The 114,724-nt window shown below is 44.6% G+C and overlaps 4 protein-coding genes and 1 long non-coding RNA gene across 17 annotated transcripts; 3 read left to right on the top strand and 2 right to left on the bottom strand.

The window, feature by feature from the left end:
• Window positions 1-4,709: 4,709 nt before the first annotated feature.
• LOC111846895 (MET transcriptional regulator MACC1) lies at window positions 4,710-14,911 on the bottom strand. Of its 5 annotated transcripts, none has more exons than XM_023817605.2 (5): window positions 14,512-14,911; window positions 10,675-10,917; window positions 7,722-9,775; window positions 7,394-7,582; window positions 4,710-5,397 (listed from the first exon to the last, which is right to left on the bottom strand). In XM_023817605.2, the coding sequence occupies exons 2-5, from the start codon at window positions 10,904-10,906 to the stop codon at window positions 5,185-5,187; spliced, it is 2,688 nt and encodes an 895-aa protein (XP_023673373.2). In that variant the 5' UTR covers window positions 10,907-10,917; window positions 14,512-14,911; the 3' UTR covers window positions 4,710-5,184. The 5 variants fall into 5 exon arrangements, with proteins under 5 accessions (XP_023673373.2, XP_072562149.1, XP_023673372.2 ...); XM_072706048.1 differs by having other exon boundaries at window positions 10,813-10,917; XM_023817604.2 differs by lacking the exon at window positions 14,512-14,911 and adding an exon at window positions 12,013-12,065.
• Window positions 14,912-21,626: 6,715 nt separating this feature from the next.
• On the top strand, window positions 21,627-38,025 carry itgb8 (integrin, beta 8). 6 transcript variants are annotated; one of them, XM_072706051.1, is made up of 16 exons: window positions 21,627-21,932; window positions 22,543-22,805; window positions 23,361-23,446; window positions 24,166-24,337; window positions 24,790-25,036; window positions 26,542-26,707; window positions 29,180-29,338; window positions 29,793-29,888; window positions 29,992-30,081; window positions 30,595-30,738; window positions 32,019-32,418; window positions 32,988-33,210; window positions 33,581-33,684; window positions 33,775-33,891; window positions 35,714-35,868; window positions 36,046-38,025. In XM_072706051.1, the coding sequence occupies exons 2-16, from the start codon at window positions 22,712-22,714 to the stop codon at window positions 36,172-36,174; spliced, it is 2,382 nt and encodes a 793-aa protein (XP_072562152.1). In that variant the 5' UTR covers window positions 21,627-21,932; window positions 22,543-22,711; the 3' UTR covers window positions 36,175-38,025. The 6 variants fall into 6 exon arrangements, 5 of the variants coding, with proteins under 5 accessions (XP_072562152.1, XP_072562150.1, XP_072562153.1 ...); XM_072706049.1 differs by lacking the exon at window positions 21,627-21,932 and adding an exon at window positions 22,026-22,227; XM_072706052.1 differs by lacking the exon at window positions 21,627-21,932 and adding an exon at window positions 22,029-22,227 and having other exon boundaries at window positions 32,019-32,376.
• A 1,145-nt stretch (window positions 38,026-39,170) lies between these two features.
• LOC111846977 (uncharacterized) lies at window positions 39,171-93,887 on the top strand. 2 transcript variants are annotated; one of them, XR_011984948.1, is made up of 12 exons: window positions 39,171-39,464; window positions 48,058-48,162; window positions 50,078-50,137; window positions 60,519-60,683; window positions 64,801-65,115; window positions 87,448-87,592; window positions 89,096-89,641; window positions 90,089-90,296; window positions 90,602-90,673; window positions 92,136-92,289; window positions 92,535-92,598; window positions 92,721-93,887. It is a non-coding gene; the product is annotated as an uncharacterized lncRNA (long non-coding RNA). The 2 variants fall into 2 exon arrangements; XR_011984949.1 differs by lacking the exons at window positions 39,171-39,464; window positions 48,058-48,162; window positions 50,078-50,137; window positions 60,519-60,683; window positions 64,801-65,115 and adding an exon at window positions 82,763-82,873.
• Window positions 42,313-45,332, bottom strand: sp8a (sp8 transcription factor a). 2 transcript variants are annotated; one of them, XM_023817753.2, is made up of 2 exons: window positions 45,196-45,332; window positions 42,313-44,697 (listed from the first exon to the last, which is right to left on the bottom strand). In XM_023817753.2, the coding sequence occupies exons 1-2, from the start codon at window positions 45,214-45,216 to the stop codon at window positions 43,333-43,335; spliced, it is 1,386 nt and encodes a 461-aa protein (XP_023673521.1). In that variant the 5' UTR covers window positions 45,217-45,332; the 3' UTR covers window positions 42,313-43,332. The 2 variants fall into 2 exon arrangements, with proteins under 2 accessions (XP_023673521.1, XP_023673522.1); XM_023817754.2 differs by having other exon boundaries at window positions 44,910-45,327.
• A 9,950-nt stretch (window positions 93,888-103,837) lies between the features above and the next one.
• Window positions 103,838-112,600, top strand: sp4 (sp4 transcription factor). Of its 2 annotated transcripts, none has more exons than XM_023817755.2 (6): window positions 103,838-104,429; window positions 104,773-104,858; window positions 105,427-106,879; window positions 108,872-109,076; window positions 109,917-110,113; window positions 110,234-112,600. In XM_023817755.2, exons 1-6 carry the CDS (start codon window positions 104,423-104,425, stop codon window positions 110,479-110,481), a joined length of 2,196 nt encoding a protein of 731 aa, XP_023673523.2. In that variant the 5' UTR covers window positions 103,838-104,422; the 3' UTR covers window positions 110,482-112,600. The 2 variants fall into 2 exon arrangements, with proteins under 2 accessions (XP_023673523.2, XP_023673524.2); XM_023817756.2 differs by lacking the exon at window positions 103,838-104,429 and adding an exon at window positions 104,474-104,652.
• The last annotated feature ends 2,124 nt before the right edge of the window (window positions 112,601-114,724 follow it).

The following is a 114,724-nucleotide window of genomic DNA, read 5'->3' as shown; positions in this document are numbered from 1 at the left end:
CTACATGCCGAACCAATTTTGTGCCACATGCTAAACCTGCTATGTGTTAAGCCTGCTACCTGTCAAGCCCACCACGTGTTAAACCCTCTACATGCTAAGCCGACTACCTGCTATACCTGTTATCTGGTAAGCCCACTACATGCTAAGCTTGTTATGTGCTAAGCCCGCTACATGCTAAACCCAATATGTGCTAAGCCCTCTGCATGCTAAACCTATTATGTACCAAGCCCGCTACATGCTAAGCCCACTACATGCTAAACAAGCTACAGGCTAAGCTCACCATGTGCTAAGCCTACTTCGATGTTCCCTGTCTAAAAGATAGACGTATATCATACACAGTGACATTCATCTGGAATTCACCTGGACAGCCCTCTGTCTGGACTGCTGTTGGATGTCCTCCTTTTTCCCTCCCTCCTACCCGCCTCCCTGTCGACAACTAGTGTTACCCTCCCCCTCCCCTGGGCACACAAAGGACATGGAACACGCACACACATACTACAAAAGCAGAGAATTTGCCATTTGTTTTTTTATGCCATTATGACTAGATTAGGAGCCTTAGTCCTGCTTTTTGCACACAGGTGCCCTCATTTTTAGAGTCATGCCAGCGGTCTCCCTACTAGGACACAATGCTGTTGGTCTGTTTCTCCGACGCCTTTCCTCAGTCGTTCCAGCATGCTCACCAGGCCAGCAGCCACAACGGGGTGCTAATTATCACCACAGAGTGCATTCCAGTCCAGGGAGCGCTCTCACCTTAGGGGAGCAGGGAGTCATACAATAACGATTAGTGGGCTGCTTTTACCAAACTGCTGGACACAGGGATGAGTTTGGCTTAGAGTTCTATTAATGGTTAACCATGGATTTGTCATTCCGCTTACGTCGCATTTCCCGGACCTGCTATTAGGCTGTATCAGTCATGTTCGTTTAACTTGTTCAGAGGCAGGCCTTTGTTATGGAGGCTCTCCGGCAGGCCTTTGTTATGGAGGCTCTCAGGCAGGCCTTTGTTATGGAGGCTCTCAGGCAGGCTGTATCTCAGCACCGGTTTCCACGGCATTGCTCCAGCGAGGTCTGGACACAGAAAATGCTGCTGAATAATTAAACAATGGGACCGGGTTAGCATCCGGTCCCAGGGTGAGGTCCAGGAGCCAGGGCAGGGGGTGGGGAGGGGGGCTCTGAGTCATTATGCAGCCAGACGCCAGCCTGGGGGGCACGTGTGAGGTCACCGCTCTGCCCCGCTTCACCTCCATACCTCACTGTGGTTCTGCTTATGGAAATAATTGGCATGTCATCCACAAGACCCCAACGGCCTGTTAGCAACAGTGGCCGCTAATTTAGAACAGCTGCTCCCCCCCCCTCCCATTTAATGTCGCCATCTCCCCCGCTGGTGTCTCGGAGACTCCAGGCATCTTTATCGAGCGGCGACCATCGATCTCTCGCCAATATTCTCTCCGCCTTCACGATTTAATTGCGGACGCTCACTTTGTGTGGAGTGACCTTTCGTCCCGACCCCTTAGGCTGTTTACATCAGTCAGTAAGTTTCCCTGTTAGGCCTGTCAATAACAGCCTTCCTTTTCATGGCAGAACATTCAGGGGTAACAGAAAAATGTAAACAGTTTCTGAGTCATTAAAATCAAGGCCCAAATATGCAGTGCGACCATTTCATCTCCGAACAACTTCAGTCCTGTGCTGCATGTTGTGAGATATCAGACCCCTCTTTCAGCAGCAAAAAGCCTCTGGTTACGAAGCAGGTGGAAAACAACTTCATACTCTACTTCAGAGATTCCCATAAATGGTTGTTTAGATCTGGTGACTGGGAAACTATATAGGGTACCTGACTCCCTTATGATGTGCAGGAAACTACTCTTTGTGTTTAGTGGCGTATGTGGGGACCGAGGTATCTGGGAACGTCGTGAGGTAATGCTGTTGGTACCATAGGGCGCACCAGATCCAGCACAGCAGCCTAATATTCCCTGACCCTTATATGACCGCATTGAGCATTTGCTGGATCTAATGACACATCCGAGATGATGTGGCGTGTTTCTAAACATAAACCCGTCGGCAGATAGGAAGCACACTGAAAGTTGACTCAGATGGACCATAATAAGTTTTTCCCATTGCTCATCGATCCAGTTTTAACACCAGGTTATGCGTCTGCATTGGCCTTGAAGGCAATGTCCACCAGTGGCAGCCCTCCTATAAATTCCAGCATTGTGAAGCTCAGGTTGAGCAGTTTTTGTTGACGCTGAGTCACAGAGGTGCTGATTCAGCTCTGAGGCTGTAACTTTCGAGGTGTTCGGTAACTATCTCGTTATGTGTCCCTCAGTCCCTTCTGGAGAGCTCTGACTTGCGACCACTGTGCCAGCAAAGGTTCTCCACGTTTGGCTGTTACTCTTGACGTTTCCCCATATCTCACTCAATGGTTCTGCAGTTTTTGTGACCGATGGACTTGCAGCTCCGGGCTCCATCTCTTTGGCCTCTTTGGAAATTACTTACTTGCTTGGACAATTCAATTATTTTGTCAGACGCTCGTGGGTTTTTTACTTACACAAAAATATTCGTAGGGCACAAGGAGGACCAACCAATTAGATATCTTAGTCCCACCTTCTATAGTTGCTTGGACCCACCTCCTCTGCAATCTGATTGGTTATCTATCTGAACCAATCATTGTTCATTCTGCCCTCAGAATATTTTTGTGTAAGTAAAACTCCTAAGAGCCTGTAAGACCTCTTTTAAATATACGACACATTCTGCTCACTGGCATTCAACCTATTATGACATAGTAGCTACTTTCTTACTTGTCCAGTGTCATGCGGCATACCTGTTATTTTGTCCAGCCCTGGTATGTTTTTGTGAGATTCTGCTTGAATTGCACATGCTAATCCTTAAGGGTGGAGTTAAAGTCACCACTGCAATTAATACAACCACCCAGGTAATTGTCTTCATTCGGTCATTAGCCTCCTGGTCACCGCTGCCTTATTATCAAGTATCTTCGATAGCATCTGCTGTGTCAGTCCCTTCCCCTGCCAAGCTAACAAGTGGCTCATTAACAATTAATAAATGCCAGGCAAGAAACCGCCATGTTCACAGTTTCGCAAGAATCCGGCCCCTCCGAGTCTTTTCGCGATGGAGAGGGAGTCACCAAGGCATTTGAGGTGGTCTCTCAAAATTCGCTGATGCCCCTTTGAAAACGTTTGCCGCTCCCGAGTGTGAGCACCGCAGTGTTCATCGCAGTAACTCACGAGTCAGGGCAGAAGAATGTCTTTGCTCAGGCCTTGTGGCAGAGACCGCTGGGAGAGTCATTTTGGAGCCCGTAAGGCTGGGGTGGGGGCTATGATGACACAATAATGTTACATTATTTTCTGAGAGACCCCCCTCTTGCCAGCCAGCCAGCCAAGCATTGGCATACATTTCCCAGTGACCCTCGGCGCTATGTAAAAACCTGGGATAAACCTCACTGCTCTTCTTTTCATCACTCTGACAACTATTAGTGAGAATATATGGCTGTGCCTGGGCAGAGCTTCTCTGCTGTGGGACAATGTGACCACATTCACCGCGGGTGCATTCGCACGGTCAGCCGCATTCAACGATGACGAATCCGAACGGTGCAGTTTTAACCACTAGCTCAGTTTTTTTGGTAACATTGTCTTCCTCTTAATTGCACAGATATATTTTCCAGAAAAGCTGCATACCGCATTTATAGAACAGCTTAAGGCACAGAAATGTCAGATTTAAACAACAAGAACTTCCATGTTCTTTAATTCCACTTGTACAGAAAACCATGGCTGTTATTCCTATAGGAACACTTACTGTCTTGGCCTGGAATAACAGCCTCAGGCACAGTGGATATCTGAAGTCCAAAACACTACGTTATGCTATCAACACGCTCAACTCCGCCGAGCAATGAAAATATCACATACCCTCCAGAACACTTTTGATTGTGCCGAAGAAACAATTTTTCATACGTATAAATCTGCAGTCACTCACTCTCTAGGCTCAGCGGATCGCAAAACCTCTGATGACTTATAATGACAGTCTGTGGGAGCATAAACACACTCTGATGCTTTGGGAAACATGCATATCATCGCATTCCAGTGAGAGCTGCGTTTGTCCAATTTTGCCGATTGTGACTTTTTATCATAGACGGAACGCGCCCATTCTCATCTGTCTACTGACTGTGTTTGACATCTAATTGGTCAATGAGAAAATGTTTTATGAAGTCATCTATGTACATTTGTACAGGTTGTTCCCTGCCTAGGGGATAGCCCCCCCCCCCCCCCCCAGAATAGGACACATGGGGACAAAAGATGGATGGAAAGATGGATAGTTAACATTTCTATCAATGATAGTCTTGTGGTCGGGTTACTTTATATCACTAGTTTCAATATTTTAATGTTATTAGATAGCTAGCTAACATCATTATTAATTGTGAATATAAAGCCAGATTAGTCTGTATCTTGTTGACACTGATACATTTTCCTTGCTGACAACAATTCATGCAAGAAGCCCATTTAAAACATCGCACATATGGTTGTGTAAAGATAGGTTTCTATTTGTGGTATGTTTCAGCTTATTTTGTAAAGTAGTTAGAGCAGTGTTTCATGCGCCTGAAATAACGGGCTTTTGAAGATTCATATTTTTCATTGCCTACTGACAATAGTGTGAATTTGCAATATATATTATTATGTAACACGTATTGTACAAGCAACTACATAACCAATTATAGTTTCAATTTATTTAAATTTATGCAACACTTCCATCCAAAGCAACATACAGTACAATAGAGGGAAGGGTTAGACTTTATGTAGGGTCTCTTTCAATTATGATGATGTATATCACTATACATCTGTGTATGACTGTATATACAGGCTAACACAGTGTTTGCATTCGTCGGGATAGTCCATGGGGTGGGTGAGGTCATCCTGAGGGAACGTTCTTACACTCTGCAATCATCAGTGGGCAGAACATCCAACCAACCATGTCGCTCAAAACACTCGGCAAAAAGACAAGCATGGCGCTACGCTACGCAATATTTTTATTCTTTTAAAATACGCATTTACTTCCATAGAATGTCATTAAGATAAGGTGCTTAGCAGGAAGGAGCGGATATGGCTCATAGGGCGCGTGAAGGTCCTCCATTTGGCGCGGAGTGGGCAGACCCCCAGGAGGAGCCCCAAGTCCGCGCTCGCTCTACAGGACGAACGTCTCGGAGAAGGCTGAGGAGTGAAGCAGGCCTGCGCAGCTGATGCAGATGAGGGCGCCGGTGACCTCCCTCCACTCGCGCGTGATGGGGCTCCTCATCCTGTCCAAGGCCAGCTGCAGCTCCTGGATCTTCTCCCTCTGGCGGTCACCTTGGCACCAGCCCCACGGGTACAGGAAGTCGTAGGCGGGCTTCCACGTCGCCTGGGTTACGAGGAAGAGGAGGAGCATAGACAAGCAGGTGGGAGATGGCCAACGGCTGACGTGTCATCGACCTCAGAAGCGTGAAGGTTGACAAAATAAGAACGTCAAGAACCTGGTGAGAGTGATTCCCGTTGCTCCCAGTCAATGACATCATCTATACTTCCTCCATAATAGAGTGCCTCTGCAATTACCATGCAGTTTCGGTAGGTTTCAATAAACCCTTTGTTTGATTCAATGAAACTGAATCACCCCAATTGCTCATATAACTATTTGTCGACCACCCAGCCTGAGCCGACTCGGTTTCAAAAGCTTTCTGAGTAGATCTGGCGTCAGCCGAAAGACAAATGAGCCAACAGAACCGCGACAAGAGAAGAGTTTAAAAAAACCAGCGGGAACACGTGGGACTTTGTAAAAGCACATGTCGACTACTTGATGCGGCCAGACAAAAGCCTTACAGCCAGGCCTTGCGTCCCACTGCCATGCAATTGGAACATCGCATTTAAATTCTGCTCGCATTACACTGGCTTCCATCCCTCGGGCTGCCGGAGCCGCGGGCAAGAGAGAGAGAGTCGCTGAAAGGTCCCTTTCTGCCGCGTGCTGACCTGGGATCAGCCAGAGGAGCTGATGTGCTCCTTAGTGCTATTTCGCTTAACGATTCTTGCTGCCGGTCACACCGCAAATTAAAAAGGACGGCGCTTCCTGTGGGGGCCTCTCCACAAGGCTGTTGGTTTTGGCACCGTAACCTTCAACAGCAGCTAAACTACACGCGATGCGCAGTCACTGTGTCGCCGAGGGAAACTACCGATGTGTAGGAGGAGGCCTGGATCCAGGATGTTTGGTGGTATTGTGGATAAAGCCTTGACTTTTTAACCAGCGGGTCGAGAGTTCAATTCCTAGAGCATATCCCACCATTAAAGGTATCATATAGCTTCTGTAAATATCTGCCTGCCTGGTGTGGGGAGAAATCTATGTGAAAATTGAATACAAACATCTACTACACTAAGAAATCTTTTAAGTACTAGTCTTGCTACTCAAATGTTTGGGGTGGATTCTTTGAATCTTATTTTAAATGTATATATTAAAAAGTCTCTATGTATCACATATCTATTCTGAGACTCTTCTATGTCTTTATATTGTTAGTAATTTTATCCCAGTTTTACAAATAAAAAAAAAAACTAATTAAAAGACTGAGTACAGGATGTTCCTGCTCTCTGCTGTCTGGGATAAGTACCTGTATAAGGGCATGAAAAATAAAATTTAAAAATAAATGTCTAAAAATGGACTGTTAAATATGATTAAAATGTGCTCCTGACAAATTGGAACCTTCTGGAGTATCTTATTCAATTACACAGTGTATTTTTAGTACGACCTGCTACATTTTAACACTAAAATTGTGGATACTGTTCAACTCCCACAGCGTTTTTTCTACCAAGTGAAAAATCAAATTTTATGGCGGCCTGGCAGAGGGACCGTTACCCGCCGCCACGGCGCTCTGACACAGCAGAGTCTCAGCGATGCGCTTGCACAGCAGCCTGGTGCGATCTCGCTTCCATGCCCGTCTTTATTGCCAACACAAGCTGTATCTGTTACTGTCCCCTGCCTCCCCGGCCCATGCTGAAGCAGAGCAGGCAGTAATTAAAAATCTACCACCACTCCGCTTTCTGTCCCTGTACACTGTGTGAGAGAAGTATCCTTCTGAAAGAAGAACGGCACTAATCTCTACACCATGTCTCAAAATGTAGTCTTTAAGATTTAACATAAGTGAAAGGAAGGAAAACATGGCATGTCAAGAGAAATGTGTTAAAATTGTATGGGTTAGCACTGTAGCATAAGTCTATAGTGTCACTTTTCATTTCCCATGCCCAACCCTGCTGTACTGTACCCTCCAGTAAAGACAAGTAGACGGGCTTTGTGTAGTAGAAGCTTATTGCTTCTCTGTTTAAGCTCGACACGTCAGCTGTGTTGAGGTGCACGAGCGTGCCGTGAGGAAGCACACCTGGCGGCCGCCTTCTCTCCTCTTGCTCCAGTGGGGGGCCTCGTAAACAGAGAGCTGAGTGCCGGGCAGCTTGGCCAAACGTGCGGCGAGCTCCCTCCATCGCCCTCCCAGCTGCACCGCTGTCGACAGTATCACCGCGTCATGGGCGAGTCGGGACACCACGCCAAGGCGGCCTACTTTCAGAAGGCCCTGGGGGAAGCAAACAGATGTTTCAGAGCTGCAGATATACACACAAGAGTGCTTCTGCTTCTTGTTCCCTTTTGTTTGTCGCCATTCGTCTTGGGACACGTAAGAGAGGGTCTGAACATGAGACCAGTTCTGCCCTTACAACAGCCAGCTCATGAAGGAACTTCTTCCCAGTCGTCTCTTCGTGACAGTCCTCCTTCAGCCTCTCCAGGACACAGGTCATCCTTTCCATCTCAGATTTGGCCCCACGCCCCTGCACCATATCTTCCAGGGTTCGGCTTGAGTATCCCAGGGCTACGCCTAAGGCCCTCCAGCTGGATGCACACTCCATAACCAGTGACTGCACAGCTGAGTACATGTAAGTCAGCTTCTGGAAGGGTGCAGCCACATTGTCCAGGAGCACTTGGGTGGTGACCTCTGCCCCGGAGAAGTCGATCACCTGTTCCCTGGTGATGACTTTGACATTCTTGCAGTGTACCAGGCCAATCCGCCCACGGAGGAGGCCTATGTACCACTCCTTCACCTTCAGCTGGCCCACCGACCTCACAGTCTCGCCACAGAGGATAGCCATGGTGTCGCCCTTGAAGTAGTCTAGCAGGTACTCCACCCGTGGCTGCCGGATGACCGACTTGAGGGCCACACCATAGTGTGGCGGCGTCACCGGCTCATTCCGGAATGCACAGAGCTGTGGCGTGCCTTCCTCCAGGACATTGGGAGGCTTCATGCTCTCCTGGTGCTTCCCCCACTTTCGGGTGGCAGCCTTTGGCGATGTCACATGGAATTCAGCCAATGGCAGGCCAGCCGGATCTTTCACATAGATGCTCACCTTGAAGGGCACCATCTGCCCAGAGCCAGACTTGGACACTGAGAACGGAAAGCGAACCACTTGGCCCAAACTCAAATGAGTCTGGTTCACCCTCTTGACCCTCTCTGTTGATACCACCTCGAACCTCGAGTTCATGACTGCCGGTATGATCAGCAGATCCTTTAGACCCTTTGGGTTGAACTGATGCTTCCCCCAGAGCTGTAACACTAGAGGTGGCATGCTTTCATGGCTCTGCTTGATGTTGTAAAATGGAAGCTTCTGGGGAGTTTGACACTGGCAGAAAACCACACAGACGATCTTGAAGGATGGGTGTATGTGCTTGGGTCCATAAATGCCAATGGTGAGGGTCCTCTCAAGAAAGTCCCACACAGATGTAGCTGGAGGCTGAACCGCAGCAGCCTGTATAGCTGCAATCAGATACATTTGCGGCTTCAATTCAATAAGTTTGACCTGTAAGGTGTTCCTGTACAAGTAGAAGCTTCTTATCTTCTGAAAAGGACCTTCTCTGCGGGTGCTGACCAAGCACACAAACTCAGCCATGACCTGACTGATGGGGTCACACTTGACCTCACCAGCTACCTTCATCTCCAGTGAGATGCCTCCCTTCGCACCAACGTTACTGAGGCTCACCTCCAGGAGAGGAGTTACAGTGGTCGAGAGGTCACCGTTAAGTCCTGGTGGTGGATCAAAAATGGCTTTCAGAGCAATCTCCTGAAGCTCGCCAGGACTGACATGACCTTCCGGGATGTGGGCGCTGATGTCAGATTCAGGCAGATACACGGATCCACCTGCGTGGCTGAACCTGCAGATGATCTGAGTATCAGCAGCTTGAGTCTGGGCCCAGCCGGGACTTCGCCTCATCGTGCCGAGATCCAAGCATGACCTTGTCAACTGTCTGTGGCTCAGCCATGCCATTTTGTAGGCCTCCATGTTGTTCTTCAACCATTCAAAATCCGGATTGAGGAACCGACTATAGGAGTTGTTCCAAGTTGCCTTCTCCTTGTGGTACTCCTTCCTTGGAAGGGTACCCGGTATTTCAAAAGACTTGATCCACAAACCAGGTGAGCATCCCTTCGCAATCCCCAACATGGAACCCCAACGAAAGCCGAGATTGGTGTCATCCGAAGATGTGCTGAAGATATCGTCGTCATCATCACGGGATGCAGCCAAGCAGTCTTCTTTCAGAGTGGGCAAGATGACTGGTGGACTGCTTCCCTGTACCCCGGCATGCCTCATATCATTCGAAAATGGATTCAAACAAGACACCTCCCTCCAGAATGGGTTTGTTGACTGGGAGCTTGTCCGCCGGATGTCATTGCGTAGGGTTGGCCAGTCAGATTGATTTGCCACCTGAGTCAGACTATAAATCCCTGTGAAATGAAAATGGATATTTTACCCATTGCAGTGAATGCAGGAAGCTCTACGATAAAATCTTCCATAAGAGACCCTAACAGGCCATATGATCTCCTGGACTTTTCTAAACCTCAGATCTTAATTGCTTTATTGAATAAATTAATTGGACTGTAAATTACATAGGCTGGTGATACAGGTGTAAATCAGTGTCCCATTAAAACGCATTCTGCTGACCCATTCGGAACAGTAAGATTTCTGCATTCTGTAAAGGGAAAGTGCCAACGTGTCTGTGGTTGATTCAGACATACACCTTTTTACAATGCGTGGGTGAGCAGAGGAAATATCATTTTTAATCATCAAAGAGATGGAAAGAAAAGTTAGCGGACAGTTTATCTAAATTGAAGACCACAGACACACTGGCACGACACCCTACATATAGGCTAGTAAATTCATTTACTTAGCTAAATCTAGATATTTTTTCTACCAAAAAATAATCAGTTGCATATACATCAAATGGGATTTCACACTAAATATAATAAACAGGTCTGGCTTCAGATCCTAACCCATGTGAAGTTTGCAGATTCTCTCCTTGTTTCCGTGGGCTTCTTAAGGGTATTCTGTTCAATTAACAAACACATAGTTTGGTGGATCGATGTCTCTAAGTTACCCACCGTGTTTGATTTGGTGGGTGTGCCCTGTGATGGATTGGCATCCTGTCTGGGGAATTCACTGCCTTGTACACCATGGACGAAGACTGGCTGTGATGTGATAGGGCTTGTTGGTCTATGTTGCTGGTATAATTCTTGTTTTGTGTGAGAGGTCCTGGGATCAAATCCCAGTTGAGTCCTATTTACGGGCAGTTGTGTAACTGTTCTGTTTGGCACTCTTGTGTCAGTGTCAGGCAGAGTGGTGTCACCTTTGGGCCCTTGAGCAAGAATCTGAACCTCAGCTGCTCCATGGACTATCTGATCCTCACTTGTATGTTCCTTTGGACAAAAGCATCTGCTAAATAATGTATAAATGGACGGATCGAAAGATCCAAATGAATAACCACCAATGCTGACGCTGCTCCTTCTCCGAGACCTGCCCTCCTCGACGTCAATCAGAGATCCCTCAGATCTACTCCGGGCAAGACTTCCGGTTGCCATCCCCGTCAGACCTAGAAACAAGCGTCAAGCATCAGGCACAGCTCTGAGGTGCCAATCAGACGTAGCTGAAGTAAAGAGCAGCCATGATCTGACAGGCAAACTGGGTTGAAACTAGCAATGTCTGCATTGACTGAAATCCTTGTCCAGCTTTTTTCTCCAACCTTGTGATTCATCTACTAAAACCACTTAGACAGTCCAAGCTGATGCTGAGTCTATCGCCTCAGGACACAAGACAGGGATGGCATGACCCACAGAATATGGTGCATTAATATTTACAAAACGTGCTATTATACAGGAAGAATTTGATACGTTTCTTCACATAAAGAGCTAAGACGTCTTGCTGAATAGGCCACTGTGTTCTGTGGAGCTCTGTAACCTACTTTCATCTTTAGTCAATAATGTTCCACAACAGAAAATGTGGGAGGGGGGAATATAACCAAGCAGCGTTTGCCAACAGTTACCCAACTGCGCCAGATACGACGACCTGGTCCTGAGAACAGAAATGGCAAACCGCTGCATGCATAGATTACACAAATGATAACGTCAGGCATTCAAGCTTTGGTTACATCAGCGTCAGTGTCAGTGCCCCACTACTAAGAATTGAGGCAGAAATATGTAGTAAATAAGCCTGGCTTGTGGAAATCACACCCACGTAAAAACCTACAGGTGAGTCAAATGAAAAAAATGTAAAGGGCACTTTAAGTCATATCTGAGAGCAGGGCACAGTACTGCAAGAGGGACCCCCATGCAGATTGAATCATCACGGAACAATGGTCGTCTGCAAAGAGAAACCACATCGGATCGGTGTACTGCTGTCCTCCCACAGAACTGAGGAAGTGCCATATTTAAGGGCTCTTTCCACTCAGAACAGCCCAATAACAAGGTCTGCCCTCCTCCAAACAAACAAGCCATTTGTCACGGTGCTTTTGTCCCTGTGGACTGGGCTGCCATTACTGCTGAGTACGTCTGCGTGTAAAATAAGTACCAGGCATGCAAATAAAAGCAGACGAGGCACATTTCAAACGATGCGTTTCATGTTTAGCAGCGACATTTAATCGCGATACTTTAACATTAAGACATTTCAAGGTGAGTAAATGTGTACATACAATACCGTGTTCCCGTACATGCTGTGTTTTTAGCTAACACTCCTGACTTTCGGTTAAATCGTTTACTTTAATAGATTTTGTTTGCTGTCCTTATTAAAGTCATTTTATTTTTGGAATTGTTTATTTGTTCCCTGGATGTTTTTAGACATTAATTTTTATTCTCAGCTTTTAAGTTTTTAAATGTGTCACTTGTTTTTTAAATACATAATTGTGTCATGTCTTTGTTGCGGTGTTGTTCTGTTTGGACTTGCACTCATGTCAGTAGGTTTGGTTTGTAGAAATGTAGAAGAGTTAGTCTGACCTTTACATTGATAATCCATTCATCCATCAGTCTATTGATCAGCTGCTTATATTGGTCAGGGGTATTGAAAACTTTCGTTATTGATATTTTTAGATTTTTTTTACCCACTTTGCCAATTTATCAAATGTTTTTATGGATTTTCAACTTTCCTCCCACGATACAAAATAGGTGAAATGGTGACTCTACATTGATTTTGTGTGTGTGTGTGAGGTTTGTCATGGTATAACTCCAATGATTAATAATATTTTAAAATAGGAACAAGAACGTCCCATGAGATTATATTGATTCATTGTGGCACGACCAGGGTATTTTCACTACACACCAATTTATACATTTTCCTCTGGCCACATTCAGGAACAGAAAGGTTCTCTAAGAAAAAAGTTAAGTAATGTCTTTTGTAAGATGTTACAGGTAGACTAATATAAAATATATCTGCTGAATATGAAGTATTACCCCAAAGACCAGGCCTGATAAATGACCTGACTAGAACCAAACTCTCCACTCTCTCTTTTTTTTTCCATATATACATTTTATTTACAAAATAAGGAGGTTGTGAACCATACTGATGTAACACCTTCACTGATCACTTACTGGTGCAAAAGACATTTTCATTGGTTTACCATCAATGTTCATCCGCTGTACTGATTGTAAGAATCTAGCTTTCTGAGTGCAATAGCTGCTCAAGGGGCCTATAACCTACATGTTTAATCATCAGGAAAGATCAGCATGTATTGCAAATGCTAAGACTAAACACCAAAGAGTGACCCTCTTTCTTTAGCCTGAGCTTGTTGTTTACAGAAAAATCTGAAATTTAGAAAACAAAGCATATAAGACGACTTGTGTTATGGTTCTCAGACTGGTTTTGTTCCGACTAATCTCCTAAATAATGAGATTAAATTTAGACTGTTGAGAAATTATAATCCAGATGCCGGCGACCAGCTGCAAGAAAGCAATTACAGAGTAGTTCTTAGGAGAGTATTACAGGGATGAGTGTGTGCATTACAAATGACGTGACACCTCAACTTTGATTTATTTGTGGATAACACACAAAAAAACTTCATCTGATTTTAAAATTTTAGTTACCTCCTATAACTGCTCACTATGAACTAATAAGTAACCAATAAATTGTTGACAATGGTGTAGATGTTAATTTAGCACTGTAGTATTGTACACGTGGTCAAATGATTTCAGAAATGTCAAGGTAAGCAGAGTGAGGCTCATAATTCATAAAGCAGTGGCCTGATCAATTAAGAACCAGCATAGACAGTTACAGTATATGTAGTGACATGATCCAGGATTGATAAAAAAAAATATTACGGTTTCCATCCCTTTATTTCCATTGTACCTACAAGCAGGGCAGAGATCAACATAAGCGGCCCCGTAGAAACATTATCGAGGTCCCTTGCGTTAAGTTGACAGTAAGGCTCTGATTAAATTCAAACCGTTTGTAACATACATGACAGATGGAATAACAATCGCGCTATACTGTAAATAATCTAACAACTAGCCCGTATTGGTTATATATACGTAAGCAGTGCTAAAAAAATATTGATTTCTATAAGGACAGCTGTGGTAATTAAAACTCCGGGGTCCCAAAGAAAGAGGGGAATAACGCTGGTGATGAAAACGCTTATAATATATCACATTATTAGTAATATGTATTAGTTACAGGTAAACATTCCACTTTGTTTTCTTCACATTACACAATGACGCTACATATTCATTACGCGAAAAACAGTTTGTAAAACAGCTCTCATGTTTAACCCAAATTAATTCTCCACATGGCTTCGTAGGAATGAGTGGGCGACTCGAGAACACAAGACAGCGTTCGCATTAATGTGGAAAAAATATTAGTGAAATAAAATTTCAGAATACATATATTCTATTTTTGACATTTTGCAAGTGTGAAAAAAAATGCAATGAACTCGGATAAGGAACATGGTTTTACGCCTTGTCATTGTCGTAAACTCCATCATATTTCATAAACCATTTTATAATTTATGAAGTTAGTGTACTGTTCATAAATTTCATAATACATTTATACTATTTAGTTATACAGAGAATTTCATTTTTACACATAAATACAGCATTACCCAGCTCAGGCAATATAACATTTTGGCAAATTATGATGAAAAACACACATCTTAAGTAAACAAACAAATTCTTACATAAAAATTTCAAAGAGGAATTAAACTCACCATCCAAGACTGGATTTCAAAAAATTGTAATCAATAAATTATATATAGATTCTACATAAAGTCTATGAGCTAGGCGAATAATAAGCGCATTCAATTAAGCACTTATGGCTGACGTATAATAGACCTGCTAATTTAGTTTTAATTACTTAGAGGTTTCTTATACACATATAGAGAAGAATGCTCTAACTCCAGCTTTGCTTACGTTGTACAACTAGCTCTCTGGGAACAATAGTTCTATCGTTGGAAAATCTGCGTTATGAATGATAATACAACACAGCGCACAGGACTACATTACCCATGATGCCGTGCTATATTTACGCGTTCACCTGAATGATTTAAATTTGTACGTACTTAATATTGTAAAACTATGATTTTTAACGTATGACGTTTGTTGAAATTAGTGGGAGAACATTTTAAAACAAATTTGAGGAAGCACTTCTTTACACAGCGTGTAGTTAGAGCATGGAATAGTCTTCCTGCTAGTGTAGCGGAAGCTAAAACCCTGGGTTCCTTTAAATCAGAGCTAGATAAGATTTTAACAACTCTGAGCTATTAGTTAAGTTCTCCCCAAACGAGCTTGATGGGCCGTTTGTAAATTTCTTATGTTCTTATGCTTAAAATTATCGTTTAAAACGATTTCAGTCGTACCCGAAAAGATACTTGTTTATACGAATTTTATGCCCTCTGGTTAATTAAGCATGGTTATTAATTATGCCCAATTTTAGGCTTGAATGACATTCGATCATCACTCGTTAATCATTTACGTTGAGCTTTAATCGTGAAAGTGAAACTTAAGGTCCAAGAAAAACACGCACGGTTTAAAGCAGCAGCGTCAATGTACGGATTTTCTCTCATTCACCTGTTTGTATGTTACATTTCAAATGAATGACACTTGGCACCACCGTCAGCGTTGCAGGTAACGATAATGCTTCCACACAACCGTGTTTCCGTCACCATCCATTTGCGTCGGATGTCGCGTCAACACTTTCTTTCACCTTCGCAAACACTGGACTTTGGCATGAAACATGTCACGGAAACCAGGACACCAATAAAGGGCTCCCATTGTTTGGGATATTATGTAACAGTGCGCTGGGACAACAGTTACCAGCATCAATGGGCTAAACTTTTTTTTGCGTTTCGGCTGTGGGCTTTCAAGTCTCATGGCGTCCTTGGTAGCTTTTGGTTTTATGTAGCCCTGCTCCCTGTTCGAGGAAATTCCCTAAAACTCCACAGCTGGACTGCATGACGCTGTTCTTTGAATGTGATTTATACAACATCGAGTTATCAGAGCCTTGCATCAAGGCTCGCTGCTCACACAGGAGAATAACGGATCGTTCTGCAAAAAAAAAAAAAAAATAGAAGTCGTTTCCGTTGATACAACCTTTTCTGGAATTTGTCTTGCGGAAAAAAATTAGGGAACCCGAAGAGAACGTCCTAGATCCACACGCCCACAGACAGCTGTGGCTTGGAAGGGCAGTGAGCCAACACACTCAATCTTTGTCCTACAGATACCGCCCCCCACACGTGAATCAGATAAGCTTTTGCGGTCCGGGGATGCACCTGTATGAATAACCTCTCTCTGTGTCCTTGTGGATTCATTTGTAATAGAAACTGAAACTTTCCTGCTTCTTAGGTACATTAAATCAGTTAGGCGCGTCCCTGGTCTCTGTTGCAGTAAAGGAAACATTGCCAAATGTATCTTTTGAACAGTTCTTAAATTGTGAACTGCATTCTGATCTTGGATTTTTTTTAATAAGCAGTTTATTTAATTTGAGAGTTTTTGGTTAAAAGTTTACCACACCAGGCGTTCAGAGGGCTTAAACATTTACCCAGTTCTTTAGGAATATTACAGAATTAATGAGGAAGTTCTTTGGGAATATGACAAGTATTCATCTGGAAGTATTTGGAGATTTTACTTCTAAATAATTTATTACACAACAGCCAAACTTTCTATTCCTTCCAAACAGCCTTGCTATGACTTACATATAAATGGGGTATTTTATTACAAGTAATAGAGTTTAACAACAATGTAATGAAAAGCAATATTGTACAAGAAACTAAGTAGGAGTCATATTACTCAGTGACCATCTTCAAACTGAAAAGCTGTATCATATCATTGTTGATGTTCTGGGTGTTTTCGCGAGTGGGGCTGTAAATGCCTCGCAAAGGGGGGGACGGTTCACCCAAAGGAGGCAAACATGTGAAGCGGTCAGCGCTGCAGATTTGTCTTTGAAGGGATGTAGGGGTGAAGAACAAGGGCTGGTTTGTGGGCGCAGAGTTGGTGACGTATCAAGCACCAATACGCTGGGGTATCATTTCGGCTAACCGCCCTCCTGTACGAATGACGCCGCCACAGGGATTTACCATGTGAACGCTCCCCCGTGGTAAATTTGCACTGTCATTTAACTTCTTCATTTATTTGTTTTAACTTAAATCCCCACAGATTTCTGGAAGTCCATTCATGCGTTTCCTGACCCTGTGGCCATCTTTGCTTATGACGTGTCACCCCTCTGTTACGCTTCACGATTTTCTTGCGGATTGAGTTGATTAAAGTGGAAGTCGCATCTGGAAATGTTCCTGAAATGAAGGCCCTGGCTCGAGAAGGCAAATCTCTTTGTCAGTCCGCTCTGCAGATGCAGTGTGGTAGAGTTTTGCGCAAGGAATTCAGGAAGTTGTTGTCCTGTATATTCGTTACCAGGATGGTTTTGGTATAAAGGGAAATTACATCATGCAAATTAATACAAACGACTGCAGCCTTTTTTGTGTTCATTTGCAGGTGCTCATTTGAAATTGAGTCTGTAATGCTGCCTATTGTAAAATGTATGCATTTTTTAAAAACAAATAAAAAATTTCCTCTACATCATACGCACTATGATACATGTAATCCTTAATTGGGGGGTATCCTCTTGCAATCCACTAATATTCTTTTCTGAAGCGAGTCTACAGTAACCAAATTAAACAGAACTACAGGGCAATTTCACAGGAACCTTTTTATCCAACCTACAGCTAAGTCACATCAAACAAGACTGTGCTGAAGACTTAAAACGGACCCCTCAGTTTTTTTCCACTGCACCCCCACACTGAAAACCCATGTTACAAACACACACCTACATATATATGTGTGTATGTATATATAATCAGGTTACATTTTAATGTGTAAATTACACTTCATTGATGGTTTTCATATTACTCTAGTTGTCACTAGCTAAACCAGGTTAATCTGGTTTTTAGATTATTGAGTGATGCTAGGCTAGATTAGCCACGCATGCTTGTACATGCAGAACTGGTATTGACCAGTTAATTGAGTTAGTCATGCTTCCTTGTGTCAGTGGACATCTGTTAATAACAGGTTTTGTAGATTAGGCATGCTAACTTTTTATCACAATGTTTGCGTAAGACTTGGGAGCCAAGAGTGGGCGAAGACAGCAGCATTTCACATCAGCAGCGGCCGATACACATCCAGGAGGCTCACGATAATGTTGACGGGGGGTTTATAACATTTATAAAGGTGATCTGGGGGGTATTTTCAAAAACCGCTTTATTGTTATTGGATAACTTAGCTCAGTTCAATTAATTATCTTCATAAGATTAAAAATTCAAAATGTCTGAAAGAAGAACACTAGCGTGAAAGTTTCCTTTGTGTGCAAAGCTTGGTATTTACCACTGGATCAGACTGAAGATGAATTCATAAGCATCATTATGGAGACTCGCTTGTCTGACTCGTACACAAAAATCCATGGCTTTGGTACTTTTAGATACCCAGAAAAGTCCCTGGTACATTCTTACAGATGCAATAGTCATAATTTTGCAAAAAGAAAAAAAAAAAAACATTTGATATCTTCTATGCGGTGGTGTGTAAACAGGGACCGTCGATCTATCCGTACACGTTCATGTCAATGGCAAAATGATTTGATTGAGATAAAAAATATGTAGGTCATGTTTTTAAAGGCCAAAACTGCATTATGATCAAAATGTCTGTCAGAGTGTCAAAATTTGCAGTGGTGTTGATCGCTGTGTGTAAGACCTATGAATGATTTGATAGGGCAAAATTTTTGGTTGAGATTGTCTGCATTACCTTGCAGCTCTTGTCTCTATGGAAACGGGTAATGAAAATTTTGATTACTAATTTTCTAGGTTAACAAGACTGGCATTAATTTCGTTTCTTAAGTCTCGCGCGCTTATGTCTGAGGAACTGGAATTGATCGATTTGATAACTGATTTTGTAGCTTAGTCACACTGACTCGTGTCAGCAGAACTGGGAATAATCGCTTGCAGCTGGGATGTCCCTTTAAAGAGGAACTTTAAAGAAAAAAATGTTTGCAAGGAATCTATGAGCTGTAGGGCCTGTATCACAAAGCCAGATTTCTTACTTAACCGGATAACTTGTCAGATTTAAGGTGGTCTGGGCTAAATATAAATCAACAAAGATAAAGTCCATTTAAACTGGGACACCTTAAATACACCAGTGTATCTGGCTAAGTGTGAAATCCTGCTTCGTGATACAAGCCCCAGGTGTTTACACACACAGTGGGGCAAATACATCACCGTGTCAAAGAGGCGGTGTGGGAGGGCTTCTGTGAGAAGCTGAGATTTCATGTGTCAACACCAGTTAAACTGTCGAACCCATATGCTGCTTCCTCACTGTTCGTCACAAGCTCAGTTCCCTTGTGTCTCGCAGTGAATTTCAACTGCAATGTATGATTCTCCACATGAGCAAAAGGAAAAATACTATGGATGTCCGGCCATTATTGAACACAGAAAGCACTGAGCTGTATGCTATGATGAAGGAAATGAGACTTCAATAGCTAGAACTAGATACAAATGAACATGTGATGAGCAATGAGGTGTTTTGATTGTATTTTTTGTTGATTTTCACATCGAGGGGAGTTTACAATATCACAAGTTTAATAAATGACTTTTATAAAGGGGAACTTGCCAATTTTAGCCTGTGTCTAACATATTAATAATGGTACAAACCTGGGGAAGAATTATAGGAAAGATTTAATGACTAAAAGTGCGTGTGATCTACATAGCATGAAGATCAGCCGGTCTCTTTGAATTTTCTCTTTTTGACTCAGTATTTTCTTTTTCCGGAAGAGCAGGACTCTGACCTTTCAAGCCAACCCTGAGTTAAAAAAAAAATTAATGAAAAAGTTGCAAAAAGTAATTTCCCCTCATGCATGACATTCATTTACATCTAATGGAAAATCTGGTTCTGTGATATCATATTTCATAAGAAGGCTGAAGAACGGCATTTTAATTTGGAGTGGAACTTGCGGGTATCTTCCTAATATTATTATTTTGTCTATTTGTTGAGTGACGTTTTATAGTGCAGTGAATCGTTCAATAATATAAAATCTTATACCTATGCCTTGTATCCCTCTTTTCTTGGGCTCACTGTAGGGGCACAGACCCTATTACAGAGCAGCGGATGCTTGAATGCATTCTGAGTGAACATCAGTCTTAGGGGGCAAAGGTCATCACACACGAGAAAGTGCACAGTACAGGAATGTCTGTAAAATACACAAAGCAGCTGAAACCCTGCCAGCTGCCTCAGACTATGACCATATACTAAGTGTTTTAACATATAAATCACAAAAATTAAGCCCAATACGTTTTTGCACTGAGTGCAGTATTTTCCTATGCTAAGGTACTAAGCACTTCACATTAACTCATGTCTTCATGGCTGAAAAACAAAATTGCTAAAAAAAAAAAGATGCAAAAAAAGTACTACGACTTGTGAGTAATCCTACCCTAACGGGATATGATGCCACTTTAAGTGTTTTGTAGATTTTGAAGTGATAAAGGAGATTTAGTGGAATTTCTCTCAAAAACTAAAAGGCATTTTCACTTTTCACAAGTGTCCCTGCTCAGGATGGGAGTGTGATATAGAGCAGCAGACCGATTATCCGTATTCATGTGCAATGAAAACTCAGCAGAGCAGCAAGGCAAACAGGAGAGTTAATTCAGCTTCTCCGGAGGTATGATCACTGTCTCTGGAAAGCAGATAAATGAATGTTTTGACTAACAGAAGTTAGACTTTACAACATTCTACATGCTGTGGTAAATATCTCTAAATCTGGAATCCAGGAATCAATAAATTGGCTTTAAGATCATACGGAATTGAAATTAACTGCTAATTACTCATCCCGAATTGCAAGTGTCAACATGCGTATACATTTCATATGTTGCACAACAGAAACTTGTAACCACGTTTCTAAATAAGCAGAGGGTTTAAAAACAATATGAAATTCCAGTTCTGTCTCCAGAATTTCTGCATCTAGCTTACATGACCATAAACACACTGCCAAGTTTTGCAGCTGTTCAGCTAATGAACAGCTGTGTATTTATTTCAATGAGTTTAAAACAAATGTTGCTTTTAGTTCACTGATCTTTGTGTGCGTTAAACTACGCTGTTAAAAACAATGGGATTCCAAAACTGTTATCCTCTACTTTTGAAACATTCTGATTCTATTGTACTATGCTTATATAATTCAGGGCTTGAAAATGCTGCCTTTGTGTTCCACATCAGCCCATTCTCCGCTAGGGTTAAGCTTTGTAGGGAATTCCCACATCGCCTGGCTTTGATTGACTGTATTCTTGGGAGCCGTCAAAGGGCCCCATGACCTGGGTCGCAGTGCCTTACGTTCCTTTAGCTCATTGTACGTCCCACAGGTCTGCTGGTAGGCATCCGAAGGGACTATATGAGGCACATTCTGAGCCCCCCCCCCCCACACACACACACACACACACACCAGTGCAGACCCCCATTCAGATTTCTTTGTGTCAGGGCTTGGGAGAAGCAGAGCAACCCCCCCCCCCCCAGCCCAAATCCCAATACTCTGCTCACCTCCGAAACTGGTGACCAAAACCCGTCTGAGAAAGTAAACGATACAAGCCCAGGATGCTTCATTCTTCTTACTACCTCAGCCACGGTGCATGTGCATTTCAAAGTAGGTGGGGTTTAAAGCGGCCAATCAGAAAGAGGAGTCATATTCTTAGAGGGGAGGGCATTTGCTTAAGGCACACTGATTCCTCTTTCTAGGAATACCGGCATGCAAATCGCATCCGCTATTCCAAGTTAAATGTGTTAATACTAACTTGAAAAAGAGTAAAGTCATAGATTAGGAAGTGGTCAGAACTCCCTAGACTTTACATCATTTAGTAAATGTAATAGGAAGTAACATAATACCACCAGGTTTCAGAAGTAAATTACGTTCTGTTGGAAAGATTACAAACACACGCATCAAGGAATGAAATTTTTCTTTTACTAGTTTAGCTACACAGTCATTGAACGGCCATGTTTTAACCCCCTTTTCTCCCCAAAGCATCTCAGAAGTGGAGATATGAATGTTGTCTTTGCAAACTGACTGTGAACCACACAGAATACCCATAATGTACTGGAATTCCCAATGAATGAGGTAAGTCCTGACACTTTGCTGTGACATTAAGTGTAAATTACCTCCCCCAGGTTCGCTGTAGACATACGGGGGGGTTGGTGGTGTCACCAAATTACATAGTCAAGAATAAAAAGAGCTCTGATTACCAGATAGTAGCAAACTAATATAATCTGAATTTTTTTCCCGCCTACTCAGTCAAGTCCTGTGGGCAGCATCGTTGCCATGGCGCTGACTCATTCAGTAGTGCGGGATAAAAGCGGGCGTGAATCCGCTTTCAAATTCAAAAGCCGGTCTCAGAAATAATCACTAACACCAGGTACATAATGTGTACATGCACATTTGTTCAATGCGGGTTTGGGGCTCCGATGTCTGTCTGTAGATGTATCCGTGCTGCGATCGGCGCACAATGACGGACTACACCTGCAGGCTTGGCGTGAATGCGGGGAGCGGAGGGAGAGAGACGGTGGCGCTTCTAGTTCCACTTTTCTACGCGAACTGTTATTATGTTCGGACAAAAGAAAAAAAGAAAACACGCGAACCTCGTCGGATTCCCGTGATAATCTGATTTGGGGTAATGTGAAAGCGGGACGGGATTAGGTTTTTTCCTTCTTTCTTTCTTTTTTCCTTTTAGGTAAATGCAGAAACGGGTCACGATGCGGTGCCGTGCGGTGGCGCCTGCCTTTTGTGGGAGAGTGGACGGCCAGGTCGCCCTCTTCGCCGCGCAGATCCCGCAGTGACATCCGAAACTCCCTGGCATGAGTTTCTCGGGCTGAGCAGCGTCTCCTGTCCCTGATGCTGCTATGACTTCCTGGCTGCGCAGATACTGTAACCTCATTCTGCATCGGCTGCTGCTCGCTGTGCTAGCCTGTGTCGTGATAGAAACCTCTCATTCGGGTGAGTTACATCGTGTCATTTCAGCCTGCGATATTTTTTACCCTCTCAGTCGTTTTCTTTAACATGTCTAACAGCGCAACGTTTTATTTTCGGCTGCGCGATCCAGAGCAGCTGTGAACATTTACTCGCCGTTTGATTATATCTTACACACTGATGTGACCCTTATTGTAATCCATCCTGCGTGCCATTTTTGGGTTAAAAATGACACACGGGTGATGTGCGATTTGCATCTTCAAATAGGGTCAAAAGATTTTTTTAAAATGTATTACGAAAGCGTATCTTTATAAATAAATTTCGTCTCCGTCCTTATTACAGTGCATCGCCGGTGCTTTGGGTTTTGTTATCCTGCAGTTTTGTGTAACGATGTTAAGTATTAGGCTACAGATCCCCGGCGATATTTACCGGCGAATACTGTCCGTGTATAAACCGTGCGCCGGTACATTATTCCAGTGTTATTTCCAAGGATTCCCCTTTTTGTTGACTTTTCATCATCCTTCGCTTGCGGAAAGACTCCCTGCTGCCCTGATTAATAACATGTCCTGCTCTGTTTCCCAGATGAAAACATTTGTTCTTTGCCTGGGGTATTATCCTGTAATGAGTGCCTGAGCCGTGGACCTCAGTGTGCTTGGTGCTTCCAGGAGGTACGATTCTGCGGTGCTATTATCACGTGGATCATTATTATGATTACTGGGCTCGCGGTAATGAAAGTCCATTTCCACTAAGGGGAAATTTATGTCCTTTAGTTTTGCCTGTATCTTTTATGTAGGGCCTAATTTAGTTTTATGTCCTATTTTCCTTCTGTTGCTTTAATCGGACTTGCACGCGGACACATTCTGAAAGGCTTGCAAAAAAAAAAAGTGAATTACGCTGAAGTGCAGGACTTCGCGTCTAATTAGGGGGCTTTCTGGAAAGGGTATTAAATTAGCTGCTGTGGGGAAGACAGCGAGGCGAAAACACCGTTTGGTCAAGCGGTTTCAGAGGGCTCTTTCCTAATGACAGGTTACCGCTCGACTACTTTGTATGTCAAGAATAGCATGCAGAGAAATCATCTCAACGAAAACACAGAATAGCATAACGAGGTACTTTCCCAGATTGTGACATATACAGGTCCGCTCTGGACTACGGCAATTAATTCCAAATGCACACACATGTGATTGTAATATTTGAAACGCCCTATTTATAAAGATGTGGTTGTTAAGTGGTTGTCTGTTCCCCTCTCAAAAAATCCCTTCAGCCAAATCTCTGGGCCAGTGTTTAGGTTTTTTTTTTTTTTTAGTTGTTTTCAGTTTGGGACTGAACTAATTTCACATTCTTTAAAAAGCAGCATCTGGCTCAAGACTCAAATGGGTCTGTGTCTCAGGGTTTTTTAGACGGCGCGTCCAGGGCACAGCGATGCAACACGCTTCCAAACCTGCAGAAGAAAGGCTGCGCTGTGGAGTTTGTGGAGCAGGCCACCGTCACGCTCAAGGTGAACCCCACACCTCCCGGCCGCCAGGTGGCACCACAAGATGTCACTGTCCAGCTGCCGCCAGGTACGCCTCCCCGTCTTCTTCTGGGGGCCCGGGGGGGGGCTGGTGGTGTCCCTTGCTCGCTTACCACCTCCGTGCTCTTGAGGAACATACAGGAATCTTTTAGGGCTGAAAACGGAGCCACATCTATTGGACAGCGGAAGACAAGCACAGACTTTGAAAGGGGCGATTCTAGGATTTGACCCTAAAGGGGTTCAACTGGGCCGTGCAATCCAATAAGTAACATAGGCGGCTGCCTAGGGCACCAGCTTCTGAAGGGGCACGAATTGCCAGCCAATTTCACGTTGCTTCAGACAGGGGGCACCGGCTGTGATGCTCATCTAGGATGGCACATTGGGTAGGACCAGTACTGGGGTCCACCATGATTAAATTTAGTGGGGTCCACCATGATTAAATTTGCCTGGTTTCTTGATGTTTAAATTAGCTGAATGCGGGGGTGTTGCGTGTCCCTGCAGGTACCGAGGTCAGCGTCACGGTGGAGGTGAAGCAGCTGGAGCTGTATCCTGTGGACATGTACTACCTGGTGGACGTCTCAGCGTCCATGCAGGACAACCTGAACAGGCTGAAGACGGTGGGCACTGGGCTGTCCCACAGGATGAGGGACTATTCCAGCGACTTCAGGGTGGGCTTCGGCTCCTTCGTGGACAAACCCGTCTCGCCCTACATCAACGTCCACCCCTCTAAAGTCAGCAACCCCTGCTTGTAGGTCCTCCACATCCATCCGTGCATCTGATATCATTCATCTCAACATCACAAGTAACTTTCTGAAAGTGAGACCCACCTGTTAATAGGTTCACTAATAAATAACAAACATCCGTCCATCCATCCATCTTCTGAAACCACTCGGGGTCACAGGGGGTGCAGAGCCTTTGGGAACAGGACAAGGGACAATCCAGGATGGGGCACCAACCCATTTAAGGACACACTCACACACGCACAATTATGGGCAATTTGGCAACTCCAATTAACCTCCACGTGTTTTTGGACCTGGGGGGGGGGGGGGGATGGGAGACCCAAGGAAACCCCATGATGACACAAGCAGAGCTGCCCCCCATGGAGGAAGTGTGAGGTGACAGAGTGCTAGCCGGTGCACCACCATGCTGCCCATAATAAACCTTTATTCACTATTAGTTTTGAACGCTTTCTACTCACTATTTGGAGTATAAAAGACCAGGTGGCTCAGAGGGTTAAAATGTGGTCTAACGGCTCCGAAGTGGGGTGCTTTCATCCCCAGATCTTGCACTCTGATCTAAGCTTGCATTTCCCCTTGCAGCCAGAAGGTATGTTCCCAGCTATCTGGTTGATGCGAATTACCCGCTGTGTGTGTAATTTACCCAGGCTGTCCCTGCTGTGCTGCCTAAGACAGGCTTTGGGCTCACGGTGACCCTATACTAGATAAGCAAATATGGAGAATGGAGAGAATTGAATAGTGATATTTACCGTCCCTTCTGGAGAGTTCCTCTAATCGTCTATCCCATCTTGATCTCCAGGAGACACACAGACACATTACAGCTCTGGAAAAAATTGAGACCACTCTACATTTTTTTAAAGATCTGCATTTTTAAATCCAACTTTACTCCTGGTTCTGCTGGCAGAAAGTGACACTTGGTGGCAGCTGCTTCCAGGCTCCAAGATTCAAAGACAGCAGTGCAGAAGATCAAGGTGAAGCAGGTCACTGGCGATAACCAAAAGGCTGCCAGGTAGACGGCAGGAGCAACATTCTAATGCCAGAGATGACTGTCTACTTACCCGGCAGTGACCTTCAAAAGGAACGTGAAACATTAAGTGGTGTGAAGTGCACTGCTAGGACAGTTCATAACAGGCTCCTAGAAGCAGGACTGAAGTCCCATAAAGCAGAGAAGAGCCAGGCTGCAGTTTGCAAAAAAATATATAAATTTATACACAGGCACATATCCATAAATTGAAAATTTCGCTGTGGTCTCAATTTTTTCCAGAGCTGTTTGCAGGTGGGAGTCACATTACTGGGCCAGAATGTAGGTCACCTGGAATTAGGGGTTAGGGGCCTTGATCAGAGGCCCAATGGCAGCCTCAGTCTGCATGCCCTGGGATTTGAACTGGCGAGCTTCTGATCAGGAGTCTTAAGCATATAGCGTTTGCGGAGACGGGTAATATTTTTGCCACATAGCTGACGTATGTAAGCTTTTATTACGGAGATTGACCCCACTAATCCGCCCTTCCCTACGCAGCGACTTCAAGATGCAGTGCCGACCCACGCACGGGTTCATGCACATGCTCTCCATGACGGACAACACCACGGAGTTCACACGCATCATGCTCCAGCAGGGCATCTCAGGAAACATGGACACGCCCGAGGGTGGCTTCGATGCCATGCTGCAGGCCGCCGTGTGCCAGGTGGGTACCACACGTGTCTCTGCCACCCGCTTCTGGAAAACCAGCTGAAAAGGGACAAATGACCTAATAGGTTTCATTAACCCAATGAAAGCTGATCTAGGGAGGCATCTGAAAATAAACAGCAGGTTAATTTCATTGACGTCAATAATAAAGAGAATGTTTGCTTTGAGAATGTGGCTGGCGTTCAAGTATATTTTTTCAGTAGACAAGCATTTATTTATATCTGTGTACGTGTGCCATATGCTGTTTTCTAAATAAAGCCATGAAATCGTTACCTCTTTATAGGATAGTTTGTTTCAGAAGCATGGATTAAAACAGGTTTTAACATTATTAGTGTCGCTGACATCTCAGTAGTAAAGTTGAAGATTATCGCTCATGTCATGTCAATGTCAATTCTTGCCGTCCATGTAGGCAGAATTTTTCTAGAATGTTCTGTCTTCTGTCCAGGCCTGCAGGTTTCCTAATGGCATGTTAATTGTTGTAACATTTGACTTCATCCTTCTTCTTGCCGGTCATCCGCTTCATCTTATAGTGTTAAGGGTTAGGTCTTCTCAGTAAACAAAAATAAGATTAATTATAATTACATTGACGATACTCCCTTTGGGGCCACTGGACATTACTCAAAACTTTTGGTACAATCCATCCTTTGAAGCTAGCTAATTAAACTTTACGTAACGTTTAATTGTCCCATGATACACGATAATTTAGCAAGTCGTTTCCTGGGGCAGATTTAGGAAACTGTGTTACATCCCAAGTCATAATTTTAAATGATTTTCTGGAATCCACCCCCACCCCCCCTACAACACCCCAATGCATTAATTTAAGGGCTATGACTCAGAGTGGCGTTGGAGTATGACAATAATCACACTGGGGGCTCTAGTATCCTGATTCAGCTGCGTCTCACTTTAACAGTATAAATCAGGGCAGGAGTCCAAAGTAGAAGCCTGGGGAACTGGGGGGGGGGGGGGGGCACAGGCCCAGGTGTGAAGGGATTCTGGGGGAGGTGCTAAAACTGTGAGCCAAAAGCAGAAAAACAGATCTTGTTAGGTAACGGATTTCTATGAATGAGGTTGAATTCCTCCCACTTGAAATAGGTGATTCTTGTATCCAATGCCATACTGATGTCTGTTTTCTTATCTGTAAAAAGCAGTGGGCTGTCCTGTGTCCTTGAGGAAACTGGGTAGAGGTGAGAATGTGGGAGTCGACGGGAGATTAGGATAAAATGTCCCGTTTTTATCCCGTAAATGTAAGCAAAGTGCCATTTCGCTGTACTGCACCTCAACCTTCTGGCTACATAATTAAAAATTGATGCATATTTTCACAGATTTTAAATTTTGAGAGTTTAACGTCTCCCATGGGGCCAGCTTGAGAAATGAAACGGTTTTGGGACTGATTGAGGAACCGCATTTCTGGTCGTAAATCACGCGTGAAAAGTCAGGCTGAAAGATCCTGTGAGTTTAATGGCGCTGTGTTTGATTCCGGTCCGTTCTCTGGGACACGTTTACTTTATTCATCAATGTTTAAGCTCGGAGGTGATCAAAGAGACTAGGAAAGGAGAATCCTGAGAGGTGTCACTGAACAGCCAGGAGAAAAGGGGTAATAACACAAAATAAGGAGGAATGAAATCCAGGGACACCATGTTTAGTAAATTCTGCTGAGAATGGGCATAATATACGTCGACTAGTCTGTGTGTGTATAGGTCACTTCTCATCCTTTAGAGTGTTATAAACTTTGTTTGCCCAGAACAGGATTACCAGTGAGTCTGGGGAAAATAAGGTTATGACATTCTGAGATACAGAAGAGTGTTTAAGTGGAAAGGCTTACACAGAGTGCTGGGATGACGGGGAAACTCGGAGTTAGGGATCAGCAGAGGTTCCGTAACTGATACCAGTGACATGTGGGAGCTGGAGAAGGTCCGGTGTGTGACAAACGTGTGGCGCTAGTGGGGAGAATCGGGCCAGAAGCAGGTGAGGTGGGCGTGGAAAAATGTAGATGCAGGTCCTGAAAATGAACGTTAGGTTTCTGTTTTCTGGTTAATATCTTCCACTTTTCACTAGGCGGTTCACCTTTAGTCCCCATTTTTCCGGAATGCTCCCCACCGGCCTCTGTTTTTCCGGAAGGTTCCCCTCCGGCGTTCGTTTTTTTCCCAGAGCTGCACACACCTCCCTTACGCGAAGCCATTCGTCATCTGCTACTTGACTTTGATATGGTCATGTGACACCATGCGCCCCCCCCCCACACCAGGGGACTGGCGATGGAAATCCCAGGTGGGAAGTTTCTGTTTTTCGTGAGTGAGTTCAGGGTCTGCCAGCGCGCTCCGGAATAATTTTCACCTCTTCGGGGGCAGCGGATGTGCAGTGCCCCCACCGCTCCTGCCCCCACCGCTCCTGACGCGGGGCCAGCTGTACGTGTTTGTTTTTCTGCATGACTGCTGTGAAGGAGATGAGTGTAAATCAACGTTCCCCTTGGCAGAGGGACATCGGCTGGCGGCCTGAGGCCAAGCGCCTCCTGCTGGTGATGACGGACCAGCCCTCTCACCTCGCGCTGGACAGCAAACTGGCGGGAATCGTGGTGCCCCACGACGGCAACTGCCACCTGGACTCCGGCGGATACACCCGCAGCACAAGCATGGTGAGCAGCGCCCCCTGGGGGCATCGCTTACTCAAGCACGGTCAGCCCCCCCCCCCCCCCCCCCGATGCTGTCGTTCATGTCCAGAAACCAGAACATGATCGCAGGACATAGCGGTCCAAGGGGAATGTTTGGGACAGGATGGCAGAGATTGGGTGAAACAAACCATCCAGAGGCACTAAACGACTGCTTCTTCAGTCTTGCTTCTCATTTTTATAGTACCAGATGCTTCAGCTACTCAGGGTCAGCGGTGTGACTCGTCCACGTTCGGAGCCCAACAGTCCGACTGCAGACGTAGTTGAGCGTCACACCTCTCCATAGCGGCTCCTTTGTTCCTTGGTTCCAGAAGCTCTGACATGCCAGCTGCCTACTGGCACAAGGGGGTTTCCTACTGGTCTTTGAAGGGGCTTTAGTGCCGGAGGTGCAGAAACTGACACTGCTCCTCTTTCTCCCCAGGAGTACCCCACCATTGGTCAGCTGGCAGAGAAGCTTCTGGAAAACAGCATCCACTCCATATTTGCAGTGGAGCATGGGCAGTATAAGTGGTATGAGGTAAAATTTATTTCCCACACACCACAGACACCCGTTCTGATGAAGAGACCTTCGATGGGTGGCCCTATGAAAAGGCCCAGAATGTTCTTTTCTCCTCTCACAGGATCTGGCCCCCTTTCTGCCGGGTGCTTACGTGGGCAAGCTGCAGGCCAAGGCCTCGAACCTGAAGGACCTGGTGGTGGAGGCCTATAAGGTAGGCCTCAGATTGGGGGGGGGGGGGTTCACGCAGGTCACCAAGGGGCCTCATGAATATGCGAACACGGGTTAATATCTTCCAGAGTAAAAGTTTTAATCGATTGAAAAGGTCTTACTTACATTAGTGCACTGTGCGGGAAAAGAGGACGGAAAGTACCCCTTTGTCCCGAAATAGCAGTGCAGGCGGGGGGAGGGGGGGATTGTGGGCATGTGCTGGGGGCATAATCTCGTCGGAAGCACAGCAATGCATTGTGGTCTCCTGTGAATCTGCAAAAGCTACAGTGCCGAACAGAGACATGCATTATTAAGGAGCCGAACCCGCTGCAGTGGCCGGCCACAGACCGCCGCTCCGTTCCACACAAAGCCGCTATTTTTAGTTGCCTGTTTTCCCCGGAAAGACCTCAGTTTAGCATAAGTGATTATGCTGGGGTACAATACATCCATTTTGACACCATGTGACAACCACCTGGCTCTCTCTCTCTCTCTCTCTCTCTCTCTCTCACTCTTCTAGAAGCTTCTCTCGGACGTAGAGGTGGAGGTTGGGGTTCAGGACCAGCACGCTCACAGGTTCTGGGTCAACGTCACCGCCGTTTGTCCGACAGGCTCTGCACCTTCTGGGCTCAATAAGTGCTCCGGTGTGCAGCCAAATCAGACGGTACGGCCCCCACAAACCCCCCCCCCCCCATTTTGCTTGTTTGTTTTCTTTCCCCTTTCCCACTTTTCACCATAGGAGCTTCTCAGGCTGTGTAAATCTCCTTAAGACCCGCTAATTAGCGACACCTATGCTGGCTAGCCTCCCCCGGCCACAAAACAGCCGCTTTGTGTGGCGTTGCGCTAATTTCCTGCCCCAGTGTGAAGCTTGATCGTGCTCCTTCCGTTGGCGTGAGATTCGATTCCTGCAAGCACACGGAAATAAGGTCAAACGAAACCAGCTTCAGCAAGTCCTTACTGTCCAGATCCCCCCCCATTTCCGTAAACATACTTTCTGCTTAGTAAAGATCTGGGATCTCTCTGTTTGTTCAATCCAGCCATTCGATATTTACTTTTTCGCATTTCTTTTGGTTTCGTTGTTTATGATGCTTTTACTCAAAGCAGGACAACGTTTGTGAAACAGGCTGCTCCCCCCTCGCCTTTACACTGCAATGATTACTCATCTGTAAGCAGATCACAGAGGGAGTGTCTTTTTGCATTTTTTGTGTGTGTGAAATACCAAGGGGGGGGGGGGGGCGGTGTTTGGGTACCAGCCCCCGGGTGTAGGGGGGTTGGCGGGAAGCTACTGCTGAAGGCAGAAACAGCCGTTCGCTCGGAGAGGGAGCGCCAAGGTGTGGATCTGACTTGGGTCGATCTTTCTGAGCTCCTGACTGTTCCTGATTGCAAAGTGGGAGCAGCCTGTAGGACAGGCTTTTCCGAGACAACCTTGAGCGTGTGATGTGACTGAGATACGAGGGGGCTGTGAGCTCACGTCATTTACAGGAAACTGAGGGGGTACAAAAATGTTTTGTTCTTGTAACGCTCACTCATAGCGAAAGGCTCATGACTGTAGGAGAGTGCAGCTCTAGCTCTTTGTCCTTCACTGTCTTGCACTGATTTACTTTGGCACCCATTGGTAACAATTATTTTTATTCAGGTGATTCTTTTATCCCTGGGGTGGACTATTTTTTTGACAAAGTACTTGGGAGTTAAGGTCCTTTGTCACCGTCCAACGTTGGACTTGTTCTGCTAACACTGGGATTTGAACCTATGACATTCTGAGCACAGACTTAGCATTCATACCACCCGGCATCCTCAATTTACTTGTTTTCCCATCCTGTCCTGAGATGGACACCAAGCTCACTGTGATCCAACACCGAGTAAATGATTATGGAAGATGGATGGATGGATGGATGGATGGATACAATCTGAGAGAGTTGAGATCTGTTTCATTTCTTTGCCCAGGTGTTTTTTAACATCACCATAGGCATGAAAGACTGCCCCTCTGCACCAGAGGACGTCCTCATCTTCATCAGACCTGTGGGCTTCAACGAGTCCAGCGTGGTGAGGGTACGGCCCACCTGCCACTGCAGCTGTGGGGGGCAGCCTGGCTGCCAGGATGAGCTGGAGGGGCCAGAGTGCAACGAGGCCAGCGGGGATGTGGGCTGCAGGCTGGACGGGACGGGGGCCGTGTGCAGCGGCAGGGGAGAGTGTGTGTGCGGACACTGCATCTGCGAGGCGTCCAGCCTGGGCACCGTCCATGGAACACACTGCGAGCTGGACGACTTCTCCTGCCCGTACCGGCAGGGGCGGGTCTGCGGGGGTGTGTGCGGCACGGCGGACACATACGCACAGGCACGCACAGGCACGCACAGGCATGCACAGGCACGCACACAAACATACACTCATTCACAGGCACGCACACACTGACTCATGCACACACAGCTGATCAGTATTATCAGACATAACGCAGTTTCCTGCTGGTTTCGTACTTTTTCAAAGGAAGCCCTTCTTTTGCTTTGTCATACTTTAACTGTTTGAACCTTCAGTACATTTCTATACATCATATTACTTGCATGACCAGGGGGCACCTTGGTGCAGTGATTAACCCCCTGGCTTCTCCAGCTAACTCCCCCAGTCCAAAAGCAAACTGTGGTGAACTGGACTTATCAAACTGTCTATAGCTTGCCTTGTGACGGGTTGACGCCCCAGTTAGTACGGATGGGTATTATTTACATACAGTGGTCAGCACCATGGTAAACTTTGACAGACATCCTTATCAAAATACAATATTTACCATGGACATAGTGTTTAAAAACATATCCTACATAGTTTTTTTTTTTTTAATTTTACCACGAGTCTTGTCACAGACGTGTTTGTCGTCAGGTCGACGATCCCTGCTTATATATCGCCGCGTCCGTGTGTCCCTCACAGGCCGTGGTGACTGTGTCTCGGCCGCGTGCCGCTGTCACAGCGGCTGGACGGGGGACAGCTGTCAGTGCCCCTCCTCCACAGAGCCCTGCCTCTCGCCCGACGGGCGGCTGTGCAGCGGGAGGGGACGCTGCGTCTGCGGAAGGTGCGAGTGCGACGACCCCTGGAGCTCCGGAAGGTTCTGCGAGAAATGCCCGACATGCGACAGGTCCTGCCAGTCACACTGGTAATATACGCAGAGTTACTCAGTTACATTTAAGGTATTTAAGGAGGCTTGGACCATTTGAGATGCGTGCAGCATATTTTATCGGTGGCAGTGTGTAGCTCAGTGGGCTGGGACACTGCCTGTGATCGAAAGGTTGCTGGTTTAAGTCCCAGGGTCAGCAGAGCGATTTCACAGCTGGGCTCTTGAGTAAGACCTTTAACCCCCAACTGCCCCAGGGACAGTCTGACCCTGCAAATGCTGCTTTAGATTAAAGCAGCCGCTATATAAATATCACGTTTTTGAATGAATCTCCTGACGCAACCTGAAATAACAGGACTTGATGGCGACATGGCGTTCCGCTGACATGCCAGCCTTTCGTTTCCCGTACCAGGAAGTGTGTGGACTGCCACCTATCGAAGGGCCTGCTGGAAGGGAACGCCGAGGACTGCAACCGGACCTGCTCGCCCATGGTGGCCTACGTTCACGCGCTCCCAGGTAGGCCTGCAGTTAGCCCTGACCTGTACGGACGGTCATGCTGTAAGCGCGTGACGTGAGCGTGTTGCGTCTGCCTACCCCTCTCCGCAGGCCTGATGAGCAAAGCCGCGAAGGACTGTCTGTTCCCCAGCAGCGAGTCCTGCCACTACAGGTTCCAGATGGACTCTGTGCCGGGCATCCCTCAGATTCACATCAGCAGATATCCAGGTATGGCCAGGATTGCTCAGGGATTCCACCAATTTGCAGATCTTACTACAGCATGTTCCAGCTCTTGACCGAGGGCGTAGCAAGGAATGCTGGGCCCCCTCAGTGCATTCTGCTGAATGGGGGGGGGGGGGGATCCAGGGAACATTCCCCCTCCCATCCCGTGGCGGACCTGCTCCCAACAGTGTAAGCTCATCCACTACACATCTGCTTGTTCGTAAGGTTTCCTGGTGCAGATGCAGGTAGACAGGTTACCCAGGACTTGCTGGTCTGTGTGATATCCTTGCCCCCCCCCCCCCCCCCCCCCGTGATGGTGCACACACACATGCAGCATCTGTTACTCACAGCCTGAGCTAACGCTCTGAAAAATCACCCAGAGAAATCTCCCTGCAGCTTAAACCCCCCCCATGATATGCCCCCCCCCCCAGTTCTGACAGCGCTTTTAAATTGCAGTCCTGTCCCAGCACCGCCGGGACTCAGCCCCCGCTCTTACGCGACGGCCGTCACGGCGACTCGCACCTTCCCCGTCGCGCTTTGACCGAAACGCTAAACGTTCTGTCGCATCACGTTTCGCAACATCGGTCCCACCTGACGCGCCACCGGAAGCCGGACATGGAGCGCTGAGCGACAGCCTGCGCTGCTCCCCCAGTTTCTCACTCCTTCTCAAATCGAGTGTCGCCAAAAGATGAAAAACATTTTTAAAAAGACAGATGTTGTGACAGTGGCTCATCATCCACTTTTTTTGCAACCTTAACACTAACGGCTCCAGATCTCTTCATCTGATTTTCAGTCACTTAAGGGGTCACTAATTACATTAAAAGTTGCACCAGTATGGCTTGTGTGTGTATTTGACTGTATGTTTACTTGTCCGCCAAAAAGGCTTTGGCTGAATACACTTGTAACACCCACGTCTTCAAAAATGCCATAAGCCATTATATGAAATGCCCCCCCAGCCCACCCCTGACTTCCCAGCACTGTGTCTCTTGAAAACAACCCCAACTGGTCTGTCCTCTCAAAAACGCCTCATCCCATTCCTTGCTGCCAGGTTTCCATAGCAACCGCAAAGAATGTCAATACAGTACTTTGGTTCCTTTGTTTTGTTTTTGTTTTTTTTTGTGAGGCCGTGCCGGGCCAGGCCCCCCAGCTCCGGTTCCTGCTAGCAGTTGGATGCGCAGGGTTTGCGTGGGGGGGGGCCGGACGGCCTCATCGGGATTTTCATAGAATCCCAGGCTGACGAAATGCCAGGAGGCGGCGGACTGACTGTAGGACAGAGGACAGGATTATCGGTGCCACGTCGTGTCACTGAGGCTCGTCCCACCAAAGCTAGTCTGCCATCACTGTTTCTGTGATTCATCCTTTATGTCTTGCCAAGTCACTTACTGAATCCTTCTTAGGACCCGGAATTTTTCATTTTGTCCAGTTTTGCCAAATTGGCAAATAGAGGTCTCGTTTTTCTGTCTTCTCCATTCCTCCGGAACCCACCGGAGAGCGCGTGGCGACAGCCAGGCCCTGAAAAGGTTCTGCGTTCCAATGAAAGTCACCTGAGCGCAAATCTGATTGCAGAGACACTTGCAGGTATCTGCACTAAGCGAAGACACTGATGGAGCTGGATCTGCTGAAGTTTGCGCGCGCGTGTGGTGTGTGTGTGTGTGGGGGCAGGTTTCACAAGTTACGACAGCTGTCTTCTTGCGATCTGCGGTCGTTTCATCAGAAGTGCCACCCATTTAACACTTCCTCATCCCACTCACCCTGCCAGCCTCATTTCTACACCGTCATTTCTGAACTCGGGAGTTAAGAAACGCCCCGCTACTGTCTGTCATTCTAGAATGTCTGGCAAGTCAGAGGTACTACCCCACCTTCATCTGCGTCTTCCTCCTCACGGTTCTTCTTGGGCTGGTCATTCTCCTCATGGCGAAGTTCCTACTAATGCGAAGGGTTCTGAGTGTTGGCGATGCACCGGTGTACAGCAACACGGCAAAGGTGACGACCGACCTTCCATTACACATTGTTGTTGTTAAGCAGTGCAGTCTTCCAGGCTAGAGAGTAATAACACACTTGTGAAGGGCACCTTGTTTGAGAGACATGCTTATCTATGCTGTTTCTCGGTCCCGGGAGCTCAGCTTCATGACCGTGACGGACACGATTCTCCCCGTGCAGGAATCGAATTTCATGCCCTCCTCCACCGAGAAGACGATAATCTACAGGCGAGACGAGCCGGCAGAGATGCCCGTAGAGGTTCAGAAGATACCTTTGCATGAAGTCTGGCACTCTGGCAGTAAGGCTTGAGGTTGCTTTGACCTAACTGCAGGACAGTAAATGAAGATGTGGGCCACATCCACCACCCCACCCCCCCCCCCCCCCCCCCCCATCCTCCCCCCAAAGAGCACATTCATTCACTAACCTTTCTAGCAGTCACTCAGGGCGAGACCATAAGAGAAGACTGCTGATTTCTGAATGGACTGCAGGGAAAATTCCACTGAGCTTTAAATCGGTCTTAATGCGACTGGTTTATAAACTGGCAAAGGGTATGCATCTATTCCTCTACAGGACTTTTATGTGAATTTTCGAACTGTGGATTAGTGAATAATGGGCTCATCTGATCAGCCATGTGGTTTTCTGTGGATTTGAGTCCCCGAATGCATATTCTTTATCAAGCGGCCTCAACACTACATCAGCTGAAGCGACCGATGTGTTCAACCTCAGCCTTGCTGCTTTTTGGGGATGTAAAAGAAAATTGTTTCGGTGGCGAAACTTTACAGACTATCTTTGAGCTTTCCTGCCATCTAGTGGCCACCAAGGGCATGATTTCTATGAACAAAAAGATTATGAAGCAGCAATAATCTACTGTGACTAGTCCCGAAATGTTCCCTGCAAATCACTAGTGAAATGTAACTGGATACAATTCTAACCTCACTTTCTATATATATATATAATGGTCGGAGAAACAGAACTTGTGAAAGATTACAGAACATGCGTCGAGTAATTTAGAATGAGCTGAAGTTCGGTAGCCAAACGTGTTTTGTATTGAGAGGATGCCGATTTCATGGCGGCAGAATTAATGGGTACGGCTGTTCACATTTATTGAAACGGAAACTTGCACTTGCATCGCTACGATGTGTGATACTACTGTATGAAACGAGCGCAGCTGAACTGAGTAGAAGTTAAAGCTTAGCCGTCAAACTCGGTATCTGTGTGGTAGGCGTTAATTCAACCAAATTCCAAGGCATTACTTGTCAAAAAATATGTGTGTGTGTGTGTACCTACTTAGAAGAAAGTTAGGGCATTAATTTTTAAACTTAGCTTACCACAGTTAAGAGTTTCATCCTCTGATTTAAGGGTTCGTTTCGTCGAGGTGTAATTCCCTGACTTACCAGAAGGAGGCATTAAATGTTGGCGCTGGATACTTTTGTCAGCTCTGTTAAATGGTTATCAGCTACGGAACCACGTGACCTTAATGGATTGAGCTCCTTAATACTTTCAGGCCACTCCACCCTGTTAACTCCGTGCCTCCTGTGTTTATTTTAGCAATTGTTTACACTACTTGCTGCTCTGTACGTTTTAACACTAATATTTTAATTTATTTTGAGTTCACTCATTGTATATGTAAAATAATTTAAAATTTAGGTACTAAAACAATGTTCTTACTGATTCATTATTTTTTTTTGGTGTGGTATAATGTTATTAGGTGTAAATTAATTATACTAATTTGTGCTTTCCATGGTACTGTTATATAGATTCACACAAAATGCATACTTAATCTTTTTGAAAGCATAATGCAATAGAAAGGCACTATGAATAGTATTTCTGTGAGTAAACTTCAGGGCATTTTTATCATACGAATTATGTGAAAGTAAATCACGATCACTGTGTGCTTCTAATTAGTTTAAGATGTATTATCACGAACATTAAAAAGTAATACGTTCCTTTTACGACTTCGTGATTATGTGACAACTTTTTGTGAACCTGCGCTTTATTTATTTACATTTGTGCTACTTGTTTTATTCTTTATATTTTACATGCTTATAAGATTATAGTGGAATGTATTAATTTGCCACGCGAGTAATCCGGTTTTGATCCTTAGGATAATTTAAACAACAAAGCCTACCCATTCAAGAATAAAATTGAAACAAAAATTCACCTGTTTTTGTGTTTGTGTATTGCTTCTGCTGCAATATGTTTTGTCTCATTTAATTGTTGATGGATGCCTCTGTATACCCATGAACCTCACTGCGGTTCTTCACGTGGAATTTGAAAGACGTCTTGACAGCGAGTCCTCGTGTCTTCCTGTCGTGTTAACGCCTGTTTGCACTGACATATTCATAAGCTTTGTCTGCTCAGCTCCACGGCCCATCAGTCCGCCCAGCAAACGTTATTTTCCATCGACCACGTGCAAAGTGAGTTATCGGTAACCAGTGCCTGTTCTCCCGATTTGTATTATCGCGTCTCCATACTGAGTAAACACGTACATCCAGAGGCATCCAGAGCAATCCTGTTATTTTCCAAAAACAATTTTGGAATTGTCTTTACTCCCCCACCCCCCTTACGGCGCCCCTGTGTACAACTCCCTGAAAGAAATGTAGATTATATCAGAAAGTACGATGCAACAAACAATCACAGTTAAACAGTCACCCGTCACTGGACGGGGGCTTCTCTATTCAGCATGACGCACCTGGCGTTCAGTATTGTGGGAATGTCGATCCGTGTCCCGACCGTGCCCAAAAAATGAAATATCTAAAAATAAATTACGTTACTTCAAAACGCTACACATCTGGCGCGAAAAAGAAAGAGGAAAATGGAAGAAATTCGTATGTTTAAAGGTTTTATAATTATTCTCTAGCACTTATATATCTAGCTACGCACCACCTCTAGCAACAAATCGACATACACTAACGTCTGTACCATTGCTAGCCTAGATAAACAAATAATAAACTGAATGAACACTTTTGACACTTTTGTAATAAAAGTGCACAGGTGCTATATATGTTTATGTTGTCATTTTTAGAAGGAGTTCACTGGGCAGGTGAAAAGATGTAACGCGAGGCGGCCTGTGCCTATGCTGTCTAGCAACAACAAGTGTCTGTACGGACAGGAGCAGGATTTTTCAGTTAGTTGGGTTAATTTAAGATAGACGTCATGATTGTCCAATAGGAGTTTAGGTAAGGAGCATTTCTATTGGATAATCATGACGTCTATCTTAAGTTTACCCAGCTAACCGAGAAATCCGCTCCGTGGAACACCCCCCCCCCCCCCCCCCCCCCAGTGCTACTCACTATAGGATCAAGGGAACAGGGCCCTGTATTACGAAGGCAGGTGTCTTGCTTAGCTGGATAATTTGTTGGATTTGAGGTATAAGGTAAGAGGTATAGGATAAGGGGCGCGCGCTGATACAACACGTTGCCGCACCCACCACACCAAGAACCGCCTCAGGGATGAGAATCCGAAAGCACCACACTATAGTTTGAGTGGAGTGGAACAGTGTGAAGTTTCTGCTGGTGGCTGGAGTGCCAATCCTGCCACCAACCCGCAAATTCTCTCTGGAAGCTGGAGGACTTGCTTGCAGGACTTCTCTGTTTAAGGTACCCCAGTTCACATGTACTTCATCTTCGTTCACTTATACTTAGCTCAGGCTAACTTAAATCCGACAAGGTATCCGGCTAAGCAAGAAATCCGGCTTTGTGATACAGGCCGCAGGAAACGGCTAAGTGATGTGTTTGAAAACTTTAGAACTGAATGGTGGATAAATTACTTTAAACCTGTCGATCCATTTTAGCGTTTCCATCATGGGACAAAAACTCGTAATATGCTGACAGAGATAAAACGTTTTTGGTTTCATCACACACCTGAGATAGCTTCAGTCACATGGGCTGTTGCTAATCCTGAAATATGCTTTGGGGAGCCAAATAACCAAGTTTAAATTTAGTCGAGTCAAATAAGAATGAGCCGAAACCTTACTTGCCACGTGCCCAGCCCTGAATCTTTCTGAATTATGGAAACTGGCCATATATACTGCCAGTATATTCATATATACTGAATTATATACTGCCAGTGGCCTTATCGATTATCGCTTAATGAAAATTGCAATCAAGTGTGTATTAAGCTATTAAACATATTGCTGAAGCGTACATTCATTCATTTGAGCTGTGTTTTAAATATGTTTATTAATTGCTGCTTTAATGACATTGTTTTTGTATGTATTAAATATTCTTTATGGGACCGTTCTCTGCTAGGGGACTAGAGGGCGCAATTTACCAACCTAACGCGTTCCACAGGCCAGTGACCCAACATTCCGTGTTACAGAAATGGAAGTGCCGTCAAAGCCTTGCCGCAAGGTTCTCTAACGTTTTGCAGTTTCTGCTCTTACCGTCATGAATGTATTCTCGAGATACTGACAGTTGTTTTACCCACGAACAAAAATGAGATTTGAAAATGACCGCAGCAGTTAGAGTGGCTTTCGAGAAATGTGTCAGCACCCTTAACGTTAATGAAAGGTACCGGTGAGAGTGAGTTGAACTATCACTTTGAGAAAATGAAAATGTCGAGAGTTGTTCCTACTTACGTCGAACTGGTGAAATTTTACGTGAAGTGATTAAGAAATAAAAAGACCCCTTACCGGGTTGCTTGCATGATACTAGTTAAAAGAAGTTGTGCAATTTTGAGCAAGAATGAAAGCTGATTTTCAGACGAGACAGGTATACTTATGTCGCAGTTGCCTTGTTAGTCATAACGTTTTAATGCCTAAATTAATAATGTTCTGGTGACTTTTTTTTAACGTAGCCGTTATTTTCAATAGGCCTACCATGTAACATTTTATTTATTGAGACTTGTGTATTTTGTTTTATGTCTGTGTTTCCTGACAATCTTCGAATATAACCGCCTACTTAATACTTAAGACAGGCTTACTGTAAGCCAGACTTAATTAAATACTATTTTTGGTCGCCGACTATTTTTTTTCTATTTTATGTATATGATTACGTATATCATGCCGTTTATTAATTTCTTCCAGAAAACATTTTTTTTAAATATGATTTAATGTCGGCTTTTTAGGGTAAAAATTACAACTTATCGGCTTGGGTATTACATTTCCTTAGAAGAGTTATTGAATTATTGATCCAATAAAATAAACTCAACGCTGCAGCCATAGAACAGGCTGTTTATAACCACAAAACAGAAAATGTGTCAGTTATTAAAGTGACATACTTATTTCTCGACCGTTTTCTTGGGTGACTGCATATAATTACAATATAAGCAATATTTAATTACTATATATAATAAATTTTCTCAGTTGGCAATGTTAATTTATCAGTATGTATAAATTTGATTATAACTTAGTTACCACGTATTTTGATGAAGACGCATAGTGTAACCACACCCTGCATAAATACGCTATATAATAAATGTTCTTTATTAATACTTTATAATAGGTTTATGTAGGACGTAAATAATCGCTGGTTGCGTTTGCTTTTAGCCTTATTCACAATTAAATCGTTCTGTATAATGGGACCGATATACAGTCTTTTTAAAGATTCGTTTTCATTTTGTTTTGGATTTTTGTCTCACAATATCTAATTAGATTAATTTGCACTGTAGTCTGAAAATGTGGCGTTTAGCTGGAAATTATTCGAAATAAAATAAAAGTATTTTAGAACTGTTTCCCCGCTGGTAACATTTTGTTTATCTATAAAACTTGTTTTTCTTATTTTTTTTAGCATATTTGATGGGTTCACTGAACTTTAATTAACTGCATATCACCGAATTGCCTTCATAAGCACATATATTTTTATATACTTTAAAAGCCTAAGAGTATCGCCCTACTTTTTAAAAACTCTTCAACATTTCAGCTGTCTGTGAAAATAAACTTTATTATTTAATATTTAATTAAGTAATGTTTGATATTATCAGCTACAGTACAATCACAGGTTTGCATCACATACAATTTGAATGCTTGAATATCTGATTATAATCTACAGAAATAATAAATATTATGATAACGACGATACATACTCTACATTACTATACGTCTGATATTTTGTTTCAATTAAAATATTACTCACAATAATAATAAATAAACCGTTTATTTCGTTCACGATTTCACTGGTTTCTCAATTGACAAAATTGTTACTTAAGAATCATCGCGTGTCAGCTTCAAAGACAAAACAGTTCGAGTCAATTCATTCTGACTTTATTGCCAGGTTTCCATCTGAAAGTCAGTTTGTTCGCTAAACGGTATATCCGAAACATGTACATGCGTAATTAAATTAATCCGTGATTTAACACTTAAAAGAATCCCAATCTAAAATCTTTAAATATAAATTCAAAGTGCGACTCTGATAGACTTTAAGATACAAGTCCAACTCGTGGATAAATAGAACTCCAACAGCAATATACAATTTCATTTTGTTCTCAACAGAAGAAGAAAGTAAAACGTAGACTACTCCCATATATTTTCAGATATTTAAATCAATTCACACTGAAATACTGTACAAAATTAGTCTCCCAGGCAAACCTATAGGCTATTAAACATATTGATGTTTAATAATAATAATAGTAATAATATCTTCCAGTTATTAAATCTCCAGCAACATCGTGCATTACGCCAGAATGATCTGATAATAAATACGACATGTCTTAGGGTGGTTCTGTTGAAAGAAAACGCCCTCCAGTTGATATGATATCTGCCTCGATAAAAAGCAAAACACGTAGCACATATATTCTACAAATTAGGCCTAAGCGGCAATATCAAGACTTTACAGAAACCGAAACAATTACCTCATTTAAAATTCAGTTTAATTCGCCACAGGCAAACTCCGATAATGTTACCCTAAAGCGGAGCTGGAGAATAAAGTGCCAGAGTTTGGTTTTCAAAGGTAGACACCAAATGGAAAATGTGAAAATAATCGAACTGCCGAGAAACACGCTAATTAATCATAAATACAGTGTTTTACTATCTGTTTTGACGTACTGGACATGACCGTTTAAAACGTTCATCTCACACACGCCTACAATTCCCGGAACTGGACTTTTAAAAGTAAACTAAATTGCAAAGAACCAGCAGATTAAGAACACTAGTGATTATTGTTACAACCAGAAGTTTCCAGAAGTCTCCTTTAACGCCAGTATCATATTCATTATTGACATTTTTTGGGACGTAAGTGTTGACAGGTTTGCATAGGCCTATATATAGGAAGTTGGCCCAAGTTGACGATATTCTTGGTTTTCGAACCATATGAAAACCAGAGGTTTAATTCTGAAAACACATCATCGTAATTTCACATTTTGCAGTGAATTAAAGCATTCAAAAGAATGGACGTTTTCCAGCCGTTTTGATCAGTTCAAAAACTGCCCCACAAAATTGTGTAATTTCGCCAAGTATGTTGCACGTAAATATAATTACTTTACGAAACACACGTACACGTTTGCTTTTACAAGTTTATAGTCTTTCACTTCTCATTCTATAGAATTACTTGGGCAGCTCAGTCCGCTGTTTTGAACAGACTCTGCAGGATGCATCATGTCAGGCGAATGACACGAAGGGCTCGCGGGGACACTGTGTTCGCTGTCGGTGTCGCTGCCCTTTTTCCCTCCGCTGCCACCAGAACCCGATTCCGCAGAGCCTCCAGCGGTGTGAGTTTTAACGTGTTTACTGAGGTGGTCGCTGCGCATAAAGCGCTTATTACACACCGGACAAGCAAACCTTTTTTCGCCGGTGTGAGTGCGCAGGTGTCGCTGCAGCTCGTCGGACCTGGTGAATCTTTTCCCACAGAACAACCAGTTGCACACGAATGGTCTCTCTCCAGTGTGCCACCGCAAATGCGCCTTTAAGTGTGATGTTTTTCCGTAAACTTTCCCACACCCTGGAATGTGACAGCTGTGCAGCCCTTTCCTCCGCAGGCTCGCTCCCGCCGGTCCGAGTCTCTCCGCTTCCTGGCAGTTGGGACAGTCGCAGGTAGCTCTACCCGAGTATCGCCGCGCGGAGGACCGGGGAGATCCTGCAAGGGGAGCGCTGGGACCCGCGGTCAGCATGGCACCTCCAGCTCCCGTTAAAGGAGATGGACTGGGGTCCGGGTAAGAAGCGGGCAACACCGGCTTGAATCCATCCATCAGGTGCTGACTTGTGGTCAACAAATGGGGCGAAGCGCTAGTACTAAAGGCAGAATGACTCAACCCGGAATAGTCAGAGCTGTAGCCTCCCAACGGGGAATGCAACGACGTCTGAAGTCCTCCAGAGTGCAAAGACGTCTGTAGCGCAGCTCCGTTGGGATTCTGAACGTCAATCCACCCGGCACCCATGTCCCACCACGCCGAGGCGCCGCTGGTGCCGACATCCCCGGCAGGAATGCCTGGATGTGGCGACTTAAACCACGATTCGTACGGATGCGCGACGCTCATCCTTGGATAGATACCCTGCAGACTGTCGACAGATGTGTGCACCTTCGAGATAAACACCGGCTGGTGACTCGGTTCTTGAGAGGTGTTTGACACAGACGCTGGAAAAACGGAATATTCGTTCCCAAAGGGAGAATTTGAAGAGTTACTGGAGGTCAGCGAAAATGCACTGGATCCAGTCGAGCTGTTCCCACTGAACGAGTCTCCCAGCCCGGCTCCGTTCCTGGAAGTCCCAGACACGCCAAAAGTTGAGAGGCTGGATCCAAGATTACAGCTGCTGGACGCTGCTCTTTTCCACGGATGGAAACCTTTCCCAAAAGACGCGGAACTGTCCGAAATCGAAGTAGGCGAAGGGCTTGGGCTCCCAATCTTGTTACAGGTAGCAGCTAACATGGCTAAAGGGGTCGATCCCAACCTTGGCTCTTCCTAGACGGAAGTAAAACGAAACAGAAGAACTGAATAGACAGATAAGTAGGCTTTATTTATAAGCGTTTTAATGGTTACGGTTAAACAACAATGTCATACAGATGCCAGTGTCTAAGTGTAACTAAGCGCAGATTTATGTGAGTCGTCGTGCTTCGTCGTTGTTTCGTAAGTAAATGCAGTCTCGCTTTGCAACAGTCATATAGGTAACATACCTGTAGATCGAGATGAGCAGGAAATCACGAACATAAAAACAAGACGAATACTTAAAATCCTAAAAAAAGATTAAGCATATCGACGGACTAGGGTAGACTGGAAGGGGAAAAAATCACTCCAGTTCCTTCACCTTAAAAGTTGCAAACTTAGACTCGTTCTATTTGACCAACTTGCTTAAACATTATCAACAAACTGACTTCCCTGCTCTGGGTGAAGGCATTTTAATCCCCTCCGTGCGAACAATAAAAGAACTAATTAAACTAGCAAGAAAAGCCTTAGACTCACCCCTAGAAGTGAAGTTGCCATCACAAAAGTGCCCTCTTTTGAAGATCTTTTTATATTTATAAATGGGAGCACTCTTTTTTTAGAGGTCTGCTATACAATGATCTGTTCCGCCCATTCCGCCACAATTGTAGGTCCTCTTCAGCTTTGAAGTACCGCTGGGACACGGGCGACCAATCAGAATGTCAGCATCTCTACTATATGACACATTCTAGCGTGAGGTCATCAATAGACCGCTTCAGACAAGCTTCCCTCCCCCTCCGCTGCTCCCTTCCTCAGAGAAATGGGAGAAGGTGAATTTAGAACATTTTAAGCGAAAAACAACAACAAAGTTTATAATGATGATACGCCTTGCTCTTTATTTAGATGATTATCAGGACTGGCGCTAGAATCAGTCTTTTAAAAAACTATACACCCAATCCCCATAGCCATGCAAAATTTAAGTTGATGTAATAAAAAACTATAAAGTCTTATTTAACTTAGCAAAATGTCATTGTTTTATTTCAGTTTTATTGACACATAAATATGTCATTAATTTTATCGGCAGACCAGACCGTTTCACTTATTTAATTAATCAAAATGCATGTCATCGGTTAACTGGGAAGCGTGGCCTGGTTTGTTATTGATGGGTCATAGTGCACTAGTTTCGATGCTTCCCCTAAGGTACTGTCGACTCAAATATTGCGAAAATTTTTCCTCTACAATATGCTTTTTCTCCCATCTTAAACATTAAATGGCTACGTTTTTCTTTAAAGAGTTCATAAAACAACAATTAGACGGCACACAATGGAGTGTATTGTTCTAAGAACTAAGCTCATATTAGCCTGCGTTAAGCGCATTTTACAGTAATTTAATTCAATTACGTTCCTTGTGGCTTTCATTAAAACGACAGAGCATATTCCAGTCTTCCTTATTTCTTACAATATAAATGGTTTCAGAAGAAGAAATCAAGTTAATTATTGTCACAGATTTATTTAGTTTAAAAAGCTGTGCACGTGAAAGTCTGCCAAACTATATGCAACACACACATTTTCAGTATGAAGATACTTCTCTTTATTAAAGATACTCTTCGTCGCTTGCGCTGAGCGTTAGGACAGTGACTGACTCGCTCGCTGTCAGTATGATTTGAGTTTTCCCCCTGGCTTGCGTTTCGGTAAATGAATGTAGTGTTTATTCGCGCGCGCCGTTGGGAATGTTGAGAAGGCGTGACCGTCCGCCCTGTAGGAGGAGGGGGTGGGGACGAGGAGGAAGAGGTTCTTAACAGATAAAAAGAAATTAACTTCTTTGCTTGTGTCCCTCTAGTTTATTTTCATTCACAGCAAACGTAAATGTTTGTTTAATGTGGCGTATAAGCTGCTGAAAAATTGGACCCCTATGTTCATGACGGCATTTTCTTGCGAGGGCTTGATTTTAAGATGTCCGTTAAGTCACTTATGATTGCGTCTAATATTGTCTGTTTATTGAAGTAAAATATCTATTGAGTGACACACCGCCCACGTGTCACTCAGTCCTTACGGATTTTCAGTGATAATTCTGACAGTTTAATTTCTTGCATGCCTTCTGAAATAAGCTTGTCTCAATAACACAATGCGAAGTTTAAAAGCATTCGATAAGTCCAAAAGTTTAGAGCAATCTTTATTATGCTTTGCCAAAGAGCATACCGATATTGTAAAATCTGATTATTCGATCTGTTTTCAGTGATGCCAACATGCTTGTAATCTGCGGTTTGTGTGTGTGTAAAAGTTCTGTATGTATCTGTAAGATGGAGCATCTGTTCCTTCAACAGACTGCATTAGCATGCAGTGTGTGCTGACAACATGCATTTCATTTGAATTTCAAATTTAATAAAACGTGGAGGTTTTAATCAGGCGCCGTTTTATTTGTTTGATATTAACATGCTTATTGACCGGGCCTGTTGACCAGCTCGATCATTACAGGACAGCGGAGGGGACAAAAGTTAATTAAAACGCCTCCGAATTCCGCACCACGTCACCTGCTACATACGTGTCTCCTGCTTTATTATGCGCAATGATGGATGAGCAACCAGATTAATTTCACTGTTTTTGCGTCTTGGACAACTGTTTTTCTTCTTTCCTTTAATTGTAATTTACACCGAAGTATTAAGTACGGAAACCATATGAGCTCGCACATAGAGGACCAAGTAAGACCAACGTCATCCTATATTAGAGACGGAGATACACAATTTAAAGCCAAGTGTTGTACAGTAAAATACGCTTTTCTTACATATTATAAATCGTAACCTATCTTCCGGAAAGGTTCGGAACTGTGTTGCCTATTTTAATTGTTTACTTTTCCTGATCTACAAACTAATTTATAATTGTGATGTTTGTGTGTAGGCCAGTGTAACTGAAAGTGTGTAAACAGCTACACAATAATAACAACCGGTATTAGTTTTTCTCCTAATGTGGAAATCGTAATATCATTTATTGTTAAAGCAAAAATATGGTTTAAAAATTTTTCACAAGACAGTAAATTGTACAATTTTTAGTTAAATCTGCAGCACGCTGTCATCTTTTACAATGACCGCCTTTCTAGCGTTAGGCGAATTAAATTAAATTTAATACATAAACAAAATGCGAATTATAAGCACAAAGATACATATTAGGCCTACGTTTAAGTAATAACGTACCACTGAAAATGCAGCCAAAGATAAAGGTAAGTAATTAAAAAAGGCAGATATACACATGCAGAAGTTATATATCTTGAACGTGTTGAACGTGTTTTTATTATATAAATGTAGCAATTCTTTACAATTTTTAACAGATTAATTTTAAACTATTTTGCAGTAATAGTATGCAACTATTCTGCAGTAATGTCAATGATGATACATACCGTCTTTCCCAGGATTTCGGATGGGGCTCCGCCGTGTCAAGCCATAACGCAAGGCGATGCATCGATTGAACAGCATCTCCTCCACAAGGTTACGTCTGCAATAGCGGCTCCTGGAAGGTGAGCGTTAGTTAGTCGCGGAGTTCAGTTTAATTACCAATAAGCTCGGAGCGGCTCTGCCACTGCTCGTGTAACATAAACGTGTTACTGTATTTCTACAAGAGAGCGTTTGGGCAGCATTAAGTGGGCACGGGGTCGGTGGATTTGTTTTGGAGTTAATAAGGATTTAATTGTATGATCGCTCTCCTATGAAATTAAGGCAATAAAGTAACATGTAGAAGGATTAATTCACGTTTTAAAAATCGGCGAATAATTGAATAAACACATAAATGGCTATGTTACACTTGTTTGTAATGTCGCTGGTGTATTAATTCGTTTTATTATTCAGAACAACTTTTATAAAATCAACATATGGATCACAAAACGGCGTTTTTCCATCGTTTCTTTTTTTTCCTAACACGGATTCGACCTCAACAATCATTCAATCAAAATTCGAAGCTCGAATTTTTTGCCAGTTCAAAGGGCGGCGCAAAGGTTTCTTTTATCCATCTGACCTAACTGTAAGCCCAGCACAAGCCAAAACAGAACAGATGTCCCTATTTAAAGCATTCTTTTCCCACATGTACGGTGTATATTGCCGTCATGAAATCCATCTTAAAACCTGTTCCATTCGCCGCTATAATGACCGCGTTAGCATGGACCAGTGGACACGAACAAAACGTGTTTAATATCGCGTGCTTTCCAACGATTCTGGACAGAGAAAAGAAAAGCAACTGGGCTCTAACACCGGAAAATGGCGAGATTTTTTCAGTATGGTAATTCACAAAGCAACTCAATAATCTGAGGGACACGTATACTGCCCTCTGCAACGTAAACTGCTGCAATTACCTGCCACCGCAATTAGCGATCATGGAGAAATTAGATCGTGCAGTGTAGCATAAGGTAATGCGAATAATTTTGTAAGGAGAATGAAAAGCAAGACCTCTCTTTTTCTCCCCACGGATAAACAACACTTCTTTTGAGCATGGGGGAAAGTTTAGGTTAATTATCGGAACTGAAGCCCAAGGTGTCCGTAATCGCTGAAAGGAAAAACAAGCGACAGGGATTTGATTTTGAGCTGTTTTGCTTTCTAGTGATTATCTTGAATAACTACACATTTGTGATAAAACTTTATTTAGGCGCCTGAAGTCCTTACCACAGTGCACAGTCAAATACAGACTATAAAATAATCTCCCTGATTTTATCCGCGCACACACACACACACACACACAGACATATACGTCACGCTAACGCTGTTATATTGTTTAATGTCTTAGTATCACAACAGCAAGCTAGCTACCTATTATAGACACGAATGCACGCCGTTATAGATATACAGAAGGAATGCCATATTGGAAACCACTAGTTTTCCTACATTCGTAATGCAATATTAAATGTCATCCATCCACCAATGAATTGGTTGGATGTGCATTGCAACTCATCTTGAATAATTACCGTGTAACAGAGCGATTTCCGCTCCTGTTTAAGCCGTTTATACTGCAGCCTGTATCTTTATCGCTATTACTGCAATTTATGAGTCAGAATCCCGTTATTAACATAATTATCGGAGCCAGCTTCATTATGACAAAATGTTTTAAATGAAGTATCACAGTCGTTATGTAGCCTATTTTGTTTTAAGTTTTATAAGCTATTGTTTTTTTATACATTATTAAACTTGTTTGTCTATTCATGCCCATTAATTGTCTTCCATATGTTCATCTGTATTGATTTTCGCGAATGGAAGTGTAATAATTCACGCAGAACAGAAAATAATGCTTTAAAATCAAAATGGTATGTGTCTGTTAACGGGAACAGACGTTTTACGTGCTGAAGCACGACTTTATATTTGAAAGACCGTTTATGATTTTACCGAGTTGGATATAAATCACAGGTTAAGGTTGTGAACGTTGCCATTCATTTTTTTTCTGCTTTACAGCCTTTCATCGCCTCTGTTCACAGGCCAATGGAGGTCATGTCGTCACCCTTATAAATTACGGTGAGTATTGACTAAACGCTAATTTTGTATCAAAAAACTGCTTGGCCAATCGGTGTAATTCAATTAAACTATAGCCTTAGGCTTTAGTTTTGTTTCTTCTACAAAACGAATATTGTCCAAATAAATTTATCGAAGTTACCGTAAAACGTTTATGCAGGCAATTACTATTGCTAATAATTCTTGAATGATACTAATTTTGTTGCGGAATAGTTCAAAACATGTCCGTTCTGTCAGACTGAATAACTCTAGAAGTGAAGCAAGGGAAGAAGATCCTTTTCTCTTTACATGTCGGCTTACTTTGCGTTTATTTCTTAACCCGCATTTACAAGACGCTTTAAACGGCCGTCATTTCCTTGAGACCATTACTAGGTAACAGATGTCACGTACCGCCCAGGGGCAGCGGCTTTCTGGTCACCCTGCACATAGTAATTGTCCTGTAGTATTTTCTCGCTGTTAATTCCCCGCAAGGATGCCGAGTGACACTCGGGAGGGAATGAAATTAAACACCCAGGAAGGGCGCTGAAGTAGCGCGCAGAGACAGCGCTCAGCGTATCACATGACCCTGGGTGGCTGGGTGCCGTTTCTCTGTATACACCTGTCTCCGGGTAACTCAAGGTTTTAAAGTATATGGGCTCCACGCGAACTGTTGCCATTGTTTTATATGTTAGGTTTTTTTTTTTTTTTTTTTTTTAAATTGCAGGTGGTCCAATGTTATTTACATTGGCATATGTCTTGTTTATTGAAACGTTATAGCAAATGCGAGGAATTTATACGTCTCAGGTGTGAAAGTTACAAATCACCGTGTCTCAATCCAGCCACCAAGGTACCTGTCCAGCATAACGCTGTACAGACTGAGGCTGCACTGTTCTGTAAAAACAAAATGTATCACATTGCTCTTTATGTCTAGGAAGGACTATGTAATTATCGGTGTTTCCTGACACTTGGGACATGTGCGTGTTGTGTGTTACAGTGTCACTGTTTTATATGAATTGTTTATGTATTACTCTGCCCCACACCTTGTTCTAATAACTGTGGTACTTGTGTATGCAGCAGCATTGTTCTATTACAAATATGAATAAATTCTGATTGACTGGAGAATGATCCTTAATTGTCGTCTATCTGTTAAGCAGTAGCTGTAGTGATGCCCTTCTGTACCGAAGGTGTTTAGCTTATATCGTTTCTGAAATTTACGAGGCCCACATTCTTTTCACGTTGGCTCCTGAAGGCCAGGATGCAGTTTCCGCTTGCGTACGTGTTCAGAAAGGCCTGACTTCCCTGGGTTTGGCTGGTGACGCTTTTAATTTCGGAAACCTTCTGGACGGCTGAAGGTTGCAGGGTGAGTATCGTTCGCGCGCCGTGGTAGCGAGTGCGAGTAAATTCTTGACAGTGTGTATGTTTCACAACCAGATGGAGCTGGCGGCAGCAACAGGCGAAAACAAACACAGTACTGGCATCACTGGGAAGCCGAGCTTAACCCTTTCATTACAAAATTCCAAACACTTATGTGGGCGTCCTTCCAGCCTAGTTAAATGGTGTGTGTGTGTGTGTGTGTGTGGTCGGGGGTCAGAGGAAGACAGCTGATGTGTCTGGTGTAATGACCAAGCTGCCTGTCATAGCAGATTTCTGCCAGGAGACATGGGGGGGAGGGAGAGAATAATGAGGTCAGGGCTGAATTCCCCCCGTCCCTCTTTCTGATGACGCTGTAGACGCGGCGGCCGTATGTAGCCCCTGAATCCGACCGTGCCGTTGTTTAGGTGCCAGTCAGCTGTGAAGTCAGTTGAGTCGGTCAGTGATCCCCACCTTCCTTTCTGACATCTCCACGTGCTGGGCCAGTTTCCTCATATGAAAAGCACTTGTAAATATTGATTTTAAAGTTTATGGCACTCCTGATATGTGCAGTAACACGACTGCTCTTGGTATCGGCGGGGCAGGACAGCTTCGGGGCCGCAGGAGAGGATTCTGCCGCAATCACAGGTGTCACACACACTCGAGTGCCTCGTGTTTCAGCGTCTGCTGTACGGTGCTGCCGAAACTCCTGTTTGTTTAGCGGTAGCTTTAGCTGGCCTAACGGGGCGTGTTTCATAGGTGTTAAAAAACCACAGACGCCGCTTACCGCCTTGACTGTCCTGTCAGTGCCGAGTATGTGTGACGCAAAGAGCAATGGGGGTGCGTGGCGGGGGTGGGGGGGGGGCAAACGCTGTCGGAGCGCTCGGCTGTTTACATTTCCGTTGCCGCCCGCTTAGATAAGCCAGGCACAGGTGCTGTGCGCGACCCGCATTGAGCAGGAGCGCCGGGCCGTAAAGAACGACGTAAATGTGGCGGCTGAAACTGCCAACTAAGTCTCCTTTCACCGGCCAAACACCGGGCTACCGCCGTGGCGTGACTAGCCAGCTGCCACCAGAATGATCTGGCACCAACGGAGTCCTTCAGGACCATTGGCAGGAAAATCATTGGAAGCTGCAAATGACTCTCCCTTTCTAATACTCGTGGAGACCTTGATCTGCATTTTGACCATTACTGTACTCAAACTTGAATAGCTGGGCCCTGTCACTGTGTTTCTACCCAACTGAAAGTCAAAACTTAGTCACCATATGACCTGATCACAATTCCCTTGCTAAATCAGAACGTGTCAATCTCCTGTCTCCAGCTACTTATGGCAATTAGAAATAGTTATGAATTACTCTTTAATACTTGAGAAAACAATTACAGAGCTCTTGGTAGTTTAGTGAAACAGCTTTTAAACTGCTTCACCCCCCTGCAAGGCAATGAAAAAAATGCCCGGTACCATACGAAACCGCAGTCGACACGGTGATTCATTCCACAGAAACGGGCCTGTAAGTCACTCTTTGCTGCTGTTGATTTTTCCCGGGACGCATCGGGCTCCTGGACACGAGCGGAGCCACGTTCCGTCTGCTCAGTGATCAGAGAAGCCCCCCCCCTGGCCTGGCAAGAGAACGGAGAAAGTTAATTCTCAAAGCAAACATCTCCCTTTGCCTCTCTTTCACACCCCCTCCCCCGCCCAGGCATTGCATCCGTTTTTTATTGATGCTCCCTCAGAACAAAGATATGCCCTCTGTCAGCAAAGCTGGCAGCCTCAGAGACAAACAAGTCAAGCCAACGCACAATGTGAAGTACTCGGCACTAGCCCTGCCGCCCCAACTTCCTATAATTATCCTTTCAGGGCCTGGGGGATAAAGGCGGAAGTTTGTGTCTGTCTCTCAGAACTCAAGTGTGGGCGGGGAGAGCGTGACGGAGGCGCGTGAGCGATGGCGCCTGCTCTGGCTCATCAGGCGGCCTGCACGTGGGCACAGGGGAGTCTCTCCCTCCTGCCTCTGCTCTCTGAGCCTGTCTCTCCCTCCTGCCTTCGCTCCCGGAGCCTGTCTCTCCCTCCTGCCTTCGCTCCCGGAGCCTGTCTCTCCCTCCTGCCTCCGCTCCCGGAGCCTGTCGCTCCCTCCTGCCTCTGCTCCCTGAGCCTGTCGCTCCCTCCTGCCTCCGCTCCCGGAGACTGTCGCTCCCTCCTGCCTCTGCTCCCGGAGCCTGTCTCTCCCTCCTGCCTTCGCTCCCTGAGCCTGTCGCTCCCTCCTGCCTCTGCTCCCGGAGCCTGTCTCTCCCTCCTGCCTTCGCTCCCTGAGCCTGTCGCTCCCTCCTGCCTCTGCTCCCGGAGCCTGTCTCTCCCTCCTGCCTTCGCTCCCTGAGCCTGTCGCTCCCTCCTGCCTCTGCTCCCGGAGCCTGTCGCTCCCTCCTGCCTCTGCTCCCGGAGCCTGTCGCTCCCTCCTGCCTCTGCTCCCGGAGCCTGTCGCTCCCTCCTGCCTTCGCTCCCGGAGCCTGTCGCTCCCTCCTGCCTCTGCTCCCGGAGCCTGTCGCTCCCTCCTGCCTTCGCTCCCGGAGCCTGTCGCTCCCTCCTGCCTCTGCTCCCGGAGCCTGTCGCTCCCTCCTGCCTTCGCTCCCGGAGCCTGTCGCTCCCTCCTGCCTCTGCTCCCGGAGCCTGTCGCTCCCTCCTGCCTTCGCTCCCGGAGCCTGTCGCTCCCTCCTGCCTAGAGCAGGGGTGTCAAACTCCAGTCCTGGAGGTCCGGAGCCCCGTGTAACTTAGTTCTTTCCCTGTTCCACCACAAATGATTCGGCTCAAGAGCTGTGTGGTAATTAGCCCAAGGAGTTGCAAGGAGTCGAATCAGGTGTGTTAAATGAGGGGAAACCAAAAAATGTGCAGGGTTCCGGCCCTCCAAGACTGGAGTTTGACACCCCTGATCTAGAGTCTAGAAATTAGTTCTAGAGGGATGGGTTTCTGGTTCTGCCAAATTGAAGGCGTGATGCATGCATACTGTCTACTGTAAAGGATGATCTTCGAGTTCCTGTTTATTTGTGACAACTGCACCACATGATAAAAAAATCTGCGAATGAAAAAATATTTTGTATATATCTCATGCATGTATGCAGGGCATCTCAAAAAGATTTATATTTATACTTTTAAGGGAAATGTCTTTAAAAACCTCTGAATAAAACAACTGGTGTTTATCCTGTTATTTCACCCGCTAATAACCACCACCGATCACTCTGGCATGTCAGAATTTGAGGCATCCTCCTTCATGCGGTGTTAATATGTCATCGCCGGTTTGACAGCGAAGGATCCGGTTCTGTCACTTTTGCGGAGAAGGTCCAGGGGGATTTTCACGCTGCTGAAGGAACAGGAGCATCTCTTCGCAACTCAGACCAAGACACCGGACCACCTCTCCGTCTCGTCTCTCGTCATTGGGTCCCACATCTAAAACACAACAGCTTAATTTGAGCTCAAGCCTCCCTTTCCCAAAAGGATTAGTTTTGTTATAGATTAAGCAGATTAATCTCATCCGATGATTTAGTTCTGATACGCTTCTTCTCTGCTGTGATGATTCCTCCTTAACTGACAGGGAGAGTCGGTGGGCATTCCGGGATACCATGGCAGTATGGTATAGGTCGCTGGGGGTCGTCAGGCCTCGAATTCCGTGACCACGCGACGCGTCCTTCCTCCAGTGCACGCCAGGAAGGGCCTGGGGTAACTGCCCGGCCGAATGCGCTGTGAAAGCGGAGCCGCATCTCTGAAGAGTCTGCATTCCTCAGAGTGTCAGTCTGGGTTCAAAGACAGAGAAAAACATGATTTAAGGGGAGAAGAAGGTGCTGATTCACGGGAGCCGCGTTCATCAAGAGCACACGAGGGTGTAGCTGGCGCCGACGTGGGGGCGGTGGGGGTCACTCCTTCTGTTTGGAATGCAAAGTCGGTAGTCTCATTAATACTTCAAAAATGGGTTAGGGGGTCTTTGGGGTATGACTCCAGGGTCGGGGTGGGGGGGGGGCTCGGGTTGGGCGCGGGAAGACGAGGATTTCTTTCCAGCCTCAGTGCAATTTAATCACCGCACATCCCAGGAAGTATTGACAGTTGTCCTGTGGAGGCTATTAAAGTGGCCGTCCAAGGTTAAATGAAATTGCAGTTTATCAGGGAAGCAGTGAGAGAAGCGGAGGGATCTGCCCTCGGTCGCTGATGCATGCAGGCCGCCATCAACACCAGAGGTTCATTAAGCCATACATCACGGGGGTAATTTAGCATGTCACCGCGCCTGCCGCCTCGCAGCTCGGCACTCTGGGCGTGCGTCACCTGCATCTCTGTCTGCGTGTTTGCGTGTGTGTGCTGTACAGTCCTTCTCCACCGCAGGCGCAAATTTAAATCCGAAATATGCAGTGTGAACAGAGAAATGCGCCCCTTAAACACGTCCCGCGGCGGCTGAGAAGTTCAGGCCGGCGTCTTGGGGGTCAGGACCGCTTTCTCACACCTCCACCCTCTCTCTTTCATGACCATATGCTCATTTTTCTGCATTTATTTTCTGCTATTTACCTTTGCAATAATAAGGCAAATTATTCTATATGTTAATTTCATGCCCTGTAATGTTTCAAGTACAAGGCGGGAGGTGTGACATTCGCACGCACATGCACACGCATGCGTGTGCTCACACGCTCACGTCCAGCCTACCTGATGGAGCTGGGCACTCTTTTCTCCCACCTGTTAACTTAACTGGGATCCAGTGGAGCAGAGGAGATTAGGGGTGCCTTATGCGTCTGCCTGTCTGAAAATGGCTTCCTATGCTTTAACCTTGCTCTGGGCATCCCTAATTGATTTTTGCCCCACCCCCACCCACCCTTTCTGCTTTCCCCACCCAGTGCCTTTAATCACACAGGTTCGTTGATGCCGGACAGTTTCTTTTTCCCCGCGGCAGACCTGCATAATATAAGGCATGCTAATAGGACCCGGCAATCCAGTGCCATTTATTATCAAGGATTTGTTTACTGTCGGATAATTAATGGAGCCTGAGGGACAGAGTGTGAGCTGGACATGAATCACAGCTCGCCGGTCACGCGCTGAGGGGCTCCTGGAGTCTCCCATAATTAAACGGGGCACTGGAGACCAATTGTTTGCAGAATGATTTTGCCCAGGCTAATTGACACTAATTGTTTAATCTGATGACCCCCCCCCCCGACACACACACACACACACACACACACACACACACACACACACACACATGCTCTGACACATTCACACACATACGACACATCACAATGTACTTGTGAATGACAACAAAAGCAAGATGGGGTTGGGGGGGGGGGGCTTGCAATTTTGGAACAGACCCTTTGGACTTTGCCCACTCGTGCTCCATTAGTATACATCGTGGTAGACAGTACTGCCCCTCAGCCATCTGTGACCAGACAGTGACAGAGTGGAGCAAAGGACACTGGGAAACTGACAGGCAAGCTGTTAGTCACCGTAGAAACAAGGCCACAGGTCACATGACGTATTTGTGCTTAAGTGAGGAAGTGAAATCAGACATTCATGCAGAAAATGCTGGATATATATTTATATATCTGTACTGGACAGACTAACCACAAAATCACAATATTATAGCTCAAAATATTATATTACAAACATTACTGAAATCATCCATTTTCTAACCATTTATCCAGGTCAGGTTTCGTGGAATAATTAAACTCATAAAAACAATAATAATCATCTGTTTTCTCTTGCAAAGCTAGGCAACAGTAATGACTTTGGTAATCTGCTGCTCTCCCAGATGCTTCTGACAAGAAATATGAAAATAACTCCTATTGCAAAACCTCAATGAATCTCCTTTCAGCGTCATCCACGCCCCTCTGTCTGCTTCACCTGCGCTTGTTCGTCTCGTCCGGGCTGTCGGCAGGGTCAGCTTCTTTAAGGCTGCTGATTTATAGGTCCCTGGGTGCACCCCATAAATTAACACGGTAATGCCCCCCCCCACCCCACCCCCCTGAGAGAAGAATTTTAACTGATGGGGTGCAACGGTTGGCTTGATTTACCCCAGGATTTGTGTCAAAGTGCACAAATGATGATCAATACACACACGTGCACACACCCGAATATGTATATTCAGATCTCTTTCAGAAATAAACACAGGACAGCAGTTAAAGGTGCAGTGCTTGCTGGGTAGGTTACAGTAGGTTACAAATCAGGCAGAAGTATTTCTACACCTTAACTTGACACAGAACTCGACACGACACGTTACAACACCAAAGGGAAAAAAATGAAATCCTTTATCCATCCATCCATTATCTGAAACTGCTTGTTCTATTCAGAGTCACAGGGCATCTCAGAGGCTAAAGGCACAAGGCAGGGAAAAACCAAGGATTGGGCATCAACCTATCGCAAGGCACTCTCACACACCATTCACTCACACTCACACACCATTCACTCACACACCATTCACTCACACACCATTCACTCACACACCATACTCTCACACACCATTCACTCACACACCATACACTCACACACCATTCACTCACACACCATACACTCACACTCACACACCATTCACTCACACTCACACACCATACTCTCACACACCATTCACTCACACACCATACTCTCACACACCATTCACTCACACACCATACACTCACACACCATACACTCACACTCACACACCATTCACTCACACACCATACACTCACACACCATACACCATTCACACACCATTCACTCACACTCACACACCATTCACTCACACACCATTCACTCACACTCACACACCTCATTTATCAATACCCTTAATGACAATTAAACACATCATTGTTTGAATTAACACCAGCAACACCAGTAATTAATGACTACTGCAGGAGATTAAGTAAATGCTAGTGGCACCTTACTCTGGTGTATCTTCTCTTCCCGTTGTACCCACTTCATCCTCACAATTTTCCTGCTATCTTATGCAACAAAGGCCGGGTCACACAACATGTTGGAAAACCCTGAGTTAAAAATCCTGTTAATTCCCCAGGTTGTTTTGCTGTAATGCATTGCTGTAATGTCATAACCTCATTTGAAATAAATGGGATAATGAAGCAAAATGGACTCCATCACTGATGCCTCGTGACTGATCATTTAAAACGGATTTCTGTTTTGACTTTTAACCTCACACGACAAATCCAGACCGTGTTGCTGGCCATCCTCATACCCAAAGCCTATTTTATTTGCATTGAAAACTACCGTTCCGTCCTCCAGACCCATATGCTATTTTTCAGTTCAATTCAGTTTTATTTGTATAGCACATTTTCATAACATTTCATCAAAGCGCTCACCCCACCCAAAGCCCCCAGTGACAGTGGCAAGGAAAAACTCACTAGAAGGAAGAAACCTTGGGAGGAACCAGACTCAAAGGAGTGGGGGGGGGGGGTCCATCCTCCAGGGGCTAGCAGAGGAAGTCAAGTGGCCATCTTGGAGTAACTTTTTTTTTAAAAATGGATTTTGCCAGAACTGGAATCCAATGGACCTTTCAATTGAAGCCTAAAGACACCTCAAGCATGGGGCCCACAGAGGTCTTGGTTTGCGACAGGAAGGTCGTGGGTTTAAAACCTACATCCACCCACCTGAGAGTAAACCTCTGGCAACATCTGGATGAGCCACCAAATCGAGACAACACATTTCTCCCTGCAAAAGTATCTATATTTTATACCAATGCGAAATGCTGAGTGGCTCCTTAAAAGAAACAGTGTTGCTTCAGAATGCTCTTGATAGACCTATTTATCAAGCCCATAGCTGGACACATCTGTGGGAGAAGCCTTGGAATAATGGATGCATTAGGAATCCATTTAAAAGTCAATATGGATCTGAAAAAAATTGCATTATGAATAACTGCAACTTACTGAAAAATTTCAGTGTGGAAAAAATATCAGCTTTGAATGGCATGATTCTTGCCCCATATTTCACACCATTCTGTTTGATTGATGGAGGGATAATTAAAGATAATATCTTGTGTTAGTATTCCATGTGTATTTCATGCTTGGTGTTGAATTTTCAAGCAAGATAATCAACAGACCGAGTTCCATTGCTTGTTTTGTCGGCAGTTAAAAATAACTATAGCAATGTTTTTTTTTTATGGAAGATTTTGCAATTATTAAGACATAATCCATCAATATATGATTTTGCTGGAAAGAGTTGGTGCAGTTTGAGAGAACATTTAGTGCAGCTGATTCTTGGATAATTCTGTCAATCTTCACGTTGCTGACTGTAGTGCCATTTTTCTGTGCTTTACTCATTGCTGAATCATTACCTTCTTAATAAGGAGAAAAAAAATTTAATGATACTAAAAATTCTCTGAAGAATATCCGTTTGGTGAAGGTAATTCCTCTCATTGTAGGATTGGAAATGCTTCAATAGGACAAACTGAAGACACCAAACCAGGGAAAGCCTCAGGTGCAACCTTATTCAACATTTAGTATTCAGCATATCAGCAAATGTGGTGGACTCATCATTTTAATTGTCACCATAAGCTTCCTCCCACCGTTTCATTCAAAAACCAAACGCAAATGAAAATACACAGCGATGTTAAAGCAGTTAATAAATGATGTCTTTCTTGTTTCATGGGACAAATGCCAAAACAGAAGTGATCACTCCCAGCGCTGACAGTACAGTCAGACGCTACTAGAGTAACATCTCAAACCTGGTGTTTTCTTCAGCGACCGACCAGTGCTGCTTCAAGCGGTATTTGTGTTTCGATAAACTTTTATCTAGGCTTCGCCCGCTTTTGGACGGACTGTGCTGATTTATCACGCAAAGGCTCCTTTACTCTCTGCTGGTAATTGGATGCCACAGAAAGGATGAGTTTCATTGATCTTCGCGGGGGACTGCGGAGCATTAGCAAAGTGGGCCTCCAGACGTTCATGCCGCTCGTGTTGGGCCGCGATCGATGCCTGTGAATCTTCATTCTTTTTTTATTTATTTAGTCCAGTCCCCATTGATTGGAAGCAGCAATAGTTCAGGCCCATTTTTGTCACTTTGATGCAAACTTTCATTACCTTGTGCTGTGAGCTTTCCCATCATTTGCAGGCACTACTGGGTGGAGGCTGACCTTCCCATCTACATATTGAAGGAAATGACTTTGACCCGCTCGATAGGGTCAGCTGAGGCGGACGGCGCGATCGCCGGCTTCGGAGAGCTGAGAGTGAGATGCCAAGCAGGAGTGCTGCCAAACCTTAAAGTGGTGTGTTAATTGTAAGTAATCTCATGAAACGGAGGCACGGCGGCGACACGTTGCTTTGTGCGAGCTGTCGACACACAAGCGCCACAGATGTGACCCCAAGGATGGAGCATTCAGTGCTATTGTGAATTTTTGCCAGTATCTTCCTGTGTCCATGGAAGGCGCTGACATGTGACCTCTTGTTTGTGAGTCAGAAATGGACCTTATCAAGTTGAAGGCTGTGTGTGTTCTCAGCCATAGAAGTCAGAGTAATGAATCGAGGCAGATACGCATAGACAAACTCCAAAATTGCTTCTACATCCAGATTGGTCCCAAGCCACTTTCTACTGACATGAACAGGGCATGGCGCCCCCTGTGGCCAGGTACGGTCAGCGCATGCCTGAAGGGTTTTCGTCCTGCCCTGGGGGGTGGGAGGGGTTTCCTACTGAACGCAGTCAGCTCTCGTTTACTGTTCCAGATGGGAGACTTTTCAATCACCTGATGTGACGCTGATTTCCCTGGTGACCCCTGGTGACCCCTTGTGTGTACTAGGGCAGTGTTTCCCAGTCCAGTCCTCGGGAACCTGCAGACAGTAGGACTGCCTTGCTGGGAGCTGGGAGGGAGCAAAAACGTGGACCGTCTGTGAGTCCTCATGGGATGGGTTGGAAAACACTGTATTAGGGTAAAATCTGTTTGGAGACTGACTGGGAAGGAGTTAACTGGCATTTTCTAGTAGTAGTGATTTTAGAAAGCCTCCGATTAAAAAAATACATATTTAAAAAGTAGGAATTAATAAATGTGGAGGTGTTATGTATATATGTATAGTTGCAACCAAATTGTTCTCATAGCGGACTGTAAATTTTTACGTTAACTTCCACATTCTGCAGTTGTTGCAGGTTTTCCACTTTTTTCTTTCATCATTAAAAACCAGAAAAATGTTTTCATTAAAAAAAAAAAAAAAAACTTAAGAACAAAGATGTGTGAATGGCATAAACATAGGGGTGCAGAAAACACCAATCCGGTGGGAGGAAGCGAAATCTGGCAACCGCCACTGCTCATGTGACCACTCCTCACTCTAAGGCACGAACATGTGCCACTCGATACCCGGCAATTAGTTCCCATTGTTGCTAATCCCTTCCCTGTGTTCTGACAGGGATCAGTGTGTGCTGGCCTCAGAGCAGGATTGTGGCAGGTCTCTCACAGGGGAGGCTTTTGTCAATGACAACAATGTCAACAGGCCGCAAACGGCAGCTACGGCTTAGCAGTTCCTTTTTCTTCTTTTTCGTTCTTACCTGCTTGCGTCCATCCATCCATCCATTCATCGCCGGAGGATAAAAATGGCTTTTATTGAAGGAAGTAGCAGCAGTTTTAACTCCACAAATGGAATTCACTTGGATTATAACCAAGACTTGCTTTTAACTAGCTGCCTAGATGACTTGTAGAATATAACCCCTTACAAATGGACCTGCTTCCGCAGGTGAGCACTTTGGAGAGTGTCTGGTTCTGGATCCCCTCGATCCATGCTAAAGCTGCCCCATCTCTGCCTCAGTCCGGCCTTTGCCCCGTATCCCTCCGCATGTATATACGCTGGTGCAGGCCAGGCTGCTGTAATGCATTGCTGACCCCAGGAATCCCCTTCATTATCCCCCTTTGTCCGCCCGCCCCTCCAGCTTCTTTGTGGGGCCGGTCACCCCCACCGTGCCCTGTCGCAGGGCCCCTACATAATATCCTGCATAGGCAGGAACTTCATGCCTTCCTGCCTCCTTTGTCATGCGCGGGCCGGCTGCCGAGAGCCGAGCCGAGGCATGGAGGAATCCGGGCCGGGCCATTGTGTCGCTCTGCGCCTTTCACACGCTCCGCAGGACGCTTCCTTTGGGCCGGCCCAGGAACACGTGTAGGGCAGTCCTGCACAGGGACCCCGGCGAGAGGCTGGCCTAACTCAGCTTGTTAACGGACTGCTGCTCTGGGAGAGGGGCGTAAAATCGCCAGGCTCTCCCGACAGGGGGATACGTCCAGAAAGGAAATTGCGGTGTTTATTAGCCAGAGAGAGGCAGACACTGGCTAACCTCGTGGGGCTCCGGGGCTATGGAAACCGTCACGGCCAGTTTTTCAAAGTTCCCATCCACGTGAGTCAGGTGGGATTCAAACATTAAATGTAGCGGTGCAGAGGCTCCTATTGAGACCTGTGTCTGTGCTAAGTCGGACCCCCACTAGGCACTTGGCTTGTGTTAAGCAGGATTCTCAGTGGGACCTGTGGCTGGTGTTTAAGAGGCTCCCAGCGGGGCCTGTAGCAGAGGTTAAAAGGGTTAAGTTACAGGTCACATCCCATTACATGCCCTTCCAGCAGCCTGTGGGTGTCTGATAGCAGAGCACACATGTAGCCATGTACCAAGTCTGACTATCTGACAGGTTACTTTAAGAAATAAGATGCTTTTCTTATTTTGTTTTGGTGGTGACAAACATCGCAATGTGGAACAAAACAATTACCAGTAATTACATTTCCTTATCATCTTACAGTAATTGAATTCATTACGTTTGACAGTATGGCAGGTGAAATCTGGTTCCCTTCCTTTGCCAAGGAAACTAAGTGCCGAATTATGTTGTCACAGCCATTTTGTCAAATTTATCACAAGTGGTACATTTCATCATACGGCTTTTTTAACTGAATAAGTTAATCTGATTATTGCATGCAGACAGCTGCAAATATATTTACTAAAGGATCTGTAATTATTGATCAGTGGGTCTCCCAGGGGCTTCGGGTTTGGATCATGCCTCTACTGTATATGTGGAGTTTCTCCCTGTATTGCGTGGGATTGATTCCCTTGGATGCTCCAGCTTCCTCCCACCATCCAAAGATGTGCAGTCGGGCTAATTAACATCTCTAAATTGCCCAAATGTTATAATTGTGAGTGTGTGTGCCCTGCAGTGTGTGTGCCCTGCAATGTATTTGCCCTGCAGTACGTGTGCCTTGCAGTGTGTGCCCTGCAGTGTGTGTGCCCTGCAGTGTGTGTGCTTGCAGTGTGTGTGCCCTGCAGTGTGTGTGCCCTGCAGTGTGTGTGCTTGCAGTGTGTGTGCTTGCAGTGTGTGTGCCTTGCAGTGTGTGTGCCCTACAGTGTGTGTGCCTTGCAGTGTGTGTGCCCTGCAGTGTGTGTGCCCTGCAGTGTGTGTGCCCTGCAATGGACTAGCATTTCAACCAGGGCCTGCCTGACCAGGGCAATCGGTTTGAAGATGGATCGAATTTTTAAGCTTTGTACCCGACATGCATACCAATTTATTTTAACAAGACGAACAGATGATTTCTTTGCCCGCGAGACTGTATTTTTTGTGCTCTGTGTTTCCTGGTGTGGAAACAGCCATGTTCTAGTGAACAGAACAGCAGCTACAAAAAACACAGTGAATAAGGATATCAGATGACAACAGCAGTACCTGACCAATTAAAATGCCAGACTATTGTCAATAACAACTGGCTTGGAATGAAAGCTGGTAATGGCGTCGTAACTTGTTCCATCTGGGCATAATTGTCTTGATTGCATTAAAATGGAAAACAAACAGTGATTGACTATTTTAATCATAGTATGATGGAATCTAAAGTACTTGAATGAGGGAAAGACAAGCTACTGTGAAAACCAGTCTATATTTGTTCATCTACAGTAACTTTTTATGATTCCGTGTGTAGCCCACACATTTTTATATGTCGACCTGGATTCTCTTTTCCCAAATTTAAAACGCTCAGAGAAGCATTAACCAGAGGAAGAAATCTGTGCTGCTGTAAAACTCTTCAGTAGCGTCCACTCACGTTACACAATTCATTTGAACGTGTGACAGGCCTCAATCTGCAAACCTATACCACAGGACAGCTAGTAATTATCTTCACCTAAGCTTCAAATAGCTTTTTGCTTCAGTAAACACTGGGAATACTGAGGAATACTGACGCTGTGATCCGGTCTCCGGCTGCAGAGCCGAATCTAACCTCACACCTAATCGCTGATGATGACCCGGCTAAGCGACCCGGCTAAGAGTTTGCTCCTTGGCAGGAACATCCTTGGCTTGACCCAGGCCGAGGTCATGAACACCCCGTGTTTGCGGGTTGTAATTAACAAAGGGTGCTGATTTAAGGGGGTTCCAGTGACCTCAGCTTCTCCTCTGTGGCAGGTGTGTGGCTCCAGGGCACTGTGAGGGTACTTCCAGCCAGGAAGGCGGAGGTGGGTGGATGAGAGGTTTGAGACGGAGAGGGGTGAAGGCGTGGAGACACCTGAAATAATCCCGGAAGCAGCTGCCAATCGCTGGTATGCCGGCCTGATTACCCTGGCACACATTTCCCGGTGAGGAGTGTTCCGTTTTCCTGTCTTAACCAGTCCTGTTTGCCCTGTAAACACACGCGCGCGCACGCACACACACACATGGCTGGGGGAGGGAAGGCCTGGCCAGCGACCTTAAAGAAAAGTGGGAGAGCAGCCATCCTGCCAGGTAAGGAAAGGCACTTCAAACGTCAGCAGTGTGCCCAACCGTTTGATAGAGCCCTCAGCGGCCAGGCGATGCAGCGGCCCGTTATAAATAAAGGGAGGAGAAACGAGCCTTTTGTCAATGTTTATCCGCGCGCCTTTTCTCCCTCGCCCTTGATTTCCTCTTCAGAAAATTGATGCACCCTTAAATTGAAGCGTGGGGACCTGACAGGTAATGGTTAGCATGATAACTGCTCAGATTTCATCAGCTGCTCTCTCTCTCTCTCGCTCCCTCTCTTGCTTGCTATCTCCCCCTGCGAGTGTGCAAATTCTGAAGCTTTCAGCTAGATTACTTGTCAAAGGGCGGATCGGATGAAATCGCCTTGGTTGTTGGGGGCACTGCCAGGGCTGCGGGCCCGAGGGGGGAGTCAGAACAGAGCACAAGTGAAACAGAAGTACAGCTACTTGTGCTGATGATAAATGAGACCAGGAGATTGCTGCTCGTTTGAGGATCCTTCCTTCACAATTATGCTGGTTTTTATTAATAATTGTCTTCTACATTCCAAGACCAGCTCTTTTGATCAACAATATAAACCAAAGCAATTCTTAATAAGTTTCTACAAATTTCCATTAGATATGAAAGTAAATGTTTTCCTCAGTTAATCAACACCAGGATTAGAAGATTCAAAATGCCGTCCTCACCTTTTAGTGACCCTCCTATTAGCTGAAACGTTTTTTTCCATGCCTAGGTGTGCCAGTGGACTGCATGGTCACATGGTGCCGCCAGGCCAATGGGCTTCACTCCCACCTGAGTTCTGAGTGTTTGCATGTTTTCTCTGTGTTCATGGGGGCCGCTTCCAGGTTCTCTGCTTTCCTGAAAGAGTCCAAAGACATGCGGTTTATCTGGATCGGTGTCCCTAAAATTTCTCCATGGGGAATAATAAAGTATCATTCTTCTCTTCTCTTCTGAAATGGATTTGCTCCCTATAATTCACTTAACACCCTATCCGGGGGGGGGGGGGGCGTTACTCGCTTAGTGCCCTTTGCATTCTGGGATGGACAACAGGGTCCCCACAATCTTACACGGAGTAAGATGTGGAAATTGGATGAATAATTGTGTCAATTATAAGATGGAATGATTATATTTATTTCTAAATTTCCCTTGTGACTTAAGTAGAAATACTATTGTTTTTTGTAAATGGAAAATGTATGTTTAACAGTCATTTGGAAATGATTGCTGTTCTGAGCGCCCCCCCCCCCCCCCCATATGCTTGTTAACTGTGGTATTTTGAAAAGTTGAGAACTAATATAGTTTTAACTTATTGAATGTCAGAACTTATGTTTAAAAAAGAACAAATTTAGTCTTAACATGTGACTCATATTGAAATGATTTGTGTGTAAGTGTAATTAAATATTCAGTCGTCATATATAAATTTTTTTAATGAATAAGAATCCACTAGGTTTTTGTCCACATCCGTGTCACTTTAAAAATTGACAGTTGAATGTTGTCTGGTTGTCATAGCAGCAGAGATTGTTGAGAAGGTGATGGAATGACGTGGGCTGTTGTCATGGTGCCATAGAGAGCTCAAAACTTTTCAAATGCGATGCAAAAAAAAAAAAATGGAAACGGTAGATGAACTGTCATTATCTGCTATTTACTGGCGCTGGGGGGGGGGGGGACTGGAAGGCTTGGCATGAAGGTAGGGATAGAGGAGACTGTGTTGACCAGACTCTCCTGGAAACAGCTCTATGTAAACACACACCATTTTGTGTGAAGGATCATTTAACACCCATAATACTTAAATAAATATTATATAACCATTTTTCGGAAATGCTTTCATCTTTGTTATGTTATTTATGAGTACAATTAATTGTTTTATATCCCTATGTCTGTTTTGTATTGTTTAGCATTTTCACTTTTTGAAAGTAAAGCAAGGAGCTTTCATGGCTGCAACTCTGTCGTTGCCCAGGTACTTTCTCAACAAACTTGTCTGAATTACATTATTGTCTATGCCTTCCAGCGCAATTTTGTGTGAAATTCTGTCAGGCGGTACTTGAGCTGTAACTTGGGACATGGGAAGTGATCCGAGCTGGAAATAATCGAATATGTGGTCAATCTTCTGTGCCATCAGCATAAACATAACTGCAGTTTTGGCAGCTACGTGACAGCATTTTTTTTACATCAATTAATGTATTATAGCCACCCTACTAGAGTAACATAAAGCGTGTCATTTTAAAGAGAGAACAAAATAACATTTTTGACAGCGAGTCTTCTGAAGAGAGAAACAGCTGTGTGGGCCTTACAATGCATTAAGTGTTTTATTCCTTTTAGATAGTTAAATTGCGCATGAAATGTTGCTGGCGTGAGGCTTCTCAAAGCTGGCCTGATTAGGCAACATCTGTTCCATCGGGACAAATCTGTATCTTTTCTAATTAGCTGTCAGGCTGATGTACGCACTGGTAGTTCGACGGCACGCGGTAGGTTCCCCTCTCTGTCCCCTCACCTGTTTCCCCACACCCCCAAATTATCAGCTGTAATCAAGGAACGGGAGGAATCTCGGGGCCACTGGCTTGCATCAGCCTGTCATCCTTACGTGCGAATGCTCGTCAACGTCACTGTCGTTCGGGGTAAAGACGGCTACAACCTTTACCCGGTTCACCGCCCACCCCAGCTGCACCTTGGTCTCCAAAACCAAATCATTTGGGCTCTCTCACCTCCTCTCCCACCCTGTCAGCCGCCCCCTGGGACAGGACACAGCCTCCGGGAACCCTGGGCGATTCGTCTGCCTTTAATAAGGCTCTATCCCCAGTAAATGTTAAGTAAGCCTATCAGCTGAGGAGACCTATCAGGTCGTGGTGTTATCTTTTATTGACTGTTAGTGAGGGTGGGTGAAATATGGGGCCCCTCAGGGGGCCCATCATGAAGAGATGCTGGGGGAAGCTTTTAATTAATTAATGTATCCGTTGCTTTGTTTGTTTGCTGTTTATTACTCAGGTTATAGATTTATAATTTGCTAGATTGACTGTGTGCTCAGTTGTCACACCGCCAAAAGACAAAGGATTTCAATCTTCTTTTTTTGTTATTCTTTTTTTTCTCAAATGGCTGCCCTAAGGGTGCAAATAAGATACGATTCTTTAGGCTCCATTTTAAAGAGTAGTGGAGAGATGACAAAGGCTGTAACTACTAAGACGTGTGCTTAACTAGATATTTCTAAAGTTTTTTTTTGACAATCCTAATCCAAAACGTCTTTGCGGATTTGTCTTTAATGTTAACATTCTGCCTCACTTGCCAGTGATTTTATCTCATATCTCCAGTGTAATATTATTATCTGGAGGCTATATTTAGGGATACTTTGGTGGGTGGGGGGTGGGGGGGGTACCTGTTGCATGTTCTTCAAGTATGATTCCCCCCCAACCCCCCAAAATGCAGGACTAGGTAGGCCGTCACACTCAAAGAAACACATCTCTGACAATACAACTGTAGAGTCAGGCATGGCATCGGGGTAGGGGGAAGGTGATGGGTCCACGGAAGACTTCCAGTTGTCGTGGTGATAGTGCAGAATCTGATGGTGGAGTGACAGGTTTCTGTGGAACTTAGGGAATGTCACTGCGGTTGCAGAGCCCTCGGTGGCCACGGACGGCGGCCGATCGCCGGCCCCCTCCAGCGCCGCCGCCTCGCCCGACCGCGAGCACCTCACATGCCTCCCTCATTCCCCCGTGGCCAGACCGCCACTGCTGACATTTAAAGTGTTGATTTTTTTTTTTTTCGGCACTTATGCTAATTGTTGTAATTTTCTCAGATGAAGCGCCATCCTGGTACCTCAAAGCAGCCAAAATACTTTTACATTTTCTGCTCTCTCCTCTTTGCCATTTGGTCTGTGTAATGTCAGCTCGGAGTGCTACTGAAAGCCGGCGAAATTGCGAGCAAATTGCATCAGATTGCCAACATTGTGAAAAGGTAAATTGCTTGCAAATTTGTTTAAACCATTGGCCTATTTTCATCAGCTTCAACACTTGGTATTCATGACTGCTTAATTGGCGACCTTTCTATTGTGTAGTACACCATAATGCGGGGGGAAGCGATCTTTACCAGACCAATTACCCTTTTTCTCTTCGCCACTACATTATTGCTGCGATTTCCGCTGTTAGTTCTTTGTAAATGAACTTTATGCTCCCAATTGCCTTTTTTTCAGAATTATTAGATAAAAAAGTGTCATTTTGTGGTGCGATGTTGTTTTTTTTTAGGGCAACTGAGGTCACTACCTGCCTGTGACTGTCATCATCATCAGCGTAATGTGTCTTTGCTAATGTTAGGGACTTATTACACATCGGATGGGAAACATTTTGTCAGAGCGTCAAGTGCAAGTGGCATGAAGTGTGTGTGTTAATAATTGCACTGAATTAGACTGTCAGTATTTTCATATTCACCACGCTTTAGTTAGGCTCAGTCTTCTTGAATCCCGAGAAACATTATAGTGTTTTGTTCCCAACATCTGAAACTAAGAAATAACAGGCCAGTTATTTAAATAGGATATGGCTGAACCCATAAAAATACTGTCCATTCCTAGGCACCCTACTGACACACCATACACTTGGAGCAGGTTACTGTTACAGATTCAAATGAATCATGTGACCAAGAGAAGAGGAACAAGGGAACCCATTCAGGCGTGGACTGGCCATCGAGAAGCCGGGAATCTTCCCAGTGGGCCAGTCTTGTGAAGGCCGGTCTGCCTTCCCTAACGCTGGCATAATATACCTATATGATCGCGACGGGCCAAAATACATGGAGGGGGATGCTGCCAGATATCAAGCTGGGGCTGCTTGATGACAAATTCCTGGACAGCTTTTTGTTGCCAGTCCAGCCCTGAACCAAATAAAAACATAAAAGAAACACAAGGAATTCTGCATCGTTTTTGAACGTTTATGAAATTATAAACAGACGTTACACCCTAATATAGGTGTGGTGATATTATCATATCACGGTACCGAATATACATTTTATACTAAAATACATTGCATTAAAAACTAAACTTGGATTTATAAATGATATAGGTGCTTATTCAAGTCGTGTGAGTCTCTAAACGTGACACGATTCAAAAGTCTTTCCTGTTTTAACTGTTTCCTGTTTTGAAGACTTGTACGGTTTCCGGGTCGAACACGGCGCAGCCTCTTGCAGCGGTTCAAGGCATCGCTGCCTCCAGCTCCTTCCGACTGGCTATGGATGAAAGCTCCTGAAAAACCTGCCTCTTTTCCATCCTGTGGTATTCCGGACGCTCGCGTGATGCATGTTTGTTAGCTCCTACCTGTTACCGGAGTTTCTGTCTCACACAGACTGTCACAGTGAGGATCATTAGGCTTAATCTGCCAATCAGAAAACGGAGACCCTTTAGTCCTCAGTTGAAAGGGTAGGTCCTGTCCCCTGTCATGTGGCTTGATGTCACGTTAGCCATTGCCCAACCTTTTTTGTGGCATTCCCTGCTTAAATTCTAGTATAATATAATTAGAGAGCTGTCTGTTCTGGAAGGTTCCTCACTTGTTTTGGGGCCTCCTTTGAAACTGACCATTTGACATGCTTTGAGGCACTTTAGCACTTGTAATTAATCTTAATGTCACTCGGTCTATTAATCACCCCTTTGTCCTCCTGTAAAGGTACATATTATTATTGGCAGGGAGAGGCCTATCCAATGGGCACCCACTGTGCGCTGCTCTATCACAGTCAAATTTTTTCAATCCATTCTTCCTTTTGTAAGATCATCCCTCTATCCTGCCCCCCTTTTTGGGACATGTAACCGGACCAAAATACAAGGGGTGGATCACAATGGAGTTCCCTCCGGCAGAGGCAGACCCCTGAGACGCACACACAGACGTGACCCTACGGAAGCACCGACGTGCACCGTGACCTCGCCACAGCATGTGCGAACAGCAAGGTGGCAGAAACACGGCAGTAGCGTGAAGCACGCCGCCTCACATGTGTGCGTGCGGCAAGTCCGAGAATCTGCTACACGTCCCGTCATGCAAAGAGCGGGCGTACAAATGTCAGGTTCAAAAGGTGACGCCAGCAAAGTGGTAACTTACACTCAAGAAAAGCCAATAATCATGAAAATGACACATGGCCGCACATACCTCCCTTTCTCTACGGGAGTTTCACTCAGTCCATCACAGCTAAAACAGCCAGTTTGGGTTTCTTTAATATTCACATCATAAAACGGCAGCTTAATGGGTATCACTTTGGCCTCACAGCACCAACGATACAGGCTCAATTCTTCCCCCTGGCTTTAAGTTCGTAGGATTTGCACATCCTCTCATAGTCACACGAGTTTATTCCCGTTTCTTCCCACAGTCCAAAGGCCGGCAACGAGGCAAACTAGCATCGAGTTTTTGTCCATTGTATGCATCGTGTGAGCATGTGCCCGGCACTGAACTTGCATCCCATCCAGGGATATATGAATTTCATGAAGATTAGAACATAATCTATGAACAGGAATAGAAACAGGAGGACTTGTCCTCACCCTACCCCCCTTCTTAGGCTTCAGCTGGTGCTACGAAACAAAGACACGAAACAAAGCCCCCATTCTATACAGAATGGCATAAACTGGACTACAATCAGTGGCAAAATAGGTCTTGAATCACAATTGGAGCCACAGAATGAGCGTGTAATCAGAATCGAAGGCAGGGCCAGGGGGCAGCGGCTCGCTCTACCAGCGTGTCTGGTGCTCTTTGGGCCCTGATGGACCACGCGAAGCCCGGGGCGGAGCAGAGGAACACTCAGGCTGAACCAAGTCCCAGCCAGCGCAGGCGCTTTCTCAGGATCCTCTTTTCTAAACCTCTCCGTTTACAGAAGCAGCAGTATGGAAGGGGGCCATTTACAGCTATTAATCAGCACTGCCTTTTTTCCAGATAAATGAGAACAGACGCATGCCATCGAACTACAATGTCTGAATTAATTGCCTTTTAAATGTTGGCTTTTTTGACAGATAAACTCATTATTGATCTTCTTAGTGCTTTATCTGGATGGGGGCCATGTGTTTTCAAGCAGAATTTATGGTTTGTTGCAATTTACGGGGGGCAGCTTTCATAATGATCTGTTACATGCTACCTGGATTTTTATTGGATGGCCAGAGGGGCTGCACACTGACTGATACAGTCCTGTGACAGTGCAAATGGCTGTTTCATATTTACGTGGGGCGGGCGGGGTAGGGTCACTTCCCTGTTATTTTAGATTCCCTCGGTAACCTTAAAATTGCAGACTGACCGAAATGGGCGGTGCTTACTGAAGGCTCATGGGATACACTGTTAATCCAGTGGAGGGCTGACGGTTCACCCCGTCCCTCCGCCACCGATGCCACACCTCAGGGTCCCTGTCACCAAAAGGCACCCCCCCTGCCCCACTTGGGAAGGGTGTCAAAGTGACAGCTCGCATTGCATATGCTTGCAGTTGGGGGAGGGGACCGAGATATGAAATTGAAGGCCCCTGATGCTCCTTTACCAAGTCAGGGGATGGTCATTTTATTGGGGGGGGGGGGTCAAACAGAGACCCTGATAGATCTCTGAGTGTGCTCCTAATTCATGCATGGCTTCGTCTGTGTAACGGATGAGCTGGTGACAGGGAATGGATGAAGATTGGTACATGGTGGAGGGGTGTCCATCCCCACGAGACCTTCATTAGGCAGGGTATACATCATCTGCACCTATGACAGGTGTGAGCGGGCCCTTCCCCCCACTGTATGCCGATGGCTGATTAATCCCTTTTATTATTTTCAGCGGTACACGTCGGCAGCTTGATTAACTGGGAAACTGAAAGTCGTTGCCTTCCGTACACGTTCTTCATCAGACCTAATACACCAACTCTGCTCATTTGTCTTGAGTTGTTACAAGAGATAAAGAGCGGCGAGCCTTCTTCCTTTCAGCGGTGCATTGTGGGAAGATTAATTTACACTTTTTCATCTCGTGCCTCCTCTGTTTTCGGCCTGCCGTGTCTCTTTTGATATCGTTCACGCACCGACGTGCTGTTTTCACTTATCCGCTCTTGTTTAACCTTCATCTTCTCATCTATTATATGTGCGTTCTCCTGGGTGCTGGTGGACTCAGTCCCCTCAGCCAAGTCGGATTGATCGCCAGCAAGACTGTGGCATAATCTTGACAAAGTGAACGCGATTTTTCATGATCTGTCCTTCTGGGTTTGACTCGATTTGTGTTACAGTAGGGCCACGATTTGCAGGCATGTATGCATGCAAATATGGTATATGCGCACACGCACACACACAATCACAAGCGTGCACACACACACACACACACAGGTATGCATGACTCTGTGTCCCTTTCTATTCAGGTATCTATCGTTTGTGTATGACTTTGTAGGCCTGCCTTCATTTCTCCCACCTTTCACGCCACATGTTCATTCAAGCTGTCAGCTATAGAATCATGCTGAGGTAATGACGACCTATAGCCACACACAAGGAGGCAGGAATGGCCAAAGAGAGCCTCCCAAACAAAGCAGCCATTTATCATGGACAGCCATTTGATTGGGGGAAAACAACTTTTCATATCTTTAGATAAATTGCTATTGAAAAGCTTTGGACTGCAACGAAAATGACCATTAGGTCATTATAGTCGTTATAGTAATTCTGAAATTATTAATCACCTTGTTTTCATTTCCACAACCTGGCAACCATCAAAGAGGATTAACCCAAAATCAACTTTAAATAAACATGTCTTTGCAGTGGGTCTCCTTATTCCAGAGCCAATCGCATAAGCACAGGCATAAATGTAGTATGTGGATAGTTTTGTACGATATAAGTATTTATCAGGGTACTTTTTACCTTTTCATGTCCTGTGGGTTCATGGGAAACTGAGAATCAAAGGATAACCAGATGAGAACCATCCCTTTTTCCTAAATATGGGTTACTGTTTTTAAAGTTGTTGTTTTTTGATCTGTGAGCGAATCCCCATCTTTCTGCTGCTGAATCCCCTGAAGGTGACTGATTGAGCATCTCACCAGGAAAGGAGATGAAGAGTTATTTAACTCACAACAAAGCTGGCAGTGGACATAAAAACAGCACAAGCTGGGGTTTTTTTTTTTAATCTTCACAGGGCTGTCTGCTCTTGCCTGAGAATGATTTCGACAAACGGGGGGGCAGCGTGCAGCAATTGGTCTTCAGCACCCATGTTTATTTTAACCACAGTAGTACTGCATGTCTGGTCAGATAAACTTATGGTGCGTTTGCTGTTCCATCAGTTCGCAGTTTTATTTTGATTCTTTAAAGAATAAACAGTCTTAATAACTGTAAAATAGTTTACGCATTACAGGGTTACATAATACAATTCATACCATAAAAAAGATGATAACCAAGAAAAATAAAATAATTAAATTTATATCGCTAATCGTGGAACAATTATATCATTGAGCAATTCGGGTTACACAAACATCTCAAAGGTACAATAGCAAGGTGTTGCCTGGGATTTCATTAGGCACCACCAGGCCACTTAATTCCAATACCCAGAATGCCAGGTGACTCACTTCCTAGCTTCACAATATTTCCCATGATGCTGTTCCACAGCGGCGTGCAGTTCTTGCCTTCCAACAAATCTGCAATCTATTTATGTTCAATTTCTCTTCATTTGAATCAATGTAAAAATTTAATTATAAAATGCTGATCGATTACACTGAGGTGGTATGACCTCCTCCAAAGGTGCTGATCACATGATTTCTCACACATTACACTATAGAAAAATTTATTAGACTATCATGTTTTTTGTCTACCACAGCTTACGTATGTGTTTTTTGTTTGTTTTCTGCCTTTTGAATCTAAAAATACGAAATACAGTATGTTTAACCAAGGCCAAGGATATAAGAGCTTGGAATTAATAATAATAATCATATTAATAATACATTTTATTTATAACGCACTTTTCATTAACAAAATCTCAAAGTGCCACATTAAAAACAACAAAGTTAAAAACATCCATAAAATCTAAAAATATCACAACTACTAAAGCAGTTACTCAGCAGTTGTATGCTTTCCTAAATAAAAAAGTCTTCAAATTTGCTTTGAAAGAGTCCAGGTTCTGTGTAACTCGCAGCTGGACAGGAAGATGGTTCCACAGCTGTGGGGCAACAGAGCAAAAAGCTCGACCTCCCATAGTACACAGCTTAGTAGAGGGAACTTGAAGTAGCATACTACCTGATGATCTGAGGATGCGGTTGGAGGTTTGCAAACTCATCAAATCCTGGAGATATGAAGGTGCCAGACCATAAATACATTTATGGGTTAACAGAAGAATTTTGTACTCGATCCGGGAAGAAACAGGGAGCCAATGAAGTGATTTGAGGATGGGAGTAATATGTTCAAATTTCCTTACTCTCAGTAGGATTCTTGCAGCGCTGTTTCGGATGTATTGTAACTTTTGTCATCCCATGCATACCCATTTATAAAACTGAAAATGATTGATTTATATGGCTGTTAATATGAAACACGTGTGACCCTAATAGGATTAATGAATTTGCATGTCAAACTCTGAATTAGGGACAGTCAGCTGTTCAGAAGTGAGTCTTTTGAAGGGACCTGGGTATGGGGGGGGGGGGCGTTTGTCAAATTTGTAAACAAAACATTCATTTAATTGCCATTGAAAGCCAAAGTGACTGAAGTCCCTTTGAGAGGATCGGTTATAGAATTCCCATTGAGGGCCGGGTTATTGAATTATTCCTGGGTCCTTACAGGCCCACTGCCCTGCCTTTCAGGCTAGGTGTCATGTGTAAGATGATCTAACAGGAGGTCCGGGGAAGGGTCCATCTGTCTAGGCACGACCTGTGGGGTCAGCGCCCCATGGTGAGGTGGCAATAGAGTCCGCCGCAGGAGTGACTGGGAGCTTGTGCAACGTCACCCATAACCCACCCCCACACCCAATCCCACCAACTCCTACCAGCGAATATTCATGAAATCGCCTGGGGGGACTGAGGGAATGAGTCAAGGAGGCAGAGGGGTGATTTCTGCAGGTGGTTGTCACATCCGTAATTGCCCAATACATCCCTGCGTAGCATAAAATTGTTTCCATTATGTGTGGTGCGCATGCGGCTAAGCGGAAGCCCCTGAAGGCCCCCAGGGGCCTGAGACGCAGCAGTTTCTATGCCTGAAGCGAAGCGACATGACAGAAGGGCTCGCTGTCAGCCACAGGAAGCTCATCGCCGACTGTATTCTAACAATGCCAAACAAGTGTAAGCACGTGCAGAGACGGGGGGGGGGGGGACAAAATCTGCTCAGAGTTTTTCATCTTAAACGTCTCAGTTACACAAGGACTCCGAGGGGGGGCGGGTGGCGTGGGGTGATTTCGAGGCTTTTGTCCTCCTAGAGGGCGAGAGAGAGGAAAAGAGCAGGCGAGGGAGAGGGTGAAGCAGACCCCGGAGGAGGCACTTGGGTAGAGGAACGTTCCACCTGACTGGAGTTCCCATGGTTTGCAGCGCTGGGGGAAGAAACAGCCGCGGTTGTAAAACCCCACAGCATGGCAGCACAAAGGCACCCGGCCAGGTCCTCCCCCCGTTCCGATGCCGCCTTACGGTCGCCCCCTCAGAGCGCTAATCGAAGCTCCACTTTGTTTAATTGCACGAAAAGTGGAGAAAATGTGTTTAAGAAGTCATCCCCCGAACCCTGCCATCTCTCCCCCTTTTCCTCTTTTAATGAAAGCTGGAACACTGTACAGACAACAAACAGGGCCGCATAACAAATAAGGTTCCTCTTCTTCTGAGAAAAGAGAGGGAGGAGAGAGAAAGTAGAAAGACGTGGGTTTACCGATGTGTGGAAAGGTGCTTCCGTTGCCTCGCGGCACTGAGCGGGTTGGGAGAGGAAGCAACAAGTAGGATTAGGGAGAAGTTTTGGATTCTCCATGAGCCGTTGATGCATGAGTGGGGTTGGGGTAGATGGGGGGGGTGTCAATTGAGGAATAAAAACTTACAGCCGTCAGAGGCTGGTAACCCACTGGGCTTTCGGCTCACCATAATAACCCTGGTAAAAGTGCGTTGAAAGACCCCATAAAGGACACAAATTCTGTCGTCCTGTTTTTCATGCAGAGATTTAGAAAGTTGAGGAGCACCGCTTTGTGAGCTATGACTTGGGGGTCACGGACCCTGGGTGGGGGGGCAGGGGGGGGGGGGTTATGGAGAGGTGGTTGAGGGGGGAGCTTGGGGCGGGGAAGGGTTTATCAATCAGACCCTCCCATTTCTAAAGCAGAATTAAAAGCAACCCACCAAGATACAAACCAGGCTCCTTTTGACTAAGGGCTTTTCCTATTTATTAGATCTGGGCCCCCAGCTTTCTCCTCAGCTCCCTTTTCTAAGGAGGGGGGGGCTTGAAATGATGGGGGGTGTGGATGGGTAGCAGCACATTCAAAGAGGGAGCTTGCATCACATGAAATATGTTTTCCACTTAACGGTGTAAAATTCACAAAATAAAACTGCAAGGATCAATTTAAGGCAAGAAAACTGCTGCCTCTCATTTTAATTTTCTTTGTGTACATTGTGCTGTTTTCCATGATTTCGCCTAAATGGATTTGTGGTTATCGGCATACAAGCAGTGGTTTCATCTCTGGCGTGCTAAGCGAATGTCACGGTTAGCAGAACTGCTATGATGAAGTTACGATTAAGAGCTGAATGAACAAGAACATCTTTAGCCTGGATGTGTATCCAGGAGGAAGGCATTTTGTAGAGCTTTGTGGCCCCGTTGCTGAAAATCAGTTCTATAAATGAGACTCTTCATCTGTTTAAGCCTCTGAAGAAATCACTCCTTTTATCGTGTCATTTTAAAATGCATATGATATTTCTTTTTTAAGAGTGGGAGAAAAAGTGTATACAAAAATATCCTAAGCACCAGCATTAACCAACTTATAAACAAACACTGCCACCAGCCCACATCCCAGACCACAGTTCTCCTCAGACAATCAATATTCACAAGACATCCTAACCAATGAAGAAAGCATTTAAAATAAATAGCATTTCAAAGATAGGCGATCAATAGCTTGAAATTATTATTCATGCTTTTCTTCCTTGAAAAGATGGTTAGAATTCACATTGTATGCAGCCCGGATCCGTCCGTTGACTTGGCTGAATGCAGCAAGAAACTGTAGCAAGCCACCAAGGCCCAACGGCACTCTTTTGAATGTGGCATTATGGCGCTGTCAGGCTGGCGGGCTCTGAAAAGCTGGGTAAATGGTTAGGTATATCACTGCCAAAAGAGGCCAAAGGCTTCTGTCTGCGTTCAGAGGGGGGATTTTTTTTTCCCAATGCGCTATTCTGGACAGGCACTGACGACTCGCCCCAGTTTTTCATATGGATATGTGTGTTAATGGCAGGCCTTGGGGTGGGGCCGGAGCAGCCGGGGCCTTGGTCGCCCGCACCGGCGTCGGGCATTGGGCATGGCGGGGGCGGGAGGGGGGGGGGGTGCATTGTAAAAGAGGCTGCTGCTGTGGACCTTCCACTTTTGTGCTCCTGAATTAGTTCTGCAAGAAGTGAAAATGAGCTTTTTTTTCACTGTGCATCGGGTGGAGCGACGGCTGGGGTAGGGTGGGGTTAGCCAATGCTTGGAGCTTATTAGGACAAGGGTCTACTCTGGGAGATAAATGACTGGCATGGATATCCCACACACACACACGCCCCCCCCCCCCCCCCCCCCCCCCGCCGTCATCACCGTCCCTCACGTCGTATGCTTACCGGTTGCCGGCCAGAGTCCTTTGAGGTGGTGGTCTGCTTCTAGTAGCGTCTCCTCGTGCCTCCGAAAACAGCAATGTGCGCTTTCACCCTACCTGAGGATTCTTCAGCCCATCTTCCTCTTCTGTGCTTATTAACACAGTTACTACTATCCAGCCCTCATTCAATGGAGTAAAAAGCGAGCGAGAGTGAGAGGTGCTAATACGGAGTCTAGCTAATTTAATTAACGGACGGATATCGGATTTTTTTAGTCACTGCAAGGTGCTCTTTTATCGACTCCCGGGCCTCGATTTGTACTCATAGAGGACCTCGGTTACGCGTATTGTGACAGACTTTAGAAATATGCGCTTGTATTCGTGCTTCTGAAAGTGTCTCCTGCCGGTTGACAAGTTCGCCCTGCAGTGTTTCGTCTCGCACGCTACCGGTTACGCAACGGCGCGACAGCACGTGCGAGCGCGAGTTTAGCCGGATCTCGTGAGCCCGCTCGCGCAAAGTCCCGTTGCGTCTAAACTTATTGTGTTATGCGTACCGGACAAACATGTTATAACTAAATCTGTAAATAAAAGAAACACCCAAAAAGTCAAACCCAGGAGCTTTTGAAAGTTGTTTATGGGTGTAGGCACGTCTGACCGCCACTCAACAGGAAATAAAATACCACTTAATCCTCAGTATTATTCATAGCCTACATAATGTCGCACCATACAGCAAAGCTTAAATAGAATTTACTCATTTTATGTGCTGGATATAAATGAAAACTGTCTGAAACTAAAATTGTGTGTTTTCTTTCAAGGAACCCAGTCTTTTTATGGACAGTAGCCTATATATAAGCAGTATCCATGCAGGATTGCATTCATGCTAATGGATGACTCGCTGTCTCTGTTAAATTGACTGGAAAATGCTGTTTTAATTTCTATGTTAATCTAAATGGACAAATTGTTAATATATTCCAGAAAGCAAAGTTCCAAAATAAAATAGAAAGTCGTTTTTAATGAGTTGAATTTTTCCTCACTTTTCATTTTTTTAAAATGAATTTTAAGACCTGATTTGTGTAGTTCAACGAAAAAGAACATAACATCCCATGTATTGAAGTTCCTCTTTTTAAGAATCAGTAAAGGAGTTTAATTGTGCTTAATTTGATTAACTTTTACCTGTTGAAAACTTCTGGGTTTGTGATATTCAGAGGATCTCAGCTTTCCAAAAGTACTGCAAATGGCCCAGATGCGCCTGGTGCTGTAGAGCCCTCTGTAAATGTATCATCTAATTATCTGCTAAATTTAGCACAGTGAACTCTGCAATAGCTGTTATGCTACAAGAATTAAATGAAATCTAGCACAGGAGTGACTGATTCAAAGTTCAGAAAGCATGGGGTGGTGGGGGGGGCAGTTGAGGGGGAGACCCAGCCTTAGCCCGACAATTGACGCGCATTTTCCAGGCAAAAGAATTTTGTCAAGCCACTAAACGGAGAATTTGCCACGGTCCCTCGCTTCTGCGGGCTGACTATAGAAATTAGCCTGGCGTTTCTCTGCTCTCACACATGGATACACACGCTTGCATGGGTAGAAGGAAAATCTCCTTTATTCTGTCAGCATTCCAGGCCCACAAAGGCTAGATTAGTGGATGTGAGGGCTCCCTTGGGGGTGAGCATTGAAGCAGTGAAAGCCCCCCGTTGGAACAGCTGGTTGGGGTTAATGGCTACTGAACCTCCCTGCCGGACCCCCTTTCTCCTGAGAAGAAGGCAGGTCACTGTCACCCTCTGGGGTGTGAGGGATCCGTAAAATAGAGCTGGGGTCACCCACATGGGGAGTGAGGATTGGTCTCGGAGTAGTGTGTGTGGTGGGGGGGGACCCACCCAGCACTCTGCCCCTAGACTGGCAGAAAGAAACAAAGCAGCGCAAAACAAAAGAATTAGCATTAGGTGTCGTTTACCACCCATATATAAAGGTGGAGGTGGATAATTCAGGTCCAGGGAGTAAAAGAAATCCAGACCAAGATTTTGTTTCAACCAACCAGTTGAATCTTCTGTGACTGTGAGTCTTCATACAAAACTGGGTGGTTGGAACAAAATCTAGGTCTGGATTTTTGACTTGCTTTATCCACCTATGTATAATGGGCAGGCAATAGGATCGTTTGCTAACAACCTAAAAGGAAAGAGTTACTGGGAACTGTTGGCCTGTGGGGACATGGGAAAAGGGGGATGCCATTCTGAGGCGCACAACTGTGACTGGGGCTCTAACTCAGCTGACGCAGGGAAAAAAATGTGAGATTCTGCTCACATGCCGAACTGCAGCACCTGGGTGTTGGGGAGCTGTGACATGCCGTCATTAATAGGTGTGTTTAGCGGGTGTGTCTCCTAATGTATGATTGAAAAGTTATAATGATGTGATGACAAGAAACCAAAGTGAAATAATAGACAAGTGATGTCCTTGTAGGTAATGCAGTGTTATTATAAGTCTTCTATAATTCTGTGCTTTGCATAGATTAGTAACATAAATATTAAAATCCCTCCCTTTCAGTGCTATTTTTTTTCCCAAGTCTATCCAGCTAAGGCTGGTGTCATGTGATATGGGTGTGGTTGAGTCCCAGCATTATTGTGGGGGGGGTTAATTATGAGAGACCTAGACTGAAGACCAATAGCAATGAGAGTAAATAGCACAAGCAGCATAGAAATGATGCTGCCTGTCTCTCTGACTGACTTTCTGCGAAGCTGGTGACACCTGTGAGTCACTGGTCTACAAGCAACTCTTTTGCAAAAATGTCATGCCAGGGGGAGGAGCCTGGGACCCCCCCCACCCAAACACTGGAACAGGGGCACAAATCCCAGGGGCTGCAGCCATTAGACCGCTGATTATGATAGCGCCGGGCTGTAATCTTTAATAGACTCTGACACCTGATTTTCCCCGTTACAAATCCCCGCTCGCAGATGGGTCCACCGCCGCGGTCTGATAAGGGGGCGATTGGATTGGAATGAAAGATTAGCCGTGAGACGAAGCTCCAGGGACACATGCCCCCTGCCCCCGGCGCGGCCCCCCCACGGTGATTACACAGATGAAGACAGCCGTTTTCACGCTGCTGCTTAGCGCTCGCTGTCCGGCCAAAGAAGATTAAATTAGTGGATGAGGCGTCCCGTGGAACATCTATCCACTGGTTAGCGGCGTGCGCTGTGCTGAAGACGAAGGCCAATTTTGGCCGGAAGGAATGAGGGAATGAATAACGTACACTGCACCCCACAAGCGCTTTCTGGCTTGGGCATCCGTACCTAAAGGAATTCTTGGGTCGTGTTTAAAACCAGGGACAAAATGACACCAATGTACTGCATGTACACACATAGGGAATGAAGAATAGGTGGGACGAATCAATGAACACAATGATGGCCTGCTGACTCACCATACTGGGATGGAGGGAGGACCTGCCCAACCCCCTCCCAATTGTCACAGTCATGACTTTAGCTACTTGCTGTCTTGTAATAGATTTAATATATTTTTTAGTATTAATAACAAAAATGAAAGTGCTTTGCATTCTGATTACAGGTAACGTTATGTTTATTGGATTGAACTCTGTAACCCACAATTCCTGTTTCAGTCGCAGGACTGGACGTGCTGCTTTAGCCAACTTATTATTTTAACAATAAATAAAATATCCTTACATCCATTTTCTATACCTGCTTGTCCTATGCAGGGTTGTGTGGGTCCTTAAATTATCCTGGAAGTTATGGGCGCAAGGCAGGGAATAACCCAGGATGGGGCAGTGAATAAAATATCCGACTCTAAAACGGGTAGCAATTGTAATAGAAAACTTTGAATAGAAAACGCTGGCTAAACAATTAGTGTGAGATGGCACAGAAAACATGGATATGTGGCATTGTGGGCAGCATGAAACGTTAAGGGTGTGGGAATATAGGGTTAAAAGGCTGCCAGACCTGAGGAAGATGGCCCAAAATATCCCATCCCGTCCCCACCCTGGGGATTTCCCACCTCTCTACCAGAGGCATTGTACAGCAATGAATATGTTTGTTTAATCTCATATTTACTTTGCAAAAGAAAGAAATCATCGGAATCAGCTAGCAGTGAGAATGGATCTACAGTGGTTGCCGGTGAGCAGTGAGCCATTTCTGCCTCATAATATTTCTTTTCTCTTGAAATCTGTCCTGTAGTTACATTCCCTGATATTTGGTTGCCTTTCTTATGTGGCATATGGTAGGTTTAATATTTTCTTTGTTGGAGTCATGTTTTGTATTTTGTGGGCATCGACTTGTATGGGATTCAGTTTTCGCAAAGTCCTTTGAAATCCCTTTTTTAACAGATGAAAGCGGTTTCATCTGTCGCTGCCTCGTTTGTGTTGAACATAAACAGTTTTTTTTTAGTTCTGCCGCGTCTCCCGATTTTGGTGACAAATGCTTCTCTGTGCTGTCAGTGTTTTGCCGCTCAGGCTTTCGTGTGTGATTTACCAGGCCCCCCACTTTCTGCGGGGTGCGGGTGGGGGGGGGATCTCTGTCACCACTGGCATTTCACAGTGCTGAAGAGCGCGCCAGGTTTCTGGTGCTTTCAGAAAAGTCATGTGCAAGGCTCTCCGCCTCTGTGGAAATATACCTGTTTTTACAAGTCCAACCCTTTATGAAGGAGAAAAAAACACCTGTGCAGGTTTTTTGTTCTGTGGAACTCGTAAAGTTTTTTTTTTTGGGAAGCCGGAGAAGAGGCTTCCTGAATCACTCAGCACCGTGGCGCCAGCACACTGCTGAAAGCCGTCTGCCTCTTATACCACAGACACGTCGGTCATGTGACGCGTCAGACTGGAGGATCCAGATGTTAATCATCGCCGCTGCTATAATTTAATCCACGTTCTAATAGCAGGGGGCTGCAGCACCCATCGGGTCCATGTGCACAATATCAAACAAACAAAAAACTGTGTTTGAGTCTCATCATCGTTCTGCTTTTGTTATTCTATGCTCAGACACCAAGACAGAAAGCATGACTTTAATAATAAAATTTAGAAAGCAGACTTTAATAATAAAATGTAATTGTACCTGGATTTAATAATAGTACGGTATTGGGACCAAACTTCCCTAGAGAACTAGATTTAAAACTTAACAATGTGATAATTATAAAGACTTAGGCATACACTGTTTGGGGCGATATTATTTCTTCTCAACTCTGATATTGTGATGCTTCCATTTTAAACTATACTAATGTTTATTTTAAACAGTTGTCCCCAGTATGGTTTAATCTATGTGAATTATTTTGCACGCAATCAGAAATGCGCAGTGGGGGGGGGTTATGGAAGGAGGTATTACTTCCCCGCGAAATCGAGCCGGGCACTCAGCTGGACGACCCCCGTCCGAGTGGAAAACCGCGCCGGGGAAGTCCCACAGAGAAATATTTCCCTGCCAATTCGTGTTGAGCTTGGTGGATGCCAAGGTATAAATGCCAAGTGACTTATTTTCGTGCCGGGTTAGAGTCGAGTGATTTTAGGCATGCATCTGACCCGATGAAAAGCCACTCTGTCTTCCCCCCGTTAAATAAAAACGTTAGCGCTTAGCCCCAAACCGCCGGCAACATTGTAAAATTGTAAAGCGAATGGATTTGTTGTCGTGATCCCCGCGTCTTATTGATGGCGCAAGAATATAAAAGTAGCCCGCGACCTGGATATAAAGATCAGGATTTATTACACAGGATCCCCTGAACAATTTCATCAAAAGCCCATTCCACTGTGACATTTTTCCTGCCATAAATCAGGGGAGCGCCGAGTCATCGGTGGCCAGTGGCTGGAGATGGATGAGTGAGAGGGCCGCCGGGTCAACGCAGATTTTTCACTGGCGCGACCTGTCATCACCGTTTCCCCATTCCTCCACCTTTATGAATGGCTCTTTTACCGACTGGAGGTGTTTTTAATTTGTGTTACATGCCAGAGTTGGGTAAAAAAAAAAAAAAAGAAATCACCTCCACGTTTAGATTACACTCACAAACGCAAACTGTCGCATCACAGTTGGCGGACTCTCTTACTTAACTATTTGCTTGAAGTGTAAGATGTCCCTATCAATTTTACGTTTGTTTGCGTTATAATAGGCCGATGTGTATAAAGTCTCCTTCCTGGGAAAGATGCACAGTGGTGTCACAGGTTCAGAACTTTTCCCTTAATTGTTGTAAAAGTATGCCGCATTGATTTGCGCCTTCAGAGCATGCAGCGGAATCGGGCGCATAAGCTGCTCCGAGTCTGGCTGTTACCGGCAATTAGTGGAGACTCACTCAGTCGATTCTTGTGTCTAATTTCATATAAAAACGACGTGGAGATCTTTACGTTTTCAATTGATTCAATCAAAGACTTTAGCAAGGTACATTCACGCGACACTGTGCTAATCGGGATCCACGCGGCACCGTGGTGTTAATGACGACTGCGTTAATTGATCCCTGTGAATCTCACAGGCACAGCCGTTTAGCGAAAGCAATATGTCAGATGTGTTTGACAGGATCTTTCCTGTCAAAACAAATGTCTTGGAGGAATATTAACTTTATCGTATTTTTTTCTTCTGCTTTAATGCCACCTAATTGATTCAGAGAACATCTCCCATTGGTATAGTTTGAGAAGCTCCAACCTGCCAGCTGGCATCGTGTCCAAAACAGAACTTGTACCTGACGGGACTCATATAGGGACACCTGGACCTGGGTTATCCCCAAATATTGGATTTTCGTCCCGTATGTCCTTTGGCCTCCTGAGACCCAAGGAAAAAAAAGTGTCCTTCAATTTTAGGTTATTTGTGATTTTCTATGTCTTTGGAGGAAATAAGACATCTTACAATTTAGATTTTTTCAAATTGATTTTTATTTTTTAATTTCACAGCATGTCCTCTTTAGTGTCCAACAAGAATAAATATGTTTCCTTACATCAGTGAAAAGATAGATGCAAAAACAAAATGTCCACTACAATGGACATAGATTAATGGGTGAGGTCTCAGGAGGTTAGAAGTACAAACAATTTAATGAACAGATCTTCAAGAGTGGGCTTCAAAGTCCACTTGACAATGTAAGAGAAAGTTCCTTTCTCGATAATCTTTTTAACATATTTACTTTTTATACGTGAAAGTCGCAATTCAATTGGAAGTTCCACAGTATGGCTGTAGCCCGTATTGTCAGACATAAATGGGTGAATCCAGCACGCTGACAGTGTCCTTCTAACCCCACGCAGATGTCCCCGTGTTTAATCTCCTGCTGATAATGTTGCCCCTTGGTCACCTTAAATGCGCAGGTCAAGTGCTTTGACAGGCCAAGTACGCTGGGCTGTACCTGGGTAAACCTCCACTGCGCACTTTGTGGGGTTCGTCCATTAATTCCCATGGGGAAAAACCCTAATCCCAACAACGACAGCCTTGCCCCATACCCAGCCCTAAGCTTAACCATAAGAAACCAAACGAAACACTTTTGGCATTTTTAGTTTTTTGATTGCAGTCACAGATCTTTTTTTTTTTATATAAAATTGAGGTTATCCTTGTGTGGATGGAAAAAATGTCCCCACAAGGTAAAAAGTTACAGGTCTTTATCACATTGTGAGGAAATCCGGTCCCCACAATGTAGTAATTACAAAATCGCACATGCGCAGATGTGCGCACGCCCACACATACACACAAACACAAACACACGCGCACACACACACACACATACACAAAGTGGGTGAACCTGCACAGACCAAGGAGCGGGTGGGAAAGGAGAGGTCAGACCTCTGCCATAAAAGCCACCTGATTTACTGTGCGACCGCATTTGAAGTGTGGAATGAGGCATTTGGGGTGGGGAGTGGGGCTAATTCACTCAGCCGCCTTTTCCTATGATCATCTGTCTGCAGACAGGCTCCTGAGCAGCTGCAGGGAGCGTCTGCCTGGTGTTGGCCTTCAGAGACCCCCCTGACTGAGGGGGTCTCCCCAAAACCCCAGACTGACACCAACCTCCTGCTTTTTCCCTCCATAAAAAAGCCAGTGGTTTATTTTACAATTTTCTTAAGTTATAAATGGTTTAGCTCATTATACATTAATCTTATGTGCAAATCAAGCTTGAAAATGCAAAATGGTTCTGTTTGAAGGGGAGTACCAACTCCGGTTCGGATTTAATAATAGCAGAATGCTGGATCGTCTGTTCTCTGTCCTGCTCTCAGTCCAGAGCCAAATGCGGTCTACTTGTCCTACCGGTTATCTGCTCTGCATGAATGTGCTTCCACGGGCCCTTCTCTCAGCCAGTCAGGGTGACTATTTGACGCCACTGGATTTCGAAATTTGCCTCCAAAAGGTCACGCTGAGTCATTTGTTGTATTCAATGTAAATCACCCTGCTCATCATACGCACTGACATTCAGAGAGCAACCTTATGTCCAATAAGGTCATTTTAAAAGTATGCATGTTTTCTTAATTTGTATGGTTAAAATCCTCAAATTTATTCATGACGTTTAATTGTTCATTTTAATCTTACTGAATTCACTACTTCCATTCTCAGTGATGAAAGGATCTTTCTCCTCCTGTAATTAACTTTACTACATTAATAATTTTGTACATAAATTAGCTGTGAATAATAAGCCAGAACGTTTGCTGTAATAGAGCTTCAATAATTATCTTTTTTTCCCCCCGTGGGAGCAATTAATTAACACACCTCTGTGTTATAATATCACTGGATGTTTTTTTTTTTTTTATCAGAGTTGAAATGAACTCTTCAAATTGGAACTCCCTGGGGATTGATAGCACAGCAGCTTGCTACGTGCTATCGTGCAAAGCCCTGCAACGGCCGGCCACGTCATCGACGATGAGTCAAGCCTTCAATGGGACCCCGGAACCCTAACAGGTGTTCATCCCTCACCGATCCGGACGATGGGCCGCACAAAGCGAAAAGCGCAGACAGCGGGTTTGTCTGTCAAGCCCCGGAAAACGGCACGTTGCATGACCGTGCCACACGAGATGAGAAAGCAGCTCGTCACCAATAATTTTGTATGCCGTACCATCAGATGCGAAAGCCTCAGTGCACCAATAAGCTCCACTAGCCCTTGGCTAGAGACTAAAGTATGAGTTTGCATGCAGACAGACAGAGGAGGAACTGGCGTCAGAAATGTTCCTTTCTAAGCCCTGCTGGGCAAGTCAAATCTTGCGGGCCACTTAGCAACAGGTTCCTCTTCATCTTTTCATCTTTTTTTTTTTATCTCTGGTGATGTTTATGATGTAAGCTACCTACCACTTAGGGCCTTGTAAATCGACCTTCCTGTGTTTCTGGGAACTACGTGACCCCCCCCATCAGCGTTGTCTTCAAAGCCCCAGTTAGACAAACCGGCACATTAAGGCCCCTGTTTATTTCCTGGTTTCATGTCCCTCTGGTGCCTTTTCATTATGGGGGGGGCAAGTCTCAGACATAATGGTCGGGAAAGTGTGTCTCGTCGACTAGCTTTTCAAATTGCATGTGTAGCTATAAACACGAGCACATTTTAGAATAATGAAAGTGGTTTGTAACAATACTTGAGATTTTTTGTGACTGCAATATTAAAGAGGCTTTTTTGTTTTGCAGAATTAACCAACCAGCTGACGCTAACCTGTATTTAAGATGCTGATCATTCAAGATCATTCAAGGTTTACAGGCTCATTGAAATAAAATGGATTCAATGATTTATAAAAATCTATTTGGACGTTGCATTAACTGAATTTTATGAAACTTGTTACCTCGGTCTCAGTGAATCAAACGCCCTAAATGGCTCTGAAGTAGGTATTCCCGTAAGCTCCTCCACGGTCAGCTCTCATTTTGGCAGAACTCTTTGTCAATATTTAGTATGGCACGTTGTCCAATCAATCAGACCAATCAGCAGTGGTTTAGAGGAGACCTGAAACTGGGGCTGCTCTGTTGATTGAAGCCAATCAGAGGCTGTCCCACATAATCTTCCTCCAATGATTGGCACATATGTCCTCAGCACAGTTAGAGGGAACCTCAGATAACAGAAAATAGTGTATAATGGAAGGAAGTGATTGTGGAGAGAAGACAGGAGCCTGACACTGTTTTTTAAGGCTAACAAGTGATTTGAGTGTCTCCCATAACTGAAAACAATCCACGTGCGATTTTGGGCCATTCAGGCATGGTTTCATTTGCACACAACTGAAGGAAGCAGGTGGTGCAGCGGTCATGCCGGCATAGCTTTGACCTTCAGGTTGTAGGTTCAAGTCCCAGAGGGGGTGGGGCCTGTTCAGCTACATTAAGCAAAGTTCATCAATCCAGTAAAATAACCAGCTGCTATGTTAAGTGCAAGCAAGCAGCCTCTTGGTATGATGAGAAGCCATTCCTGAGCTCAGTTCTTTTAAACTTTCACAGAGACCCTCAAAGTCCAGCTGTGATGACCTTTTCCCCTGGGGGAATGGAAGTGTACCTGTCACACCGTCCCTACTGCAATGTCGGGTACCTGTCACACCGTCCCTACTGCAATGTCGGGTACCTGTCACACCGTCCCTACTGCAATGTCGGGTACCTGCCACACCGTCCCTACTGCAATGCCGGGTACCTGCCACACCGTCCCTACTGCAATGTCGGGTACCTGTCACACCGTCCCTACTGCAATGTCGGGTACCTGCCACACCGTCCCTACTGCAATGCCGGGTACCTGCCACACCGTCCCTACTGCAATGCCGGGTACCTGCCACACCGTCCCTACTGCAATGTCGGGTACCTGTCACACCGTCCCTACTGCAATGCCGGGTACCTGTCACACCGTCCCTACTGCAATGCCGGGTACCTGCCACACCGTCCCTACTGCAATGTCGGGTACCTGCCACACCGTCCCTACTGCAATGTCGGGTACCTGCCACACCGTCCCTACTGCAATGCCGGGTACCTGCCACACCGTCCCTACTGCAATGCCGGGTACCTGCCACACCGTCCCTACTGCAATGTCGGTTACCTGCCACACTGTCCTTACTGCAAGTTATTTACTGGTTAGTGCTTGACCCTCCATGTTTGATGCGCATCTGGCACAGCAGCACTGGGTTTTGTAATTAATTTCATTTATCAATCTGCATTTTTAACACATTATTTGCAGAAGTGCCAGATCCAGAGTTTGGTCAACAAATTGGGAAACATCTCGAAACAAATTCTCATGGGGAACACCCAATCAACACTGAACATTGAACATTCTGCAATCACAGAAAATGTGTTCAATAATATACAGACCAATTATATGTCCAGTCATAAGGCAGTTCACTATATAATTGAATGTATCACCTTGATTACTGATCACTTGGAGTATGATGCAAGGAATGAAAGATATGAAACAGAAGCCTCCTGATTTTGCGTTTTAATGTTCATTCACAGGTATGAACATGCAGTGTCCAGGACACACAGAGGTAGTGCGAGACACTTTCAGCAAGCAGGACGGCAGATTCCCCCCAGTCTTGAACTGTGCCTGACCTCCCCTTCAAACGCTCTTATCTGATCTGAAGGAAACTCCAAAGGTGGACATCTGTTTGGAAGCCTTTGAGAGACAAATTACATGTGATAATTATCAATATGGCACACTCAGGTAAAGGCACCTCTGGCCGCAAGGCTACATCACTGCTGTTTTTGGTCTTTATCTTCTGCCTGTCAAACAAGTGGGGTGGGGTATGGGGCTGGGGGGGGGGTGGCTGTAAAAAGAACCTATGGGCAACATTGGGTGCATCTGATGCTAATGCTGCTAACGCTAACCTTACGCTGTCCATTGCTGAAGGGCGGGTGTAAAGTGTATTGCAAGGCCAGGATATCACATGTTCCAGATATTTCAGCTTGTTAACTGTCCACAAAAATACAAATTTAGTATAATGATGATTATTCCTTCTCTGCTGCTAGATCTTCTTCCCCGCCAGATGTCCTGTTCCCATCCCAAGATGAGGATCACACATGTACAGATGAGGAACCAAGGTCAAACATTCAGATTAAAAAAAAAACGCTGCCTGATTGATTAAGGAAGCCGACATTGGCTAGTAAAGATGGCGGACCGGGCGGTGACATGACTTATAGTCAGCGGGATTCTCCGAGATTGTACCCTTGTCATTCATTTTGAAGTGTTCTCAGTTCAGAACATTCAGACCAAACTATTTCTCCTTTGTACTCACATTCCAGAAAATCCCATTCCTAACCGCACTGTCACCATGTAAAGTGACCGCTTAAAAAATGTACATGAACGACAGACCAAACTAGACCAAAGCATCCAAAGACATGGATTTATCTGTACATACTCCACTGTTGACAATCTTGATTTCAAACTGATATCAGTTATGCAACATCAAATCTCATTTTTGAGGTTTGTCTAGTATGGTTCTCTTTGTATTTGGCAATAATACATTCAGTTACATATAAATCAGGTTTACAGTGTTAACATATTACGTACAATTACTCTGTCTTGAGGCATTGAGGGACCTCTGGCCTGAGTCTGTACCTAGAATTACAATTAATTATAATTAATAATTGTTAAGTTGCACAGTGTTGCCAGTGGGTTACAAATAACCTTGACTGAGGTTAAAACTGAGTTGTGATATTTTGTTTGAGAGCATCCAAAGTTTTCCTGACCTGCAAAATTTTATAAGGGTGCCCACTTGCCTGGTGAACCATGATACCTGACCTGAACGCTGTCTCTGGTAATTGTGGGTGGAGTTTAGGGAGGAGAGAAATTGAGGGGGCGTGGCCTGGTAGGTGGAGCTTTCTAGAAAAATGATTCAAAATTTGCACATGCCTTTTGTCTCAGATTTGTCACGAAGGGATTTTTGTTCCTGTTTAGTTTTGTTGACATTTTTAACAATCAAACTATATCAGTTTTTCGACTGATGAAATTCATGTGGGATTCCTTTAGGAGTACTGGGTCAGTACAGCTATTTTGAAATATTAAAGCCTAATGGACTTTCTTCCCTGACAGGTTTGCTGCGGAATGCCTACTATTTCTGCACTTTTCTGAACTTACAAAGTTATGATGCTATTACAATTTTAAAAAGTCTCTATATGATTCTTTTGATCATAGTAGCACTGTGATCCTTTTGAAAGAAGGATCTCAGGATGGCTGACCATGCTGTTTGGCTGGGCCTCTGTGACAAAACCCCTTTAAGCATGTCTAACGTGGATGTGGCTATATTAAGATACACTAACTCAGAAACCTGCGGTTTGTCACACCGTTGCTGTTAATGAAATGTGTGGGGTGTCACTTTCAAACAGGGATGTAAGAATCGGGGGGGGGGGTAACCCCCAAAATTTAATTTTGTTTTATTAATCTCTCACAAAATAAAAAGAATTTACTTATGTAAGTGTCCCTACGTTATCAAGTAATCTCTTGTACCATTGCTTCCAGAGGTTTTGTTGTGGTTGAAATAAAACATCTGTTTCTATTACACAGCAGGACACAGGACCTGTTTGCACATTGTTATGGAAGACTAAGGGCCAAAGCATAGCCCCCACCCTCACGAGTGTGACGTCGCCATGGCGGCGCGGCTGACAGACCAAGCCCCGAAATGCATCTGTATCCTGTTTGCCGACGGATGGAAGCGGAGGTGACCACCTCTAACCCCAGTAGCGGATGCTGAATGGATGAGGTTTTCATCTATCCTACTGCTTCACGATTGATTGTGTGGCGGACCCAGTTGACCACTGTGAAGCAAATAACAGCACAGGCTGGCTTTTACGTTAGCTATTTATTTATTTATTTTGCATTTCGGTGATTCAGATGAAAGACCTTTAAGTGTCGTGTGAATGCTATATAATTATGCCTTTTTTATTTTTTTTTACATCTGAATAGGCACTTAACTTTGAAAGGTCTCATTGTTTTCTGCTGCTGCTCGGATCCCAAACTCCTCACATCAGTTAAGTCTCTCATTGAAGAGGAAATCAGGTGCTAATTGGAGCAGGTTTGGGGGGGGGGGGGGGGGGGGGCTCTGCTTTGCTGTGCATCGCTTCTCTCATTGTTATTTTGATGGGTTTCCAGCAGGCTCTGAGACTGTGGCGGAGGTTGAAAGCCGCGTCTCTACAGGACGCCCTGCTCACCTGCCTGATTCATCACTGTTTTGCTTCTACTCTGCTTGGTAAAGGAATCGGATGGGAATGAAATGAACTCTGGTAAAAAAAAAAAAAAAAAAAGCTTTAATCTGCCGCAAAGGTTTTTGGCAACCTGGTATCTGGATGTTTGTGTAGCTGGGAGATCACATTCAGAGGCATAACATCGGTGTTTATATTGGGATTTTAGCTTAAAGCGTGTTTATGCAGCCATACACTTAGTAACTATTAATATGTAATATTTTCAGCAAAGCTGAATATCTTCATTGACAGCTTAGCATGGAATACAGTATTTATATGTATGTATTTCTAAACTATCATGCTTTCTATCTTGCCTTTCAGTATGATTATTTAGATGTCCTAAGCTTTCAAATTTGCTGCCCTGTGACCAAGATAGGACCCATACTTTATTTTTAAAGTTATTTGTATATCAGTCCACTGATTGATGTTGGTACTTTGCTGATTTAATGTTTCCTTTGTTATTAGTGGTGGATACTGAGGATTGCATAGTATTTTGATGTTCTTTGTGAATTGCATTATCTACACACTATTATTCAGGCAGTAATATTTAATTGTTTGATCATTCTGGCTAACTGCAGCTAATTCTTAATGTTTTAACTCAGTGATTAAAGGTATGAAAAGGCACCTGTGTTCACCGCTGCGAAGATGTGTCTTCTGATTGGTCGGAGGGGCCGTCATCCTGGGAGAACAGAGCTCCTACTGACCTTACCAATACTTTGAAGATGTCCCCCGAAAACACATGTCAGGTGGAGTGGAGTGGAGTGGGGGAGATTGTGGTATTTGCCAGGAATCTTTGAAAACGGCACTTGTTTATCTAAACCTTCAAAGGATGGACACGGTAGAACCATGTGACACTGGGGCCCTTCAAAGACCAGGGGGTTAGTGGGGGTCGGCTGTGTGGGATGGTCTCGTATTAAACGGCACTGGCAGGCAGTGGCATTAAATGCTGAGCGCCCTGGGGGGGTTGGCATTGAAAAACTCGATAAGCAAATGAAGCCTTAACGTTAGATATTCAAGATGTTTTCATTTATTTGTGTTAGGATGAACATCTTTATTAAAAAAAAAAAAAATTTAATTAAAAAAACATGGTGTACTTGGTGGGTGCCATTTGGGGGGGGGGGGAGCACAATGTCTTGCTTTGAGGGGTATAGACCATGAATGCCTCCCATGATGCTGACACTGGCTAAAATTCATTCTTCACCTTGCAGACACCCCCTCTCCACTTCATGTAACGTCGCAGGAGAGGAATGAATTATCCAGGGGGCTGCTAGATTTTCTGGGCCCCATGAAGGTATATAATACTGAGCCCCCAACCCAGATCAATCCAATTATGTCCAAATTTTTTTAGACCTGTTACTCAGTCTCACTTGTCCCACTCCTGCTTTTATGCTAATGTATTTATTCTCAAACAAGGCTTTGTGGATATTCTAACATCTGCCTTAAACTCATTTGATTGGGAGAATGGTTTATTTTCCAGTTGTAACTGAGAAGCTCCAAATTCGCAGACTGGGGTAAATTTGCCAAAAACTAACTTGCTAACAACGTTAGCAACTCACATAGTTGGAACCAGGCAACTGAATGGTTTTAACTATGAAAATTACTAACTGGAGCTTTTTAGGGAAACGTAGCATCAGTCAAGAACCTGCTGTTGCACCCATGTATGAATGAGTAGAGCCCAGAGCCAGGCAAGTCACTCTGCGGAGAACCACCTGCCAAACCGTTTTTAATCTCCCTTGCCGAGTCCAGTCTCAGCCTGGCGTCCGTCCTCCTATTCCCATGTATTTTCTTTGTGTGTGTTTTTCAAAACCACTTCTCCTGTAGCCCGGCGCTACATTTAAACTCACAGCGTCTTAAGTCCTCGAGCAAGTCTGATCCTGACCGTGGGTGAGTTTTGTTCCCAGCCACAATTAGCTAACCTTACCTTAGCCTGCAGCTAAAAGGTGTCTAATGGACAAACCCCCACCTGAGCTGCCCTGTTGAGCTTTTATTTTGGGGGGAGAAGTGGGAACTGAAGGGGGGGACAGGGTATGCTTTTGAAGCCTTTCCTCTACACAGGGATTCATTGTGGCCTGAGGCCGTTTGATCTTAAACTAATTGACTTAATGATCTCACCGCGGGAGTAATTGGGGCAGCGCGATAAGACTGCGACGTCCATCTTGGTTTCTTTACTCGGTGCTTTGTGACTGTGGGCTGAGGTTTCCGTTAAGCCTCTGTGAAATGACCTCCCCCCGCCTTTTTTCCACCACATCCTCTTATTACTTGGTTTAAACGTTTGAAATATTCATCTAAAGATAATCCGTGTCCACCTCGACCAGCGGTTGTACGCAGAAAACTGCCAACAAACTACTGGATGCGGGATATTTTTCGTGAAAAAATGTTGATTATGTGAGATTTAACGTATGACGTATGCGTATAACGCGCACTATGCCGTCACATAACATTTCAAGACCTGAGTCTATTTCTTCATTTTCCATAACTGTCGCCAAAGATACATGTCTGCCTAGGTCTGTGACCTAGCAGACTCAGATTTCTTTTAATAGACTTCATTTCTTTATTTTAGTTCTCAGAGAGATCATAAACACGTGGAAACTTCTCTATCAGTATGTTCATCCGCAGCGCGCGCTTCTGAGCTCGTCCCTTTAATGAACGGGAGCGGCGCGCACCTTGACTGGGTCTGCTATTAACTGAGCCAAATTTATGATCAGGCATTCCCCCTGGTGGCACCCCGGCTTATGGAAATGAATGGATAGCAATTAAGTTTAATGGGGAAGTTTAGTACTCATTTAATTTTCACTAGGCAAATTGAATTAAGGGCGCAACGTAATTGCAATTACAGTGATGTTGTCCCGATTCGACTCCCCTGTTTAAGACAGCACTCGTGACATAATGGGAAAATGAAAGCGCTGTAATTTAACCTTCAACCATGTCCGACAGTGACTCTTATTCAGGAATGGAAATATGCCGGCGAGCAACAAAGCTGCAGACATTTCTAGCGCTTTGCGTCAGCCAGACACGACGCTGACTGTCGCCCGAGCAAAAATAAAAAAATAAAAAATCGTCCCCGCTCTGGGTCTGATCTTATCTCCTGTCGGTGCATCGTAACAGCGACACACCTGTAATGCCTTAAATACTTCTACGGGTTCCTGGTTATTAAACGTATTGGAACTTCAAAAACAGCCCGTGGTCATATAGCCTAATTATTATTTTAGTTATTTAAGAGCCTATTTCTTCAGACCCTTTAAAAATGTGTTACATAGCCTATAACGTGTATCATGGTTTACCGGGTGATTTATGTCACTGTCTCTACCTATGGTGATGAGCCGTGGGTAAATACCTGTATTTTAGTAAGAATAAACTTAGGTTATTTATACAGTAGCGAGCACTGACTCCGGAGCACTTTAAGTTCCCATAAATCTTACGTATGACAAGCTGAACTCACCACACCTCTTGGCGTGCTCACCTCTCCCATAAACACAACGCCAGGTATCCTACAATTTTTCGCGTTTTCATTTAGAAATTAGACGATTTCTATTAAAACCAAATGGATCGAGATGGCTTGTCCTGCGCATCTCCAAAAATTGACAGGGCGCTTAATTTACAAGCTCTTGTAAAAAATGCGCACATTCAGATCCTGTCACTCAAAATTTCCCGAATTATTCGACAGTAAATAACTGCGTGACGCAGTGCTGTTGTTCTCAATAAAGCACGGCTATAGCAGACCTTAATCGATGCACCTCTCCACAACCGCGACATTTCCACAGATGTAAAACGACTAAGCAAATAATTAATCAAAAAAATGGTAGCGCTTTACATTAATTGCATCTACATAATGTAGGCCTATTCATTGTGCATTCATAGAACATTCAGTGCACCTTCATAATGCATGCATAGAACATTCTTAAGCAGCATGTAAGTATACCATAACATCCTAACATAGCCTACTATACAGCTGTAATATATGTCTACATTAATAACAAATGTTATATGACAATAACAAACATTATAATCGTATAATGTTTGTTATTAATGCATATTAAGACTGTTAATGTATGTTAGGATATTTAGGTGTACAGCCAGGCTGTGTATGAGTTTTGTACGAATGCATTATAAAGGCTTTACTAAATACAGTTAATGTAAAACGTTACCAAATAAATAAATAAATAAATAGAAGCGTACACGGAAAAAGTCATAATAGTTCTAGCTCTAGATGGTGGTGCTCGGCGAGACACTGGAAGCGAGGCTGACGCCTGTTACATAACTGCAGTCACTGCCGCCAGAAGGTCACACCCAGGCAGCGCTCCTGTTTTAGCATTTAAAAAGATAAACCAGACTTTGACAAAAGGCAGGGAGCTGGGATGAACCCTCCCGGCATCATAATCGTGGCCACTATCCAAGTCACAGCACTCATTTTAATACCCAACGGTACGTCTGAGGTCAGCGCAACCGCAACACCACTTACCTCAGAAACCCGAAACTTCAACACACAGACACAAATCTTAAGTGCATAATTTCGATCAAAGTTTAATCCGTCGTACGTGAATAACTTATACCCCCTCCTAGATTAATGAAGCACAATGCCCGTGTCTTCCTGTCGACATACACTTCTCAGTAACGGTGCGCTCTGCCAATTTACTCATTCGCAATTACGGACGTTCTTTTTTAATCATTCAACCCAGAAGAGGCAGAGGCTGTGCTTTTTATTTTACAATGAAGAAACGTAGTAAATAGCTTATTTTTAAGGTTTTAAGAAGCTATAATGTAAACAGTAATTCAGACACTGTTATGCCATAGTCACATTTCTTAGCACAGATGGGCATTCGCCATATGTAGAACGTCATGTTTCCAAGTAAAATAAACGCTGATTCATCACTTTTAGGAGTCAGTTTTGCGGTCCCCGCTGACTGCAGTCACTCCCAGCATGATTTGGTTTTCTTTAGCGTTTTAGCGCACTTTGTTTCTGTGTTTTAATTCAACCTGCAAAGACGCAAGCGACGTAAATAACCGTAAAGAAATTAGCTTTATTTTGTTTTTACAATAAGTAAAAGTGGTATTTTTTTCGAGCACATATTGTGGGCTAAGCGGTGCTAGCCTTACACCACCAGCATTTATACGTGGGATTCTGCCACAGCACGAAGACCTGTTGGCCAGTTAACTTAACTGGTGACTCTGAAATGAGTGTGTTCTGAGATGAGATGAGATGAGATGAGATGAAATGGCGCATCGGATGGCTGTGCCGTGTCTCTTACGTGTGTACAGCTTTATATTAGCACTTAGCTTCGGCTAGTGTATCAAAAGTTTATTCTTTTTTAAGAACTGTACTGATATTCTGCACAAACGTAAAATTAAGCTGTCTTGTGTTCCTAAGCTGGTGCCGAAATGGAAAATTTCCTTTAGTGTATACAGTGGTCATGCATACTCGTTCTCTACAATTAAAAAAAAAAAAACAACGTGGCATAATCTGTTTCAGTCCCGAAGCGGTTTTGGTTTAGAATTCAGAAACCTGACACTGGTTAGTTGATAATTTAGGTGACGGACAATATTAGTATACAGGGTATACATGTCACCACAAAAGTATCAAAGAAACTTTTATCGTGCTTACATAATGTGGTATATGCTTTAAAACGGTGACTGGCCAACAGAGAACTGTCAACCGAGGTCGAATGACAACTCATACAGGTCAACCTTAAAGTTAACGCTAAAATGATGAGAAAGAGTAGACAGACAGATGCAAACGCGGCGCTATGTTTGGTCTGTTTCACACGCGGCGCTGTGTTTGGTCTGTTTCACACGCAGTGTTGGAGTACGGAATAAAATTAAAAGAAAAATCAAAGGGGTGCGATAGTTTTTTGTTGCGTTGGTGGGATTCCATCCGCGAAATTTAAAGAAACTATTTTGAAATTGTCCAGGTAACGGAATTATAAAATGCTTAAGAACCTATTTCTTAAACTGTCATTTTACAACTTGTTACTTAAATTAGTCTTGATTTTAATAAACAAAAAGGCATATAAAGCCAAATAAACGTGACAGCGGTAATACTCCGTGGTTTCCCCGCGCTTCGTTTACCGGCGACTCCGTCGTTCCCCCACGACGGCCCACGGTGTTATGGCCATAAGGGCACTAGGCTACCAGCCGCAGCTGAGGGTTAATAAGTGGGATTAACCTGCTCTTCAGACACAAGTGGCCAGTCAACCCAGAGGGCTTCCTCTGGAGTCCCGAGGGCTCCTCCCCCCCACCAAAAGTGCACTGAATGTTTCTGAATTGTTCGGTTCCCCACACCTCCCCAAAACTGGAAAATATTTCCGGTACCGTAGGTTTGATCGGTTACAGAGATGCAGAATATCAACATGAGCACGCGGACGGTGCAGTCTGCCATATCGTGTGCATGACTGTCGCATCACCCTTCGCACTCTAAACAGGCGTTCGCTATTTTAACACAAATGCCCTTTAAATTCATCGAGACATAGGCCTATTTCGATTTCCAGGTGTCTTTTTCATTCAAACATTTTGATTAGCGTCCGTTACGCGATATACGCTATATACTCTTCAGCTGCATATTTGTTCCAGTCGCAACACGCCTGGGAATTTAATCCAACGGCCACCTACTGACAATCTTTTTAACAATAAAATGCATGACGTGACAAATTAGCCTTTAAAAAATGTTTTCGTTGTACCGATTTATCTAGGCCCATGTCGTTCCTCTGAGTCAGCGTTTATATTTTAACCTATTATCTCAAGAAAAACTCAGGTATTGTACAAGATCTTAAACTGCGCGCTTACAGAAAGGGACTGCACTAGTTAAGTCTCTTCAACTGAATGTTTACTGCGCCATAGTCAGAAACCCACGTCGATATCAACTGCTAAATGACAGAAGAGCAGTTTTTTATCTGTTCTACAAGAATCCATTAACACCTTGGGTAAAAAGTAGGCCAATAGCTAGAATCTTTCAAATACATTAATTATGAATGTATCGATTTGTTTCCTTCCTTTACTGTTACGCGGTCACCCTTCACCTTACCTACAGGAATAGTTTCTTGTAGTTGTAGAAATTTCATTTATTTGGAAACGATCAGACCCCTTATGAAAATTACCTCGTACATCAAGCAAAACTCGGGTCAGAGGTGCGAGCAAAAACCACGCAGTTAGCGGCTTTATTTGTATTTATAATACTTTACACAAGCATTTTATTATTTTGTGTACTTTTACTTCATAATGATCCCCATAAGCTTTAAACATCTGCCTAGACACAACAGGTGCAGATTTCAATATGTATGTTATGCGGATGACTAACGGAAAATCACTTACCCGCGGTTTTAGATATTTTTAAACAGGATCCCCGCGTGCCGTTAACTTCCAATACGAACTATCATAATCATAGTTTTTGCATTTAAACTAGTTTAAATTGGTCTCTTTGCATTTTCACGATTTTGAACTTCACACAGTTTTGATGGCTATTAATATGCATATTTACACTTAAAAATGTCTGCCAAATATTCAGAACATTTAGACACTTTTTATTACTAGATCGGGAAAACTTGACCATTACGACATATCAAAGAGCGGCTCCACGTGTCCTTAGATTGTACTTAAATTGCAGTTAAATGGCCTGTCTTGAGCGAGTGAGTTATTTTCACTCAATTAAAGAGACAGCGGAGCGCCCTCCTCAGGTGGTCAAAGGTAATATGCTTACTAATTTTAGAAACACTGCAATACATTTTAAAGCCTTGATTTCAAATCATATTAAATAATTAATCAATATATTATATTATCTACAAATCCAAAAAAATGTAATAATGAAATTGTATTTGTCGGTTGTAACTTTTATGCCTATTTTCTGACAGTGTTTCACTTCAGTCATACGCTGTATGGTTGACTATGAATCCAACAGAAGGCAGTGTCAAAGAATGATTGGAAGACTCGTTCCGTGAACATCATAAGATCTGCGTATTCCTGTTACTAATCCTAACACGTTAAATAATTCAAACAGAAATCGTTTCCTTAAAGCTTTCTCAATATTGTGACCTCTGTATAATACATTTTAATAATTTGCCGCGCTTAAACACATTAACTGCAGCTATCCAATGCCAAACATTGCTAATTGTAACGGCGATTAAATTCGGTCTTGCAGCAGATGTAGGCCTACTCATCTAACTAGTGTCTGTATCGTACCAATCACCAAGTACATGCTGGTCTTTTTGTGGCCGCATGGGGGCATTGTTGTGGAGCGTATAAAGATTTCTTGTGAAAATAATTTCCTCATAAATTTCACTCATAAACGCCCTTTATGAGCGATAGTGCCCCCACCCCCCATTTTCAGTATCTGTTTTCCGTTCCTTTGGTTAATTTATAAATCAGTTACTAATAAACTATAAGTCCGTATTTTGTTTTTTTTTGTCTATCCATACCTGGCTGTTTTTATTAAGGACGCGATAAAAAATGCTATTTTTTTGTAGGTTTATTTCCTTATTCCATCATTCTTAATTTTATTATCATTATTTGCGTGTGGGAATCTCGTATTAATGTTTTTAAATTCTGATATAAAACAAATCGGTAAACAAAAAAATGTATTAAAGCTCAGATTGCATCGGTGTGTCCATATACAGGGAAGGGCGGTGTAAGCTGCTGTTAACTAATCAATCTTTCTCAATTTTTCATTTGCTTAAACTTTTCATTCCATTAGATCGAGACTCTAACTGCGAGTGTAACCGCAGTTCTTCTTTGTTGCTTAGCAACAACCTCTCATCAGAGACCGTGGGGGGCGGGGGGGTTAGCAGTTTCTAATTATATGGGTGCGCACACTGCTCCCCAGTCCAGTCCTACGAGTTCGTATGCGAGCGGGGCTTTGGTAGGGTTTTATTTTTTGGGCGATAGTGCGAGAGCCATAACATTTTATCATGTGATTGTCTTTCGAAGACAGTTCGCATCTATACAAAATTAGTTACAGCACAAGACGCTTCCATTCATATATTCTTTAATTTAATAAGTCAATGGATCCTGCTGGGAGATTTTATTACTAATTTAATTTGCGTTTACCCCCTTTCTTTCTTTCGTGAGCTAATTTTTCCAGCTTCTCTTTTTACTTGCACGCACTTCCCACTAGTTTGTCTTCTGAAACCGCATAATTAAAACTTCCACTCGCGTGACACTTGAGTCGTTTAACCGTCGCGTCTCAGACGGCAACAAAATCGCGGGTGTTAGACAGAACGTTGCAATCCAACTGATTTTTTATTGGTACTAAAAAGTTGCCCACTGGATTAGGTATCACCCCAAGGTTTGGCGACATTAATTAAGGCATATTTAAGCACAATTGATGATTACATTTCAACATTTAATAGATATTACATACTCAGCAGATACAATAACAAACATATCATGGTTTGCTGCTGGTTAGGGATCCAAGCCTATGTCCGGATGGAGTTAGGCTCTAATCCTTTGCCTGGCAGAGTAATCATGAGAGCCCTTGAGTATGGCTCTGAACCCCTACTACTTCAGAGGCAGTGGATGCTGGCCTACTGTGCACTCTGACCCCAAGTTTACCTTTGGATAAAAGCATTTGTTAAATAAACAAGTGTAAACTCCATTGAGGTTGTATCTTTACCAATCAATACATGAGATAATTCGGATCTGGATTTCACAAGGTATACTGGGAAAAAAACAGACTAAACAGGGTGTCCTTCACTAAATATTGAAGGAGAGTTGCGTTAAATGTAAGGATGGTAGCAAATTGGGGGAAAAAAAGTTTCAAAAGACAACAGACACACATTCTGAAAATTCATCACCAAATTGATGGTGCTGGCAGTTTTGTTTGTTTGTTACAATAACAAACAATTAGGATATGAACCTAGTTAGTGCCAAGACTACTTTTCACCAATTTCACGTCATTTTGAGTCCTCTGTAATCTAAGAAGCCACCACTGTGGTGTATTTCCATATCAATAGACATTTTAAAGGTGCAATAAAAAAAACTCCCTCAGCACCTGGTTCGTTAATATTAATTGGGACTTCTTTTATAAACCAGGAACGTTTCATTTGTCCCGCCCTCTTCATCAAAGGGCTTCACACGAACTGCTCCCAAAATTAGGACTTGTTACTCACAGAGACAAACGCCCTACGTTCTAAATGAAATGTCGATGGTGCCACAGCACAGGGGGAAGCTTTAAATCAGAATTTCTTAGCAAATGGTTACCTCATAGGTGGAGTCCCATTTTGGCAACAAATTGCATTCACCGGGTAGGGCTATGTTGCCATGGCGCCTGATTAACCACCTTCCCTGTGTATATGTCAACATTAATGACATGATTTACAAGGTTTGTAAGATGCTGCACCTTCATAACAGCAGAAGATAACCCCGGTATATCCTTGTACACCTAGCCACGTTCAGACCTCATTTATAGATTACTTATATGACACCGGCTGTCAATAATCCCATTCATCTTCGATCGCCTGATTCTCATATCCATGACTTCCTGTGTTACTAAAACACTTGATGTAACTATAATTTTCAACAATTTTTATGTTGCGCGTGTTATAAGAATGCTCACAATCATTTAAAATATTTTGGCATTTAAATGCATACATCAAATTTACCTAAAATATATCATGCATTCATTTTAGTGTCAACCAACCAATTCACTTCAAGAATAGTCTAGACTAAGCTAACAAAACAGAGCCTCAAACCTCGTAATTCTGCACATTATCAGCGGACGTGTCTATCAGAAGATGAATTGCCCTGTCTTTCATTCTGCGGAAAATTCACCAAAACCGCGACTTTACGCTGGGGGGGGGGGGGGGGTGCTCATCACACTGCCCACTCCTGTTTCCACTCGCCCTGCCCCCACATAAAGCGAGTTACCGCCCTTTGGTTTTCTCCGCAACCAAGCATGACTACCAGGCCGAGCGTATCTGCCGCCCTGTAGTCTGGGAACTGTAGTCCTTGGCGATTTAATCGGTTTTTGAAAACGACCGCTTACCAAATACAATTCCCATATCAACCCTCGATATAGAGGGCTCTTCTACCCCGTGCAAAAGCAAAGGGAGGTAAACCCGCCTACAAAATAAAAATATTTTTAATGCATCGGGTTTAAATGATTTTACAGTCAGCTTTATATATAAGAAAAATATCAACGCGGTACTAGAGAGAGAATTGCAACAAATAGCAGTGCAAGGTGCCGTGTGGCTGCAAGGTTTCCAAAGGGGGCGTGAATAGGCGTTGATTTTCGTCAGATGTTTAAATATGAATGGGTTGGTCTACAGACGGGGACAGTTTTTTTGTAACTTCGATTGGATACAAATTAGCAATGTTCGCATACAGGAACAAAATACGATGAACGGAACTATAGCAGCAACGCAGCCGGAGGCTGAAGAGGCCGGATATGTCTGCTTTGCACCGTTATTCTAGGGGGTTGATCGCGCTCGGATTTGGCACCGCCCTTCCTGACGGGAGGATCCCCTAGTCAGGGAGAGAAACCTTAGCGGTCGGAGGAGCTACGCCACAGCCTAGCAGTAGCCATTCGTGGAAAAAAATAGGCCGTCCTTCTTCGGGCTTCAGCCAGCCTCTGATTCCATACCGTCCGGCCTTTTTTCTTAAACAACTCCTCTCCGATCTTATTAATGCAGGATGAGTGGTACGTTACCCCCTCCCATCCGTCTCCACCCCTCCTTCTTTCTGCCACTTAGCTAAACCCTTGAAAGATTTTTTTTTAATACTATTTCCATTTCTTTACTATTTTTCATTTGACCTGGTATTTGGGCAATATGTGAAAGAGACAGCCTCTTTTGGGGTGTTAACCTTTACTTCGTATCCATTGGATCGGCTTTGCAACCACGCGTTTTCATATGTTTTGTTATGTAGGTTACAATGTCAAGCGACAAAATGACTGATATTCACTTTCCAGTCTATAGTTCTTCCCGAAGGCTGCATAATATTCATTAATGTCGTTTTGAAACTTTTATTTTTTTTTATTTCAGATAAAAAGAAGGAAGCGATGGCGACAGATGAGGGGAAGGCGTCTGGCGGTGATTATGGCAATAAAGGCAAAACTTCAGGTTCACAGGTAAACCCAGACTGTCATCGCCGCTAACTTGACGTCGATCGCCCCCCACCCCCTTTCGCCATCGAGACACCCCGTCTTTAAATGCACGAAATAACGCGACGTGTCAGCGTTCGAACTCAATTCGCAGGTAATTTTAACTATCGCCCGATTTGCGGGCTGGATTCGTGCGCTGATCAGCAGTGAAGTTTACGGCAGTAGACGAGCAGCAGCCAGCTTATTGTTGTAACAATAGAAATTCGGCAAACGGAGAGTTGAGATGAAGGAGGGAGGCGTTTGTGGACGTGTTGCAACAACAAATAACGATTACCTAAACAATCTTATTCCTGTTCAATATAACCCAGTTGTTCATCAGAGAATCTGTGCTGGGTGAAATCTCTTGCGAGATAAAAATGCATTTTAACGGCTTTAATTCCTTGTTAAATATCTGCCAGCTACATTATTTTAAGTAAAGCTTCTTTATTCTTTGCCGAACATGTAATTCACACACCCACTCTCTTCCTGTGAGCCCGCCCACATTTTGCTATGTGTATGTTTCTTTTTTTCTTTTTTAATTTTTCCGTGTCGATAGGATGCACAGCCGTCTCCCCTTGCGCTGCTCGCTGCCACATGCAGCAAGATCGGCGGCGAGGGGCAGCTTGCGGGACAGCAGCAGTTCATCATCGACCCGAACCAGGGGCTCGTCCAGCTCCAGAACCACCCGCAGCAGCTCGAACTCGTCTCTGCGCAGCTTGCGGGCGGCGGTTGGCAGATATTGGCCACGCCGCCCTCCGGGTCTAAGGATAACGCTGCACTGAGCAGCGGCAGTAGCACCGCCGGCAGCAACGACGGGACCCCGGGCAGGAGAGTTAAAGCGGCCGGCCTGAGCAATGCGCCGGCAGGACAACAGCAGTACCAAATCTTCCAAGTTCAGAACATGTCCAATCCCACAGGCAGCATTCAGTATCAAGTAATACCGCACATTCAGACCGCAGATGGCCAGCAGATCCAGATAAACACAGCGAACGCGGCCGCTGTGAACATGCAGCCCGATCAGATTCAGCTCATCCCCGCGGGAAATAACCAAGTGATCCTCGCTGCTCCGAACCGGGGCGCCACGGCCACTAACATCGTCGCTCAAAACGCGGCGAGCGCTGCAGTTCCCCTTCAGATTCGACCGGGGGTGTCTTTCCCTCTGCAGCTGCAGGCGATTCAGGGCGCCCAGACTCAGATGGTGACCACGCTGCCTATCAACATAGGCGGAGTCACGCTGGCACTGCCCGTGATCAACGCTGTGGCGGCAGGGGGAGGGTCCGTCCAGTTGGCTCAGCCTACAGACGGCGGGGTTTCCAACGGTACTCAGCTGGTGTCCACGCCCATCTCGGGCGTTGGTAGCACGGCGGCGGAATCTACTACGACCACCTGTGCCGGGACTCCCAGCAGCGATACGTCGGATTTCAATACGGTCCTTTCTGGTTCGGGTGCTGTCGTGCAGAAAGGCCAGCCCGCCGACGCGGATGGTGCGGGTCAAATTCAGACGAACGGGATCCAGGCGGCGCAAGACCTGCCGGCTCAAATCCAGCAGGTCCAGATCGTGGGGCAGCCCGTGCTGCAGCAGATCCAGGTCCACCAGCCCCAGCAACAGCTCGTCCAGGGTCTCCAACCACAGGCGATCCAGTTGCAGCCGGGCCAGACCATACAGACGCTCCCACAGCTGCAGGCACTGCAGAGCCCGGCGCAGGTGCTCATTCGGGCCCCGACCTTAACCCCCTCCGGGCAGCTAAGTTGGCAGACGGTTCAGGTCCAGAGCATCCCGCAGGTGCAGGCCGCCGGGGTCCCGCAGCAGCTGGCGCTGGCCCCGGTCACCTCCAACGCCGGCGGAGCCGCCTTTGCGCAGATCGCCCCCATCACCTTGAGCGGGACGCCGATCACACTGAACGCGGCGCAGCTCAGCCCCGGACCCAACATCCAGACCCTGAACATCGCCAGTCTTGGAGCAGGGTTGCAAATGCAGGGGGTGCCCGTTGCCATCACAGGGGTGCAAGGTAAGGCGCTCTTCTCAATAAATAACCTCATTGGGTAGCGTATCATTCAAGTGATGAATAGATAGATACATGCTTAGTTTAATTTGCACTTCATTTTGAGGTATTTTGTGCGATTTTACTTTAAGGAAAATGTTTATAAGTAACATTTTCGGCATTTAGTATTCGTTATATGCCTTATATTCGCGACAGCATCAGACCTATTTTATTTATGGCCTTTTAACAGTATATAAAACAACTAGGCTGTAAGATATAGGATTTTATTTTTATTGGGGTCCATTCCTTGACTGGCACTTAACCTGGTGAATCCCAGTGAAATTTAGGATGTCTTTTGGAAAAGAGTCCTGACCTAGACAGCCAATAATAAAGGTAAAGTCCACAGTTTTGGATGTTACATTTTCGGGGGGTGGGGGCGTCTGTGGCCTGAGGTCCTTTTTCTGAAATTCTCTTTGGGTCTTTTGTGTATCCATGAGGACACGTGGTTGGTGAGCATGACCAGGGTCTGGCTGGGGGGGGAGGAGCCTTCCAGTCAGCTGGGTGATTAGACGGCTCCCCCAGTGTCCCGCCAGTTCTGCAGGGGCTCTAGCAGTTAATCCCTTTATGGTCAGATTGAGAAGTTTTATACATCCCTTGGCTTCTGAAAGATAATTTGGTGAAGTTCCTCTATAATACAATGTTTTGTCAGTTTTGTGGTTTATCAGGCCTCTGTTGAAATGAGTGCAGAAACTTTATTGTAGTTTAGTGCCTCTAGTAAAGTGTAAGCAAAATGCAGGTTTATTTGACCTTTCGTATTTGTCATTGTTTTCTGCGGTTATTAAGGTTACGCCTTACGTCACGGTGATGTCACGCACAACACCATCACTCTGCCAGCAAATTTCCATGGTTGACGGTAAATTCACCCATATGCTTGCATGACAGGCTGGCAAATTGTGGTATCTTCAGGGATGTGGTACTTCTCATTGCGGGGACTCCACGGACTCCTCTAGCTAAGCTACCGCAGTCTTCTGCTCGCGAATCGGCCGTCTGGTCTGGTAGCATCGGGACAGTCTGGGCGGCCTTTTGCCGGAATCTGGATTAGTGATACACCGCGTCTGCATCCATGGAAATGAATGTGTCCCGCAGAAGGTTACAGAATGTGGCGGGTTAGGTTAGGGTTAGGGTTAGGTTAGGGTTAGGGTTAGGTCCCCATGGATGTTACATTGCTTGTAATAGTTCAATTTGTCTAATTTATGTGTGTAGAGTTGTCTAGACCACACATTAAGATAGTGAGTGTAATCATGCAGTCTTCCTTTTGTTTCCCCTCTCTCTCTCTATCTCTCTCTCTATCTCTCTCTCTCTCTCTCCTCTATCTCTCTCACCCCCACAGAGTAAGAGAAGCAAAATTACCAGTAACATGTTTCGCACAAAACTGGAAATCTTGTGAATGTGTATTTATGACCTCATCTGACTTTTCAGGCATTTTACTTTTGCTGTTGATGTGTTCAATTCTTTATTTTTTTTTTACTTAATCATACTGACAGGTTTGATTGCATACAGAAAATCTCCTCTTTTCCTCTATTAATGATGTCAAAGTCAGGTGACATCAAAATGTTAGTTGACATTATTGAACTGAAACTCTGTTACACTCAGACACTTTAGCTGCAAGTCTTCTCCCTGGGACAGAAGCTCTGTGGTCTGTCTGTGCAAAGCCGGGGAACCACAGCAGCCCGACCTTAACCCCGCAGCGTTCTGAGTGATTCTGCCCTTCCACGTAGATTCTCTTTGAGCTTCATTTTTAACAGCATGGTACAGACTTAAAAATGCATAATTTCTTAGGGACTTTCTTACCAACTTCTTTAACCAAGATGCGCAAATTGAGGAGCCATCGTCACTAAAATCTGACAGTAAACTTGAGATCTTAGGATGATATTCAGGGATTCCAGTTAAACGCATAACGAAAATGACGAGTCTGTGAGCGACTGTTCCGGCTGGTGAATCTGTCCCTCCCCCCTGCAGGACAGCAGCAGGGTCAGGGTGGGGTGAAGGTGCAGCCAACTCCAGTGACGGTCACTCTCGGTAGCATCACCAGTGCGGCAGCCCTGAGCGCCGTCAGCCCCGACCAGACCTCGCGCGTCCAGAGCCCCGCCGAAGACGGGCAGCCCACCAAGAGGCTGCGGCGGGTGGCGTGTTCCTGTCCCAACTGCCGTGACGGCGAGAGCAGGCAAGTGTGGCTCGCTGGGGGGGTGGGGGAGAATGCTAAGCTAATGCTATCATATGGGGAACTCGTGAAATTAGGTTAAGCGAAGGTTAAAGACGCTGTTGTAGTACAGTTGGACTAGGGCTGCAAAAAAGTGATATTTTGATAGATTAATCATGTGACAAGACAACCAACTGATCCATTATTGAGCCACAAATGCAAATACTTGAATTAAAGAACATCAAGAGGTATTTTTAAAGTCAGAGTTGTAATAAGAAAACTTTACACAGTGTACAAAATCTAAGGGTGCAGCAGAACATATTCTCATTTATCGGTTCACAGTTTGGTGCAATTTTGGTATAGCAGGGAAGCAGAAATTGTTTTGAATTTGATTTTTTTTTAAAAGTGCGAACACAATTAGGTACAGTTTTAACCCAAACAGCTAGTGTGTATAAGTAGCCAAATAACAGCATAAATTGCTAACTTGTGTGTTATTAAAGGATTATATAGCATTCACTCCAGTGTAATTAATATTTATATATCAGTTTGGATGTCGATATGGACTAAAATGTTAATCATCGTGGTAAATGCAGAACTCCGTTAGATGTGTTTCAGGGCACGAGAGTTTGGTGTCTTTTTGGACTGAGACCAACGGCACCTGCATAAGAATTTGACTGGGTGGCCATCAGCGGCCAGTTAGGGTTAGGGGTGAAAGCTTCCAGCTGGGGGTGGCGTTTGGGGTGGGGGACGGTGCCGGTGGATTTATTGACGTGGGGTGGCGACAGAGGTCACCGTGGCTACCGCTTAGCCCCGCCCTTCAGCCTTGGACACGCCCCACTCACTCAGCCGGTGACCGTCTCCCAGGAACAGCGATCCGGGGAAGAAGAAGCAGCACGTGTGCCACATGGAGGGCTGCGGGAAGGTGTACGGCAAGACGTCACACCTGCGGGCACACCTGCGCTGGCACACGGGCGAGCGGCCCTTCGTCTGCAACTGGATCTTCTGCGGGAAGAGGTTCACCAGGAGCGACGAGCTGCAGCGGCACCGGCGGACGCACACGGGTGAGTAGGCGTGTGCGACCACACGGATGCCGACGCACAAATATGCGCATGCACCTAAAGCTGCACGGAGCTGCACGGGTGCTGACACGCATAAATACTCCTGCATCTGTCCCCCGGCAGGAGAGAAGCGGTTCGAGTGTCCCGAGTGCTGCAAGAGGTTCATGCGGAGCGACCACCTATCTAAGCACATCAAGACGCACCAGAACAAGAAAGGTGGAACGGCGCTGGCCATCGTCACCACGGAGGACATGGAGGACACCGTCGACGACGTGCTGGCATCGCCCAGGATCGTCACCGTGGCGTCCCTGTCACAGGACTCCAACCCGGCCACGCCCACTGCGTCCAGCAGCATGGAAGAGGAGTTTTAGCCCCGCCTCCGAACTTAATGAGGTCCCTTGTTTTGTTTCAGGTCTGCGTAAAACGATGTTGGTGGCTGTTGGGATTTTCTAAACGAGTGTTCGGTGAAGTAGTCATTTTAGAAAGAGCTACTGCAAAAAGAGTATTTCTATATGACTGAATTAAGCACAAATATGGGTAGACAGGGCCCCAGGTCACTGTAAAATCTCTTGCATAAAAATACAATATTCGTCTCTATGCACAAAAGAGCTGTTTCTGCTTGGGGTTCACAGTCATTATAGTGCGAACCGTGGTATCTGAGTAGGTGGATTTTTATACACGTGGAGTGGTGCGTTTTCACGTAGTTTCGAGCTGGTCTAAGTATGTGAGCTCGGAAACGGCGATGGGAGTGCGGTGGATGTTGGTCGGCAGGCCAGAGGGTCTCTCTTTACTTTAAGCCGTCGGCGTCCGTTTGATTGGCATTCAAGGCACCGCGTGCTGTTCCGGTTTCTTTGGTTCTGAAGCTTTTTGTAAAAAGTTCTGATCCAGCATACGTCTCGGTGACGAGGCACGCAGACTCCATCTAAATGGTTCTCTTTTATTGAAGAGTTGGCTGCAAGCTTAATTTCCTTTTGTTTAAGGAAAAAAAAAAAAAGAACGAATACCTTTTTATGTACAGAAGCACACGTGAATAAGTGATGGCTACCTTTCGAACCGCTGTGAGAATGCACCCTCCGTCTCTACAAGAAAACAATCAAGCTTTCTTCTTCTTGATACATTTGGTGAGCGATACGATTGAGACAATCCTTTTGAGACCATGTTTACATTAATGTAAATTACAAATCATATTGTTATATATATATATATATATAATGAAAAAGCAGAAAATTTTCTTGATGTTTATTAACCTGAAGTGTTATATATGTCGTATGATCATGCTACTTTGCCTTAGCATAAACCAGGAGTCCGGAACTTCTCCTTGCAACCCCCCCGACCCCTTCTGGATATTTGTTCCATTCCACCACTAGTTCAGTTAGTTGTGCCGGTGGTGGAGGAATATCCGGGGGGTTTCCATGGAGACAATCTGGGCCCACTGGTATAAATCACATAAAGTGATAGGATTAAAACCCTGGTTCAGTGAGCGGGGTTTGTACAGGTGGTTATTGTATACCGGCCCCCTCGAACACTTTGCTGGTGCTCAGAGGGACGTGTATGATTACACGCCGAAACTAGGCTCTGATGTGCAATAATCCCACGCGCCCCCCCCCCCCCCCGTGTGGAACTGTTTTGAAGTTAATCTTTATTTGTGTTTTGTTTTCGTTTGTCTTCTCGCGTGTCCCATTACGTGTCCCCGTTGCTGTCCTCGTGCTGTCTGTCGTGGTTTCCCCAAGGATCTGACCCGTTTGGCAGTGTTTGTGTCCGGAGACGTGTTTCTTAAGGTGTTCTAGATATTTCGCAATCAGTCCTGCTCTCAGTTTCACGCATTTATTAGTGCTGACAGGAGAAATGAGGCTGTGAAAGACACAGTGAGATTATTGTAAGCTGTCAATTACAGCTGGGTTGAGCCCCACAGCAACAAACAAATTAACCAATGGAAAATGGCTAAGCAGGTGATTGACAGCCTACAATAATCCCACCCACCAAGCCGCATTTGTCCTGTCACAGTATATTAGTAACTGCATTTGGCTAAATTATTTTTGGTGGTTTTACCATTCTCCATTGCATATTGTTTGAAAAAGTGTATTATAATCAAATTCTGAGATTATGTACAGCATGTTTTATTTCTGCTTATAGTAATTGCTGAATTATAACTGTACGGTGCTTTTATATGTGGAAACATAACAGTTTATTTAACAAGCTTTTCCTGTTAAAAAAAATTTAATATTGTTTAAAGCAACATAACTGATACCAAACGATTTAGATGTTTTTTCGTAATATTTTGTGGGACTATTAATTTTTTTTTTTTTACATTTTCTAGGGACATCTCATTTGTAAATCTTTTTCTAAAATATTTGTCACCATGATGTTTGATAATGGTTTTTTTTTTTTGCCAGGTTAGCCTCAAAAACTTCAGTTTCTCAATATTTTTAAAGCAGGAGGTTTGTACAAAGATGATTTATGAACAAAATAAAAAAAATATTGCCTCAATAACACTCGCAAGTAAGTGAATAAATCTGACAGGATTTTATGCCCTTTAAAGAGAACATAAATATTGTGTTACTGGCAAGGAGCTGCATCCTAGCTTGTACAAGCTTGGTTCACAGGGAGCTGCAATGTGCTCGTGCTCATCATTTGTCTTAAAAGTTTTGAAGATCAATATCATACATAATTTATTCTTTGTTGAGGCCTCCAGAAGCGTTTAAATGTAGAATGAAAATTGCAGGTTTGAAAAGGTCTTTTTTGGGGCAGAAGTTCACCTTATGTTTAAACCTGAAAGCTCCTCTACTTCTGATAAATGTTCCGCTTTGAAGTCTCTTTACGGCAGATCGCCTAATGATATCTAGAAGGCTTTAACCTTTGTGATTATTAAAAAGCCAAATTGCTAACAGCAAAATGTAGTGGACTATGGAGGATTGTTCATCGGATAATCAGCTTACAAAATTAGTATTTGCCTGCAAAGGTCATTTTGCAATTCAATTGAATGCAACTATAGCACCTATAGGATGTTCTGAAGATAGACATGGCAACATGAGAACCGCATGAGAGTTTGCACCTTGGGTTTCCCATAAACACTCAATGAACAACCAAGAGGATCGGTCTCCATGACTGATGCACAATGTAGTATATAATGATTACTCTCATTCACGTATACCACAACAGAACAAAAAGTCTGGGAAGTGAACAAGTCAGCAAACAAAAAAACGACAAAGGCGATACCTGTTTGCGGAGTTGGGTAATTCAGGTCCAGAGAGTAAAAGTCCAGACCGGGATTTTGTTTCAACCAACCAGTTGAGCATAAAGAGTCACAGTCACAGTGTACTCAACTGGCTGGTTGAAACAAAATCTCGGTCTGGACATTTACTCTCTTGGCTTGGATTACCCAACTTTGCCATTTGCCACTAACGTTTAAAACGAGTTTCTTGAGGAGTTTTAGTGTAGCTAAAAGAAGCTAACTGCTAAAGCCACCAATTCAACAATATTGCTGTTTCAGGGCGCTCAATGGAATGAAGACGAGCCAAATGCAGTGGCTTTGGGCAGCCTTAGGTCTTTTGTCCCTGTGTTTCAGTCATTATTTTACACCCAGTTGCCTTCTTCCAGTTAACAAACATCCAGAAATATTTTTGCATGTATTGCAGGGCTGTGAATGTGGTCCTAGGGCAGTATTGTATCATCACAGGAGGCTCCTAGGGCAGTATTGTATCATCACAGGAGGCTCCTAGGGCAGTATTGTATCATCACAGGAGGCTCCTAGGGCAGTATTGTATCATCACAGGAGGCTCCTAGGGCAGTATTGTATCATCACAGGAGGCTCCTAGGGCAGTACTGTATCATCACAGGAGGCTCCTAGGGCCAGGGGCGCCGTAAGGGGGAGGAAAGCTAGGATGATTCCAAGGGCCCCTGAGTGACAGGGGCCCTAAAAAATTAGGAAAATAACTGGTATTATCACAGGAGGCTCCTAGGGCAGTATTGTATCATCACAGGAGGCTCCTACGGCAGTATGGTATCATCACAGGAGGCTCCTAGGGCAGTATGGTATCATCACAGGATGCTCCTAGGGCAGTATTGTATCATCAACGGAGGCTCCTAGGGCAGTATTGTATCATCACAGGAGGCTCCTAGGGCAGTATTGTATCATCACAGGAGGCTCCTAGGGCAGTATGGTATTATCACAGGAGGCTCCTAGGGCAGTATTGTATCATCACAGGAGGCTCCTAGGGCAGTATGGTATTATCACAGGAGGCTCCTAGGGCAGTATTGTATCATCACAGGAGGCTCCTAGAGCAGTATAGTATCATCACAGGAGGCTGATTTGTTGAGATGCAGTTGGTAGTGCCTCTTCTGTTTTTGAGATCAAATTATGAAAATGAAGTAACTATGAAATAACTCATCACTATTTTTTTGTCCTTTAAAAACACATTTTCTCTCTCCTTTGGAAAAATTCAAGATTTGTTGTAATATTGTGAAATGAATTATCGATTGTCATGGCGGTGCTTCTGTGGTTTTGAATCCCCCCCCCCCCCCGTTTCCTACAGTCTGAACAAATGCCGTCTTTGTACTGATGTATTGCCCTTCGTAACCAAACGTGTCAGTTCCATGCGGCAGTCAGGGTGACAC

The sequence above is a fragment of the Paramormyrops kingsleyae genome, chromosome 23, assembly GCF_048594095.1.
Source record: "Paramormyrops kingsleyae isolate MSU_618 chromosome 23, PKINGS_0.4, whole genome shotgun sequence".
Taxonomy (NCBI): Eukaryota; Metazoa; Chordata; class Actinopteri; order Osteoglossiformes; family Mormyridae; genus Paramormyrops; species Paramormyrops kingsleyae.
This window is presented reverse-complemented; position numbering and strand designations above follow the sequence as displayed.

Coding starts and splice junctions, on each gene's coding strand:
- itgb8 (XM_072706051.1), top strand. CDS start 22,712: ATGACTTCCTGGCTGCGCAGATACTGTAACCTCATTCTGCATCGGCTG. Junction 25,037..26,541: donor AAAGTCAGCAACCCCTGCTT/GTAGGTCCTCCA, acceptor TTCCCTACGCAG/CGACTTCAAGATGCAGTGCC. Junction 26,708..29,179: donor TGCAGGCCGCCGTGTGCCAG/GTGGGTACCACA, acceptor TCCCCTTGGCAG/AGGGACATCGGCTGGCGGCC.
- sp8a (XM_023817753.2), bottom strand. CDS start 45,216: ATGGCAACTTCACTTCTAGGG. Junction 44,698..45,195: donor TGGCAACTTCACTTCTAGGG/GTGAGTCTAAGG, acceptor ACTTCCGTCTAG/GAAGAGCCAAGGTTGGGATC.
- sp4 (XM_023817755.2), top strand. Junction 104,859..105,426: donor GCAAAACTTCAGGTTCACAG/GTAAACCCAGAC, acceptor CCGTGTCGATAG/GATGCACAGCCGTCTCCCCT. Junction 110,114..110,233: donor GCACCGGCGGACGCACACGG/GTGAGTAGGCGT, acceptor GTCCCCCGGCAG/GAGAGAAGCGGTTCGAGTGT.
- LOC111846895 (XM_023817605.2), bottom strand. CDS start 10,906: ATGGCAACCGGAAGTCTTGCCCGGAGTAGATCTGAGGGATCTCTGATT. Junction 9,776..10,674: donor TCTTGCTCAAGGGCCCAAAG/GTGACACCACTC, acceptor TTCATTTCACAG/GGATTTATAGTCTGACTCAG. Junction 5,398..7,393: donor GGAGAGAAGGCGGCCGCCAG/GTGTGCTTCCTC, acceptor CTCGTAACCCAG/GCGACGTGGAAGCCCGCCTA.